General features: G+C 52.8%; 5 protein-coding genes across 5 annotated transcripts in view; 3 read left to right on the forward strand and 2 right to left on the reverse strand.

Annotated features, from left to right (window-relative positions):
• Positions 1–9926: 9926 nt before the first annotated feature.
• On the forward strand, positions 9927–32955 carry LOC119092636 (neuropilin-1). The gene is made up of 7 exons (XM_037215599.1): positions 9927–10115; positions 17070–17252; positions 20931–21083; positions 24505–24624; positions 29792–30056; positions 30377–30522; positions 32263–32955. Exons 1-7 carry the CDS (start codon positions 10055–10057, stop codon positions 32376–32378), a joined length of 1044 nt encoding a protein of 347 aa, XP_037071494.1. The 5' UTR covers positions 9927–10054; the 3' UTR covers positions 32379–32955.
• Positions 32956–33097: 142 nt separating this feature from the next.
• LOC119092277 (F-box only protein 30) lies at positions 33098–87522 on the reverse strand. Its single transcript, XM_037215247.1, has 9 exons — positions 87433–87522; positions 84761–84803; positions 41116–41308; positions 40220–40354; positions 38128–38294; positions 37403–37567; positions 35696–35831; positions 34864–34964; positions 33098–33206 (listed from the first exon to the last, which is right to left on the reverse strand). The coding sequence occupies exons 3-9, from the start codon at positions 41302–41304 to the stop codon at positions 33098–33100; spliced, it is 1002 nt and encodes a 333-aa protein (XP_037071142.1). The 5' UTR covers positions 41305–41308; positions 84761–84803; positions 87433–87522.
• Positions 56815–61755, forward strand: LOC119092278 (glutamate receptor ionotropic, kainate 1-like). Its single transcript, XM_037215248.1, has 4 exons — positions 56815–56825; positions 60227–61010; positions 61056–61641; positions 61736–61755. The coding sequence occupies exons 1-4, from the start codon at positions 56815–56817 to the stop codon at positions 61753–61755; spliced, it is 1401 nt and encodes a 466-aa protein (XP_037071143.1).
• A 40343-nt stretch (positions 87523–127865) lies between the features above and the next one.
• Positions 127866–130813, forward strand: LOC119092310 (uncharacterized). The gene is made up of 3 exons (XM_037215277.1): positions 127866–127880; positions 129581–130097; positions 130322–130813. Exon 2 carries the CDS (start codon positions 129581–129583, stop codon positions 130061–130063), a length of 483 nt encoding a protein of 160 aa, XP_037071172.1. The 5' UTR covers positions 127866–127880; the 3' UTR covers positions 130064–130097; positions 130322–130813.
• A 376-nt stretch (positions 130814–131189) lies between these two features.
• The window catches only part of LOC119091830 (PDZ domain-containing protein GIPC3), a 19162-nt gene continuing 12757 nt past the window's right edge, over positions 131190–137594 (reverse strand). Inside the window, exons 2-7 of the mRNA XM_037214724.1 lie at positions 136848–136944; positions 136076–136209; positions 133260–133398; positions 132823–132932; positions 132536–132617; positions 131190–132301 (exon numbers count right to left, since the gene is read on the reverse strand). Coding sequence (XP_037070619.1) covers positions 132141–132301; positions 132536–132617; positions 132823–132932; positions 133260–133398; positions 136076–136209; positions 136848–136944 — 723 coding nt within the window. The 3' untranslated portion in view covers positions 131190–132140. The remainder of the gene's footprint in view (positions 132302–132535; positions 132618–132822; positions 132933–133259; positions 133399–136075; positions 136210–136847; positions 136945–137594) is intronic.

Raw genomic sequence — 137594 nt, forward strand, 5'->3', positions numbered from 1 at the left:
GTGTAGGCTCGGCACCCAGGTACGACGGTCCATAATGTGACAAGCTTGGCTGGAGATGAAGCGTTGAATGATATTCAGACACTGGAGTCAGCGCATATATTCGGGGGTCGGAGACGCCCTCACCCAGCGTGTCCGGAAAACGGTGGCGGCCCTGCTGATGCCTGCCCGGATACGGCGGTGCGGTGGTGCGCTTCCAGCCTTTCAGTTGAGCGGGATCCGGGCTACGGCTGGCGCCTCGTCCCAGCGGACGGCCAGCTGCTCCCGGACACCGTGGAGGGTGAAGGAGGTGCCTCCGGGGAAGTCCGTTTCAGCCCCCGGGGCCGACGAGGCCGGCCGCCACAGTGCGGTGCGCCGCGTGCAGCCAGGCCGCGTGTCCTGTTCAGTGGTGGTCTGGTGGGAGTGGGCCGGGAGTCTCACGTGCTGCCAGCCCACGCGGCGTCTGCACGTGGCTTCGTCCAGTCGGAGGAGGCCCCGACGGCACCCCACGACTGACGTCCGTAAGGGTTGGGTCGTGGCGGGGGTGGTGGCGGCGGTGGCGGCGGTGGTGGCTGCGGCGGCGGCGGCGGCGGCGGCGGCGGCGGCGGCGGCGGCGGCGGTGGCGGCTGCGGCTGCGGCTGCGGCTGCGGCTGCGGCTGCGGCTGCGGCTGCGGCTGCGGCTGCGACTGCGGCCGCGGCTGCGGCTGCGGCTGCGGCTGCGGCTGCGGCTGCGGCTGCGCCGGCGGCGGCAGCGGCGGCGGCTGCGGCGGCGGCGGCGGCGGCGGCGGCGGCGGCGGCGGCGGGGGGTTCAGTGGTGTGCGTGCCGCCGAGTGAGGAAAAGGTGCCGGCGCCGCGGCCGCGGTCGGTACCGCTCCTGGTGGGCCGCATGTGCTCGGGCCGCGGCCGCTCGTCCTACCCCGGATATTGCTCGATGAGTGCAGGCCCGCGCGCGTGCGGCCGGATCTGGAGAGGGCTGGTTAGGGACGGTCGAAACGGCTCGGTGTGATGTGGCGTGCGGCGAGTCGGCGGGCTACTCCAGATAAGATGCTAGTGGAGAGTTACCCGAGTCTTCTTGTTCCGTTGCCGAGTAGCGGGCTGTAATTACTCCTCTGACCATGGCCGTGCCTCACCTGCGCCGCGAGCGACCACTGTCTGTGAGCGCGGCAGACGTGGAAAACCCGGAATGTTACCGCGATGGTGTCAAGTCGTACCAGTATGCTGAACAAGGCGGACGTAACGGCAAATCGATGATCGGTCACGACGCGTGGCCGGTGCGCTCTCTGGGTGGCACATGAATGAGCTGTGCTGCGCACGAAGCATAGCTATTCAGTCCAACCCAGTGAAAGCGCACGAGAACGTCAAGACACGTGCTATAAAATCCTTGCACTGGTGCTTGTGGGCAACTGATCCACAGTGCCGTCGTGCTGCGTAATCGATGTCCAGATCGCCTGAGCGGGTTCACAGCTGGCGTGATCCGGAGCCCGATATCACAACTCCGGCCGGGCGAGTGAGGAGCGCCTGGCCCACCCAGAGCACCTCCGCTCGCCGCGCCGCGCCGCGCCGCCCCAGCCCGGCCCGGCTCGGCTCGGCTGGCGGCGGGGCCCCAGGACCGTGGTGGGCCGCCGCCGCTGACGCTGACGCTGCCACTCCCGTCTGCCCGCAGGGTATGGCGTGACCACCGACGGCAAGGTCGTGTACATCAACGCCTCTACTTGCGACATGAGCTACATGCCGCTGAACCCGCCGATCGTGTTCGACGTGCCCATCCCGGATGACTTCACGAAACACTGACCGGCGGCCGAGCCGCTGCTCCGTGTGACGGCCCGAGGCGACGGCCCCTCTTTGTGGCGGACGGAGGTGACAGCCCCTGCTCTGTGTGACGGCCGGAGGCGACGGCCCCTCTTTGTGGCGGACGGAGGTGACGTCCTCTCTGTGTGACGGACGGAGGTGACGTCCTCTCTGTGTGACGGACGGAGGTGACAGCCCCTGCTCTGTGTGACGGACGGAGGTGACGGCCCCTCTGTGTGACGGACGGAGCTGACGGCCGCTCTGTGTGACGGGTGGAGGTGACGGCCTCTCTGTGTGACGGACGGAGGTGACAGCCCCCCTCTGTGTGACGGACGGAGCTGACGGCCGCTCTGTGTGACGGGTGGAGGTGACAACCCTCTGTGTGACGGCCGGAGTGTGACGGACGGAGGTGACGGCCCCTCTGTGTGACGGACGGAGCTGACGGCCGCTCTGTGTGACGGGTGGAGGTGACGGCCTCTCTGTGTGACGGACGGAGGTGACAGCCCCTGCTCTGTGTGACGGACGAAGGTGACGGCCCTTCTGTGGCCGGCGGCTGAGCCGCTGCTCCGTGTGACGGACGGAGGTGACGGCCCCGGTGCCGTCCCCTGCTCCGTGTGACAGACGGAAGTGACTGGCCCTCCGTGTACTGACGGAGGTGACGGTTCCGGCGCCGTCCCCTGCTCTGTGTGGCGGACAGAGGTGACGGCCCCAGTGCCATCCCTTGCTCTGTGTGGCGGACGGAGGTGACGGCCCCGGTGCCGTCCCCTGCTCCGTGTGACGGACGGAGGTGACGGGCCCGGTGCCGTCCCCTGCTCCGTGTGACTGACGGAGGTGACGGGCCCGGTGCCGTCCCCTGCTCTGCCTGACGGACAGAGGTGACTGGCCCTCTGTGTGACGGACGGAGGAAACGGGCCCGGTATTGCCCTCCATGTGGGCGGGAGACACGCTGACCAGGACCTCGGCGACAGAGGATCACCGAGTGGATCACTTGCACTCGGGTACATAGACGCTAGCTAGCAATGATCTGAGGGGTAGGGGCAATACGCAGCCCTGCGCGGCTCCGTTCAGCGGGCGAGTGTAGAGGGCATGGCCGCTGGGATAGACGACTGCTGCGAGCAGCGGGCCTGGTGCGTGCTGGGTTGGACTCGTGCGTGCTGGGTTGGACTCGTGCGTGCCTGCTAGGAGTTCTGTTCGTGTGCTGCATTGAAGGCGTGCGGGTGGGCGCCTTGGGATCCGGGCGGTCGGCACGCCCTAAGGCCAAATCACCGTCTTCACGCGTGCGTATGGTATTATTGTGAAATCGGTGCGAAGTTATCGAAAATTGTACTTCTCTGTCATATGTGATAACTATTTTACATGTTTTAGTGTAAACGAAGTATGCCTCAGAAGTTGGAATTGTTATATTTTTGACACTCAATGATGTCTCAGGCCGTTGGTTAGGTCATACTTAAGTTTGGTCAACGCCTGTTTTTTCTTCGCTACCCGCTGAACGCATGGCTTCAGCATAGTTAAGTGGAAGTGTATGACAGTTATTCGAAAAGATAAGGCTGGCCGAAGACAATGCTCAGTCGTGTGGGCTCATTTGAGCTCGAGAACATGTCCTCAGCTTTTTGGTATGGTTTAGTCAGTGGTAACCTGTATGCGTACTTGTTACCCATCTCATGGTGTGCAATAAAGTATACAACATATATAACGATTTTTAGTTGATACGTAACTCGTTTCGGGACAAAAATCGTCGAGACGTTGCGTGCTTTGCTGTCTCGTGTCAAGCTGGGACTATCTTTCGCGCCACGGTGCAATCGGTGGACTTCCTTCCAATGTTTCCTGTAGTTTGTTGGACCCTTCCAGACGAACCATCGGGCGCTGTCCGTGGCGAACCGTGCAGCGTCTTATTGCTTGTATGGGAAGGCATCTAACCTCTATTCGATTTCACGTCATCTTCTTGCACAGCTTAATCGAATGCACGGTATGCATCACTAGAGTACAGATACATGGAAGCATCAAGCATGTTGATCTGGAACCGCGCAATCAACTTGCCTTGGATGCATCGCAATTGTCTTGTATGTCAAAACAGCGCCGACCTTTCAACGCCTAAATATCGATATTCAAACAAAGACTGTAAGACAGGCTGGTTCAGAAAATTTGTTCCCCGAACCCCATTTACCTGGGGAGCGTGTCTGATCGTAGTGTTTTCTTTTCATAGAGAACCTAACGCGTTCCTGTAGCACAATTTCTGGTCGGTAAAAAAGACGCGTACAGACACCTTGCACATGGATTGACAGTTGTATCTGAAAAGTTTTGACGTCATTTGTATTATCGCGTAAGATGCGTTGTGGTCAACCTCAGTCGAGACGGCTTAAGCCGTTATCTCCCCTCACGCGATGAATGGTTTATGTGCTCTCAGCTCAGCACCCGTTTTGAATGAAGCTAAAGGCACGCCGCATCCTCACCAAGCGTTTAACCCGACCGCCTACCCTGGCTGCGAGCGGCCACCGCGAACACGGCGTCTCCTGGCCCATCAGCCATGCGGAGTTTATCGGACGCCCAGATGTGCAGGTGCCGCCGTCCGTCTGCACGGCGGGTTTTCCCGGGGGCGCGGCGGCCCTCCAGCGGGACGAATATTCTGTCGGTCACCGGCGCCACCGCCGGGCCGACGGACGATCGCACGGCGCGTTCGTGACCTGACTCGAGAACCTGCCGCTCAGATAGGAGATCACCAGTGGACTGCTGTGGCGGGCGGCGGTAGCAACGCTGCTGTAGCGTACACACCATGTCAGGGGTAGGGGCTAGCTCAATTAAAGGAACTAGCTGTGCGGAAAAGTACCTTGGGTCGAGGACCCTGTGGTCTTCCAGCCCCATCACAAAATGCGCGGACTGAGTCTGAGTCCACAGGCTTCGAAACAGCTTTTGATGTGCGGGTATCACGCGCATATAGCCATTTTGTGGGAACAATTTGGCCATCATGTTCAATACCAAGCTGCAAACCTCATTTACGAATATTGTTGAGATCATTGTATTTTAAGACATATTTTGGGACCATGTATTTCAAGACCGTGTCGTTCGAGACCAGTATGCACCACCAACACAAAACCGTTTTGCGGAAATAACGCACTTTGTTCCACGCGGTGGGACGAATTCAGTGTGGTGGCTGCCTTCGGCATGAAGTAGCATGCCACGCGTTTCAGTCGCTGCCACGTTGACTCGGTCGGCTGTTTGCTGCGTCAGCATCTCGGATTGGGTTTGGTCCAGGCGGTTTGGGGGTGTTTAGCCCAGACATCCCTCGGCAGGCTCTGGCCATTTCAAGGCTTTGAATTGGAAAGAGAGGATTAAACAGTTGTACAATGTCATGCCATCGCAGGAGGCCTTCGTCACCGAGCCCTCCTCTGTTAAGTGACCCTTTTTAGGTTTTTGTGGGCTTGCGACGCCGACTGCTGGCTCATGGTCGCGGCTTGAACGGGGTCTGCGAGAATCCGGGATGAAGCGTCGACTGAGGGGAGAAGGACAGGTTGTCTGCGGGGCGGCCGATGGGGAACACACTACGAACACACTACGGAAACACACTACAGGGCCCGAACCGGCAGGTCTCATTCATGCCACTGGCCGCCAGGCGCGCCGGGACGGCCTGCACAGGCCGGCTCTGCCGTGCGCGTGCACCTGTGTGCGTGTACGTGTGCGTGCGCCTGTGTGCGTGTGTGTAGTCCTGTATGGCATGTCGCACGCCCCAGTCTGATCACGAATTCAGTCACTGTCAGGACTGCGGGTCGCTCGTGCTGGTCAGAAAAAGAATGGACGTGCGCCTTTCGCGCTAATGTCAACCCAACTGCAAACTAACTTTTGCCGTCGGCGAGCCTTCAAGCCCCAATCAGTTCGGAATGAAACTAGAAGGAAGAAGAAAGCGGGAAATGTCAGAGAGACAAGCGGCAATTTTCATCGTGTTTAAGTGCTGTTTTAGTGCTCTCATTGCTGTTTTAGTGCTTAGTGCTTTCTGCTCCCCCCCCCCCCCCCCCTCCCATGTTCTGCACGCACCTCGTCACGATTTCTGCTCAAGTCAACCTGGTCAAGAGCATTTTGTGAGACTTGCTCGACCGCCCGAGAGATGACGCTGAGATCGACGCTTCCGCTTTGAGCCAAATCGGTCCCTGGCGCCGACACCTCGCCTATATTTGGAGAACACATTGATTATACAGTTAGACAGAAATCAACCGAGTCGTTTACATTCCAAGCGTCACTTGTGGCAGGCGGATGTCTGCCTCGATCGGCTGCAAACCACTTTGTCGTCGGCCAGCCGGGAGCCATAGCGCATGTGTGATGTTCAACGCCAGACGAGACTGTGGCCGTCCTGGAAGAGCCCTGCTGGCCGGGCCACGAGGCAGAATTATTACCCAGTGCCTCGGTGCGAAACCAGTGTAAAACCGCTTAGGCGCTCTAAGAGACACCGCTTCTTCCTGCGGGCTGCTGTTCCACAGATATCTGGCTGACACCGAGACAGCACCGTGCTTGTTGAGGCATCTCTAATTTGACAGCCTTGGCTGGGCGCCTAGACAGCGGTGGTAAGGCTAATGCACGGTACCGATAGTATCAAGATGACCTGCCAACCAGCATGGTCATTTCGGTCTTTGCCTTGCTAATGGTCGCCCCAGTAAGGCAACCGATGCAAAGCATTCTTCTTTGCGGCCGAGCGGGCACTTCGGATAGCACGGATCATCTCTGGGTCACCAGAAAAGGCCTCTGTTTATCGCTACCCGAGCGTTATTAAGAGAGCCGAGCCCTGGATTACTGAGAAAGCCAGGTCCTGGATCAGCCTTGCTAACATGCCAGGCTAATGTAAACATCTTCTTTTTTATTTACATTTTAGGCATTGACACGCTGTTCTCGCCTTGCACCCTCGCCAGTCGGAGGATTCATTGGCCCCCAACCGCCGTGACCGCCACATCGCCGACATACGTCACGCCAGCGTCGGCCGCGGCTTCTGCGGGCAGGGGGCGGCCCGAGAGGCGCCGACGGCTGTCTGTGGTACCCTGCACCGGACGGTGCCGCGTCTTCTCCCCCTAATTGTTAGCCAGCACCGCTATCGACTCGGCCTTGGCCCCGAAGGGCTGCCTGCACCGAGACCCGATCAATTTGGTATCCTAGGGGCGACCCCCTTCGACACTGCTTTAAGGAGCGCTTATGTTGTATGGCAATATTGGAATACATACGAACCATGTTTTGTGGTCATGTACTATGACAGGTCCTCAGTCTATGTAATAAACTCTCTGCTTGCGCACGACTATACCTACGCTTAGCTGTTCATTTTGGCTCATCTCGGGGTCGCCGTTCTCGCTGCTGTGCTTAGCAAAACTGGCCTTGGTGTGGAAAGCATAACCCTTTGCATTGATGCGGGCTGAAATTTACATTTCAACCTAAATAGCTACAGTGCTGTGACAGTTTTGCCAGCCTACTGTGAGGCAATGAAGGGGACGTCCATCGCCGCATAGCATTTAGGCCCGATGGGCGCAGGCTCGTCAGTCTTGCAGGAGGACTTCCAAATACGGGGGTGGCACATGACAGATGAAATCATGTGTTGTTCGGCCGACCTCACGGACCGCTTATCTAACTAAAACTGAGCCGCTTAAGACGGTAGGATGAACGTTTGCACGACGACTTAAATGCCGGCAGCCCGCCCCGCTGAGGAGCGTGATAGCCTAAAGTGCACGCAGCCCATGCCCAGCGGCGTGTTAAAGCGACAGCACAGTTTTGTCCTTGTCTGGAGTCTAAGCTGACCAGCAGCGGTTACTGGGCTCCTGCTGGGTTCACAGGCTCCTTCAGGTGACTGGGGTATGGGCCGGCCGGCGGCCTTGACCCAGTTCTGGTAAAGAGGAAGTGTGGGGGAGGGGCGCCACCCATCACCGATGACGCGGTATGCACGCGGAGGGCGCCGGTAGCCGAGTCCACCGGTCGGCCACCGCGCGTCGCCCGGCGTCGCTCGTCTTCAGGGCTGACGCCTGTGCGTCACCGGAAACCCCAGGCGGCGACGCTGTACGTCAGCGGAACCCTCAGACAAGGCAGTCCCGAGAGCCGAGGCTGACGCCGCCGGCACTTCCTCGTACGCAGGCAGTTACGAGCTAATGCGGCGCCGTGCCTCGCTTGCGCGCTATTAAGTTAATCGGTTTAGCGACCATGGCCGCAGGCGGGTTACGTGAACCGTTCGGCCTCACAAGGCCATCCGCGCTGGTCACGGTTGCATGGCGACTCAGCCAGGCAGCTTGGTTCGTGGCCACCGCGTCACCCGCCCCGACCCGTCCCCGTCTCGGCTTTCCACTGCTCCCATCACTCACGTCTGATGGCGATTGCTGATGTTAACGGAGAGCGTCGATGCGGCCAGGTGCCATGTGCTCAGAGAGTTGTGCGTGATTTATGCTGCGACATGCGGCACCTCCCCGTGGTGATGTATGGCAGCATTCAGTTGGGCCGTTTAGCGCAGAAGGTCGAGACGAAACTCTAGTCTAGACTAACCGGTCACTGAAGGCCACCCCAGCTCGGCGTGTAATCACTGCTGACTGGCCTCATGCGAGGCTGACCACGTTCCCGGCTTCGATGTGAACACTTCTTGGTACGAGCACTGCCGTATAATCGAACACTAAATAGCGAGCTCTTTAAATGCCAGCCGAGTGTGGGAGTTCAACGGGTGTGCCCGCGGGGACTAGAGTAAACCTCTTCCGTCCCGACAGCGCCCACCAACCGACGCGCAGCTCCACCCACTGTCCTAGTGTCGCAGGTCGCCCTTCACCCGAACAACGGCCGTGCCTGACGCCCAAAAGAGCACCGGAGGGGGAGGGAGGGGGGGGGGGCGCCAAACCAGCTGCGGTGCGTCAGTCTCGATGCCAGGCGCCGGCCCTTGATCCGCATCGCATTACCATAGCTGAGTAAGTCGCCGTCTTGGTTGCAAAACTAAATCTCCTTAAACTGCTACCGTGATGACACTGTTATGCCGCGTCGGTCGGCGCCGCCCGCTGGACGAGGCGGGTGGTGGGCGTCGTCAGCGCCGTCGGCCGGCTCCAGACGGCGCCGTCCGTCGGCGGCGCGGCGTACATGGAGATGAGGGGCCCGACCCCGTCGCCGGCCGTCGCCGGGCTGCGTGAACCAGCGGCTGTACATGTGTGGAGGGCCGCGCCCCGAGCCGGGGGGGACTCCAGCTGGCGCCGGGGGTGCGCCGGACGTGGCGCGCGACCGGCACACGGACGGCAGTCACTCACCTCGCGCGGCGGACCTGTGGTGCGCCATCTACCTCTGTCTGTGCCATGCTACGCTGACATGCAGATGAAAGGTCGAGAACTTTGGCTGTCTGAAGCTTAACCCGTCATGCGTGATTGCTGAGCACATAATGGCATTTTGCATGCCGATTCCCGATGCCTGGCGCAACAACACCACGAATATTGCCGACCGTGACTTGCCCTCGGACCATCGAATGCAGTACGGCACCCACATGGAACTGGAGCATGACGAGGCAAACTCAAAGCGAAAGCTTCAAGGGCGCACCTGTCCTTTTCCAATGCAACAACTTGGCGGCCAGTCACGGGCGTATTGTCCCCTGCCCGTCGCTGATTGGTATGCAGTATGCATACCGGGCGATCTGTGCTGCTGTACTGGCCAGTGTGCGACCTCCGTGTTCCATCAATCGTCGGCGAGCCGGGCTGGCGGCGGCGCCCTGTCGCCCGCTCCCGAGACACGGCCAACGCCGATCCGGTGGCGTTCGCCGGCTCGCTCGTGCTCCGTGCCTCGCCTGGACACGGCGGCATCCCCTGTGCCCCCCCCGCCGACACGCCAGCGTACTCCATGCGCCCTGCAGACACGCTGGCGCACCCGCGCCTGCCACCGGCTGGCTGGCGCACCCGCGTGGCCGCGTCCCGCCGCCAAGCGCGGACCCGGCCACGCACGGGGCTGGGCCGAGCGGGCGGCGGCGGCGGCCGGCTCCAGTCGCTGCGGGAGCGCCACAGCGCGAGGTCGTCCGGCCCGTGATGGAGTGCCCGCGCCGCGCGCCGCGCCACTGTCGCGCGCTCGCCGCTCGCTGAGGCCGCTCGGGCCCGCTGGGCTCGGCGTGTAGCTCGCGTGGCGTGGCGGCCAGCGCTCCGGGCTCTGGCCAGCGCCGAGGCCACTGCCGTGGGCTGCCCAGGTCAGCGTCGGACCGGAGCCGTGAAGGCCGTCTCCAGGTGACCCGCCAGGCCGGGTCGGGTCGGGCGTCGACGGACCGGGCGAGACGGCGTGTCGGGGCCGGGGGTGCGGGGCGAGGCCGGCCGCGGCGCGCGACACAATGTGGCGACTCGTGCTGAGCTGGACAGTCGCAGTCAGCTGTGTCGGCTTTTCATCAGCAGGTGAGGCATCGCAATCAATGTTGCACGTCGGCATCAGCGCCTAGAACCTCCACCCACACGCACACACACCTAAACTTGGTGCGTAGGCTGCGCCTTAGTCCACGCTCGCTTGCTCTTCCGTGTGAGACTCGGTCATACGTTATGTAAGCACGTACGCAATTACGTGTCGTTTCCTGACTGTGAGAACGTCGACCGCAAAAGTGCGCTGGCAGCCTATATTGCCACCACAGCGGCTCGAGAGTGGACTACGGACATCATCCACAATCATCATCGTCGTTCGTGAAAAATTGACGGGCAACATCACAAATTCTCACTTGTAGGCGCGCGTCAATCAACACAGTATCGCACCGTTTACCTTGTGGACAATAACCGCCTGGACGATCAGAAATTTCGCCATTCTCTTCAATATAGCCTTCAGTAAAGATCAATGTTTGCTTGTTTGCTGTGTTCATCGCATGCCGTCAGCGCTCGAAGCCTATACTTTGTTATAGACGTTACCACGCCCGACATGTGAAGAGGAACCAATTTTTGGTGCACTTTTGATGTTCTGGTGGGTGAAGTGTGTACAATGGTGTATGTGGTACCCGGAAAGTCCATTCATTGGTCTTTTACCACTTAATATTACTAGCATTGTTTGCTGGAAGTCATACTGGTACAAGTATAGTTCCGACAGGTTTGCGGAAAATGTGCTTCCGATTGTTATTCGGGCCATCAAATGTCGTCTGTTCAACTGCTGTATCGAGCATTGCTACGCGCCTTAGAATACAGAGTGCATCTAAGAAGAACGAGCACATTTGTACCGCAAAGCTCCGAAGGAAAACCATTTCCTACCGCTCCGGTTAACTCACCGCTCCGTAGCAGGTAGTCTTGTGGTCATGCCTTCTCCTTTGGTCATGCTTTTGAAATCTGAGCCCCCCTCGAGATCAGGTTCTTCTTGGCCAGATTTGCCGTCCGTCTTGCCTTGTGGATGACCATGCACACACATGCACGCCTGTTTCGATTGTATGTGCCTTCAGAACGTTACCGTATTTTCTTGTATTTTGCATCGCCTTGGTGTGAAACACTGAACACAGGACCTGTACCATATTCTGTGGTTGTAGAGGCTTAAGGGAGTGCGCCACATTTGCATGGGTTTTTGAGCTGAAAAAGCCATCTTAAAGATTATTTGGTGCGGTTCATAGCCGTGCCATCGCTTGGACCTCAGCCCCTGTCGTCTCTGAGCTATACGTCGGCGAAGAAGTGCAGACTATCTCGGCGGGACTATTTCAAGGCGTCCATGACGCCATAATAACGTCATTCAAATCCTGCCATTCCATTTGCCACGCGGCAATCGAGGCCAAGAAAAGTATCAGTATCGAGTCATCCATAGCTGGCGTTTGTGATCACGATTTCCGTATAAAATGACCGTCAATTGGCTCTCAATCAATGTTGTGCAAGCTGTGATGACGTAATCAAACAATGATGCATTGAAAAGCATATTTACAAATCAGGCGACTTGTGGCGTCTGGAGTAGTCTTTTCCACTTAGAATACAACAATAATTATGATAAATTATTTTATCATAGCTGATGCTTGTTTCAATACCTTTAAATGTGAAACAATCCCTTTAATCTCAGGTTCGAACGAAAGTTTATCTCGCCGACGGCGGCGCCATCGGTGGCGGCACCGGTGTGTGGGCTGTATGCATGGATTGTCGGCCGTTTGAGCCGGGCCGCATTCTGGGCAGGCGCCACAACCCAGTTCACTGCTGCTCCGTGGCAGAGACCCTGAACTATCTCGGTTATCGTTGTGCGATGTGAGGGATTCGAACACCCTGTTGAGAGCTCCGTATCCACGTATACAATGCTTAGGTCCTGACTGGCTCGTGAATTCTAAAACGTCGATCGTCGATCCCCAACGGTCTGTGATGCGTCTGGCAGTCCTTTTTCAGGAGGATGCATTTACTGCCTCTGATGCCACAGCTATATTGAGTCCATTTCAGAGCAACTGATCGGCTATGATGTAATCCGACAACATTGCACTATATTTCCTGGATGCCGCGGAGGATTCCGAACCGCTTATGACACATATGTTAGCTACTACGGGAACCTATCGGCCGTTGCAGGACCTTGTGAGCTTGCAGGAAACCATCGACAAGCTCTGAGTCCCACGACTTCGCCGAAAGCCATGAAGTGAGCAGCCTGCTCGTATTCCAATTCAGGCACGAGGGCGTATGGTGACAGTACTTATCACACACATTAATCTCACCATTATTCACGATTTCGAGAGCAGCTTTGCGACGGCTCAAACCGCTTACCTCTGAAAGCAAACGTGCAGAAGTCTAAGCATGTATATGTTCAGGCGAGCTGGTTCCCATTCTTAAATGTTTTGCTGATGCAACCTGAACCGTGAATATCCAGGCACTACTTGCAGCCAATTGGGTCGCCGCAGAACAGCTCGGAGCTCGAGTTACAGCAACATCAATCAGCCCAGACATGAATCCGGATGCAACATTAAATCCTCCTCTTTTAACATTTGGACCCTAGCAATGCCGAATCGCATACCTACCCAGAAGCGATAAGACACGATTTGTTTTTGGGGGGACATCTGGTCTTGTTACGAGAGAGGTGGCCGATAGCGTCAGCTGACCGGGCATGGTGTGGCTTCAACGGTCCGCCCCGGTGCGGCCCCGCCACGCACGCCTTTGACAGGCTTATGCCTTTGCGACACTGATGGCGTTACCATGAAGTTGTCGGAAATAAGTGGCACAATTCTTCGAAAATTGCGCAGCAACGGTTTCAAGACGATTGGCTGAAAGTTGTTTAATCGCTTCGCTACAGCCCGCAGCGTCACCATTCTACCCTCCCACTCAAATGGCGTGGGAATTATGAAGTTTCGTGAGGTTTTCAAATCGAGAACATTTGAAGAACACGGAACAAACCTGGATGAGATCCCAATGTACCAGCGTCGCAGCGATGTAGACGAACGCATTCAGATGAAGAAGAGAACGGAGTATTGCGCCGGCTTAAGTATTGCTCGCGTTTGTGCAGCTCAGCACGCGTGACCGCGCGCAAACCATGCATCCGCCCGGTTCGAGACGCGTTTAAGACTTGGAGTCCGATCTCAGAGCCGACGTTCGTCCACAACGCACGCCGCAGACGAATGTGTCTTCCACGACAAACGCTGCAAGCGAATGCGTCGACTACGAATACTTGATGATCCCAGCAAGGTTCGACTCAGGTGTGTCAATTACACACCAGAAATAGTTCATTGTCACCCTTTAACAAGCCGGCTCCAAATACAACACACGGTTTTTGAGCAAAGAGAGATTAGGCCATCAAAGCTGAGTAAGCGTGCAGGTCGGATTATTATGGCATGCATGTATTCCGTATTATGTTTTGTTAAGTCCTCCGAAAATGTTGCATTCTTCCAGGTTTGTGTCATTGTGTGCAGACATGAATATTATCCCAAATCCATGGCCTAAGTCCACGGTTACAGACACAGTATCATGCCATGAAGGCTTTATAGGGTGACCTGATTGATACGCTTGTCTGATTTGCGGCTCTGCATAAAATTATAGTTATGGGCGCTGTATGGTCTATAGCTGCCGATGCGCCCCAAAGCCCCAAATCATCGTCATCATCTTTTCAATGAAAATTAACAGGATCACAGTCATTCAAAATTCCCGAAGCGCCATTGTTAAGTTTGTTCACGAACACTTGACAACAGTGTTGCCTGGAGCTCATGAAGGGGACATTTCAGCGCATTATTTAGGTTTGTTTATGGGTTCCTCGAAGATAATAGGCCTCATTCGCAAGGATTTCAGGAATTATCTACATCGCGATGCTCACTGACGAAGTCGTACCTGGCACACTCACGTACGTCGTTTCCTCGTTCGTCCAACTGCACAAAAGGCGTCCTCTTTGCACATTAAAGCGTTTAACTTCACTTATATGAAAGAAGGCCTGCAGGCTTAAGTGAGTCACATGGGTGCCTTGCGACCGAGACATGCACGTCAGCTGGCATGCGGGAAGGAGCTCGCCTGATATCACCGGAGTTGGGGGTCGCCGGCTGGACTCCCCACCGGCGGATGCGGGTCCTCATTACGTGCTCATCCACGAGCCGGGCTTCGGCCGAAGCGGACACGGATCGGGATGCGCCTGTCAGCAGATGCGGACCGGCGCCACTCAGCCACCGGCTCGATCTCGACTCGGCCTCCGCCGGCAGCAGAGCGCGGCGCCGGCGGCGCGGCGTCCCAGTCAGCTGGCGGTCACCAAACCAGTTCTCACTATAAATCAACGCGCCGGCGCGGCCGGCAGACGGCTGCGGGCAGCGTGAGTGGGGCCGCCGGCGCGTGACTGGGCCCGGCCCGGCCCGGTTGCAACACGCAGTAGCGGACGCCGGCCGGGGCCAGCGGCCAGCCGCCGCTCGGTCGGTCACCGGCGCCGCCCAGTCGCCGAACGTCGGTGCAGACCCCGGCGCGAACGGCTGGAGAGCGCGCTGCGAAAGCTGCTCGGAGCTCGGCTCGTGCTCGCTCGGCTTCGAGTCCAGTGCGTGGCGCCTGTTACCGGATGCGTCGTTTTTATGATAGCCAGTTGCACTCCTCGTCCGTGGGCTAAACAGGTCCACTTGTTGTACGTCGTCGTTGTTATCTCTTGCTGCTTCTTTTCCTGGGAAAACCGCGCGACAGTTCTGCAAATTTTGTCCATATTGATGACCTGCCACGCAGAAATGCGTAGAACAACGACGCACTGATCACTATCAGCGATCAGTGGTTGGCGGACAGACGTCTGAACGAACGTGTCGACCCAGGGCCGAGTGGGTTCGGCATATGTTGCGTGCCGTTAAGCACACACACAACTTTTTGTGAGGAGGGACCCCACCGCGCTACTGGCCCCGACGGGAGTCCTCGCCGGGGACGAAGACGGGAAGCAGTTCGCCGAAATGCAGATCCCCGAAACGCGTTTATCGCCTTTTCTTGTGCTTCATGATGCTACAGTTTTGCTCGTTGTGGTAATCAATCTGGCACTAGGCGTTTTCAGGAACGTCCTCATGCCATGTTTTACACCGATGCAGTAGCGGCACGCACTTGCCAACCGTGGAACAGGGACCCGCGCGCGCACTCCTCGTGCGTGCCTCTGCACGGCGCGGCCAGCCGCCGCCGAGCCGGGCGCCGCTGCCTTGAGCGGGCTGAGTCGGGCCGGGCTCGGGTCTCCTCTCTCTCCGCCCCTCCGCGGCGGCTGCCGTACGCAGTCTGCATACTGGCCGCCTTCCGAGAGCGCGTCTCAAGGCTGCGGAAGCGGCGGCGCGGCCCGTCCGGCTCCGGCCGCGCACGCGGTCCGGCAAGCTGGTCAGCCACGTGTCAAACGACGACTTTGTCCCGGTAGCAAATGGCCGGAATCGTCGGCTAGCTGTGCTTGTCACCGCCTTCGGTCAATTTCAACACAGCCCGCCTTTTCTCCCGCCTCCGTCCACGTCGTTCAGATCGGAGCGCTGCCATGCGTGGCCGGCGACGTCCTTCTGCGCGTCACTCGGCACGCGGCACCAAGGCCTGCAGGCGGCGGCGGCGGCGGCGGCGATTTCGCGTCGTCCTGCATGGGACCGCTCCCTGAGTCAACAGCGGACCGGCGCCGTGACGGCCGCTCCCGTCAGCGGCCCCGCCCGCCGGCAGGCTGCAGGCCGCAGCGCTCGGGCCGCGGCTCCGCTGGGCTTCACGGCGGACCGACCGACCGGTGCCCAACATCCTCGTCACCCAGATGTTGACGAAAGTGCGCTGGGTGGCCGTGCCATGATGGAGAGGCGTCCCTGGAGATTCGAGCTCATTAAGAACGGCGGTTCAGAAGTCCATGCTACAAACATTTCGGAGGGGTCACATAGCGAGTTGGGCGAGCAGCTAGTCTGTTTTCGCAGCCGATACAGTCACGGCTGGCACGTTCCGGAGGGTCCCACGCCACCTGACGACGAGGTGACCCCGGTCAGCACCTCCGAATCATTAAATATGCCGATTATTTACAGATTGAACAGTCATCGCTGTACGCACGTTTTGTATTTGTCCGCTGCTTTGGTCTGTTCTGCTTCGGCTACTCTTCTCCCACTCTTCTCCCACTTCTTTGATGGCAAAGGAGAAGGAGAAGATGACGTAATCTGTGATCCGATCATCAATCACTGCTGTGATGCACACTCCCTGCTTGCGGTAAAATGCCAATGTTTTTGTACGCGAACCAATATATCCTTATAATCTGTCATCACACACGGCATTTATTGTGTTGTTTGGTTGTCTGTTCGAATGAAATCTTGTCTAAGTGCCGTATTTGTCGTTTGCTACGAGCCGACCGACATGTTAATCCGAAGGATCAGACGAATGCTACATACAATATATCGCTACTGACTCCATATGTATAAGCTGACGGCAATGTTTACATGGTTACGTGTGCCATGACACTGATCAGTCGGGATATCAAGATAACGCCACTGACGCTGACAATAGTCCGATATTTACTACACGTGCACTCAGGGTCCTCTCCATAGTGGCTTGGACCTAAGCTCGACTAACACATGTAATCCATCATGGGGCCCCGTTCGCGTTGGTAGCCGCCCACTCACGCCACTGCGGTGGGACGAATGGGCGGCCATCAGTGCGCCGACACGATGCGGCGGCGCAGACCAGAGCTGGCCAAGGCAGACTGACGCAGCTCCTGCTGTGTTGCGACGTAACACCCGACAAGGTGTCGATCAGGCCTGACCTGAGGTATAGGTCGCGACGTAGTGCCTGCCGGAGTGTTGACCTGACCTCCCTGACCTGCGCCTCCGCCTGTGATGTGAGCTGACCTCCGGCCACTGTAGCGTCCTCCTGTGACCGGACCGCGATGTGACCTGACCTGTGACCTGACCTCAGGCCACTGCGCCGCCCTGACCTGCCACGCACTAGGTCAGCGGGCCCCACCCCGAGCTGACCGGGCCCGCCCCGTCTCCGCAGGCTGCGGCCTGTCGTCGGGACCCACGTGGCGGTCCGACGGCCGGTGCGGGGCCAGCTTCCCCCTGGCGACCGGCGAGGCGTCCACGTGCGACAAGCGGAGCGAGCGGCCCTGCTGCTCCGACTTCGGCTACTGCGGCACCTCCGAGAGCCACTGCTTGTGCGCCGAGTGCGTCGACTATAGGGGTGAGTACAGCCCGGAGCCTGCGCCGGGACCCGGTGACTCTCGCCGCCTGGCAGCCGTGGGGACCGCCGCATCCTGTCATTCACATTCAGGCCGCCCGCTGGTGGGCATGTGCTTTCGAACCATTTTACGAAATTCACGGAGTTTCACGGAGGGACGTAGCGCGACATTGTTCTTCTCACGAGGTCCTGAAATGCCGTATTTTTTAACGCAATCACATACTTGATGGTGTGCTTCCTGCCTGCCCAATTCTGCATCAGGACAGACCAATGACACCATCAGGACATTATGGGCACGTAAAACCGTCGTAAATATTGACTGTCGTCTTCAATGTGCTGTACCATTACGTTTAGTAGAGCCTCGGGATTTATATCAAAGGCAGTTAATTTCGAATTGAGTAACATCTAATGTTACACCTTGAGTCAGTGAATATTTCATCAAATTATGTAATACAACGCCTGCGGAAAGTCCACCGTACTGCGTCACAGCACCCACTTGCAAATGCGCTGCCGCCTGCACTTGAGCCCGTCTGGATTGCCCAACGCATGACAGCGGCGGTCCGTGGGCGTGGGCGACGGCGCGGCTGGTGCAGGCGGCACGCCGCGCCGCTCAGGCCCAGCCCCCGTCAGCGTCGGCCGACCACGTGGGGAAGCTGGCGGAGATCTCTCGGAGGACCGGGCCGGACCCGTCCCCAGAAGGGCCTGGCGGGACCCACCCCGGAACGGTCGGGCGAGACCCACCCCCGAAACGGTCGGGCGGGACCCGCCCTCAGAAGGGCCGGGCGGGACCCACACCCAGAACGGTCGGGCGGGACCCACCCCCGGAACGGCCGGGCGGGACCCACCCTCAGAAGCGTTCGCTGCTGACGCTCGCATACAATGCGCTCACGTTAGATGAAACATGTGGACGCGTCTAAGGAGTCATTGGCGTTGATATCACTTTTGAGTAAGCGTTCCCCAAGATGGATTGATAATATATTTGTGCATGCTTTTGAGTCGGGCGAAAAAGTACAATGAACACGAACGCTCTTGACTCAGCATTACAAAAATCTGCGATGATCACGTTACTCAAGCGAGCACTTATCCAGACTTGGGTGATTACAGCGGGTCTTCTTTTTTCGCGCGTTACTTCAAAGAGCTACCAACCGGTTCCGCGGATTAAATGACCACCCACGGTCTTATCTCCTCTAATGCGCAAGTCCTGAATAGCGTTGCAATGGGGATCACGGCAACAACGTTAGTTTTGCAAGCAAGTCCTGGGGAGGTAAAAAGTGCCGCTCGTTTTGAGATCGCTAGTTTATGGAGCTTTTCTTGACGACTGAACTACAGTCTTTAGTCCGTGATACCTTGCCTCTGCGTAAAAAATAACTGATTTACCCTAATGTGCCAATTACGTCACAAGTCAGATCAAGCATTGCAGGGATATGGTATCATCTACAGGTATGGTGTATATCTTATCTGGAGAGTGTGAATATACATACCAATGGTGTCAATTTGGCATCAGTCGTGCTTCACAGCAATTTTGATATCTTTATGTGTGACACAAAAAGACATGTGGTGATATTAAAGACAAACGATACGGTTCGATAAGCAGCCGCAACAATTTCGTAATGGCAGGAGGCTCAGCACGGGATGGTCTGGCCGCGAATCCAAGGCAATGTTCTTACCCAACATTTCTTCTTTTCAACACGCACCTGGGTGACCAGTTGAATACCCGTCGCTCGAGTGGGGGTCAATTTGACCCCCTGGGATTTCAGAAACTGAGAGAGCGAGATATACCAAATTCACAGGGCGTGTTGGCCTGTACGTGAACTTACTTTTGTAAAGGTTTGAGGTTCTTAGGTCATAACCTTCGAGTCAAATGAGGTCAAACAATGTCAAACTCCACGTCAGTGTCCAAAGTGCCCGCATAACCTAGATACCTGTTCTAAACAAAAGGTTACATGCTCATTTAGGGCTAGCGACTTGTTTGACCTTTTGAAGGTCATGGTGACCAGAATCATGCAAGACTGTTTTGATTTTTGCATTTGAATAAGCGACAGAGATTACTCTAGGCAGTGCCAACAGCAAAATGTTGAGTTGGGTCATTTCAGGTCAATGACCTTTTCCAACCTAAAGAAGTTCATGTAAGATGTATAGTGCAGTTCCTGTTGTCAATAAATTCGAAATGAGGACCAGAAACTATCTCATAGAGTTAGCCCTAGAGTAGTAAAACAGATCGATTTTGACCTTGGTCTGACCTTCACACCTGACTCTAGGTCAATGTTCTTTGTTCATTAATTGTTGTGTTGCCTGAGAAAGTATCTCGGAGATGTATGGCTTCGTTCAACGCTCCGTTGTTGCATAAGATTACATGATTCCCTAGAAATTGACTTTCCTGAATCCATGGTCTGACTTTGACCTGCTGTACGTCAGCGACCTTACAAGGTACAACTAAGTTTTAGGTACCAAACAATCCGCTATTTAATCGTCTACAACTTTGCAAAATTGAGCGCGGCTACGCCGAGCCCTTGGGAAATGATTTAAGAGAACCCTTTGGGAGGTGGGTCAAGTTGACCTAATGAACCCTTCATTCGAATGGTGTTGGATCCAGGTCATCGTGCAGTGCGGGTTGTTGCGTGGACGCCGACCATGACCGCGTCATCCAAGCAGCAAGAACAAGGACGTATTTGTCCTCACCTGCTGTCATGCATCTCTGAGATGTCTGACATGATGTTTGACGTACCGCCCTGACATAGTCACGGCGCAGCCACCTGTGCCAAATGCTCCTAGCCCTGTCAAGGAAACGGTATGCCTCAGGTGCGACTCTCTCCTAATTTAACCTTGGTGGGAGTCGACTGACACTCACTGTGAGTGAGTGTCAGTCTGACACTCACTGTGAGTGAGATCCGCGCGTGGAGCAGGCACCCACCGGGTTGGATGGCTTGCCTGGAGTCCACGAAGAACAGGGTTCCGTTCTGACAGGTCTGGCCACGGGAGCGGTCCATATCTGTTCAGTACTAAGATAATAACAGCATCATTTGTACGCCGTCGGATCAAAGCCCATAAAAATTGGTGCGAGACAAAACCTTCCATCGTTTTTTTTATTTGCCACTCCGATAGCTATTGAGAAGTCCCACCCGGTGGCGATCCATGATGCTGGGGCTCAAGACCCTTGAGCGGTAATTCGCATTTCAAAGATATGGAACCCAACTTTGCCTAGGTTAGGTTAGGCATCGGTTAGGGTACATTTGCTAAAAGTAAGTTTGTGCAATGTGTGGGATCAGCTGTTGGTGTTTCGAGGGCACTGCCCGGTCCTGCACGGTCTCGCGCCCGACCCGGCGTCTGTTGGTGTCTCGAGGGCACTGCCCGGTCCTGCACGGTCTCGCGCCCGACCCGGCGTCTGTTGGTGTTTCGAGGGCACTTCCCGGTCCTGCACGGTCTCGCGCCCGACCCAGTGTCTGTTGGTGTCTCGAGGGCACTGCCCGGTCCTGCACGGTCTCGCGCCCGACCCGGCGTCTGTTGGTGTCTCGAGGGCACTGCCCGGTCCTGCACAGTCCCGTGTCTGACCCGGCGTCTATTGGTGTCTCGAGGGTAGCGTCCGATCCTGCGCGGTCCCGCGCCTGACTCGACGCCTGTTGGTGTATCGAGGGTAACGCCCGGTCCTGCACGGTCCCGCGTCTGACGCGTTGTATGTTGCAGCCGTACAGCAGCCCGAGGGCTGTCTCATACGCTACGCCGGCCTGGAGGGCGTGATGGAGTCGCAAGGCTACCCTTCGTCGTACCCTCCCAACCTCGACTGCTGCTACGACATCCAGCGGCCAGACGAGGGCTACTGCGGCGTCAAACTTTACTGTGAGTGAGGGTGAGCGTGAGCGCCGAACCACACACGCGCTCCGTTCCGTGATCTGACTGGACCTCTTCGGACGCAGTTCTGTTGGCTGCTGGGTGTTGTTGACAAACACATGCGTGCCGACGACAAGGAGTGGAAGGAATAACATTGAATGACATTCCTGGTATGCGGTGTGTGTTCCAAGTAAGAAAAAGTGGCGCATGGGACCGCACCAGCACCGACAGACGGCTCAACAGAGTACAAAAACGAAAACTTTTGACATCTCTTATCGAGCATTGAAACAAGGTAGTGTTTGTCAGCTGTCAGTATAGCCACATGTCAAAGCGGCTGAGTTTAGCAGCTGGGATTCGTCGAACAGAGTATCAATGACCTTCACAGTATGGGGTTACTTAGCTTGACAACATCTTGACGGGAGGGGGAAATACCAAAGGTATGACCGATCAAAAACATGGATACATGTAACGTACCCCAAGAATTCCGATTTCTCCTCAAACTGAAAAGATTCTTGCGTTCAAATAAATAGAAATGAAGCGAGTTGGCTGTGATATATGACATGACTATTACGAGACCACAATGAGGGTGATAAGCTTCAGTGAGAGAAATTATCTGGCCACCGAGAGGCGGAAGGAGGATTTGGTGAGTATGGGGGTATTTCTCCACTCAATATGTCGAAAGACCTCTGCAAGGTACCATCACGCGGACAAAGCGATGGATCCCATGACATTTTTGTGGGTATCAGGCCTACCAAAAACCCGTTCTTTGGTCGCGTGAACACAAGTTTGAGCGTAGAAAGTCACGCACTTATTCCTGATTCCGCGTTTTACTTGTTAGCAGTTTACTCTTAATGCATCATTGATTTTGAAACGGGTCTTATTCTGGACCTGATTGAAGCCTTTTTACTTCCACCGTCGCAGACCGGCGTGGCGGGTCAGCGTTCATGCCGCAGCACTACGGGGCACTGGGACGGAACTCCAGTCCAAAACTGGCAATAACTGCATCTTTCTGTGCTTATCCGCGCTGATAAGTTGGCTCCTGGCTTCACAATTTCTATTTTTCCAGAAGTTATGCGAATAAGGCCTTGCTGGTGGGTTATGAAATTTTGTTTTAAATTAAATCACCCTTTAACTCAGAGGAACATTTTTGGTCACAGACTCACAAGTCGTTCCTTCGGGCTTCTTGTAGAATCCCACATCTACCCCGGTAAACATTTCTACGCGCTTTAACGCTTTAAAAGGGACGACAGCATTTGGCAGCAGCAATCACCAACAATACAATAATTATTTGAATCACTTTATCACACTAGCGTTGAACCCGAGCACGATTAATGCCTTGGCCGTCATCAGCTGCCAGCTGACCCTGAGAATGTCCGTACGATGTTCGGCATTCATCCATCTATGGATGACGACTGCTGAGGGAGTTTACATTCATTATCAGGGGCTGTGAATCAGGCCCCTCGGTCACGCCAGTGACAAGTAAATGGATGAACGCCTGCCTGAGCCTGCTAAAAAGCGTAGCCTAGAAAACCCCGTGACGACGTCATGAAGTTTGACCGGTAGCACGTCTCTATCAGCGTTGTTAGGCGGACCAGCACACTTGGTACGGCTTGTAAAGGGATGTCTGCAGCGAATATTCACTACCATAGGATCGCATCGGCCCCTTCATTACATTTAAGTGCGACTGAAGCTCAATTTGCTTCATCTGTGTCGATCGTACTTACGTATGCGCTGCATTGAAAGATGCATCCACATGCCGTAACTTACTTTAGACTGAACCGAACGGCATGGACGCTCCATGACATTGTGAAGGTCCTTGTGCCATCCGGCTCGTATTTCCCGCTCACTGAGCGCCAGATGGCAAAGATTCCGTGTGACGTCATGCAGCTTCCTTGCCGAATGCACAGAAACTATAGCAGCATGTGTTTACGACGCACGGTAGGTGATGCAACAGAAATTGCAAAATAGTGCAGCAAGATTTTGACTCCCTGTGCTTGGTTTTCTATGTATGTCTTCGTGACGCAGTTATTTTGTTATTGGATTTGTCAAGGTCCATAGGTCATTCACGGGGCATTACTTCAGCTTTTCAACGGGCTGACGAAAAACAGAGGTTGAACGCTGCATGATAGCACAATCGATAGGGGCAGGGGCTTGATTGGATATTGATCTTTAGAGAGATTCGGATGATCTAAAATAACATCGTCTTGGAAGAGGTGCCTCCGGATTATGATCAAAACATCATGATTTTCTGTCATGCTTCTCTTTCAACTCGTTCGAATAAGTTAATTTCAGATTACAATCTACCCGAAATGGGATTGGTGCATGAGCAGTTTTTACGCAACGATGGGCCTCTTCTTAAAAAAAAATATATCTCACGGCATAACCAATGCGTCGTAGACATGAGACGACACATCACAATCGCTTCGAATAAATTTCAATAGTGTTATTGCAGCATCTCCGGCGTCAGGGTTCGTCGTCGTCGTCAGTTCAGCATCGGTGGGTAGGGGCATGACTTACTCTGACGCATTGTTTGCCCACTTGACTACAGGCACTATGCCACTGTTTCACTGGTTTGGCACCGCGAGCCATCATTTTGTCCATCCGGACCACTAGTTCGGGTCCCTGGACATCCGCTGAGCCTTCAACGAGTCAAATCCCGGCGATATCTTTGTAACCAGCGGTATGTAAGTGCCCTTCGCGCTTTGACTGCTCCAGCTTCCAGTTTCCAGGTGATATCTTCTAATCGCCGTGATGTTCTAGACCACTTACATCGACATGTTCCTGTTGACATGCCGCAGCCAACGTTTGCAATACACAATCCGCAATTAACGTGACGCAAATTACGCGTCAGAGTCAACGCGTTTTAATTGATGTGCCCAAATCTGTATTCCGGTAGACGTATTGGGACTTGGACATTTCAACTGCATCACCACACAGCTGTGTCGACATGTTCGAACTGACATATTGCAGTTGCGGCTTCACGGCCAACGTGCGGAAGTCGGTGCGCTCCAGCAGCACGGGCGCGCGCTTTTATGCCTGCTCCCTGTTGCAGTTTATGTGTTACAGCAGCACGGACGCGCGCTTTTATACCTGTTCCCTGTTGCAGTTGATGTGTTGCAGCAGCACGGACGCGCGCTTTTATGCCTGTTCCCTGTTACTGTTGATGTGTTGCAGCAGCACGGACGCGTGCTTTTATGCCTGTTCCCTGTTGCAGTTGATGTGTTGCAGCAGCACGGACGCGCGCTTTTATGCCTGCTCCCTGTTGCAGTTGATGTGTTCCAGCAGCACGGACGCGCGCTTTTTTGCCTGTTCCCTGTTGCAGTTGATGTGTTCCAGCAGCACGGACGCGCGCTTTTATACCTGTTCCCTGTTGCTGTTGATGTGTTGCAGCAGCACGGACGCGCGCTTTTATGCCTGTTCCCTGTTGCAGTTGATGTGTTCCAGCTGGAAGGGTCGATGGATCCGTTCTGCCAGCGGGACTGGCTGAGTCCCGAGTACTGCGTCCCGGAGAAGGGCGCTCGCATGTGCGGCAACCTGACGGGATCCATTCGTGAGTGCCGACCGTACGTGCAGATACAAAGAGTTTCAGCGGTCTGCGCGCTGCCGCTGTGACCGCGGCATGACTCGTGTGCATTAGCCATGCTGCAAAGAACGAGTGCTTTTACAGTCAACTGCTTGCCTTGGTTCAATCATCGGAAGCGAGACGGTTAGTTCAGCTGGTTGGTATAGACAACCAAGCTCTTGGATACATATACATATATATATATATATATATATATATATATATATATATATATATTGGAATATTTTGGCAGAATCCTTTCTTTTATACATGTTTGATTAAAAATAACTGCTGACTCAGCATTGACGAGCTTTTTGATGCATCGTTCTAGTTTTCGGGCCTTTGACTTGATGATGCCAAGTCAAAGGCCCGGAAACTAGAACGATGCATCCAAAAGCCCGTCAATGCTGAGTCAGCAGTTATTTTTAATCAAACCTATATATATATATATATATATATATATATGTATAATATACATGTTTGTAAAAAAAATCACGATGGACTCAGCATTGATGATCTTTTTATGTTTTCTCAACAAATCTGATGACCGATTTCGTTTTTTCTCGATGTTCGTTTTGAAATGACACCAAAGCTCATGATGCAACGAATATATAGATTGCCGTATTACATGGCCTGCTATACGTTATATTTTTAACGTTTCATCCTTCATTGGACATGTTTTAGAGTGGCAGCTTTAGACAAAGTCGATAAAATCGCGCGTTTGAAAAATTCACGTTTTCTCGTGACTATTCTGACATGGATCTGATGTCTGCATGTATCAGTTTTTGAAATACCGGCGTAGAGCAAACATACTATGTATATATATATATATATATATATATATATATATATATATATATATATATACCACAATACGGACGAAAGCATCTACGCATTACTTGTAGTCATCATTGTCAGGTAACAACGCTCATCCCCGACACGCAAAACACTCATTGTCCCTGCGCTCTCCGCCCCAATGGTGGTCCTCCGTACAGATGGACGGTTCTACGCGCATCGGTCTGAAAATGGGAGGGTCCCAATCGCGGATGTGAATTGCTGTGGAGCACGCGATAACTTCTGTGTTGCTGTTGAGCATTTGGCGTGTCAGATAGGTTTTGTGTTGGGTCTCCGTATATAAAGATACATACCTGCATACATATATAAATCTATAATATATATATATATATATATATATATATATATATATAATTGAATGAAACGATTTGAATAACGCAAAGCATGGCTCTGACTACCAACAAATGGAAAAAATCCTTGTATTTCCTGTAGCCGAAGGTATATGCCAACTCGGGATCGTCATGGAGACAGACTATCCGTACGATTTACGTGGTCGCGTTCCATCTACCGGTTCTCGAACTGTTACAGACATTATTTATAGCACTCGTTTGATGTAAAACCAGCCTTGCAGATGCTTAAGACAAGCTATTGCTACAGCTATGTATTACAGCCTGTCCCAGTCGACTCGATGCATCTCACGCTGCGGGAAAGGAAATCTGGTTTACATGGCGTCACGAGACAAAAGACCAGTACCGACCACCCTGGTGCGGTGGCGCGGCGTAGCAAGCTGTCGACTGATGGCCGAGCCGCTTATGACCGACGCACAACAAGGATGTCGGCTACAGCCCAGCGATCTCCGATTGAGGCGCGGCGACGCTGCTGAGCGGCAGCCGACTGGCTGTTGATGAGAGTGCAGCGGAGCTGTCCACCGACAGCCGACTGGCTGTTGATGAGACAGTCGACTGGCTGTTGATAAGAGTGCAGCGGAACTGTCCACCGACAGCCGACTGGCTGTTGATGACAGTGCAGCGGAGCTGCCCACCGACAGCCGACTGGCTGTTGGTGGGAGTGCAGCGGGACTGCCCACCAACAGCCGACTGGTTGTTGATGGGACAGTCGATTGGCTGATGACGAGAGTGCAACGGAGACGCCAACCGACAGCCGACTGGCTGTTGATGACAGTGCGGCGGAGTTGTCCACCGACAGCCGACTGGCTGGTGATGAGAGTGCAGCAGAGATGCCAACCGACAGCCGACTAGGCTGTTAATGAGAGTAAAGCGGAGATGTCCACCGGCAGCCGACTGGCTGTTGATGGGAGTGCAGCGGAGCAGTCCACCGACAGCCGACTGGCTGTCGATGGGAGTGCAGCGGAAATGTCCACCGACAGCCGACTGGCTGTTGATGGGAGTGCAGCGGAGCAGTCCACCGACAGCGGACTGGCTGTTGATGAGAGTGCAGCGGAGCTGTCCACCGACAGCCGACTGGCTATTGATGAGAGTGCGGCGGAGCTGTCTGCCGACAGCCGAGTGACCTCCGGTCGAGGTGCGGCGCCGCCGTCGTGCCGCGGCCGGGCCAACGGTCGGCACTGGCCGTCCCGTTTCACTGTTGGACGTCAACCCTGCGGAGCGGGTGCCTGCGGTGTCCAGCTGCAGACCGGCCTTGGTTCCGCATCTGCTTTCACCGGAATACTCGCCACGCTGGGAAGTATTCTCACAGACGGCGGCAAGATGTGGAGCAGGCCTCCTAGTGACAGGAGGCACGCCGTTATGGTCACCAGCTGATGCCATCCGAAACGAAAGGAAACGAAACGAAAACCGAAACAACGCATCTGTTTCCATCGGACGCAAGAAGTCTGCAAGCAGACCAGGTTTGACTGGCTGGATCAGAACCGCCGTATGGTTGGTGCGCGCACAGGTTGCACGGGAGTACATGCGAAGGGCCAGTGACCAAAGGCAAAGGTACCCTGGGCGATTCCGCACAGTGTCCTTCAAAGGCCCTTTCGTGATCGCCTGTGTGGCGTACGTATGAGACAGAACACCGTGCCGGGTAATACATATCTGAAACAGAGTTGACAAATGCTCACGCTGGAGCCTCGTTCGCCTTTTTGGGAGGGGGGGGGGGGGGAGCTGGCTGTTCTCATACTGCGCCTGGTCGTGTCCTCAGCACCAGGCCTGCGTTCCGGAAACAGATATTCGCACGTGATTTTCTCTGTACTTGCACCCGGGACCCATGAACCCAGCTAGCAGCACTAGGCCCAGTCAGTAGCTCCCAGCTCCCTGAATAAAATGTGTCTCGCACTGAGACCATCACACCCTCTATCCCGCGCCCCGCGCCTCGTCTGTAGGGCCTCTCCGGGCGCTGCCATTGTCACCCGAGCGAAGCAGAGTTATTCAAGGTAGGAAGCCGGTAGTGGCAGCCGTGCGGCCGACCTTGTGTGCTCGAACCGTTTTTCCCACGCGCCGTCGGCACGGGCATTTGAGTCGGTGACGGGCCAATCAAGCCACGTCGCCCCCGGCAGCGGGAGGGGCACCCCGGCGCCGAGCACCCCGCCTCCTCAGGGGCGCCACCGCTCCTTTATGGATGCTGAAGGAGGCCGACCATCGCCGCCGAAAGGTATGAGAGATGGAGACGGTTGGTGCGGCGGGAAGATGTCGGAGCAGTGCGGTCAACCCGGGGATGTCTGAGAAGTGCGGTCAACCCGAATATGTCGGAATGGTGCGGTTAACCCGGAGATGTCGGAGGAGTGCGGTCAAGTGAAGATGTCGGAATAGTGTGGTTAACCCGGAGATGTCGGAGGAGTGCGGTAAACTGAAGATGTCGGAGGAGTGCGGTCAACCCGGAGGATGTCGGAGGAATAGAGTCACCGCTCAGTTGGGAGTCGTCGGAGGAGCGAGGTCGGGCGCCCCTCGGAAGGGCGGTGCGAGAGTAGTCGAGAGAGCAGGGTGGCCATTTCGCCGGGAAGGTGTGGGATGGGTAGGCCACTGCCTGTTCTGGAGGACGTTGGAGGAATGAAGTCATCACTTCACCGGTAGTATGTCGGAGGGTCATCGCTCAACCGCGAGGACTTTGGAGGAGTAAGGTCATTGCTCCACCGTGAGGAGCCCGGCAGAGTAGGGTCATCGCTCCACCGTGAAGACCCCGGTAGGGTAGGGCCATCGCTCCACCGTGAAGACCCCGGTAAAGTAGGGCCATCGCTCAACCGCGAGGACTTTGGAGGTGTAAGGTCATTGCTTTACCGTGAGGACCGCGGTAGAGTAGGGCACATCGCTCCACCGTGAAGACCCCGGTAGAGTAGGGCCATCGCTCCACCGTGAAGACTTCTGTGGAGTAGGGCCAACGTCATCGCTCCACCGTGAGGACTTCAGCGGAGTACGGATAATCTGATGGCATGCCAGCGACCGAGCCGTCTCTGGCCGAGGGCTCTGAACGCCTAACCTTCTGCACCCCCGTGGTGAAAGGTATCCTCTGGCCTTCCCGTGAGTGACTTGCCTTGGACGATAACAGACGAGTCGACGGCGATGGAAGGAGATGGGCGTCTGAGCTGGGTCAGAGGGACGTAGGACCCAGGGAAAGGGCAGCCCCTCCGTCACTCCCCCCGCACCTCTGGAAAACCCCAACTCTTCTCGCCCTTCTCTCCATTGTCTCCTTCTCAAGCAATCTTTCAAGAGAACCACTCCAAGAGTATTAGTATACAGATGGAATGATTGTTCGACTATTGCGCTCGTCTGGTGTATTAAAGAGTACAAAACAGTTCCCCCAGCTAATTCCCCAGGCGTCGTCAAGTGCTATTGAGTCCTGAGTTGTGGGAGTCGCGTTGTAAAGGGCTTATCTGCATTCGTAATTCTGCGTTCTCTGCGTTCGTCCGACCTTTGTTTCGTAGTCATGCACGGTCCTTGAGATGACGGGACGGGCCTGCACACAGAGGGTTACCTGTGATTGACCCGTGTGACCTCATTTGACATGTCGCGGACGGTACTCGCCGCCTGGTCACCGCGGGGTATGATTCAGTACGCCAGGGTCGGTCCGGCTTAACTTTCCTCACAGTCAGCGCACTGGTTCCGAAGATGAGAAAATGTCAAACGCCACTCATGTCGCCACTTGCCTCTATCGAACCGATCAAACGTCACTTGTACCGACGATCAGTGATAGCAATCGTACGCGCTTTTTATGCGGGCTGTCCAATGCCTTTTCCGCTTTGCTTTGGCACGTTTAGTTTGCAACGTAGAACAAAGGTCCGGTGCTAAATAAGCCCTTTTAATTCCAGTTGTAGCGTTTGACAGCTCGGTGTACACTGTCTGTGTCCGCACGTCCGATACCGTCTCTGCGGCCTGCTACAGCCGCGCGGATATGTCCGTTGCAGACGAGTACCTGTATCAGCCGGGGGCGTCGGCCCTTCGCTTCTCGTTCCGCTCCGACTCGTACAACCTGCACCCGGGCTTCAAGATCCGCTACGAGCTGCTGACCAAGTGTCGCGCACCGTACGCCGATCCGATGCCCACCGAGATCCCGGACGCGGGCGGCGCCAAGTGCTACACCAAGGTCACCAACCGGAGGGGCAGCATCAACACGCCCTTCTACCCAAATAGCTACCCCAACAACGTGGACTGCGTGTACGAGTTCGAGAGGTTGGTGTCGCGTGGCCCTGCTGTGCCCTGTGCCCTTTCGGGCGATGTTGGGTGGCCTGTGCAGGCCGGACATCCCCGGACTCCATGCCTCCGAGAGCGACGCACCGACTTTTGCCCTCAGGAGTGGTATTCTAATGTTAGCCGCCGGGAACCAGTGACCGTTTGACCTTAACCATCGGGGATGACCCACTGACCGTTTGACCTTTACCATCGGGGATGACCCACTGACCTTTACCATCAGTGATGACCCCTGGCCGGTGTCTTCAGCTGCGACCCGATGGCATTTGCCATCAGGAGTGATCTCTGACCCGTATTTCCAGGGTAGACCCGCGCGTCTGCGGCATACGGATGCGCTCGCTGGCATTCGAGCTGCAGGACCCGTTTGATTCGCCGTTCGGTGGCGCCTGCACCGACTTCTTCCACTGTCCTGGCTGTGGCTATCTCTGCGGCCAGGTAGAATTCTCGTGTAAGTGCCCCACGCCGCATTCCGTCTCGTGCATGCAACAGCGGCTACTCCCAACATTCGAGCAGCGGCTGGCGTGCAGACAGGTCGACTTTCGTGTGCACGGAAGTGCCCAACATTAACAACAGCACGAGTACACATAGACGCACGCACGCGTACTCAGCACGCGCTCACCGTGCACACCGTCCATTTTGTCTTCACTCGACGTCTGAACAAGAATCCCACACGCTTTTGCCAATTTACCTAGCTGGCCAGTCAAAACTCATCTGTTGCCTGTGATATCTTACATCGCATCAGCAGCAGCGCCCAGTCTACGCCCCCTGGTGCACACCCAGCAAATGTCCGCGCACTTAGGCACCAGCACTATGGAGGTCGAATTCGGGTTCGACCCATCTCAAAGGGCTCCACCAAGGGCTCAACAGCTCAGAGGAATCATCATTGCGCCTGGAATGTTTTGCCCACCGCCGATGGAGTCACCCTGTCACGTTCGGTAACGCGGTCCAAACTCGCCTCGTTTGGTCGACGCGTGACGTGCGCCGCGGGATCCTCCAGCTGCTCACGATGGGCCGGGAACCATTGGCCGCTCCATCGTCAGCGAGGAAATCGTCGCGTGGCCAGCGGCGGCGCACCGCGGGCCGATCTTCTCCCGCAGCATCCACAGCCAACACCCGTTGCGTCCATGAAAACACACCGTTGCGTCCAAAGATTGCGCATGAAGAGCAGCAGCCTCTAGTCCACGGGGCCCCCTGATGCTCGGCAACCTCTGGTCCACGGGGCCCCCTGATGCTCGGCAACCTCCAGTCCACGGGGCCCCCTGATGCTCGGCAACCTCTGGTCCACGGCGCACCCTGATGCTCGGCAACCTCTGGCCCACGAGGCCCCCTGATGCTCGGCAACCTCTGGTCCACGGGCCCTCCTGATACTCGCCAACCTCTGGCCCACGAGGCCCCCTAATGCTCGGCAACCTCCAGTCCACGGGGCCCCCCAATGCTCGGCAGTCTCTGGTCCGCAGCAGACCGAGCAGCGCTGGCCGCGGTCACGCGTTCGACATCGAGCGCCTGACCGCGACGCCGCGCTCGGCGTCCGGACGGCAGCGCCCGGCGCGGGACCTCCGCACTCCGGTCACTCGCTGTCTGGCGGGCCGCGCGATAAACTCCCCTTGACAGCCCGCCGCCCGTACCTGAACGCGAGGCGAATCTGATCCCATAGGTCACGCGCTGGTGACGTCACACACTGGCGTGCGCCGCATCTGACGAAATCTGACTGAGGAGCTCAACCCGACAGGCTTAACCATAGCCCAAATTCAATGCAAGCAGCTGTCCTATGATTTGTTTGCCATGTTTTTACCACGCTTTCCGACAAAGAGCGAAATAAGCCGCGCTTCATGCGAATGTTCTGGTCCTTCAGTGACGACTGCCTTGACTGGGGGAGCCCTGTGGGTTTAGCTCCCCCCCCCCCCCCCCCCCCCAGTAAACATGTTAGAGGAGGCCCTGTCGGGTGAGGTCACGAGTCAGCACGATCGAACGATGCAAGCAACTGGATGCACTAACCAATGACGTCTAATGCGCCACGCGGTTCAATGACGGATGGCCCGATCCGAATCGACTTGCAATGAGAGGCGTAAGCAGGATTTCGGCACCCAAATTGCCCGGACACGGCAGAGGCTCAGCCCGCTCGACGGCGCGCGCGAGCGCTGCGGGGCCGCCCTGCTGCGTCGGTAACGCCGTCCTTCGCACGTTGCAGGGCTAGCCCGGTTCCAGCCGGACGCATCGTCCGTCAAGTTTCACTTCCACTCGGACGAAATGGACGCCAAGAAGGGCTTCATCGCGTCATTTGAGCAAATATACGACTGTGATTGATGGCGCCGCCGGGCTCGCAGACGCTAGCGCCGCCAAGCGCCGGGGACGCGAGGCTGCGAGACCGGGCGGATGTGTCACTGCGGCGGTGCGTGCAAGACAGTCATCGCGACGGCAGGACGCGTGTGATGACACCAGGTCGTCGAGTGATGTCGAAGCTCTCAGAGGCTGGGCAGAGAGGACCGGAACGCTGTGCAGTGGGTGACAGTGACTGGCACGGTCGTGTCAGGAGCAGGACACAATGCAGCGGGCTCGCACGGTCGTGTCAGGAGTAGGAGCCAGTGCAGTGCGCTGGCACGATCGTGCCAGGAGGGCACGGTGCAGTGAACCGGCACGGCAGCCGACGGCTAAGCACAGACATCTGCTCCTGACGATGGTGCTCCACTGTCGCACGGGAGGGGCCTTCCCCGACGTGTACAATACCTCGCTGCCCGCCAATGTACGTGGGCCGTCACCGTCGATCCGTGTCTGATCGTGCATGCCATGAATCCAAAGTCCAGAGTGGCAGAATGTATTATTGGCAGACAGCTGCCGACCGAAGCGAACGTGTTACGATGCCAATAAGACACCCTGTCCACTTGCGTGAGGGTCTTACCTGCAGTCTAGAAGCCTAGTTCTAAAATTCTATAAAATTAAAAATCGTAACGATATCACACGGCGTTAAACTGGCGCCGGTCTGACCTGGCAGGGATTGCAAGGCAGTGTCGTGAGCCCGTCATAACTCACTCGCGCTTTGTGAACGGAGCAGGCAGGCCGGCCAGCTCGCAGCGTCCTTCCATCAGCAGCGCGCACCGCAGTCGAGACAGCTCACGGCGCGACGTCCTATCCAGTCTGCGCGGATATAACGGCCGGCGAACAATTCACCAACGCGACCACGCAGACACCAGCAGCAGCCTGTCGCGGCGGCCACCATCGGTAGCACATGGAGGCCGTAACCGCCGTCAGGAGGTCCCATGTTACCATAGGGAGTACATTCCTGCGATTCACAGCGGGGTGTGGCGCTGACCTGAGGCGAGGGCCGACATCTGGGGATAAGTCACAGCCTATCCTCCGGCTGGAGTGTCACTGCAGTGTTCGTTTGATACTGTGCTAATGTCCGGCGATCTGAGGTTCGTGGTGTACCCGAATAGCGTTGCTGCCACACCTCGAGTTCCCACTAGAAAAGGACCGATTACCTCAGCGATGTCGCGAGCACCATACACGCACAGCATGTGTAGACATGCCGGCACCTGCGATCGCCCGCACAACCTACGATCTCCCACACACGCTGCGAGGCCAGCACCGCCTGCTGCCATGGCGCCCTCGGGAGGGGAAGGTGCCGGGACACCCCAGCGCCCTCGGGAGGGGAAGGTGCCGGGGTACTCTGGCGCCCTCGGAAGGGGAAGGTGCCGGGGTACTCTGGCGCCCTCGGAAGGGGAAGGTGCCGGGGAACCCTGGCGCCCTCGGGAGGGGAAGGTGCCGGGGAACCCTGGCGCCCTCGGAAGGGGAAGGTGCCGGACCATCTCAGCCCCTGAGAGTAGGAAACTCCTGTCCACTTCGCCGCCCCGGAAACACCATCGACATCAAATTGTAACGACTTCCCCCGCCCCCGTGAGCAGCTGATGATCAGGGCAAATTTGTTAGCTACAGTTGTGAGCGAGCAAGCCTTCCGATGCGTCTGTGTGCTTAACGTAACAGACGGATTTCAGATGCGATCATCACCGCACAGCAATTCCGCCCCGCATGTTTCGTTATTCAACGATGACCTAAACGCGGCAACAAATTTAAAGCCTCTTTCCTGTCTACTGTGACCCACAGTTTGAGCTCTAGCGGCAAGTTGCGGGCTCCACTGAGCAGAATGGGCCTCCAGAGGCGCCTTCGACCTAGAACGGCATACAGCGCTCCTTCAAGTGGTACGCCATATGGCGTGCCAGATGTTCCCAGGCAGCTCACGCTATTATCGCGATTTCCATGCGCCTGTCTGCAGGCCACACGTAAGACGGTCAATTCTGTGGGGAGCAGGATATGGATGTCTCGTCGGGTACAGGTCGATCAGCTGCCGCAGACCTCAGTCACGTAACAACACTCCTGAATCCGGTTCCGCCACGACCGCGCAACCTTGCAAGCACATCCCTGCTGCATGAATAACAGAGCACCGTCTCACAACCGAGGCGCAGACGGCGCGCGACCGCGGGCAGAAGAGGGTGCGCCGGACGCGACGGGAGAGCCGGGTCGGCACCGGACCTCGCCCGGATCCGGACCTTGCCCGCCGGCAGCGGGCCGACCTCGGCCGCTGGAGCCCGACACGGCGGCCGACAGCGGGCCGACCTCGGCCGCTGGAGCCCAGCGCGGCGGCCGAGCGCGCGCCGACGCCGTCCGGGTGGGCCAGGCCTAGCGCCGGCCCTGTCGCCGGTCCAGCGCGGCGCGCGCCCTGGCCATGCGTCGCTCCAGCTCGTCGCCGCCGGGCCGGCCGCCAGGCAGCAGCGAGAACGGCTCGGCCGGCCGGCACCGGTCGAAGTGCGCGCAGTGGCGCATGTGGTCGGCAACGTGCCGGCCGTCACGGAAGCCGAGCGTGCGCACCGGCTCGAACGCGCCGCTGAACCGCCAGCTCTGCAACACGGCACCCCGTGAGCAGCTCGGCGGCGACGGCGCGGCGCTAAACACGACCGGGCAGATCATACGGGATGGCGAGAAGTTATGGCACGGGATCGGGCATGACCGCAGCGACAAAGCAGACGGTGAAAAGAAACGCCATGTGACGCGTACCATAGCCCACGACGCCCCACCGATCACTCGCACACGATGTACTACTGAGGATCTGGTTAGAAACAACCAGTGGCAAAATAAACTATGTTTATGATACTGGCGGCAATCGCTTCAAGGCTTCAGTCCATGGCAAGCAGAGCGTGCCGCGTCAGGATCGCCCCGTCACTCAGGTAACACCAGACTTCAGCTACGATACTGGAGCTTCAGCCTTTGGCTGGATAGAACGGCGACAAAATTATTTCCGTGCGCAAAATGCACGTAGATCGCCGGGTTTATATGTACAGAGGGTATGGCCGACGCTCAAGTGACCCCCCAGGCCACAGTCAGTTACCTGCTAAGACCAAACATATCTGTGATAATGAACAGCTGCGCATGATCCCAGAAACGCCCAGGCCAGGATAATGCCGACACGCCAAATTGGAAGCGAAACACTCGAGAAACCGACAAAAATAGTCCAACGATATAGTTTTCCTAGTCTGGAGCAGAGCTGCAACGTGAATTCACTGCCAACACCGTTAACAGTTAAATACCCGGACAGAAGACCGGCCAGTGTATCTCAACCAGCGCTAGCCTACCTTGGCCACCGAACGCCATGTGACCCGGCCGTCCACGCGAATCGGCGACCACATGAGCATCACCAGGCCGCGGCTCTCCACCAGCGAGGCGCACACGTCACGCAGCAGGCGGCACGTCAGCGACAGGTGGTTCAGGCTGTAACATAATGCACGTCAGTGACGGATGGTTCAGACTGTAACACACCGCAGTCCACGACAGGTGATTCAGACTATAACACACTGCAGTCCGCGACAGGTGCTTCAGACTGTAACACACGGCACGTCAGCGACAGGTGGTTCAGAATGTAACACACAGCACGTCAGCGGCAGGTGGTTCGGACTGTAACACACTGCAGTCCGCGACAGGTGGTTCAGACTGTAACACACGACACGTCAGCGACAGGTGGTTCAGAATGTAACACACGGCACGTCAGCGGCAGGCGGTTCACACTGTAACACACTGCAGTCCGCGACAGGTGGTTCAGACTGTAACACACGGCACGTCAGCGACAGGTGGTTCAGAATGTAACACACGGTACGTCAGCGACAGGTGGTTCAGACTGTAACACACGGCACGTCAGCGGCAGGTGGTTCAGACTGTAACACACTGCAGTCCGCGACAGGTGGTTCAGACTGTAACACACGGCACGTCAGCGACAGGTGGTTCAGACTGTAACACACGGCACGTCAGCGGCAGGTGGTTCAGACTGTAACACACGGCACGTCAACGACAGGTGGTTCAGACTGTAACATAATGCACGTCAGTGACGGGTGGTTCAGACTGCGACGCATGACACGTCAGCGGCAGGTGGTTCAGACTGTAACACACCGCACGTCGGCGACAGGTCGTTCAGACTGCAACACACGGCACGTCAGCGACAGGTCGTTCAGACTGCAACACATGACACGTCAGATGGTTCAGGCTGTAACCCACCGCACGTCAGGTGGTTCAGACTGTAACACACGACACGTCAGTAGAGGGTGGTTCAAATTTTAACACACGGCACGTCAGCGGCAGGTGGTTAACACTGTAACACACGACACGTCAGCGACGGGTCATTCAGGCTATAACAAGACAACATGTTAGCAACAGGCGGCTGAAAACTTAACACATGAAGTCAATGGCAGATGAAGTCAATGGAGCTGCGACAGACGGCACGGCTGGACATGTGGGCTAATCTAACCGACGACATGGCAGTGACGGGTTGTTCGGACTGGAACAGATTACGCATCAGTGACAGGCGGGCTCAGGCTGCAACAGACAAACCAGTGGCAGATGGTCCAGGCTGTAGCAAACGGCACATCCGTGACGGGTAGATCATGCTGCTGATTGCAATGCGCGGCACGTCTGTGCCGGGTAGACCACAACAGACGGCGCCTCAGTCACAGCCAGCCCAGGCTATGCCGAGCAGACGACAACAGACGGTGCCTCGACCGCAGCCAGCTCAGGCCGTGCCAAACAGACCACAATAGACGGCGCTTCAGTCGCAGCCAGCCCGGACTATGCCGAGCAAACCACAATAGACGGCGCTTCAGTCGCAGCCATCCCAGGCTATGCCGAGCAGACCACAATAGACGGCGCTTCAGTCGCAGCCAGCTCAGGCTGTGATGAGCGGTACCCCGTTGGCAGGCAGTGTGGCGCTTTGCTCAAGTCCCACTGTGCCGCACCTTCCCACCGGCCGCGACCCTGCCAGGGGGGGGGGGGGGGCTGGCGTTGAGGCGGCGCACCTGAATGGGTCCAGCAGGGCGGCGATGTGCTCCAGCACCTCGAACGGCAGCGTCGTCAGCAGGCCAAGATCCGGGGGCGCGTCGGCACTACCCGCCACGGTCACGCCCACGCAGCCAGTCACCGGGCTGACGACGAACCGCTGCTGCGGCCGGTCCGGGTACAGCCTGGAACACCGGCGCCGCCGCTCACATCCGGCCGGCATGCGCGGTCGGCGACGGGTCGTCTGGCTCAGGACAGCGGCCGGACGGGCTCGGCTGGCTCAGGACAGCGGCCGGCAACGGGTCGGCTGGCTCAGGACAGCGGCCGGCGACGGGGCGGCTGGCTCAGGACAGCGGCCGGCAACGGGTCGACTGGCTCAGGACAGCGGCCGGGCGACGGGTCGGCTGGCTCAGGAGGGCGGCCGGAGACGGGTCGGCTGGCTCAGGACAGCGGCCGGCGACAGGTCGACTGGATCAGGACAGCGGCCGGCGGGCGGGGAGGCCACGGCACCAGGCCGACTGGTAAAGGTCGATTGGCCACCTCAATGGCAGGGTGGGCGCACATCAGGCACGTCAGCCGCCATGACAGGGACACACTCGACGTGTCTGCACGATCGCAGCCAACCCAGAACGATCCTGAACGAGTCGACTCGAGCCACTCCCCAACGCATCAGCCACACCAGGACAGCCACGCAGCGATGTTCAGCAGTCTCCCAAACCGTCCCCGCTTACCGCGCCCCGCTCACCTGTCGGCCACGTGCGGGCATCCGTACTGAGCCAGCGGGCAGCGACGCTCGAGCCAGGCGCCGGCGCCGCCGTGCACGTCTCCGTGCACCCGCCGGTAGTGGTGCGCGAACTCGTCCCGGCGCAGCGGCTGCGCGCACTGGAAGGCGTACAGCGTGCGCGGCCGGCCCTGGCGCGCCGACACCGACTCGATGGTGAGGCCGAGCCGCGGCCCGTCGCCGTCCTCGTCCGCCTCGCGCTCCTGGCGGCGCCGCTCGTCCTCGCGCTCGTCCAGCGCCTGCTGCTTCATGCGCCGCAGCACGGCGTCCAGGTCGTACTTGCCGGGCCGCTCGCGCACGCGCTCAGTGCGCTCGACGCGGCGCCACGTGAGGCCGCCGGCGCCGCCGTCGGCCGGCGCCGCCTCCCACACGAGGCGCACGGCCAGGCGCGGCCGCTCCGGCTCGTTTCGGCAAAACTTGCACAGATCCTTGGCGATCCTGTGCACGCATTCGCTGTTGACGTACGTGTCGTAGGCGGCCTCGGGCGGCGGCGGGTCCGCTGGAGGCGACCGGCCGGCGGCGGCTGCCGGCTCGCCGCGAGCAAGCTGGCCGCAGACGCTTCGCTGCAGGCCTGCACGAAACGGGAGGGTGCAGGAGCACGCGGACACGACCCAGTCATCCCAGGAGTGAACAGTGCTGAGGATGACAGCATAGTGCATACTACATACTTTGTAGTATGCACTGCGGCATACTGACGGTGAAGTGGATGAGAGCATAGTGCATACTGCATACTTTGCATTATGCACTACGGCATAGTATGTCAAGGGAATGGGCGAATGTACATTGTGTAACCAGACAACGGCAAATCACGAGACAGTCCCGATTAAAGAAACGCATTGGTGATGGCAGAATCCAAATGACGGTTCAACACCTTCAGAAAATGCAAAAAAGCAATACATCTGACGACGCAATCAACTTAAGACAAAAGCAAGACAAAGTATTAAATGGCCTCTAACATCAACTTTCCTGCGATTGTATTGTCTTTGGAAAGCCTAGTTTTTCAATTAGAAGTTTTTATCAATGCTTTATAAACTGGCCGTAAACTTCACGTTCCAAGAGCAAAACTTCGCAATCAAAAATGCCCGGCGCTCGGCCGCCGTACCTGGCGGCTGGGCGGGGTCGCGGTCCTCGGCCGCCGCCGCCCGGTCCAGGCTCAGCTCCGGCGCCAGGTGCGAGCAGTCGAACGTGCCCGGTAGCCGGAGCGGCACGGGCGGGAAGGTGCGCAGCCGGCGCGCCAGGCTGCGCACCGGCGCCAGGCAGCCGCGCAGCAGCCGCTCGTCACGCTGGCGCAGGGCCTCGTCTGCGGAGAGGGCGGTGCCGGTCAGGGGGCGGTGCCGGGCACAGGGCGGTACCGGTCAAGGGGAGGCACCGGTCAGAGGGCGGTACCGGTCAGAGAGCGGTACCGGTCAAAGGGAGGCGCCGGTCAAGGGAAGGTGCTAATTAGGGGCAGATGCTAGTCAGGCGGAAGCGCCGGTCAGGGGAGGTGAGGTCAGGGGGAGGTGCCGGTCAGAGGGCGGCTCCGATCAGGGGCAGGAGCCGGTCAGAGGGCGGTGCCGTTCGCCTCACCGGTCCGCGCCAGTCGTTGTCGGCATGGTCTCTCTCCACAACGTCTTGGGACGGCACGGGAAGAGGTAGCACCAGCACTGGGATCGGGCAGGTGTGCTGATCAGTCTGGGAATGCTGCCAGGAGAGGGCGCCAGTCGTTCGACGAGGAGGGACCGCGTGTTATATGGGCTGGGTATGCAGTTGATCTGATGAATGGCTTCGGAGACACTCAACCAAAATGTCGAGCAAGATCACCAATGGCTTGGGCGTACAGTAAACCTGGCACGACATGACTTTTCGGAGACGTCACCCGTCTACTCACGATGTCACACAGCCTTTCTGCTTTAAATTAAAGGTCAGACCAAAGCAATGCAAAGACATTAATCATGTCAATGGAAACCTCTTATCAAAACGGAGTGAAGGTGGCACGCAAATCATCACGACGAGTGATAAAACTGCAGCCCGTCCTACCGAGCGGCCCGTCCGGCCCCGGCGGTGGCTGGCGCGGCGCCGGCGCCAGCAGCGGCCAGCGGTTCCACTCGGCCATGCAGAGCACCACGCTGGCCGGACAGTCGGTCAGGTGGGCGGCCCGCAGGCGGCGCGCCAGCACCGCCGCACAGCCGTACTCCGCGTTGATGCAGGGCACCTGGCGACATCAGCCGACGTGGGGGTCACAGCTTGGCTCACAGGAAACGCGGAGACGTCAGGGTCACAGCTCGACTCGCGGGAGACGCGGAAACGTCAGGGTCACAGCTCGACTCGCAGGAAACGCGGAGACGTCAGGGTCACGGCTCGGCTCTCAGGAGACGCGGAGACGTCAGTGTCACAGCTCGGTTCGCAGGAGACGCGGAGACGTCAGGGCCACAGCCCGGTTCGCAGGAGACGTGGAGATGTCAGAGTCACAGCTCGGCTCCCCGGAAGCGCGGAGACGTCAGGGTCACAGCTTGGCTCACAGGAGACACGGAGACACCAGGGTCACAGCTCGGTTCGCATGAGACGCGAAGAGCACAATACGCAGCGAGATGTGACCGTTAAAGGCCAGCTGACAGCCGACAGCGAGACGTGAGAGGCTCAGTAGACAGTGAGATGTGAACGTCACAGGCCAGCTCACAGCCGATAGCGAGACGTGCGGAGCAGACAACGACGGCGACAGCAGACAGCCACAGTAGACAGCGAAACATGAGCGTCCCAGCTTGCCTCGCAGCGGACAATACGTGAGCGTCGCAACCCAGCTAATCGCAATCAGCGACACATGGACATCGCAGCTGGCGGAGGCGTCAGCAACCCACAGTCACGGGCCGACCACCGCAGAGGCCAGCGCTCCATAAACGGTGGAGCGCTAGCCTCTGCGGTGGTCGGCTAGCCACGTGTGGAGCGCCAACCTGAAAAAAACAAACTGTTACCGACCTGCTCCTCGGGGCAGAGGAGCCTGTGTTCGGCCAGTTTGCAGCGGTGCAGCCGGTGGCCGCAGCCGACCGGGCAGTCGACCAGCTCGCAGCGCGGCCCGCCCACGGGCGCCGCCTGCGCGCAGCGGGACAGCTTGACACAACGCTCGCAGTGCGCGTGCAGCCCCGCCGCCGCCTCCGGCGCGTCCATGACCCTGCCGGAACAGACGGCCACACCCACAGTTAGAGGATCCGCGGGATATGACTGGCTGAGTCGTGCTGGCAGGCGGACAGCAGACTGTCCGCCCGAACTTCAAAGGCCCGTGTGACAGCAGACTTCAGACTTCAGGACAGACTTCAGGACAGTAGACTGTCCGCCCGAACTTCAGAGGCGTTCCACCCCGCATGCCCGACTGCGGCATGCGGGGTGGAACGCTCCCTGGGTCGCCACAGGTGCGGCAGGCGGCTGCAAACACGTTTACGTTTGGCAGTGTGTGGCAGCCTGCAGGTTATAATTCCGGAAAATTGGCCTGTACACGTGTGACACATATGCAATCACGGCTGTTGGGTCAGTGCACGTGCCAGATGTTGTTGGGTCAATGCACTTACAATGCACGTGCACGTGCCCCTCACATTTCCCTGTCGGCTGCGAGCCGGTCTGTGACGCTCACGTTTCGCTGTCTGCTGTGCCTGTCGGCTATGAGCTGACCTGTGACGCTCACAACTCGCTGTCTACTGTGCCCCTCACGTCTCGCAGTTAATGTCCTGGTGTTGTTTTGTGTTCACCACTTACAAAGAGCATTTGCAGTTTAAGTGGACTTGTGTATTTACGTCAAACAATTGTTTTAGTGAGTGAAGGTAATCCATGTACAAAGCGAACCGATTAATCGCGCCGTGAGCATCCACTGTTGTGCCGCCCCATCTATGGGCCGCAAACATTAAACATGCCTGCGTCGAATTGTACTGAACACAAGCTTACGCGGTGTCCGATCCTAAAAAAGTAATACACGCTGCCAGGCAACGCTATCACGCTCAGTGCCGCGCATGGCTTGGTGAGGGAACTTCAAGCATTGACATTGCAATCAGACAGGCCAAACGTGACGCAATGACACTGGACAAATGGATAGGCTAGAGCTGCGCATTCGACGCAGTTGAGATTTTAAGCCTATGTTGGATGGATTCGGATTCAGATTCAAGATCCAACTATTGCTGAATCCTTACATCAAAAAATTGAAGGTCTAACGCCACACACTTCCCGTTTTTATACCGATTTCATTGGTTTCTGGTCAACTGCTTTCCTGCTTCTGCCAGTGGTGCAGTTCTAACTCAGTCGACGAAATAGAGGGAGGTATGGCCGCCGGTCCGTGGCGGTGCAGGTTTGTTTTTATAGGGGGGAGGGGCAGTATATGACAAGGTCGGCTACGCCCTCGACGACCTAACGTTGTACGCCGTCGTTTTCCTTACTTCTAAAACGATTGAACGCTAGCTAGGACAAAAATGACGATTTCTTTTTTTTGAGCAGAGAGACACAGTAAGCACTCCCATGAGGGACTGAGCTTTTTAGTTTCTATTGTTTTCCGCACATGCGACAATAAGGCTCCTGAAGCAAAACTCGCATACATATTGACGTACCTCCTATCGCTATATTTTTATGAATTTTTTATGAGCGAGGTGACCATTTGAACACCTACACAGTGGCAAATGATGTCCACAAACGGAAAACGAGGCTGGGTCATCAAGTTTACACGCAATTTTACGTAAAGCCGACCGATTCGTTCGAGGAGGGCCCTTTGTCAGGTAGAGGTCCCTGTATTTTTATCTCTGCCCCCTCCCCTCGACACCCTTGCCTATAGTCTGGAAACAAAACATGACGGAGATGGCGAGAGAGACCAGTAACCACAGCAGTTTGGTCCGGGGATAGCCATTACCATGTAATAAAACAGGACGGGGGACTCCGCCTCATGCGGCACTGACGCATCAACAGTACAACCAATGTATTGGAAGCGGTTGTTAGGATTCATTTCCTGATTTTTTTAAAGATTCGCGCCCCGTTTTTAGGATTAGAGGACAGGTAAGATTTAGGTGTACTGGAATCTATTCGCATTTGGGCACCCAAATCTTCAGCCCATGTGCACACGCTAAATCTTCCATTGAAAGAGCGCAACTTGTAACAATGCACGGAACATAATATATCTCCGCTTTTGAAGTAGTCTTCGATACATCCTCGCTCCATGAAACAATGCGCATTTCCTCTGAACAGCTAAGACAACTACCTACAGTCTAGAGCCTGCTACTGTACAGACAAAAATATACTGTACCAATGGGTATGTCAACTGACGTCATGTTTTACGGTGATGCCATGGTAATTTTAATTCTTAAACGCTGCGCATATGTGTGAACAAATTCAATAAAAAGCTGTCGTCTCAGTCCAAACAAAACATTTTCCATGAACAAGGTTTCAGTACTATCACAACTTTTCCTGACGGCAGTGTGCCCGCCACCACGGGGTGCTGCCACATTGCCAATAAATGGTCGTGCCAACCGCAATTAACGCAACGCGTCATGCTTGGATCGCACGCTTGTTTGATAATTAAAGAAAGTAATTGAGACTGGCACCCAGGAGACGTAATTCGGCTGATTACCAGGCGTGGGAGCATTCGTAACGCCGAAACCCGACAACAGCTCAACCCTCCCCGCCATATTTGCGACCATTTGGAAAGTGGGGTTCTGTTTCAGATCGATCAATTTGCTCGATTACGAAGGCCGGCCATCGTCCGGCTGCAAGCGACGTCGCACTATTTGCTCGTCGGCCGCAGCACGGCGACAGGATGACGGCGCGAGCGGTCCGACTGCCGGGGCTGCATGGTCAGGTGCCCAGCGGGCCAGAACTATTGTAGCGGAGGACGTTACCAGCGAGCCATCGCGTCGGAGCAGCGCGAGTCCGCCTCTCCGCACTCCGGGGTGAGCCACGGGTCAAGCAGCTCTGCCCCAGCCCTCGCCTGTCAAGCGCTGGACAATGGCCAGCCTCTGAACCCACCAGGGACATACGAGGAGCAGGCAAAATCACAAGGAGATGGCAGTCCACCGCCGGGAGGGCCTGGTCAATGTCCGGAGCAGTCCCGGTCACAGGGTCACAAGGTCACAAGGAGCCGGCAGCCGACCGCTGGAGGACCTGGCCAGTGTCCGAAGCAGTCCCGGTCACAAGGTCACAAGGTCACAAGGAGCCGGCAGCCGACCGCTGGAGGACCTGGCCAGTGTCCGAAGCAGTCCCGGTCACAAGGTCACAAGGAGGCGGCAGCCGACAGCCTGGCCAATGCCTGGTGCGGTCCCGCCGACCGAAGTCAGGCGCCGTCTCGGCAGGCGGCGCCCGGCAGGCAAGATTACAGGCGGCAGCAGCGCATGCCGAGAGGGTGCGGCACACGACCGGCCACCACCAGCGGGCTACCACCGCCGACCCCACCGCTGCTGAGAATGGCGGAAGACCAGCTGTATTATCACTGTAACTGTAACGTCTTCGGCGTGCCAGACAGACGGTCACAAAGTCAGTTTCACAAGAGGTTAAGTGAGTCGAACAGAACTAGAGTGAAGTGAACAAATACGAAGGTCAGGGAGCCTTCCTAGCAAGAGAGCTTGGTTTACCTGCCCACATTTTCCTATTGAAGAACAACTCCAAGTTCATTCCAATGAGTTCAAACTTGTCGCAAATGGATGATTTCCAGCATTGGCAAGGCGCGTGACACCTGAACAAAACATATAATCAATCCTCCGGCACCAATGCCACTGTCCTAATGGAAAACTGCTGACCACAAAGTTAGTGCCGTCGAAGAACGCACACACGGGGCGCCACGCGTACCACTTGAGGTCATTGCTGACATGACACTCAGCAATACACCATGATGTGCACCGTGGAAATGCACGAAGTTACGATTCATTCGACAAATGAGCTGCCTCATTTTTTTTCTACTTTGTCCGTCCGATGGCTCAGTTGGTCAGAGCTCCTGCCTTCCAATCCACCCACCGGCGTTAGGGTGGGTTCGAGTCGCTTTAGGGCGCTCGCTATTTCCCCTTGACAGGTATGGGCTGCGGCCGGCAGCGGTTGCGCTAAAAGTCAGTTGACATCAAGGGACCGTGCCGAGCATTGCGGCACGTTAAGCTTTCGCCACTGAATTCTACCGTTGCATAGAATTGCGTGATCGGATAGTGGGGGTCAGGGCTCACGCAAGCACTGCTTAGCGTCAGCGCTGATCCCAACAATTCATCCATTCAAAAGGTTCGAATCACATTTATAAAAAGGAAAGCAAGAAAAAAAGTATCTCCGATGATAGTTTTATGGAAGCCTGATGTATTATGTCGCAAATGGTTGCGAATTGCGATCAGCGGTTCCAGTCCCCCCCCCCCCCCCCCACGCACCACATGTCTCCAATGCAGATCGGGGGAAACCTTTTGTGGGATAACCTATCTTGTAATTTAGATGCCGCTAAGCAATCTTAACAATTGGCTACGCAAGTACTTAGCTTTGTGTCTAACTTATCACAACTGCGCGGTAGTGACAGTGAATATCTACTGGAAAGTGCATTATTAATGCAAAACATACATTTTGGAGGTGAATTGGTCAACAGAATTGGATAACACAATGACAGTCATGCATTCTCCGGTCCAATAGCGCATTCGCACCTGTTGGGGCGTCCATCGCAACACAACAGATACGTTCATTGGCTCAGCGCAGCAAATGAAGGTCTACAGAGACAAAACTATGCTTCTTATGGTTTAACACCAAAAGAGCGCTTAAAACTGGCTTCAATGGGGACAAAATACGGCATGAGCTCCAACGAGTAGAACAAACGCTGGGCGAAAACGAACACAGCAACAATGTCATCAACCATGGTATCACAAACACATACGATCCTGGAAGATGGTCGGCACTGATACGTGCACGTGTACTGGTATTTACGTGTTTTGCTATGCTACATCATCTAAAATGCCTAAATAAAGTCAATCAATAAACAATGAACTGAATATACTGCGGTTGAACCAAGGTATCACCACAAACACCAACAACCTGTAACTCCTGTAACCCGACCTCCCCTGGGTCCAAAACAAGTGCGATGGTTATTCGGTGGATAGTGCATGACAATGTAGCACGTGTTGGACCTAACGGCACACTACACCGGATCATGTACAAAAAAACTCTCCCCCACAGCCAAGTCCATTTTCAGGCCTACCATACACGGAGCGTAATGACGTTCTGCGATTTTCGGCCACTGACTGCGCTACATGCAGCTCCATGTTTAGAACTACATGTTTATGATTGTTTTTACTACATGTTTAGAACTAACGATACGCAGGGCACATCAGATGACTGGATTGATGCACAACTCCGGGAGATTGATTTCAGTATCGATGATGTAGCAATTGGCACGCCGGACTCGTCTCATAGCGCTGTCCGGTGGTCGCGTATCGACGTTTCGGCTAAGGCTGACCATTTACTGCGGCGTTCACAGCCAGCTGCACGCGCCAGCCCGGTTTGCAGTGCACCGCGGCGCAGTGCAGCGTCATGCACCGCACAAGTCGGAGCGAGGACGCCCGCCCCACAACAAGCGGCTTAGCAGCTACCGCGGGTCCATCAGCATGCGGGTTCGATTGCCGCCAAAGAGCAGTCTTAAGTAATGATCCACCGGCCACACTTGGCGCGGGCCTATCTATTCACATGCTCGGACACATTCAGCCGTTCGGGGCCCTGTTTGTTGGGTCTTGGGCGCCTCCAATTTGAATGGTGAACTCCACGCCGCTGTCGGGGTTCTATCTGTTGACCTGCTCTGACCCACTTGATCGTTTGGGGCCCTCCATATTGTGTCGTGGGTATTTCTTATTTGAATGAAGCGCCCAATGCTCTTCTCGGGGGACCTATCTGTAAACTTGCCTGGGGCACACTTGATCATTCCTGGGCCCCCCGTACGGCGCCCCAGGTATTTCTTATTTGAATGAAGCGCCCAATGTTCTTCTCGGGGGACCTATCTGTAAACTTGCCTGGGGCACACTTGATCATTCCTGGGCCCCCCGTACGGCGCCCCAGGTACTTCTTATTTGAATGAATGGCCCTACGTTCTTGTATGAGCCTCACCTATCAAGCTGATCAGGCCAATGGCGGATCCAGAGGGGGGGGGGGGGCAAGGAACGGTGCTCCTCCTTGCGCCCCGTGAGAACCCATAAGTTATGCAGGGCCCATAACCAGACAAACGGACGCAGTTTTCAAACTCAAAACACAACAAAAGTGGACGCCTTTGGGCCTCCAGATGACCAAGGCCAGTCCCAAGTGAAAGTGAAGCCCGTGAGCATACAAACCCATTATGGTTTTCAGAGGCGCTACGCTGTTGCCGAGAACCTATGTCTGCTTGCCGGGTCAATCCAAGCATAGGCGTAGGAACGTTTCAAAAAGTGGGGAGGCCAAGCTCAGGGTATAGAAACTTTTTCTGGAAAGCGAGCCCGGATAACCGGGGGGGGGGGGGGGAGGTAGAGATGGAGATTGTCATCGCTCGTTATTCAAATGTCGTGGCTGCTATGCTAGCTATGCATCTAGAGCTGTTTATCACTGGTGCACAATCTTGTCTATTCGACTCATCTGTCATTTCTCAAATAAGGCTATCCAGCTTCCCTACATTATTTGTCCATTTGAACATTGTTTTTCCTGGGGAGACGAAATTTCACGAGCAGGTAGCTATTTTGGGTCACCAAGGAAACGTTTGCCTCCACAGTGTAAATGACAAAATACGGCATGGATATAGGTTGGTGGGGATTTTGCAAATGGATCGATGGCTCACAGTGCGACAGATTTTTTCACGCGTCCTCATTTCGCTGGCTGCTTTTCAAGAAATACGACTTGTCACAGCATTTTAGACGGAAACAAATTCGGAAGCTTGAAGCTGCTAGAAACAATGTGACAAAATCCAAAACACTGGATATTCTCTTTTAAGAATCAAGCTACATACTAAGGCCCATCTGTCATATGCTCCTTATCTGGGCCCTGCTCCAGTTCGCCGTCGGTGGTCACTGCCCTGGCCTGGATATCTCCCGCATGACTGACTGCGGGTTGATCGTGTGGCTACTTTGTTGCATACTTTTGGATCAGCGTCACTTCTACATGGTGTATGAAACATGTGTTGGACAGTATTTCTGACAGTATTTTTCCCGAATTATCTTCCCTTATACCACACCATCGCAGAAAAATAGCCTCCGGGAAGCTATCTGCCTTAGGTATGGATTGGCCCAAAGGATGCTTCATTGCCCATTATGCAACGTATACGTCTTGATCTGCTTTGGTGTGTAGGCAGGGGCGTAGCCAGAGCCTTGCCAAGACGGAACACAGGGTTGACAAAAGCCCATCTTATGGTGACCACCTCCCCTCCCCCAAATCCCCGAATCGGTTTCGGAATCGGAAACTTATCGGTTTTGCGGAAGTTGCAACCCAGACCATCCTTGGCCTTGCTTTCGAGGTTACGGGCGCGCAGGTTGAAGCCTTTTGATGTAATTTGTTTCAATAATACATTCTGAAAGAAATAAACGTTCTCAGGCAAAATGGCATGACCTTGCTCGTTTTTTAAAATTAATCTCGACCCGTGCTTTTCAACAATAATGCGAGCCCCACTTTACTCAACAATAATGAGACCCCCTATTCCCTTCCGGCCAAGGGGCCTCTTGAGTAGAATATCAGGGGTACATTACCGTCTCCGGTCAAGGGCTGAAGGACCATTCCGTCTCATCGCGAAGTGTCTTCTGGCTATCATTCTGGTGGCACGGGGCAGGATCTTCTGGTCGATCTGGAGGTCATTAGAAGGATATATCTTATCACATTGTTCCCATCCCTGACGAGGGAGGCCTTCTGATCCGCGCAGTTAGCCCCGGATCAGCACAGAGACCCTCATTCACGCAACAACATCCCTGATCACCGCAGGCAGTCAGATCGTTTTCACATAGACTCCAGTTCCATGTTTTTCTGTGTTCTTCAAAGATATTGCGTTCTTCCTGACTGTAGATTGCAGATGAAATGGGGTTCATAATTTGTATGTTCGTCTTATAATGTTCAAGATCCTGTCAGAGCTGATAACTGATAAGAAAACTACGTAATATGGTGCTGAACATGCGTGCTCGCAAGTCATGGCAATACCAGCCTCGACGCCCAGCGTTGATGTCTCCAGCCCGCGCGGCGTCGGCCTTGCGGCTGTAACACTAAGTAATGGTCAATGAGCAAACAAAAAAGATGACGCATCTTAAGGGAGATGGCTGATGAACTTGGTAAATCGGCATGCATGTTTAATGTCGTGCAAAAGTAAGCCAAATGCAACATTTATCTGAAGAGTGGGGGGCGGTAAACATTGCTGCCCCCCACCTTGAAAAATGGAGGGGGGGGGGGCATGGCCCCCTGCCTCTGTTCCTACGTCCATGAATCCAAAGAACCTTCCACGTTGCCCTTGATCTCTTTGCATTTTCTCGTAGAGCCCTACGCTAATACTGGGACACTATCTGCTAGCATGCCTGGACACTCTTGACCGATCAGGGGCCCTCCACGCACTTCCCATTCGCCCGAAAAGCTTTATCCGCTTTTGTTGGCGCCCCATTTGCCGGGGTACACCCATCTACTCAGGAACCCTTCATATTAGTCTCGGGTTCTTTCCACTTGCTCGGAGGATCTTGTGCCGTTGTTGGGGCCAATTTAAGGTGAGACACCGAGTCACCCGATGCTTAGAAGCCCTATAAATAGACCTAGGGCCTTCAACTTCATCTCGTTCGCGGAGGACCCTGCACTCTAATTCTGGCCCTTTCCGTTGACCTCTCCGGGCACTACTGATCGCGCAGAACATTCATTCACGCATACTGGTCTTGCGCCACGCCCACTGGTCCTTTTGCTCAAAGGGCCCTGTGCTCCAACTAGGATCCTATATGTCAGCCTGCCGGAGCACTCCCGATCGTTCAGGGGTGATTACGTCAGTCTTGGGTTCTTCTCGATTACTTTGAGAACCCCATACTAATTGACGAAGGCCTCTTTGTTGGTCCGCTGCAGCAGCCATGGCCGCATAGCTTTCGTCACTGCTGGCCTTGGTGCGTTAGCCTTAGAGCAGCAGTGGGATATGCGCTGATAATTTTTTACGCGTAATTGTCGAACCTGATTGGAGTGCTGCCGACGTCGTATGTGATGTTCCGGTTGGTTATTGAATTTATGACGCATATTATACTTGTGTATCACATTTTTATCCAGTTCATATAATGCCTTTTACTGCTAGGATGCTTCGTACTCCTTCAACACAAACGAAGCAAAAGCATCGCATAGTTGTCAGCCATCAGCTGATCACATCGGCCAGCCGGCTAGCTGTAAATGTGGTAGGAAACAAGTTCGTGCTTAATTTTAATGATATCTGACATCCAAATTTAGCATGTATTTTTTGTTGTTGTAATTTTTGTAATTGTAATTGCAATTTGTAAATGTAAGTTGCAATTGCAAAAAAACGAATGTTGCAATTTTTCCGAAAAACGTAGCCTAAAAATGACGGGATTCACCATGACCTGAAGAAAATGAAATAGCTCCAAGTATGTGCATACGTAGCATGCCTAGTTTTCCAGGGATACGCACAGTAAGATGGATTTCCGTATAAAAATAGGACGCTAAGAATCTTAAAATTTAATAGCCGGACTTCAAGGACTTTTCGGGGGAGGGGCCCTAAACTCTATGGGCCCCAAAATGTTGCATGCCCCGCCCCCCCCCCCCCCCCCCGTTGACGAAATCCTGGATCCGTCCCTACAGTACGCTGCATCCCAAGTCATCCCAAGTATATTAAAAGCATCACCTGAACGCAAAACAACAACCCACTACATATGAACACGAGTATATTAGTTTCTAACGCATTCAGAACGAAAGGATATTTTCTTCACCAGCACCAAGGAGTATTAAGTTTTTAACGCATCCAGAAACAAAGGATATACTCTTCACTAGCATCAAGATCATCATTTTTTGCCAGGACTGGCTGCGTATGCTAATGCCCGCTAACAGTAACTACGCGCATGGCGTTTTTGTTAGCGTCATTGGGGCTTTCATGCGTATTCAGCTGCTGAGACTGTATGATGTCGCCTGCCTCTCAGCCCGGCAGGAAATGCGGGCACCGCGGAGAATCGAACCTCGCACCTCTAGTCTCCCAGACGTATTGTCAATGTTCCGCGCTATCACTGCAATTTTCATGGGCGGTTAGTCTGAACTATGCAGCGATGTCCTTTCATAGACGTTTGCATAGGCAAAAACGGGCTTTGCACTCTTTTGGATAATGGAGCTCAGTTCTCGCTGGTGAGCGATGAATTCTTAAAATTATGGGACGACGCTCCGATAAAGGAAACATGTCACGAAAAAGCACCTTTATTATCTGCCTCAGGCCACCGACTTAAAGTCACAAAACACGGTACAAATTCGAATTACATTGGGTAAAGCCCGAATGCAACATTCATTTTGTGTGGGTCCGGGACTAGGCCACGACCTGATTTTAGGCGTGAACTTTCTCAATGAAAGAAAAGCTATCCTTGATTTCGATAATCAGCAACTGAAAATTGTAAAAAACATTGCTTATATTAAACCAAAAACTAACCTGTCAAGAACAAGAAATTGACTTAGCAAGACTCAGAGAGCGTCCATCTGTATCCTAGATCATCAGCCCAAATTAAATGTCAACCGTCTAAGAGCAAATCTGCCGGAAAACAGTTTATTCTGACGCTACTTACGTCCTCCCCATGCTTTGAAGATGAACCTGGAATTCTCTTACCTAATGCAATTGTTCAAATGTCCAAAAACAAGCACGTGCCCTGACCTATTGTGAAAGAGACAGGGAGGCATTTTTATTTTCGAAAAGGTCAAATTTTAGGTGAGCGTACAATTTTAAAACAGAAGAATAGATGGAAGTAAATCATGTAGAAGCATAACAACCAATGGTATCCATAGAATCAAACGAAAAAGTTGAAAATTTTCAATTTGGCACACATTTCGGAAGAACGGCGCATAGTTCTTCAACAGCTTTTAGAAAGAAACATGGGTGTTTTTGTGGTGAAAGATTCAGAGTTAACAACCACGCATGTTAATGAAATGGTAATAAACACTCAAAACAACCCACCTATTAGACAAAAGCCCTATAGGATTCCTCTGACTCAAAAGACAATTCTGGATAAACACGTCGATGATATGCTCAAACCAGGTATCATTCGCCGAAGCAACTCCCCCCCATGGCTATCACCTCTAATTGTAGTACCAAAAAGGATGGCTCACATCCAATTTGTGTAGACTTCAGAATATTAAATGTCCTTACCGTGGTACTCGCCCCCGGCATACCTAACCGCCCCCCCCCCCCCCCCCCCCGCATACCTAACGCCGAAGGCATCCTTCATTCTTTAGGACGGTCTAAATTCCGCACCTGTTTGGACTTAAAAGCTGGATTCTGGCAACTTCCGATCAAAGAGGAAGATAAAGAAAAAACTGCTTTTGGGACAGATGCAGGTGTTTTGGAGCACAATTCCATGGCTTTTGGTTCGGCAGGTTCCCAAGCAGTCTCCCAAAATCTGATAAACGCCGTTTTGAGCGATGTCAAACAATTTGCAGTTGCCTTCATCGACGACATTATCGTCCATAGCGCCACCCTCGAGGAACATTTGCAGCATCCTGAGACAGTGTTCGGCCGATTACGACGCGCAAACCTGCACCTCAGAATATCACAGTGCGAATTCCCAGAAGACAAGCTAAATTATTTGGGATAAATAGTATCAAACGAAGGAAATGGCGTGGATCCAAACAACGTCAAAGTCATCAACAACGTGCGACCACCTGGAAACCTTAGGTAAGTCCGAGGAATGGCATCGTATTACAGGAAGTACGTGCCACAGTTCAGCGAAATTGCGAGACACTCGATAGCACTCAAGCGAAAGGACGCGAGATTTGAATGGAGTGATCAAACGCAACACGCATTTGATACCTTCAAGACTCGGTTGGTAGAAGCCCCAATTTTGGCTCTTCCAGACGTCACTCAATCATTTTTGATATTTACAGACGACTTCGCAATACGCTTTAGGCGCGGTGCTGATGCAAAAACAAGAGGATCAAGAGAAAGTGATACGATACATATCTCATCATTTTACTGATGCACAAAAGAAATGGTCGACTATAGAACACGAAGCGTTCGCTATGGTGCACAGCCTACAAAACTTCGCCCTATCATCTAGGAACCAAACTCACAGTCTATACGGACCACAAACCGCTGAAACATGTATTCACAAGCGAAATGCAGAATACTCGAGTACAAAGATGGGCTATCATGATGAGTGGATATGGCTGCGATATCAAGTATATCAGTGATGCTAAAATGTTGCCGCAGATCTTCTCCCGCGACTTCCGAATTCGAAACAGAGAATTTGTCGGATGGTGAAGGGCTAGATTAGCATGACCAACAAGTTGATACTTTAGAAATTAATGTAATTGACAATTCTCAGATACAAAACATGGAAATAAAGGATGCTTCGTATAACGAGCGTGTTGCTATGTCCTGGACAGACACCGAGTCGAGGAATGCCCAAAAAGAAGATCCCTTGTTAGACAAAATCATCCAACAATTACTTGTGAGAGACGATGATAAAGTGAAAGGATATTACATGGCTGATGACCTACTATATTATTAAGCGTCAGGTACTAAAATACGTCCTTTGACCCAAGCTCAACTAGTAGTTCCTGAAAAATTCAAATATGCCGCCATCCTTCGAGAGGCGCATGATGGATACTTTGGAGGACATCTAGGCATCGAAAAGACCACTGTGACAAGGTCACGAAATCATTCCTTTGGCCAGACATTAAAATAAATAAACATATACGTCCAAACTTGCGAAAAGTGTAATATGAAAAGGCTCAAAAAGGAAAAAAGCCCATTACAAGAAATATAAATGCCCAGTACTCCAACGACTGACCTTGGCATAGACTTGACAGGACTACACCCGATCTCGTCAAAAGGAAACGCGTACATCTGTACGGTAGAAAACTTTTCTCGGGATGGCCGGGAGCTTATCCCATTCCTAACAAAAATGCGGATACCATAGCTCAAATACCCCTGGATGAAATCATACCCCGTCATGGATACCCTCGATCAATCCTGAGCGATCAGGGAGCTGGCGCTCATCTTGGAACGCCTCGCTGGGTCGTACGACTTCCAACATTTCTGCACTGCCCGAACTCCCGGTCCATGGCTTACCCGCTGTCAAATACTTTGATTTGCCTTCCGTTGTCGCACTGAGCAGTGCCAGTCCGACGTCCTTCAAATATAGCATGTACGCCTTGGTAATTAGCATTGGTTTTGCCGTCACTGGCTGTTGTGCCATGTGCTATACTTGCCCAGTTATTCGGAGCCTGATCCTGCATCCTACCCGCCGCTCGCGCCGCCCCCATTCCTACTCCCCCGCTGCCCAGACCGATGAGATGACCGAAACCCAGTCAGCACCGGCTGACGAAATACCCTTGGCCCCTGTTGCACCGAAACACGTAGCGTCTCAGTCTACCGTGCCTGAGTCTGCGGTGATCACCGTCGGCGCTACTACTCCCCACGCGAGTGGTTCGCCAGATCATGCCCCGGCCGCCGTGGCTCGTCGCCCCGCGCGACCGCGTGCCACGCCGCGATCTGTTCGACCTGATATGTGAGGTCTACACGTTTGTATATCAGCCCCGTTCCCTGACATTTCTCCCGTGCCAGATGTGCTAGCAATGTATGTGCCGCCGCGCGCCTTACGTTAATGTATGTCTGTCTATCTATCTGTCATTCAGCGTCTGATACATGTGTGCTCGGCATGCAATGTTTATGCGAACCGCCGCAGCTATGTAGCGCTGTGCACCGTCTAGTGTCCTGCGTAATGTATGCATTTGACGTATGTATATGTCGCCCGAGCGTGCGCGACCAGTGTTTGGTATACGTATGTATGCATTGCCTCAGAGCACACTCTGCGCCCCGCGCCCTTTGGTACCGGCTTTATGTTCGTTTAGGGTATGCTACATGTTTATGGGCCTGTAGATCCAGCGTTGTGCGTTGGTTGGGCCACGCTGCATCTCAGTGCGCGCTCACGAAGTTCGTGACGCGTCAGCCCCTCTCTGCGGTTATTACCGAGCCCCTACGTACTTGATTGACAGCACTGCTGCCAACTAATGATAGTTGTCGCCCTGCTATCGTTCTTTTGTTGATAGATGGGGAGTGGGGCTATTGCAACGCGTAATTGTCATGCGTCCGTAATGCGCCATTGTCACACGTAACGCATCAGCGGGACGCTCGCCAACGCGAACAAAGCACTTACAAAGATGACACGTTTGAGGTGATGCATTGCCTTGCTTACTCCTTTTTGTGCTAATTATTAGATAAGCCGGATGTGGATATCCGTAGCCGTGATTGCTTTATTGCGACATAGCGCGCCTCTGCTGCTTTATTTGGGCTCACATGAGCACTTAGAGTTGCACAACGTCGAAGGTTCTAGAACGACCCATCCCCAGTGTTCGGAGGCCGCCCGCCGGCACCGCCCAGCGGCCCCACCGTTTATAACGTGCCGTATACTGCGCAGAGTCAGTCAGTCAGACGGTCAGAGAGAGGCGGACGCGGCCCGATGACCAGGGTCGCGACGCTGTGCTGCGCGAGCGGACCACGACCGAATATAGTAACCTTTTCACGCCCGTTCTCTGATGGACGTTTGTGAGAAGAAGAATGCAAGTCACGAGAACGAAGCGTTACAGGGCTGAAAGTACAGCATGCCAGACCTGGCGACGTTGTGAAGGGCGCGTCTGAATTTGATCTGCAGGGAAAGGCGCATGTTTCTCTGAGGCCTGTCCTTGGGGCGAGCTAGAAGACATTGAATATCCGATGGCTGCTTACAGAGTTCGTAAAACAGTCTTCAATTGTTATGTAGAGCAGACTAATAAAAGCTAATAAAAGCTACCAATTTGCTACATGAAAATGAAAAAAATCTCTTTTCATCTTACAATTTTTCAACAATTTGCTTTATTAGTTTGCAACTGCAAACAGAATCAGCAATATTAAAAGCTGCTGGTACCTACCAATAACCTAATTTCCCTTGACATTGGGGTATGTCTTACCATCGTATTTATGTCTGTTGATGACTTCCTTGTACTACATTCACAGTTTGCAGCTTTTATCGCTCTTTGGTGTGCCGTCAGACTTATTTTTTGGTTGCGAATTTCTTAGCACCGCCAACCAGTTACCTGTCATCGGGACATAATGCGTATTTTCCCATCACACGAATGCTGTACGTGTGAAAGCGAATCGATGGCCCTTTTTCTGCTCCTGGTATTTGGTTTCATAAATGGGTACTCTGTCCTGCGCACACTGCATTATATACACATGCTTGTTTCTGCTTTATTACACCGCTGTTGGATCAGTTGCTCATGATCGTTTGTAAGCGCGCCTTTATTGCTCCACGCACAACACAACTATTTCTTCGTCAGTTTGTAGTCCAACACTGCGCCTTTGTTTACACCCACTTCTTGAACGTGCGAAGGCAAACAGTGAGTTCCTGAAAACGAAGGCACTCAGTTCGCTCCAGCTGTCGCGACAGATTTTTCAATCCTCAGATCTGGCTTATCTCGTTCCCCCACAACATTCCATCCACGTTAGGTTTTATCGCTACGTTGACATATAATTTGGATCTCTATCTGTGACTAATGATGGGTGACAGGTATGCAGGGCCGGTCAAAATGCATCCTTCATTTATACATTTTCCGGCGTCCCTCCTTGGTTTCAAGGTCGTGATCACAGCTCCCGGAGGAGTGAGCCGATCGCGCCCGGTCACCTGATACCGGCCCGTCGGCTTATGGCGAGCTGCCTTCGTGATTCGCTAGTGTTCAACTTCGATTTGCAGCTGATCTAGAGGAGATCCCATCGATTTGTTTTTAGTTTAAACAGCAATCAATTGGTCCTTAAATGCATACAGGTTTGAAGAGAATGGAATGTATCACATTTTTCAGAACTTAAGGTAAAATGTCAAGCTAGGTCACGACTAGCGCTTGGTTAACCTCGAATGTTACATTAACCCATGCTTGAGAAGAACAAAAATGGTAGTTCGCTTTACGATGCACTTTTTCCAAGCAGTATACTCCGCGACGAACTGCTTCTACAAGACCACGTTGAAAAATAGCTCGTGATGTCATCGCGATTTTATCTGCTTCTGGTTACTTGTCCGTACGGCGTATGGCTCTAAAACTTGCAGAATCCTGTTGTGGCCGATTAATTTATCCACAGACCTGCTCTAGTCAAATTTGAAGGCCGTGCCGGGTTAAAATGCACCTGACCCCGGTCGATTCGTCGAAAAATGATCCATGCACGTACGGGCGTGCGTGCGTGTGCCATGAAAGAATGGCAGCATATCTGAAATTGACTTGCTTTTTAAGTCATGATTCAATTCTCCGAATTAATCGCCCCCTATAATCGAAAAAGCTGTTGAGAAGAGTACCATATTCCTTTGTCACGCCCTTCGTGGAGGCGTCGGTTCGAAATTAGATTTTCTGCATTATCCTTGCTCTACAAAGGTGATTTGGCTTTATGAAAGACCCTGCTATCATGCACAGTCGTGGGACCACAGTATGCACCGCATATCAGTCTTCCGGTTTATTGCTGAATATTGTCCCGGATATAAACAGCTTTCGGTTTCACGGTTGGAAGAACTTAAGTAATGAGTTTTTTAAGGACAGCTTGTTATTCATAATTAGGCTCGATATTCTGGGACTTCTTTTTAGTAAACTGTAACCTATATGATGTCGGGACTTCCTAGGGAGCAGCGTTTTGATATGATGAGGCGAAAAGCTCCACAACAAGCGGGAATCTGTGCTTTATGATAGCATGAACAGCTTTCTTTTCAGTCTTGTGTGCAGTTGACATCCTACTCTGCTGATACAATTTGTAAGTTGTTTAGTGCATTAGCGAGGAACATTATTCACATAGACAAGACAGCAGCATTAGCCCTATTCCTCCGAGAAAAATCAGGAGATTGGAGATAAGTTGAATTGATATTTCGACAACATGCCTTTATCGAAACAAGAGCAGAAGTGAATTCAAAATTGCCTGCAAGCAAAATTACCTGGCAGGCAATTTTGAATTGTCTTCTGCTATTGCTTCGATAAAGGCATGTTGCCGAAATATCAACTCGACTACATCTCCATTCTCCTGGGGTTTCTCCGAGGAATAAGGCTGATACTACTGTCTCATCTTTGTAATACAATTTGATGTCAGTGCCTACCACTTCTCCACCTGGTCGTCCATTGTGTGAGTGGAAGTATCTGTGAAGCTGCCAACAGATCTGGTTGCATACATCAGCGAGCCTGTAGTTGTTGATGAGGATGGGTCTGATTCTGTTGAAGTCCTGATGCAGGAGGCCACTCAGGTGTCCGTACACATATTGAGGGCCGGTGATTTTTCACATAAAAAATAGTGTAAACAACAGGAGTTATAGGACGTGTTTCGTGTGTTCTGTGGAGCAACACGATTCCAGAAGTGGTAAGGTCTCACATCGCTTATCCGGTATTGACAGCATAAACATGCGTACCTGCATTCTTTCTTCAAACTTTGCGGGTCATGCCTTTACGATTACGATATTCAAGAAGAAGACAATGATATTACCTAAATATCCCCCAACTTTTTACCCGTGACGGAGGCCTAGTCTGACGGTCTGTCCGGTGGAACTCGATATGCGATTTGCTTGGTCCATCATTATACTCCTTTCGTTACGTTCATGATTAAACCATGGTTATGAAAAATCCGCTTGATCGATTTAATATAAGCACTTGTATGCACAGCAAGTTTTTCATCCGAAATTACGTAGCCACGCCACGAGACTTCATTTGCAGTTGAGTACCCCTGACCGCGTTTGACTGAATTTGGATCCCTCGCTAAGGTATTTTTCATGGATTTTTACTTCATGTCGAGCGCTCTCTCCACTCCACCCACCCGCTATCCATCAGGCGTACTGCGTCGTTCATCAACTGAACCCGTGCTCGTGGCGGTCACTCCACCCGCCCGTTATCGCGGACGGCCGCCGCTACGGAGAAACAGTCCTCCCGACCGTCGCCGCCGGCTGCTGGGCGGGCGTTCTGCCTTCGTCGGTGCTGGCAGTATACCTGCCCCTGCGCCCGACGCCGGGATGGTAATGAGGCGGTGCAGGCAGCTGATTGGTGCCGGCGGCGGTCGGGCGTGCCCGGGTCGGTGGGTCGCCCCAGTTGCCCCGGGGCCGCTCAGTGAGACGGTGGGACGCACCGGCCGCTGCCGTGTCCGGCGCCGACAGACTCTGAAAACGGACGGCGTCTCCCGCGCTGCAGTGGCTGATGCTCTCACGGCCGCCTTGGTCCGCACCAGCCGAGTCAGCCCAGATACCATATACCTGGTACCCGGGAGAGTGCACACGCTCCGCCTTTGCACACTTCTGAACGACTCTCAGATTGGAAGCGTCAGACAGATCGGTGTTGGTGACTCGTCACGGAACTGAAATTGGACGCCACGAAGTTGATTAATGTGGCGATCCCAGAAAACTTCCGCTATTCCGACTTCACAATGACGTTTCCCTGCACACTGCATCGACAACTACACTATAGATCTGCTATCCCTCGCTCACTCCACCGCTGAAGATCACTGGGACAACCTGCGCTGGCTTGCGGTCACGGCGTGAAGGGATATCTTCGACCCGTGACCTGGAGACGGGCGGCAGCGCGTCTGGACCGCTGACGCAGCCCACGGCTGACGAGGACGCAGCCCACAGCTGACGAGGACGCAGCGCACAGCTGACGAGGACGCCGTCTCCGAGCGCAAAGGGCCAGCGGCGAGCCGGGCCGGACGCGTTTCGGCGCTGAGAGGAGCTGTCCGTGCCGTGCGGCCCACAATGCGCCGGTGGCGGGTGTCAGCCTGCCTGCTGGCGCTGCTGTACGGGGTCGGCGGCGTGCCGCGGCCGGCCCCAGCGCCGCTCCACCGACAGACGGCCGCCGCCGTGCGCCGCCTGCTGCTGGTCGGCCGCGGCCAGCACCCGCTGCGCCTGCTCAACTGCGGAGCCGGCCTGCTCGACCTGGACCGCCTGCTGGCCGCGCTGCCCCGCAGCCACGCCGTCGAGCTGACCGACTGCGGCGCGTGCACCGGCGGCCTGATCGCGCGCCACCTGTACGAGGGCCGGCCGGGGCCTCGTCTGCTGCTGCTGCAGGAGGACCGCTGCCTCAACGGCTCGGACACGGCGCCGGCCGGCCGCTGGAGCGTTGGCCAGGTACTGCACGTGGCCCCGAGCTGCGCGCTCTCGCTGCGACACGCCCTGTTCGCCAAGGTGGGCCACCCGGTGTGCCTGGAGCCGGAGGGAGACCGTCTGATGGTGGTGCAGCTGCAGCAGGGCCGGACCGTCCGCCGCTCTGGACTGAGAGGTCTCGACTGGCTGCGGCCCAGAGACGATCTCAACAATGTCACACTCACCGTCGTCTACGAGAACTACAGCCCATTCTTCGAGTGCGAGGAGGAAATCAAGGGAACATGCGTACGAACCGCATACACAGCTCCCGCTGTGCTGTTGGCGGAGCTAGCACAGCGGCTGGGTTTCCACACGAGGTACGTTCATAATCCGGATGGCAGCTGGGGGCACGTGGAGGCGGGACAGTGGCGCGGCATGGTGGGTGAAGTGGTCGCTGGCCGCGCCGACTTAGCTGTCGGTGGTATATTCATCAACGCGCAGCGCTCGGCAGTCGTGGACTTCTGCCGACCGCTCACACTTGTCTACCTGGACATCGTCACGCGGCCGCGGCCGGTCGGCCTGCGGAGCAGCTTTGCCAATCTGCTGTCGCCGACTGTCCTGGCGCTGATCATGGTCAGTCTGCTGGCCAGCACGCTGGCGCTGCTGCTGGTCAGGCTGGCCGCTGGCCGGCCGCCATTACGCCGCCTACCGGAGGTGGTCTGGCGACAACTGGACAACTGCTACCGCGCGCTGGTGTCGCAGGACCTGCCGGCGAGTCGCGTCCGTCTGCTACGTAATAGCGGCGCCGGCACCATGCTGCTGGGCATCTGGCTCATGTCGGGTATTATCCACCGCACGGCCTACACGTCCAACATGATCTCGGCGCTGTCGGCACCGCCGGCCACCTGGGCGCCCGACTCGCTCGCCGACCTCGTGCGCCACGAGTACCGCGTGGTCACGCACACCGGCTACGGCGCCTACGCCGACTGGCTGCACGCGCAGAACAGCTCGCTGTTCCAGGCGCTGAAACGGCGCTGGGTGCTCGCCGACCACGTGGCCACGTTCCGGCAGCTGGTGGGCTCCGAGGAGAAGATCGCCCTGCTGGAGGAGACGCCGTCCGTCATGACGCTCCTCTACGACGCCATCGCTGAGTCGGAAGGGGCCGTCACTGAGGCGAGTGTCCACCGCGGACGCCAGCAGTTCCTTCCCTCCAGCGTGGGCTGGGCCATGCAGCCGAACACGCCGTACGCCGGGCGGCTGAACGAGATCCTGCGCTGGGCGCAGTCCAGCGGCCTGGCCAGCCGGCTGCTGGAGCTGGGCGCGGCGGACCGGCGCTGGAATGCCCAGCGCCACGTGCGAGCCCGCTGCCGGCGGCTGCCGGCCATCTGCCGCAGCCGGTCCGTCGTCGTGCTGAGTCTGACGCACCTGCGCTCCTCGTTCCTGCTGCTGCTGTACGGCTTCTCGGCTGCCAGCTGCGTGCTGGTGCTGGAGCTGGTGCTATCCTGGCGGACCCGGCGCGGCACCCAGCGTTAGCCACAGGCTCGCAAGTCAGGTAGTTGGTCGCGTTCGCTAACACATGTCGATGGTCATGTTCACGGGCCAGCCGGTGCTGATGACGATTGATGATTGGCGATTTCCGGCCTAGCAGCAGACGCACCAATGTTCCAGTCGATATCGCGTCTTCTGCGTACACTAAGCACTGCCGAGAAGACGCAGGTGGACAGACACTGGGACGCGTCGGGGGGCTGATTATCGCAGTCCATGGTGGCGGTATGTCTCTTCGTAACTCGCAATGCATTGCACGGTATTACACGCTCGTGCCTGATTCTATGTGGGGTTAGAATCCGTGGCGCATTCAGCCAACTTTTGCTCCAGTTGAAAGGAAGCCGATTCCTTTGCGAATACAACCGAGCGAAACGCACGCTGAGTCATCCATGTAAGCTAAATTTATCGATGAACTGACTTACAGAAAGATCATAGCCCGGAACGATATAAGGCGTTGCTCTGATAGCCCAACTGAGTTCCCAGTTGGGAGATGAATTCTGAATATATCTCCAGCTGCTTCCGCCCCAGCTCAGTGGTCAGAACGCCTGTCACGACGGCAGGAGACCGGGGTCTTCCTCTCCGCGGAACTCTGGTCTTTTCGTGCTTACAATATGGACGATGCAACGTGCTCTGCATTGCAACGCGCTGCAACATTACAGCTCAAGCGCTGTTACCGCAGCTAGAGTGCGAAGAGGAACACAACATAAGCTGAACTGTCTCGAAAAGGGAACACTATTCGCATTTTTAGGATTACCGTATTATTGCACATGTTTAAAGGTATCTTCCAACGTTGAAGCTGAATTATTGTTATGACTCAGCGCTCTTGAATGCATTTAACATTTGGCGTCGTACATAACTGCATGAAGCTCCCTACAGCCACTTGAATCGATGCACATACCACTGAGGCATTGCAAAATGTATGTTAGCGTCTCACGCAGACCATTGCCTTAAGTGACTATAAGTTACTGACTAGCCCACAGTAGACGATATAAACATATTCAGACGTGTATGCTTGTTTGTGTCGGAACCGAAGCTGAGCACGGCGTGTCCCAATCTCAGAGCGGGCGGTGTCTGGAGGAGTAGTTCTTGGAAAGTGTTGAATAAATTCATGGAGTCATCTGGGCTGTGAGATTGGTGCTTATACTGTTGGGTGCAATGGCGATCACATTTATCGTGTTTTACTGAACAAATATCCGCCACAGATCTCCCCCTGCAGGACACAATTCACCCCGCTGTTGTCTCAACAAATGCCGTGTGGGCACATCGCAAGCGTCGCCTGACAACGGGGTATCAAACCGCTCCAAGTGTCGCCTGACAAGGGAGAGATCAAACCGCTCAGAGTGTCGCCTGACAAGGAAGAGATCAAACCGCTCCAAGTTACTTTGCTATCATTTCACCTCGATGTAGATCGCGTTTGCCTTTCCAAGCACATCGGCTACAGAGGCCATTTTAAGCTCCGAACGCACTCTACTTGTCGGACAAGCTGCGAGCGACCCCCCCCCCCCCCCCCCCTCCCCGACACCCCGCACAAGTGTTGAGCATGTGCGCTGAAGCACCGGTTTTTGGAGCGATGACGGAGTGGTACCGTCGCCAGCAGAGTGTGGCACGTGTGCACCGTATGCATGACCGACGCGGAGACGAGCCCGCGCCGCACCCTCGCTGTGTAACTTCCCAAATGATGACGTCCAGATACCTTGTGATGGTGCTATAGCTTTCAGCTTGTTTTGACGGTGCTCGTCGCACCATTTGGCTCGGCACTTCACAGCTATGTACTTGGCAGTCGTATACTTATTCGCTTAAACACACGCGCCACTTGTGGGAATTCTCAAAGGTGGTCTGACGACGATGGTACGACTGAGGTCTGCCGGAGGTGGTCTGGAGAAAAACTGGACGACTGCTACCGCGCGCTGGTGTCGCAGGACCTGCCGACGAGTCGCGTCCGTCTGTTGTGTCCCAGCGCCGTCGGCACCATGCTGCCCGGCACCTGGTTCATGTCGGGCTGTTGCGAGCATTGTCACACACGTGCCACTCGCGTTCCCCGTGAGCAAGCGGTAGGCGCCCGATGTCGCCCATCATGACGGTGGATAGAGCCATGCTAACAGTGCCGCCCTGCAGGGGCGGTATTAACTTGCGCGAATCGATGTGAGCGCGCGAAGTGTGCACTCGTACTTTAAAAGAGCGGCCGAACTCGTACTCGTGCTTTAAAAGAGCGTCAGAACACACAGCTTGCTGAAAGCCAGGCCATCTATCCACGACCGCCGCATGCATAGATGTTTAAAGGCGGTGGCTCGCCTCCACAGCATGTTTCAAACACATACTCCTGTAAACCCTTACCACTTGCAATTAAATAAATAGCCCTGCGAGTGCAACTGCATTAACATGCCCGTATGAGCAAATCGATGTCATTCATTTGCCAGTCCGAACATTTCAGGACAGCACTGAACTTCTTTCTTCTTTAAGTACCCCAGATGCCATGCATGGGAGTGCTTGGCTCGCGTACGCCAGTGCATGACCGCTTTTGGCTCACGGAGAGCAGGGTTCGCCACAATGAAATTCACGGTCGTTTGGGGTGTTTTCATATTTTATACACAGCACGTAAATTACGAAGGAAGGCTTCCAACATGCCAATACCACCTCGTTCAGGATGTAATGGCTGGTTTTCTCAAAATATGACATCGTCCGTCCCGGTGACTCAGTTGGTTAGAGCGCCTGTCTTCCGGTCCACCCACCCGTGGCGGGGTGGATTCGAGTCGCTTTAAGCGCTCGCTATTTGCTCTCGACAGGTATGGCCTGCGACCGGTGGCAGCGGTCGCGCTGAAGGTCAGTTGACATCAGAGGGCAGGACGGACCGTGCCGAGCATTGCGGCATGTTAAGCTTTCGCCCCCAAATTCTGCCGTTGACATGGAATTGCGCCATCGGGTGGTGGGGGTCAGGGCTCACACAACAAGCACTGATTAGCGTGAGTTCTGATCCCTCAAATCCAGCCATTCAAAGGGTCCGGATCAAATCTTTAAAAAATAAAAATAAAATAGGGCAACTCTATGCGAGATCCACTCACCTCGCGCCTCAAAGTTTATACCGTCAAACCACAACTATGCCTCAAAATTGTTGTATACGTTTCCCCTTAGTGCAGCCAGCTGCAGCGTAGGGTTGCAGTGATACGCGCAAACACACCCGCAGTGGGTTCCGCTCCTGCCTGCTAGCACGTAGTGTCTGGGATGCGGTTTCGCAGACGTGGAGAAATATATACGTGGATTAGACGGATCCTTCTAAGACCTCCCGCAAGCTGCCAGCATCAGACGTGTTTGACTCCCTACCATCAATTCCTCGCTATTTCGAAATGGCACTTGGTCTCGCGCATCAGAGCAGACACGACTGATCTGTCCTGTTCAAAGGAAGCACTAACGTTCCACTTTGTCTCCCCGCTGATCACCACACCTCTGCCACCACAGGAACCGTGGGGAGGATGTCGTGCATTTGTCTGAGCTCGTTTCTAGTTTTCCTCACGAAGGAAGAAGCTACAAAAAAAACTCGACAGTTTCACGATCGGCATAGTGGAAAAACTGTACGAGTGGACAGCCTCCTGCCATAACTTGACGCGTCTTGAAATGCCCGCTGCAGGTCTGGCGTCTGTGTTTTAAGCCTGGAATTAAGCACGATATATTTAGCGAAGCTTTTAAAAAAATTTGAGCCCACAGCCAGTCACAGCGGTGTAACCTATTAACAAATTACAGGAGAACACAGCGGTGAATGAAAGTGAGGATAAAATGCTTGTCAAATTATTGAAAAATTGTCATTAGGCTATGTCAATCAGTAAAACGAAATCGCAATCGCAACCCAAGCGTCTCACCTTTCGCTTTTGTGAAGATTAAAGAGTCGGATCAAGCTAAGAAGCAGTTCTCTCATTGCCATGCATATGCGGAAGCGAATCCGAAACCACCGTGCGTTGGTACCCGAAGATGAGTGATGTACTTCACTGTCGCGTGACTGCAGAGAAGAACATTTGACAGCTAATGTACATGAATCGATATATTTGATATAATTTGCGTTTAAAAGTAATTACCTACAAGCACCCTGCGCCGGAAAAAATATCAGAATTTGCGTATTAGCAGTACATCTCAGTGGTCCTATGTGTGTGGTGTGAGTGCGTGTCAAGTTTAACATCACAAACTCCCAACTCGCCAAGGGTATTCAAATTTTGCTTACATTATTCGTCTCTTCACCACAACCACCCATTTACTCAATCCAAGGGTCGTGTGTTGTCATTACTCACTGAGCTTATCACTCAAGTAGCCTGCAGCTAAAAGTGCTAACATCGGTGAGCTTTAATTCAGGCATTCCGTAATAACATACTCGATTTAAGATCTAGGGGGATAACTATTGCTCACTGCTTTCATGAACTGATCACCAAAAACAACGAAAGCCTATATTGAAGGCACACCATAATTCATTTCGGAGCCATTGAAAATCATCCCGAGACCTTTGGCATAAGGTCAAGGGGTACTTTGGGGGTAATCGTAACCCAGAGACACAAAACCGGGATTTGCATCTGTTGCTTCATGAGGTGTCAGAAAACGTACCGTTTGATCGGCTTACTGCTTTTGGTGGTGAGCACAAACACTGGAAACAAGCCATGTCGCAACCAGCCTCCAACACGCCTCAGGCTCGAACTTCTGACCTCGTGACCTACTCGAAATGAAATTATCGGATTCGATTTGAGTGTCACAGGAAATCCCATAACGATAGCAAGGACCGCGGTGTCTGGGATCTGTAAGTGGCAAGAGATGGGCCGTTTTTCAGCGCTGCGCGGCGCGTTGGAGAAATGACTCTTCTCCACCAGACGTCACATAAATCCTTTCCATTTCTTTTTTGTTTTTGCATACGAAAGACGTGAGCGATACTAATCGGTCATGTATAGGCTCTGTGCCACTCCTGAGTTCAGGATTGGGACAATAATCGGCTGTTCCATTCCTGTGGCAATACGTCGGTCAACCAGATAAACTTAAAAACCTCAACATGGGCGCAAGTGATCGGGTTGTCATGTGCTTGAGCGTGTCGTTGGCGACGCTGTTCAGCCCTGACAAAACGCTTAGTGTTCACAATGCTTTAGCTTATTTATAATGCAAGGAGTTGGTTCATATAGATGGCACAGTACTAATAGCACTATTCCTCGTATAATACACAGGAGAGTGGAAAGATAGATGTGATATTTCGACTACATGCCTTTATCAAAATGAATATCAGTAATAAATTCAAAATTGCTTGCCGATTCTACCCGATTTTCAGTCTTTTTTTAACCAGTGAGCCACGGTTTTTACAAGTCATCAATATTCAGGGAATTAAACCGAGAGCAATTGCCAGCCATTTTATCATGCAGTGTAAATCTAACTAAAAATCGAAATACGCGAAAAATACGTGTACATGCAAACGAACTTAGGTTCACAGCATAACACATAAGGCATTTTAACACGCAGGCGATTTCAAGACAATTTTAAACAACAGGCATCACGCATCACGCACCATTTACACATCAAACGATTTCAGATGAACCGAAACCGCGTATCACGCGGCAGGCATCACTCATACTTGGTAACAAATTTAAGCCAGCACGCATCGCACATCAAAGCACTAATCCCATTCGCATATTTCGCTATGACGAGCCCTGCACGCTCAGGTCTGGTCGCCAACTTCTTATAAGAATAATTTATTTATTTTCCCGTCTGGATGGTCCTGTGCTCTGCGGATGATTTTACGCTTTACAGGGGGCAAACGGCCCGTACCTCCCTGATTTCAGCCTGAACATGTTTTATCAAACAATGGTCGCCGGAAGGTGTATCCGCTGTTTTGTTTTTAGCACCTCGTAGGCCTTCATTATATCTCAAACGAATAAGACGCATGGACTTCCCGACATAGACCATGTTCAATGTTTTTCACACAGTCAACACCTCATTTCGTAAATCACGTTTTTCACGGCGACCAGATTTTAACGCAGAGGGCTCATCATGGCTGACTATGCGAATGTGACTAGTGCCGTGATGTGCGATGCGTGCTAGTTCAAATCCGTTATCGTGCATGGGTGATGCCTGACGCGTGATACGCGATGCATGTTTGTTTGGAATTGTTTGCATATATAAGTGACGCGTGATGCGTGATACCTGTTTGCTTAAAATCGTTGTCCTGAAATCGCTTGCGTATTTAAATGTGTTCTGCATAATGCCTGTTAACCTGAACTCGTTTGCATATACATGTATTGTTCGCGTATCTTAATTCTTAGATGTACGCTGCATCATAGAAATGACTGGCAGTTGCTCCTCGTTTAATCCCCTGAATGTTGGTGACCTGCAGAAACTGCGGCTCGGCGTTAATAAAAAACATGAAAAATCAAGCAAGATCGGCAGGCAATTCTGAATTTACTACTGACATTCATTTCTATAAAGCATGTAGCCGAAATAGCACCTCTGTCTCTCAATTCTGCTGTTTATTCTGCGATAAATAACGGTGTTAATACTGTCTCATCTATATACATACCATTGCCCGCAAATTCTCTCAACAACGTACTTTGTTAGTACAGATAAGCTTACGTTACACGTCTCCTTGCAATGTGACACGACTCTGCACGATGACGTGCGCTGGCGGCTATGTAGCGCCTGCTCGCTGGCTCTGGCGAGGCGAACTCCGGACAGGCTGAACGAATGCGTTCGCATTCCGCTGTATATTTTCATCACGCTCCGAAACAGCCATTCAGATCAGGCATTGGAAATGTCGATTGCAGCGGTCCCTCTAACGACCAACGCTGGAAATGACATCAACCGAATTGCATGCGATATGCGTGTGGTGCGGTTCCACATTTGGGTTGATGGCGTGAAGCAGTAGATACAGCTGATGAGAGCTAACCATGAACGGAGCTTCGCGACACACACAGTACACCTCGCCTACGCTGTCGCTTGCATGAATAGCACAATTTGGCACCGAACAACGACTGGAAAACTTTAAAAGCTCTTTCCCAGATACGATAGCGGCCCTACGATGCCCCTTCCACCAAGGCATCGGGGCCCGTCGTGGACGGACAGCGTGACAGGAATTCATGTCCTGGCGGCTGATAATGTGGTAGTGTTGACGTGGTCCATAAACGCCGTAACCGAGTCGACCTGGTTGGTCTATGGTCTATGGTCTATGTCTATACGACCTGGTCTATGACCCACCGAGCCGTAACATCTCCCCAGTCGGCTCTCCGAAGGCCCCATCGGGCCGGCCTAATGCCGGCGTGGAAACTGGTCAAAATTACTTAGCAGATGGTGGATAACGATTACACACAGTCGGGCAGTCGTCCACACTGCAGCACAACTGTACGCCAAGAGCTGCAGGGTCGATAGCTGAAGTATGGCCAGATTGTAGCGCTATATGCGAGTGATGACACGTGGTCAGGAAGCACATGGTGTTCAGAAGACAAATGGAATAGTCTAGTCGGTATACTGGGTGGTCAGACAGCAAATGAAATAGCCTCGTCGGTATACTGGAAAAAAATGATTCGAGACTTGGTTCAGATTTCTAATAATTCGTACTAATCGCTGGTGCGTTTCGCTGAAAGCCATGCAGTTCAGGAAGTGTGCTAGTAAATGCACTAGGAATGATACTCGCCGGAGAAAAGCCACGTTAATTATCGCAAACGAATGATGGCATCATCTTTTACACAAGATACGTGCTGGATTCCCCGAGCTTGAACGCTCGCCCTTCCGACTGGGAGTCGGACTGCTTTGTCACCGTCCATCAACACCGACCGACCCATACGACTCCGAGGTCGTAAACCAGCGGCGCGGCGCACTGATAACGTTGGACAGGCACGCTGACCGAGTTCTGCCTAGTTAGCACAATGGCGAGCTGAGCCCCCGCCCTGATTGGGGACGGGGGGGGGGGGGGTGTCGACGCACTCCCCATTCGCAAGGTTTTTTGAGGATACCTATCTGGCATGTCGTGTAATCGTGTCCAAATTTTTAGTATTCTATGAAGCATTCATTGCATGTGTTTCTAGCGTTTCTGGCTTCGGAGCAGCGGCGATTTCGGGGAACAAAGCACGGCGATGTACGGCATGCGCGGGCGGCGGGAGGCACCCAAGGATGCCGCGGGACGCGAGCGACCGGGCGACATTGGCACTAATGAAGCCATACTTTACGAGCTCGCCTGCTGAGGTTTTGTGTCGTCACGAGCCATGGCCACGTATGTATGAGGTTGCGAAGCTGAAAAAGTGCGATTTTTGGGGCAAATTTGACCAATGACCTGGCCTGATGGTATCATTATTCACCTAGCAACGTAAAGCTTATTAGCAATCGCGAGATCTCGCTGAGATCAATCCACTTTTATTTTCCGCTAAATTCTATCCTTCTTAGTTTGTCAACAACAGGGGTCACATCGACGCCCCCCCCCCCCCCCCCCACACGTCTCCTACATCGTGGGGCAGAAGCAAGACTCGTGGAGAGCCTGCACAGCTGACATCTGATCCTGTCACGCACGAGAAGCTGTGAGATTCGTCGCTGGCGGTAGCGCAAGTGTCGACGTGCGATCCAGCTTCCGCTCTCCCCGAGTTATGTCCATATGTTCTTAAAAGCTGTAGCAGACGCGAGCGACCGGCTTACACTGCGATATAGCTTGTAAATACGCCAGTGAGCCAACGCGAAATGGTCACGAGCACGCCCAATCCCCGATGTCTGGTTGTCAAACGTGTGGATGAGCCTCCCACACATGATTTGAGAACTCTCCCCGACACGTAGCAGTTGGGTGTGTTGATAAACTATCCGTGGATTATCTACACCGCCCCTTTAAAACATAGCACATAAGCGCTTCTTGTGGTAAGCCGTGACCTGACCGTACACAAACCTAACTTCTGTTTGCAGAGCGCAGAGCACAGCTTATGAACTGATCCGGTGATGTGTCTGGGCACAGCACGTGGCCGATGCTTCGCCGTGGGACGTTCCGTCGCATGATGACGTATCACACATACGCGCTATATGGAGGCACACCAAGCAAACCCTGACGCACCCCAACACTGCTCTAGTCCCGATCGCACCGAGCAAGCCATGACGCTGCCCATGTCTGCTCTGGTCTCGATCGCACAGAATCGCTCAAATTGAGCCGACATAAATAAGCCTGCGATGCAATGCGAACGCAGACTGAAGTTACGGCTCACATTCTGCCGAGCTCAGCTTCTACTGCGGCTACACCTACACACAGGCCGTGTTATGGAATGCGTATACCCCCACCACAGAGTGCGTGGGTCGCTGCCGGCCTCGTCGACGGCTACGGTCGACGTTGGCGATGCGGCAACAAGTAACCGTCGTCACCCATGCTCCACTAATCCCGTGCCCGGGTGCCTCAACTCAGCACGTAACAAATTTGAATCGCTTCCGATCCGCGCGCCGATCTCAGCTTATCCTCACTGCGACCGTCCGGGGCCACGCTCCATCGTCAAAACAGGTGGCGTCCCAGGCAGTATGCGCATGCCTCTCACCTGTGTCCCAACGCGGGTTGAATGATTCCCGCCTCGTCCCACCTGCGGTTCAGACCTACTCCCGAGATCCCGCTCGGTTGACTCCGTTCTCCTTCACTCAATGTGCCACCTCTGTCCTAACCGAGTCAACTGACTCCAGTCTTGTCCCACCTGGGTTTGAGACCCATGACCGAGATTCCACTTTTTAACTCCCTTCTCCTTAACTCAATGCACTTGGACGATAACGCTTTCCATCTGCCATCCGCGGTCTTCATCCTACCCATTTCCAAATCTTTCAATCAATATTGGGCGTCAAATCCCTTCGCGAGGCCTTTCCTCCCGGTTGATCCCGCAGGCGCGCACATCATACCAACTGCCGCGTAACCTCACCGCCCGCGGAGGGCGGACCGGTCGTCCGTTCGTGTATAGTGCACGTCTCTCTACGACCGTAACTCGCTGCTGTTTGCGTGCCACGTCGGACCTGCGCTCGTTGCGACCCGCCTTTGCACGGAGCGTCCACCATTAGCAATCCCATGAAGTCTGCAGTGTGGGATACAGTTGCGGAGGGCGCAGGCCGTGCGCTTCTAACTTCCGGCGTGTGTCGTGTCGACGCGACACCAGCAGTAATGGACCCCATTAACCGTCTAGAAACCCCTGTGCAGCGATATGAATCGCACTGGCGACATCAATCGTTGTGACCAGGTCCGGCGAAAATCGTCCGCCCCCCCCCCCCCCCCCCCCGCCCACAACATAGCACTCTCAATGCGGCGATGGCTTGAGAACAGTTGAGGAACCTAACGTTCCCACAAAGCATTAAAGCTTAGCACTGAGAGTCATGTGACTAAGCAGCGCTGACGTGACTGAGCGGATGGCGCTCCAATAGCCGGCGGTCACTAGTCCTCGCCGCCCTCCAGCTGACGGGGTCATCGACACGAGGTGGCACCATCCCCCCTAACCGTGCGGCGCTCCCATATGGACGTCTTCCGATTTCACACAGCCGCGGTGCCAAGTGTGGCTCTTTATGTTCCGTCAATGAAACGTCAGCCGTGAAGCATCATGATCACCACCTTTGGTTTTTTTTATACAAATGGTACTGAGCGCAGTCCACCTCTATTTGCCGAAACGGCCGTTGCAAATTTATAACGCATACCGATATCGGGGGCACCTGGTGGAATAGTGATACAAGTAGCGACAAGGCACATTTGCTAAAGATAAAACAAATCGTATCTCGTTTACCGCGAAGATGAGCCGTGCCGTTCAGTACCGTGCGCGTATGCGCGGAATAGTCCACGGATGTTTGGTAGTCATTGGTAACAAAATTGCCATAGAAAATAAATTGACAACATGCGGCCGCCACATCGCACCATGGTGATCCACGATAGCGCCATTGCCACGACTGGCGCAGCCGTGCCACAAACCGTAGGGAATGAACCGCACCACGCCCCCTCGCGCATACAGCTGCTTTCCTGCCCGGTCCTGCCCTCTACCGGCCAACAGCACGTACCGGCATCGGCCGGCAGATGGCGTCTGTCGTGGCGTCCGCGCGATCATGCTGCCCCGCGCGAGTGCATCCCCACCCACAGTCCACCATAGCACACCCGTCCCTTGGCCGTCCCTTGAGGCAGGGACCGTGAGGGATCGTGGCGCGTCCGTCCCCTCTCGCCCGCCAGGACGCGGGACGAAGCCAGTCGGCGTGCCCACGACGACACCTCTCCGCCGTCGTGCCCCAATCCGTTCCTCGGTCCGCGGCGCAAGCGCACCGCACACCGTGCACTCCATCCCGATCGTCGCGGACCTCTGCACGTGCAATGGCTTCAACAAGCACCCTCCATCTACTCTTCCTCGTTGCACGTGCACGGGCCGAAATCATCTTTACTGGCGCCTATCCCAACCGGGCGGCAGCTGCGCCACAACCACCCCCGAGACGTCATGCACGTTATGTCGTTGCGGACGTGAGCCATTGCAACATTCCACACGCGCCGCACTATTGCGGTCTCCACCCTCCTGCAGCGGGGTAGAGTTGGGTCTGCCTGCTGGCGTCCGTCTCGGCGGCGGCCCCGGCGAGGTGCCGCCCGCCGCGATGGCTGTAGCAGCTGATCTCGGCGCGTTGGCCTCAGACAAAACGGGCACGGCCATTTCTCCGCCGGGTAGATGAACAGGAACGGGAGCTGGTTATGTTAACGCTCCTGTATAGTTCCATTCGTGGCTCGTTCGGAAAAGTGACGCATTTAAAGGATACTGGCCGTTTGTTTAGTTTCATTCCACTTCGCCGCTGCATTAAACAACTTCTTACTTTTTCACAAAATCCGCCAGAAGTGAAAATCACCTTCATTTAATTGATTAGACGACAAAACAGAGCTTAGATGCGTTCTCAAACCAAAAGTCATAAACGAGCAATGGTCGGTGGCACTGACTTACATACTGACTCAGCGCTATCTTATTCACGCGATCGCACGCACCGCCCAATAGCCCTTCAGCTTGGACCGGAGCGGCGTGCATTCATGACAAAATGCTCGGACACTTCGACTGTTCATAACTGCCATCTGACACTCCCATGGAACGGGCCGCGTTGCCCCTGTCATATGCTTACTAAACCGATCGAGCTATCTCAACGGGCACTTATCGCAAAGCTGCGCCTGACTTGGCCACCAAGCCCAGACAAATGCCCTCAGCTCTGGTCGGCGCCGGGAAGGCCATGACTGCGATCGTGTGCGAGAAGCCTGCCGCACGCACATGCGGGCCCTTCCACCAATATGACCGTGCAACGTAACCTTGGCGACACTGTCGTTCTCATGGCGCCACCGCAGCAACGTCGTGGCGGCACCACACTGCACAAACCCGTCCATAATGAAAAGCTTTGGCAAACTAGCGTTTTGAGAAATATTTGGCCCAGCGGCCCAACTCTAGCTGGGAAGTCCTCAAATGGTGAGTAAAATATGTGCAGAGGCCATACACTTGCAGGAAGCGGCATTCAAAATTTGACGATATAGCATGTACACGACGTTGTCCGAGTCTACACCCCAAACGAATGCTGCTCATTTCTGCGATCCCACCACTGGCTCCAATTGGCTGTGAGGCGCCCTGGCTAAAGCCTGCTGACTGGGCGCGGGCACACCAAAGGCAGCCACGCTTGAAGGGCGACACGCGCGGAGCATACGCCCACGAACCGTAATGAATCTAGGCGTATATGGGCCTGACATGGCGTGAAAGATCAGCCCACCAGCTATTTTGTATCGTATTATCCAGCCATTCTAAGCCATTGGCGGACAAGAACGCATACCGGCCGTTCTTTATTATTTACTAAAGGAAGATAAAAAAGTTCGTGGTAGGCACCGTACCATTCCATACAGGTTACGGTGATGACGCCGGATTATTGCTCACTAGAAAAGTCTCGTGGCATGGAACGGCCCAATTTATATAGGAGAAATACAATGGCCAATATTACGTGAATCTGGTGTGTGTATTTCAGCCACCACACATAAACAGGTTCTGAAACGTATTGGTCGACACCCACCCACGCAATGGACATATATTTTTAACACCACATGAAGTCATAAATGAAACGATATCATTACTAACGGGCAACATCACCTAACTATTTCGTAGGATAATAATCCAGTAATTCTTAGTTCGTGTTGAGTCAATATGCGTTAACTACGTGCATAGCATAACTATGCTATGCACGTGCATCCACTATGCTAAACATGCATAGCCATTCACTTAACAACTTCTGCTTGCTTGTGCATACGTGAAAAATGTGGAATGGCATGCGCAGTAAAGCCCACACCAGCTTCCGTTGGAATCAGCACAACATGAACCGCTTTCCTTTCAGATGTACTTCTGCCGGTAGCACGGCAATGCCCACTGTTTCAACAATCGCAATGCGTGTTCATGGATGCCCTATCATGACCCAAAGTTGCTTCAGATACCATCATGAGTGACTGCCTGAAATACCATCACAGATGAATGGCATTTGAACAGTGAGCCTGTCAAGCACGTATCGCACATCAGTGCTGAGCAGCGGCGATCCTCGTCAGCAATTTTCAGGGAACGCGCATTGGATCAGACAACGCCTCTACCATGCTGACTTTCTTCATCCAGTTATCAGCTGATTTCCCTCTGCGCCACGCCACAAAAAGCATATGTTTCACTGAAGGGAGTGTTCCAGACTGGTGTGGGGTTTTTAACCCACGTGGTCATTTTGAAGATGATTTAGTGAAGTTCACGGCCATGCTTTTCCGAAGACATGAAACCCTCTTATTTTTTAAGATTAATACCCGTCAAATTGTGCAGACTGTTCCGTGCAGATTATTTCAAAGTCACCAAGGTATGTATGATGTCATAAAAACGCCACGCGAATACTGCCACCGCATTAGTCATGAAAAGCTCAGGGTAAAGAACAATATGATAGTCAACCTGCTTGAGTATGGCGTACGTTAGTACAATTTCTGGCATGAACGGACTTAAACTCTCAACTGGATGTGTCCAGTGCAAGCTTCGAACACGGACCACGTATTGTACAAACTAATATATTGGATATGGGTACTTATTATGACGGAGATGAGACTGGAAATAAAATATCTTAGGGATGATGACTTTTATATATGAACATATATATATATATATATATATATATATATATATATATATATATATGAATATGATGGTGATTGGGATTTAATGCACCGCCGACTACTAAGGTCATTTTGCTCCCGCGAATAGCTTTAAAGGAATGTTTCACATTTGAAGACATCAAAGCAAACATCAGATGTGATTAAACAAGCCCACTTATAACAACTTTTTTGTATGTTTGTATGTATGCTTTTTACGTGGAACAGACTGCTCTATACAGCACAATTTTTATTCATTGAATATGTCCCTGAATTCGTCATGGTTTGATAACGTCATTGCACCTTGTACAACCCTGGTTGAGAGCCAATGGACCGCCGTCACATCTGCCAGAAAATCAGAAAATAGAGAGGCTTAGGTCTTAAAAAGGGCAGCATTGTGAACAGCGCCGAAAGGCCTCAAAGATGGCTATTTGAACTCAAAACCCCGTGTAAATATGGAACACTTCATTTAAGAGCAGTGCCGTAACCGACTATGTGAACGCAAGTAAAACATATCAAATCATGGACAATCATACAAGACCACGAGAAAGGGCAAAAACACGCGCGCATAACGAAATGGGTTCTGCACAAACGCAGCGCTTAGGACGCCGCCTCCCGGCAAGTTAAGCACTGCAAGTGAGCTTGCCTCATTTTTAATAAATAAGCTCCTCAATACGTCATCGCTTGATCACGTTATGGAACGTTTGTCTGATGCCGGGGTTGCTGCCGGATGCCCGTGTCAAATTTCCACCGCAGCGGGCGGGCTGACTCACTTGCAGTGCTTTAACCTTCCGAAAGGTGACGCGCGTGCTGGCGCGAAATTTGCGAAACCACAATGTCGTTATAAACGCGTGTTTTGGCCCTTTTCGTAGAATTATCGTACACTTGTCCGTCATTCTATATTGTTTACTTGCATTTGCATACTCGTTTATGGTGCACTCATTAAAGGGAATGTTTAATATCTGAAGATGTTGAAGCAAGCATCAGATATCAGGCAACAAGCTCACTCAGAATTATTAGTATATTTTAAGTGTGAAAGACTGCAATAGACCACAATGTTTCTCCGTTCAGTATACCTGCTCCTCAATACGCCATGATATGATTACGTCAACGTACCTTGCATAGCATTGATAGCCAGCTGCCAGCAGTTTTATTTTGAAAACGAGCTGACGAACGCCAGATATGAACGAATCGACAATATTATCTTTTCAGGGCCTTGCCCGTCGTACGGCTAATGGAACCAAATGATTTGAATGACGTTATTGTGGCATCGTGAATGTCTGGGTGACGTTGAAATGGTCTCCCCGAAATAATTCGCAGATCTTCGCGGGAATGTAGCCCAGAAACAAAGGAGGTTTAGACCTTAAGAACGATAGGACCGTGAACTGCACCGAATAACCTTCCAGGTGGCCGTTTCACTAGAAAAAACAACATACAAATCTGGAACACTCCCTTTAAGCACTACATGGCCTAGTAGGTGCGATATTTGCCTGACGTATGGCGTCATGAACGTCTTGGAGACCCTCAAATAGTATGCACGAATAGGCCGCACAATTTCGCGGATGTCAAGCTCAGGACGAGATGTTAAGCCTTAAAGCCTTAAAGGGGGGATGGCTGTAACTACACTAACTTATCTTCCAAATGGTCATCTCAGCTCAAAGCCCGACACAAATGTGAAACACCTCCTTCAACCGCGTCTTTCATCATGTACCGTTTGACACGCCAGGCAAGTATCTATTGATCTCTACGCTACGGCGGCAACATTTCAGCAAGAAGTGGCGAAGTCAGCGAGCGCGGATATTGGGTTTCGTTGCTGAGAGGTGGCAAGTGCGCCGCTGGCCGATGAAGCGCAGTGAGACCGGCTGCTGCTGAGCAAGGCGCCCGGCCCGCCTGGCCAGCAGCAGCTCCAGCATCTGCACACAGCTGGCAGCCGTCAGCCCGTACAGCAGCAGCAGGAACGAGGAGCGCAGGTGCCTCAGACTCAGCACAGCGACGGGCCGGCTCCGGCAGGTGGCCGGCAGCCGCTGGCAGCGGGCGCGCACGTGGCGTCGAGCGCGCCGCCGTCGGCTCTCCACTCCCAGCTCCAGCAGCCGATTTGTCCAGCCGGAGGGCTGTGCTCTGCGCAGCATGTCGTTCAGACGCTCGGCGTACGGTGCGTTCTTCTGCACGGCCCAAGCTACGCTGGAGGGAAGGAACTGCTCACGGGCGTGGTACACGTGCGACTCCGTGACGGCGCCGCCCGACTCGGCCATCATGTCGTACAGCATCGCCAACGCGGACGGCGTCTCCTCCAGCAGGGCGATCTTCTCCTCGGAGCCCACCAGCTGCCGGAACGTGGCCACGTGGTCGGCGAGCACCCAGCGCCGCTTCAGCGCCCGGAACAGCGAGCTGTTCTGCGCGTGCAGCCAGTCGGCGTAGGCGCTGTAGCCGGTGTGCGTGACCACGCGGTACTCGTGGCGCACGAGGTCGGCGAATGAGTCGGGCGCCCAGGTGGCCGGCGGCGCCGACAGCGCCGAGATCATGTTGGACGTGTAGGCCGTGCGGTGGACGATGCCCGACATGAGCCAGATGCCCAGCAGCATGGTGCCGACGCCGCTGTGACGCAGCAGACGGACGCGACTCGCCGGCAGGTCCTGCGACACCAGCGCGCGGTAGCAGTCCTCGAGTTGTCGCCAGACCACCTCCGTCGGACAGCGCAGGGGCGGTCCGCCAGCAGCCAGCTGGACCAGCAGCAGCGCCAGCGTGCTGGCCAGCAGGCTGACCATGATCAGCGCCAAGACGGTCGGCGACAGCAGATTGGCAAAGCCGCTCCGCGGGCCGACCGGCCGCGGCCGCGTGACGATGTCCAGGTAGACAAGTGTGAGCGGTCGGCAGAAGTCCACGACTGCCGAGCGCTGCGCGTTGATGAATATACCACCGACAGCTAAGTCGGCGCGGCCAGCGACCACTTCACCCACCATGCCGCGCCACTTGCCCGCTTCCACGTGGCCATAGCTACCGTCCGGACCACGCACGTACCTCAAACGAAAGCCCAACCGGCGCGACATCTCCGCCAACAACGTCGCTGTAGCGGTGGCACCGGTGCGTACGCACTTTCCTTCGACCTCCTCCTCGCACTCGAAAAACCGGATATAGTTCTCGTAGACGACGGTAAGTGTGGCGTTGGTGAGATCGTCTCTGGGCCGCAGCCAGTCGAGACCTCGCAGTCCAGAGCGGCGGACGGTCCGGCCCTGCTGCAGCTGCGCCACCATCAGACGGTCTCCCTCCGGCTCCAGGCACACCGGGTGGCCCACCTTGGCGAACAAGGCGTGTCGCAGGGAGAGCGCGCAGCTTGGGGCCACGTGCAGTACCTGGCCAACGCTCCAGCGGCCGGCCGGCGCCGTGTCCGAGCCGTTGAGGCAGCGGTCCTCCTGCAGCAGCAGCAGACGAGGCCCCGGCCGGCCCTCGTACAGGTGGCGCGCGATCAGGCCGCCGGTGCACGCGCCGCAGTCGGTCAGCTCGACGGCGTGGCTGCGGGGCAGCGCGGCCAGCAGGCGGTCCAGGTCGAGCAGGCCGGCTCCGCAGTTGAGCAGGCGCAGCGGGTGCTGGCCGCGGCCGACCAGCAGCAGGCGGCGCACGGCGGCGGCCGTCTGTCGGTGGAGCGGCGCCGGGGCCGGCCGCGGCACGCCGCCGACCCCGTACAGCAGCGCCAGCAGGCAGATTAACACCCACCCCCGACGCATGGCAGGGTGTTCTCCCGGCAGTGCGGGGCCGGACGGAGGATTTCTCCGGGAGACTGAGCAGTGCGGCCGGGACCGACTGAACCAGCCCCTGCGAGAAGTCGCCTCTATGGATCAGTGCGCGACGTCTTCATAGTTTTGAGACGCCTGTAACCGTTTGGTAGATAATACGTAGTACGGCATCTTTTATCTACCACACGGCTGTCATTATGTGGATGATACGGCAGCTTTTATATTGTTAGTAGGATGTGAGTTTCTCTGGAATTTTGACATACGTGGCTTTTAATTGACTGGACGACTGTAGCGATGGGCGAGCTAAGCTATTATTTGACTGCCACTTTTGACCCAACAGATCAAGTTTCCGAAATTGTCACTACCCTGCGCTCTATTGCTGCCAGTGCTGATGGCAAACAGAACTGGTTGTGATTCACGATACTGTTTCAGTGCTGATAGAGAACATAGCAGCCGTCTATCGCCAGCCTTTAAGCCGAACAGTGCTTTCCGCCTGACACTGCTAGGGTTAACAGCTAGCTGATCACGGCCGCCGCGATCCCAGCCGCGTTCGCCGGCACCGCTTCAGAACGACACTGTTTTACCATTGATCAGCAGCAAAAAAGAGGTCAAGCAGTTAGAAAATGGATGCCCTATTCGCTACATCTAAGAGGCAGCGCCTTCAGCACGACCAAGCGGCCATGAATCGCTTAAAATTCCTGAACATATCGAGTTGAAGAGCCACCGTTTATACGTATTGACATCAAACCGAAACGGGTGACCATCAAAACAAAAACTACTCGAATACTTAACTTCAAAAGAATATACTACGCATGAGCAATTCACCAGCACGAAGAGGACCCTTCTGGCCCGTTCAGCGAGTCCAGGCGTCTCACCGCCACCGCCCACAGCGTCGAACGAAAGGCGCCGCAGACTACCACGGCCTGAGACCGTGACCAGCGAGCGCACCGCCGCGCAGGTCACGACTTGCTGACCGGCGCGTGGCCGCCCCTGGGCGCGACTGGCCTGGTCGCGAGGGACGCCCGAGGGCGCTGATGGCGTCGGCGCCGGGCGGACCGCGGCGCCGTCAGCCACGTGACCCGACGGCACCTCCATCGAGTCCGGATTCCCGAGTGCGGCGCCGGCACGGTGGGTACTGACCGGTGACAGGCGGCCATTGCAGGTCGCCGCTCAGCGATAAACGGCACGATACATCTGATAGGCATCGGGTGAGTCGAGCGAACCGCGCGCGTGACAAAATGCAAAAGTCGCAGAAAAATGACCCTCGGCGAAAGCATCTGCAGGTTATAGAAGCTCAGAATCACGCAACTGCATATGAGAGCATAAACAAGTGCGCTGTGTCCAGTATTAAATGGCATTCACCCGCTTTTTTATAGCCCTGCTTTCATCGTGAAACGTAAAGACCCAATTCTAACTATGCCTTGTTCTTTTTACGAGCTGCGCGTATGAAGCGTTCAGGCGCTGCGCATGCTATCGACTGCCCGTGAGGCACGCTCCATACAGGTGCGTCTGGCGGGGGCGGGTAATCATGACGGCATGCAATCTCCCCGCGCCGGCAACCTCGCCTGACCACTCGATCACGGCCTGGCGGTCCTGCTGGATCACTCGATCACGGCCTGGAGGTCCTGCTGGATCACTCGATCACGGCCTGCGGTCCTGCTGGATCACTCGATCACGGCCTGGCGGTCGTGCTGAATCACTCGGCCACGGCCTAGCGGTCCTGCTGGATCATTCGGCCACGGTATGGCGGCCCTGCTGGATCACTTGATCACGGCCTGGCGGCCCTGCTGTATCACTTGATCACGGCCTGGCGGTCCTGCTGGATCACTCGGCCACGACCTGGCGGACCTGCTGGATCACTCGACCACGGCCTGGCGGTCCTGCTGGATCACTAGATCACGGCCTGGCGGTCCTGCTGGATCACCCGATCACGGTCTGGCGGTCCTGCTAGATCACTTGGCCACGGCCTGCGGTCCTGCTGGATCACCCGATCACGGCCTGGCGGTCCTGCTGGATAACCCGATCACTCCCTGGCGGTCCTGCTGGATCACTCGGCCACGGCCTGTCGGTCCTGCCAAACGCCCCTGTGTTGGCTGCCCACTCAGCGGTATCTCTCTCTCTATCTATCAGCGGTATCGCAGTGTGATGACACAGCACGCTCGCTTCCCCCTTCCCTCCCGCCAGCACACGACATACAGGTGCACGGAGCACTGCCATGCATCCTAATGTGGACCACAAATAGAGTTTCACAAAACCTCCGGACTGTCTAGCCTCCCCAGGCCTCCAGGCCGTGGCGGGCGTCGCCTGGTCACGCTGGTGATGCTTGTTTAGCTCCACTGTTTGCCAGCTCAGTGCCTGAGGCGGACCTCTCAGCTCTTTATAGCGCCCTTCAGTGCACATCTGCCCGTGCGAACTCAATGCTGTACAAGATCCCAAAGTCGCTGTCAACCTCGCTAGTGTCCAGTCGACGGCAGCGATAAGATTGGTAACAAAGAGCGGGTTCTTAGTGGCCGACGTACGCCGAAAGACTGCAGTGAGCGCAGACGATTGTCTCTGATCATGGAGACGGCAAATAATTTTCTTCAGGTTTAATCCGAACCCTTTGATGGAATGAATCTCTGGGATCAGAGCTCACGTTGAGCAGTGCCTGTTGTGTGAGCCCTGACCCCTACCATCCGATAGCGCAATTCCAGGCAACGGTAGAATTTAGCGGCGAAAGTTTAACGTGCCGCAGCGCTCGACACGGTCCGTCCTGCCCTCTGGCGTCAACTGAACTTTAGCGCGACCGCTGCCAGCGGCCGCAGGCCATACCGGTCAAGGTCAAGTAGCGAGCGCGAATAGCAAATAGCATAGCATTGTAATAAATAACATACAATAAATAATCAGGTAAATACAACGGCGAAAAGATAGCGATGCGTATCCACCCCGCCACGAGCGGGTGGATCGGAAGGCATGCGCTCCAACCAACTGAGCCACCGGGACGGTGAATGAATGGTCCTAATCGAGCACCACTTTAAGGCCCAAGCAGTTCACGTATCAGAACGGAGCGTCGGCAGAATGGGGCTGGCAATGTCAGGGGTCAGAAGGATCAGAAGAGGGGATGGGGTTAGAATTGAGTATAGAAGGAGAGCATTAATGAGGTGGTCAGCAACGCTCCATTCAACTATTGGTCAATCATCAAGTGATCACTTGGTTTCATTGTGTATATCGCACTGAGATGGTGAAAACGTCAGCAGATTAGAAAAATCACACATTTCTCCGAATTTTCCCGCATATGTTTTTTTACCTCGGATCAATAACATCTTGGCTGGTTTCTTGCTCAGAATCCCCATCCAATCGAATGTCATATCGAATGTCTTTGCCATGCCTCGGTATCTCCAGGTGTGTTGGCAAGCTAACAAAGGACAGCATTTATACACAAAAAAACTATTTTCATTTTCTTGTACACAGTACACAATAACTTCATTTAACATGAATTAAAACACAATTCGGCACATGTCGGACGGCAAGCTGGGTCAGGCAAGAAAGCTCACGAAGCATAGCGAAGCAAAACGCCGAAAAAGGAAAATTGGGAAATTACCAAAAGTTACCAAATACCATGGCAAGTCCACCGATCTGTAAGTTGCATCGACTCGGATCATTAGGCAGCAAGTTATGGACACCCAAACATGGGCTTACGACGCACCCCATAGAAAACTCCCGGCATATAACTCGGTGATCACTGCTCAAGGTCTAGAGACCACACATCTGTCTTTAGTGACTAAGGCGAACCCATGAACCAGATTTCAGATCTTTAAAAGGGACAACTTTCATATTGTCTAGATTGCTTGTTGTGGAGATTACTCTAAACCTCACCCCGGCCTTGCACGTGTGCGCTTTTATTAGCGAATAAAGACATATTAACTATGCATCGATTTTCATCAATCATGCTTGCTAGTTTGGCATTTGCCAAATGTCCTCAGTCTCACGTTTAATAAAGATCAAGTGAACCAAACGCAATAAAAATGAACTGCGTCAATTTATTTCCATTTGAAATTGCACTGTATTTCAAGAATTTATTCAAGAGCCGAAGCAAGAGCACGCATTTCGAGGACCTTGGTAAAGTTCACAAGGTTTACGATACGAGGCCCTGGAAATTAAAAAAAACTTCCCAGACAGAGCATAAATCATATGGATGCATGAGTAGTATATTGCTACTCTGCCAAATGAGTAAATCTCGGAAAATGGGAATAAAAAATAATACAAAACATTACTTTTTCTAAAAACAAACGGTGGGACGCTTCAATCTCTTTTCATACATTACTGCCACCCTAAAGATGTCTTCCCATTCACTCTTGCGATTTTCCCATAACATTAAGGGCTACATTCACGTGTTTTAATAGCGCTCTATAGCTAATGTAATTAGAAAAAACGCAACTCAGGGAATCACTTCACTGCCTATTGATACATGTAATCGCGGGCGAATGTTCAAAGGAGCGCGTTGACTCATCCCAACACCACTGCCTGAATCCGTACGCATGTTTTTTTTTTCACGGCCGGATAGCTAGATCGGCCAGCCAATGCTCGGTGGCCTTTAAGGGTGCGGTTGCATATCGTGTAATTTTATGTATGAGTCTGTTTTGGTCAATGCGGTTTCAATGTTCTGTTCATTCCGCTATATTAGCCGGACGACACCGATGGTAAATGGATCTCCCAATGGAATTTGCAATAATGTCTTGTCTTGGAACCTTGCTTCGTCCCCGCTTCCGCCATTTTCCGCATTGCACATAGTGAGACGCCACCGAAAAATCCTGTCTCAAAGTCCGACATAATCAAAGGATTGGTTGTTAGGTGGTTGAATTCACCACAATTCCACCACAATAAAATGCAGCGCAATACAATGCAATGTTGCAAAGCAGATCTGTCAATATCAGCAGCCCTTGAAGATGGGGATGATGACAGCCCCTTTCAAGCGGTGTTTTGAGCGATGGTGCTGTACGAGAGGTCCACGCACTCGATTTAGTGATGTAGTCATGACAGGCAAAGAAGGAGCAATGAACCGTAACACTCACCTAGCGTCGTTGGCTTTTGAAGAGTCGCGCGTATTTGGAAAGCCTGAAAGAAAAACGGTGTGGTGACGGACGTTTTCAGCACGCCCATTTCTCCGGAAGCAGGCCACCTGTGCTCGTCGAGCATTACTTTGCTGCTTGCCTTACGTTTCGTGTTATGTGGGAACTGTGGCACGCATAACCGACCAAATGCAAAGGTTATCGTGACGTAAACAGTGTCTCTGCGACGGTTCTCCCAGAATAGGCTAAAGGAAATGTTTCACATTTGAAGATATTGAAGCGAGCTTAAGATATGATGAAACAGCTCATTAATAGTTGTTTGTGTACCTTAAAGTAAAAAAGACTGCTCTAGATAAACAATTTCTCTGTTCAGCAAATATGCTCCTCGCTACGCCATTGTTTGATAACAACAACACATTGTACAACATTGATTGATACCCAATCGATGGACGGTTTGTCCGAAAGTCGTGCTTACGAACGCCAGATATGAACGACTCAACAATTACAGTTTTATCGACCTTGATCACCGCATGGTTTATGGAATGTCGAAATTTGAATGATGTTATGATGATGTCAATACCAAGATGATCTTGAAATGGTCCCCGCGAAATAGTCTCTTCACTTTCGCGGGCGTATAGCTGAGAAACTAAAGGGGTTTAGCTGTTGAGAAAGGCAGGGCTGTGAATTGCAGCAAAGGGTCTTTAAGATGGTTATTTCAGTTAAAAGCCCTGTATAAAGCAGAATACTTCCTTACAAGCATAATTTCTGTGGATTTGTCATGCCCAATGCCTTTTGATCCCTTTGTGCAGACCTCTGTGCACCTATGTTATGGTGCACACATTCTGGAGCTAGGGATCAGGTAAATGGATATTCCCTGATCATTCTAAGGCCTCCCATTGTCACTTGCACTGATAAATCGTGGCGTTTTTAAAAGTGGAACAATGTCTGACTTGTCAATTACATTCACATGCTAGACAGGACATTCCTAGGCTCAATTATCATGCATTACACATCAACTTTCATGGTGCAGGTTCTTCCAACTTTGGAAAATGAATGTATTTAGGAAATGGGGAAATTTAAAGTCATAATTCATATTATTAAACTCACAAATGACATGGGAAATCAATCAAAAAAGGAATCCATTCATATTGAGCTCTGTAGATAAGTTGAGGGTATCCTCCAGGCAACAGATTGTTAGCCTGCACATGGATATTCATCTTTGGCTGCAAATGAGGGGACTTGGAGACACTGCAATATAAAATTGAAATTCACACCACATGTTGCCACAATATGATATACAGCCCATTACTGTAAATGAAAAGAGCTGCAAAACTGTGCAAAACTTGGCATGCATAACATCTTTCAATGCATATCTGGTTGAATATCACAACCTAGGGTTGGATGACTAATTGAACCACCAAGTGCTGCCATATTTTGGTAACCTCAGCCATACACAAGTCCAGAGAGTTAGAGTCCTAGGTACTAGATGATTGCAGAGGAGTCAGCAGGATGCCTCCATCTGTGTATGTGCAGTAGCATGCATTCTCTTCTCCCCTTACCTAAGATAGGAAGTACTACATTATTTGGGGGAATTTGTCATGAGCAGCTGCAAAAAATTACTGTTTGGGCCCCAAGAACTGGATGCTGGATTACCCCTGGTTACAGGGTTTGGGTTGCTCATAATCAGTCTTGAGGCTAAGTCCTTAGATAAGTCAAAACACAACCATGTAAAATACAGGACCTTACATCAAAATATAGCAACTAGCAACCCATGTGGATTTCATCCAGGCTGAGCATGTGCATGTTCCAGTCTGATCTGCTTAAAACTAGTCATAGAAAACAATTTTAACTGAATGATCATTAATTCAACTAAATAGTATTTTACACAATTTCAACAACTGCAGGTTGATGGAGTACACATTTCATGCCAGCATTGACTTGAATGCAACCAAGAATGTGATGTGGCTTAAAACAAGTGATTAAGTTATACAGGCATATACACTTAGGTTTGCCTTGTTATCTCCTATCTTGACCCCTATAATCTGCACATGACATTCTGGATGAATGGTATAATTTGGTAGTGAAAGCTAAATGCACTGCAATAATTAGCATGGTCTATCATGCTACATCACCTGGCCATGAGCACAGCTCCTGCCAACTGCGGATACAAATCATCCTGGTCAAGGGCAAATAAAATGTGCCCAAAGTGACTTGAATCCACACTACTGAAGGCAGTTGAAATCAAGGCATATGCTAAAAGCCAATTGCAAACAATCCAACCATGCACCTAATGCCAGTCTTAGCCCCATTAGTGCACTGAACCTCAAGCTCGCATGTTAACTAACACAGGTCACATCAAATTTTTTTCTGAATTTTCAAATCATTTTTGGATGGGCAAATTTTGAATGTTTGTACTTCTAAGTAGATTTGCAACATCATAATTTTCCCAAACATTGGCTTCCTATGCACTAAAATCGGTAGTCACCGCGCGCAGAACTCTGAACACTTAGATTCACGGCGTTCATGCACTGAAGTTGTCGCCGAGACACCCCTGCTACGCCGGACATGTTTGCGGTAACATGCATTGTGTGCAGTCCTTGCAGTGCAGTCCAGTGCAGACCTTAACTGATCGAGATATCGGCGGATCAAAAGAAGAAGCTGATGGTGTTCCTAACCTTTCCTTGACGATCTTCTATAGTTCAAAATCGTTCAGATGATAGCAAATCTTTCACCGTCTCGAATCGCCCCATATCAACCGGTCAAATTACCAATAGCGATATATAGCGACCGCTAATCGAGACGGCCTACAACATCGTTTCCAGCTGAGTATGAACCACAAATGTATTGAGTGCGCCATAAGCAGTGGGATCTATTGCTACCAGATTTAGGCTGGTGAGTATTTTTTTTTTTTAGTATGTTACCTTTTAGGGCCCCGTTTGATATGTAGTCAGCACGTTTGTCATTTGGAATCAGGGACCAATCCAAGATTACGTCAAGGGGGATCCAACATTGTGGGACCCCATGGAGGTTAGGACCCCCCAAAAATCCTCGAAGTTCGGCAACCAATTTTTAAGATTCTTAATATTTTATTTTGTATGGAAACCCACCTTACTGTGCGCATCCCAAGAAAACAGGGCGTGCCATGCATGCACATGCATGCACATACTTGGAACTTATTCGGTTTCTTCAGATAGTTGTGGATCCTGTCATTCTGGGGCTAAGGTCACCGGAAAAAGATTAGCCAAGAAGCTAGCTGGCTACTAAATACCATTAAAGTCAAGCACGAACCTCATTCCAAACATATTTATAGCCAGCCGGCTGGTCGATGTGATCAGCTGCTGGCTGATGACTAGTGCAAAGCGTTTGCTTTATTTGTTATGAAGGAGTACAAAACATCCGAGCATTAGAACGTATTGTATGAAATAATAAGAGTGTAATGTACTGGTATACTAGGCAACAAATTCAATAACCAGCTGAAATATCACAGACTACGCCGGAGGCGTGTGAAATTATGTTCGACAATGGCGCGTACAAACTCATCGGTGCGTATCCGACTGCTGCTCTAAGGCTAAGGCACCAAAACCAACAGCGACGAAGCCTGAGCGATCATGGGTGCCGGGGGCCCTAACAAAGAGGCTTATGTCGACTGGTATGGAGGGTCTTCAAAGCAAGCGAGAAGAGCGCAAGAGCAACGTGATAGGCCCATGAACGATCTGGAGTGCCTCGGTAGGCTGACATATAGGACCCCAGCGAGAACACACAGCCCTTTAAGCAAAGGGACCAGTGTGCGCGTGCGCGCCCAAGACCAGCGTGCGTGCGTGAATACCATGTGCGATCAAGAGCGCCCAAGGAGATGAACGGACAGGACCACAAGCAAGTGGAAAGAATCCGAGACCAATACGAAGGGCTCCTGAGTAACTGAGTACACCCCGGCATATGGCGCCCCAACAAAAGTGTGGAGCCCTTCCGGCAATTGGGAAGAATGTATGGAGGGTCCCTGATCGATCGTGGAGGGGCTCATGACTAACTGAGTGTACCCCGGCATACGGAGTCGCAACAAAAGCGTATGGAGCTTCTCGGGCAAATGGGAAGAACGCGTGCAGGGCCCCTGATCGATCAAGAGTGTCCAGGCATGTGAGCAGATAGTGCCCAACAGCGGCGTAAGGGCCCACGAAAAAAATGCACAGAGATCAAAGGCTACGTGGAAGGCTCCTTAGCGACAGGAGTGATTCGCCAAGTAGACATGTAGAGCATCGACAACAACGTAACGCCTTTGGACAGCGTAATGGGTTTGTCTGCTCATGGGCTTCATTTTCGCTTGTGACTGTTCTTGGTCGTCTGGAGGCTCAAAGGCGTTGTTGTGTTTTGTATTTGAAAGTTACGTCCGTTCGCCTGGTCATGGGCCCTTTCAGATCCTATTGGTCCCCAAGGGGCACAAGGGCGAGCACAGTTCAGTGTCCTCTCAATGTGGAGTGCCCTGGGATGATTGAGTGTGTCCGAGCAGGTTAACAGATAAGTGGGGGGGGGGGGGGGGGCTGACAAGAGCGTAGGACGCTCCATTCAAATGATAAATACCTTCGACACAATGTGGAGGGCCCCAAACGATCGATTGTACCCGAGCAGGGTAAAAGAGAGGGCCCGCGACAAGATCGTGAGACCCTTCATTCAAAAAAAGTACTCGAGACCCAATGTAGATGACACCGAACGATCAAGTGTGCCAGAGCAGGTTGTCAAAAGGGGACCCGACAAGAGCAAAGGGCCCTGCATTTAAATCAGAAGTACCCAAGACCCGGTGTGGAGTGTCCCCGAAAGATCGTGTATTCGTGCAGGTTCTCAGATGGCCCCTGACAGGGGCATGAGGCGCTATATTCAAATTCGGAGACCCAATGTGCAGGGCCCTCGAAGAATCTGGTGTGTCCAATGCCCATGGAGGCGAACAGATGGCCCCGACAAATACGTAGCGCCCTTCATTAAAAAAGAAAACACCCGATACGCAACGTGAAAGGTCCCCGAACGATCGAGTGTGCCCGAGCAGGGTAACAGAGGGGAGCCCCGACAAGAGCATAGGGCCCTCCATTCAAATAAGAAATACCCATGACACAATGTGGAAGGCTACTAAACGATCGAATGGGCCAGAGCAGGTTAACAGATGGGGCTCCCGACAAGGGCGTAGGACCCTCCATTCATATAGAAAGTACGCAAGACCCAATTACGTGGGCCCCGAACGATCGAGTGCGCCCGAGCACGTTATGAAATGGGGTCCCGACAAGAGCGTAGGGCCCTCCATTTAAATAAGAAGTATCCCAAACCTAGTGTGGAGAGCTCCCACAAGATCGAGTGTACCTCAGCAGGCCATCAACCGGTCCCGACACGGGCGTAGGGCCTACATTGAAATACCAAAACCCAATGTGCAAGGCCCCCGATCAATCGAGTGTACCCAAGCAGGGTGAGAGAGAGGAACCCCGACAAGTTCATGGGGCCTTCCATGTAAGTGGGAAGTTGCCAAGACCCAATTTGGACGGCCCCGAACGACCGAGTGAGCCCGAGTAGGTCAACGGGTGGGCCCCAGACAAGAGCGTAGGGCCCTACGCAAGTGATAGGAAATTGAAAAGGCCATAAATCAATGGCACATGAGCGTATCGTGCTTATGCCGGTAGGTTAACCGTGACCAGCGTGAAGGACCCCTGGGCAAACAAGAACACCCCGGCGTATCAACATATGCCTCCTCCCCCTCCCCCCCCCCCCCGACTCAAGCGTATAGAGCGTTTCGGGCGAATGGAAAAAAATCCGCGGAAGGTCCCTGATTGACAAAGAGTGCCCCGGCACGCTAGCAGGAAGGGCCCCAACAACAGGCTGGGCCCCTTAACGATTAGGTTGACCCCGCAAGTGGACATATAGGAAGCAGCGTAGGGTCTCTGAACAGCATGAGCAGCCTCAAGGCCTCTCAATCACCACCCTCTCAATCAGTGAAGAATAGTTTTTGTCTCCTCTTGGCTCCTCCACTTTCGCTTGCAGCTGTTACTGGTCACCTAGAAGCCCGAAGTCACCTGTTACTAGTCACGTCCAATATTCTGCGTTCTGTGAAAAACCTGCGTCTGTTCAGCTGGTTACGGGTCCCCTCTGAGCCGATGGACCCCTTCGGAGCCCAAGGGAAGCCATGACCCCGTGGCCCCCTCTGGATCCGCCCCTGGCTGGATTGCGTGACGTCATGCGTGCTGACGGAGCGTTCAATGTGTGGGCTGGCAGGAAAGTTTTTTAACTTCACTTTCCTTTCTTCTTTTACCTTTTACTGCAGTCCACACTTTAACTCTGGCTTGTCGCCGACCATGACACACTACATCCAAAGTGATGTTTGAAAAGTGGCTTCTGCTCCGTAATTACCACCCCTCTGAATGATGAGTGCTTCTTCCCATTTGAAATCCATTTCAATGCCTTCCCCCCCCCCCCCATTTTAACCATTTACTTAAAACGCTATTAATTTAGCGGTCAACGCAACCACACACCGCACCAATCACCGCCACTTACCCTTCCATTGCTACTCTTGGCATTTCAGTTCCTTCCTCATCTTTCTTACGTCGCATTTCCCCCCACATTAGAAACAAGTGCCCCAGCCCACCTTATGTACTCGCTAACGCAAGAGCTACCAAATAAAACTCGCTTAAGCCGGAGTGATCTGTTAATCTGATAGTGCTTTCTCCCTATGCTGATGGGATAACAAAAAATCCTGGCATCATCGTCAGCCGGCGCGTGACGTTCAAGCCACGCGACTGTGGTTGCGTGACGTGACGTAGGGAGAATACTGGGCCGTGATTGGTGCTGACAAACGTGCTGACGACAGATAGAACGCGGTCAAGTTTTCACCGCCAGTAAGGACCAACCAAAAATAAAATGTTCTGCGATCTGACTGTGTATCAGAAACCTTGCCATTCTCATAATTCAAACACCTCATTGTTTTGTGGGTTTTTCTCGCTCTGCAGTTAATACTTGCCGTGAGAGTGCACCCATACAAATCACCTCCATCCAAGAGCATAGTTTCCTTTTCAGTTGAGGGTTTAGGCCCCCGCCCCGTCCCCCAGGGGCGGGACCACAATTTTTGATAAGGGACGAAGTCGTAAAACTGTCACGGCACCTAAATAAATAGAAATTAACGAGAAATAATGAGTTTAACAGCTAGTGTTTTGGTAAGTGGTCATGGCAATGCAAATTTCTCATGCGTCGTGAGTTGCGCCACCAAAAAGCAGGGGACGTGTGAACCAGGGATAGGGCAGGGGCTGATACCCACTAGTTTCAAAAATCTTGCGTTGACCATTTGTGCGTTGACTGAAAAATATCAAAGTGGTTCTAGCATCCTTCGCCTTCCCAACGTGCGTGGACGTTTGATGCTCCATGCCAACGGAAACCGCAATGTCGTAGTCTCTTTTCAGCTTAGTGTATATTATCTTAACCTGTTGGTCATATCATGCACAATTGTATAAATATGTTTATGCGTAGTGGCACAAGCTTTGCCGGGTGATATTTAATGTATTGTTACCCGCAGGTACATTTTGACTTGGGCGCCCGATTCCATAAGCTTTTTTTGCCTGTGAAAAAATAACAGTAAATGTAGCCATTTACAGCGGTATCAACAAAGCATCCCACCGATACGTTGCTGGAGGACCAAAGGATGCACGTGCTTATTCCAAATCTGCACCACCAGCATTGATGGCGCAGTCGTAAACGAAGCCAAACGTCTCTGATTTGATGCGTTTCGACCGGCAAAACCGACTACGACGTGAACTGGATCCATTTGATCCCGACGAAGGTGAGCTCGTAACACACTGCTGCTGCGTTGAACCTCCCGTGCGTCACCATTAAGCAAAACAAGTTGTCAGCCCCTGTCGCACGCTGGCGCTGTATTCAGTAAACTGGCGGGCAGGATCATGAGAAGATGACCGAGTTGGGCGGCTTTGTGGACGCCAGGTCACGAACTGGTACGCTTCTCCAGTTTGAGATCTGCTGGATTTTGATCACTGGGAATGTGCTGCCCCTGCTCTGGCTCCGAGGACACTTTGATCTCTGAAATTCGATGTACTACGAACAACTGGCATTGCTTGATTTCTGGAACGACTGGAAATGCTTGACATCGTTCCTCATCCAGAAAACAGGGGTGGTAAAACGCGCCGACTAGGTCGGCGACAGACAATGGATGTTTTCACGGGCCACGTTCAGTGCCAAAAATGTTTTTGACTTGAATTCTGGTGCTGGCCACAACATATTACAGCCTACATTGCACAGCCTATCACGAGGCATGCATGATAATTTACATTTCGTCACACACCAGGAACCCTTTCCGTAAAGGCTCTTTACCTCATCCCACGGCATCATATCTTTTTTAGGCTTTGACTCAACTCGGTGAAAAATATCCTATGATTTTAAGTTGGCCACTCGATTCGGTGACATGTCAGTGACAAATCAGTGCATTTCCTATGGCACGGCCGGTCGGGTGATTCACTGTTTTACCAGCCGATTTTCAGTGTCGCAAACCGGACAGTAAAAAAGGCTCATGACGAAGATCCAAATGTGGCGATTCATCCGAACGCAAGGGTATGCTTCAAGTGCTGCAATGCGGCTGATATGAGGTGAGCGGTGAGTATCCAAAGCGGTGAGTATCCAAACGGCCAGTATCCAAAGTGAACATTCGTGCAAAAGTTCGGACAAGTGACGAGATGATTCGATCGAGGTAAGAACTGACCTGCGATAATCCAGGCTGTCATTTAAAAGCATAGAAGAAAAAAGAACAACAAAATGGGTTGTTGGCTCACCGTTACAGTTGCAAGCATCCAGCCTTCCTACCTTTTGAAAAAACCGTCAGTCCGGTGTTGGTGGCTAATCGAACTCCTCGTAGAAGAGAACGACAGGAGGTGAGCATGGTTCTGAAGTGCTAGTTTATTTCAGTTCTGCTTTGTTCCTGGTTGAGCATGGTTAACAGTTAAATAAATCTTCAAATCAGGGATGTGCCTAGTTTTCTAGTTTCTAGTTACTAGGGCTCTAGTCACGCCCCAAGCTTGCGAAGAATTCGCCAGATATCTGAGCCTATTCTCAGTGCACTCAGCTCTTCGGTCGTGGTGCAATTCTGTGACGACAAAGTTTGCTTCGGAAGAATCAACGACTTCTGGCTACCAAAACAAATTGTCGGTTTCTCTGCGTTTTGTGCAATCTTTGAATTGAGGCGCCAGCCAATGGATCACTCGTGATCGAAACAACCTCTCGTGCTCGGACCAAGGCTCTCCTCCAGACCACTGAATCCCGCGGCAAGGAAGTAAAAGTTTCTCTTCACTTTGCAAAGAACACCACCAAAGACACTGTATTTGCGCCTGAGCGCTGTTTCATGATGGAGGGCGAGGTTCTGGTGGAGCTCAGAGCTGAAAACTTTTATAATATTCGACGACTGACTACGTCCCGCGATGCACGGCGTCGGGGCACCAGCCTACTTGTTTTGACTTTTGCAACTGCTCGCTTCCCAAAGACTCTCACAGCCGGCTCCTTTCGATATCAAAGCAAGATTTGTATACAATCCTCTCAGATGCTTCAGATGTCAACGGTTTGGACACGGCAGCAAGTTCTGCAAATAGAGTGCAAGATGCCTCAAATGCGGCGAAACCTCTCACGAGGTGTCTGCGTGCACATCGTCCCAAAAATGTATCAGCTGTGGAAATACTGACCACACCGCCAACTCTTTCCAGTGCCCGACATGGAAAAAAGAAAAAAAACTGCCTCGAGAAGTCAAAACAGGTGTATCTTACCAACAGCCACGATGCGCTGTCGGAAATGTCTTCGTTTTCTTTAAAATAATAGCGCAAACAAGAAAAGTAAAAGCAGAGACGTGTACGGTACAGAGAGAATCGATTCCCCATTTAACGCCGCGGAAAATTCTTGCTCCAGTCCAGACTGTCTCGGTGGTATCAAACACACAAACCCAGTAAAATTGTTCCCTGGAGCCGGCTTCGGCCAAGCGTCCGGACGCACAGCCCTCCGTGCCCTCCCGTCCTCAGGCCGGTCGGCATTCCAGCCCTCCGGCCACGAGGGTCCTTTCCAACAACCACGCGAACGGCCTCTTCCCCACCCTCCCCCTGCACAATACCTGCTACAACACGCCCGAACGGAGACTGCCGGTCCTGCCCCCTATGAGGGTGGCCATGGGCCGCCTCGGTCGGTTTCGTTCGGCCGATTCCCACCAACAGGTGGGATGGGTCCGTCCACCATTAAATGTGCTTTGTCTTACAGCGGAACGGTCGCGGTCTTAGATCAAAATGGTCTGAGGTGAAGGCACTTTTTAAGTATTAGCTTCCATCATAATCGCCTTGCAGAAAACACGGTGTCGTCCTACTGACACATATAACTTTAAAATATCACAGTATTATTATATATCGTTGTGACGACGTAGGCGGAAGTGTCGCCAAGGTGGGGTGGCGCTCTATATCAAAAATAAAGTTACACACACGCACATTTCACTCACCACACTTCTCTGGGCTGTTGCAAAGTCTGTGCGACTTCATGACCGCAGCATCGATGCATATTTGTATACATTGCTCCAACTTACGATAACATTAAGTTTTCACGGTGACTTGACCACTCAGTTACTCACTTTCGCAACTATTTCCTCGTCCTCGGCACTTTCCGCAGCCACAGCCCAGCTTGGAGTAACGGCGCCCAGGCTGTCGATCGCCGAGGACATTTTGTGGAAGACTTTATTGGTACTCATAATTTAATCTTGTTAAATAAAACAAATAATGCATGCCACCAGTTACCCGCTGCTACGGAAACCGCCATCGACCCGCCGCTGTGCTCTCCCTCAATAGAGACTTTCTTTAAATCGGCTGCTGAGCGCGATATACACGATAGTAGCCTATTGTGTACATCAATAGTGAATTGGGTCACTATTGATACACACAATAGTGACAAAATTACACTGTGCACCACTTTTGATCCAGCCACTGACACAGTTCGCGCATAACTACCCGCTGGAATCTACGAAAAGCCGACTGGGCCAGATTTCGGGAACTTTGTTGTGTAAACTACGGCTATCACGAATCACCAGAGCAGGGTGTTAACCTTATTACGCACATTATCCGTGCTGCAGCGACCGCGACAATTCCACTAAGCCAACGTTACGGCACACACCAGTAGCGTGGTGGACCGATGAAGTTAACAATGCTATTGCACGCCGGGAACGTGCCTTCCGCTGCTGTCGTCGCCGTCATGGCTTACCTCAACGTCTTGCCCGAAGTTATCAGCGTGCTCGAGACAGACAAATTATAAGGAGTGCCAAACGTCAATCTTGACAAACCTACCATCAAATCATTACTGCTGCTACGCTCCTCAGTCCCCTAAGCCAATTACAGGGACTGGTTCAAGCGAACACTTTCCGGAAAGCGCGCTTCTTTTTCATTGTCCACTTCATGCATCCATAACCGAATCATTTCGAAAGCACATCCTATCACCCATGCTCTCGCTGAAAGCTTTGCTCACTGTAGCTGCTCCGGATATTACCAACCAGGCTTGGTGAATCTTACGCGGGGCTGTTTTATTTTGCACGCCAATTGTTCTGCTCTTGATGATGCAGAAGACCATAATGCACTACTTTCGATCATGAAACTACAAAGTGGTATAAAGTCCGCCGGCAACACCTCGGTAGGCCATGATCAATGACACTGTTTTTCCCTAATATTTTTGAAAACATGCTTCATTTTATTTTGACGGTTTTTAATGATTTGTGGCTACCTTATATTCTTGAGGTATGGAGAGACATTATTATTCCGCTCCCAAAACCGGGGAAAGACGCCAAAGGCCTATCAAATTATTGCCCTATTGCACTTCTAGCTGTCTGGGACAACTTTTTGAACGGATGGTGCGGAACCGGATCTCTTGGATCGTAGAACGAGACTTCTTGCCTTAAAAAAACAGTGTGGTTTTCAACGCAGTTACTGTGCAATAGACCCCATCATTAGACGTGAAACGCATATTAGAAGTTCCTTTAAGAATCGACAGAACACGACTGACGTCTTCCTTGACATTAGTCGAGCCCACGATATGATCTTTAAACCCGCACTTATTTTCAAGTGTCATCAACTAGGGTTTAAAAGCCAATTAGCACCTTACCTCATTGGATTTCGGTCTGGCATCAGACTATTTCGTGTGAGATGCATCTCCGCCGTTTCCAACACTCACCATCTAGAAAGCGTTGTTCCACAAGGGAGCTGCATCTCTCAGATTCTCTTTAATTTCATAATAAACGACTTATTTGACTTATTACTACCGGACATTTCTTCATCACTTTTTGCGGACTGTTGCGCAATCTGGTGCTCGGACGCTGGGTGTGACCATCCGCCGCCACGGCTCCAAGCCGCCCTGAGAAGGTGCGGCCGTGGTCAGAGCGTTACGGGTTCCGCTTCTCTGCTCCAAAATCTGCGGTTATGATTTTCCGCAAAAATCTGCGTGTCACTCCCAACTGTTGGCTCCGATTAGATGAACATTACATTCCTCTCGTTTTGTCTCCCAAATTTTTCGACGTCGTACTTAAAGCAACATTATCAATACGAAAATACATAGAACATGTTCGCTCCAAATGTCTTAAACTGCTAATTTTCATTAGATGCATATCCGGGTCACGGTACGGTACCGACCACCAAACGTTATAACTTCTGTACAAATCATTAATTCTCCCCATCATTGAATGCGGCCCCGTGGCGTATGCCGGAGAAAGCCAGCACGCTGTCCGACCTCTATCCACCATACCAAACATGTTCTTGCGAATTGCCCGAGGAGTTCTGCGCATGTTTACAATTTCAGCGTTTGAAGTTGACGCCTACGTTATGCCTCTTGCTCTCTGACGGAGGCAACAAACATTGCGATAGAAAGCAAAACTGCGACAAAATGCCAATCACACAGCATTTAAATCTACAAATATATTACATCGCTTTCACCACGGCCACGCAGAGGCGGCGAAGCGCCGGTCAGAACTGATTATAGCATCTCGAATCGCTGTCTGCTGCACCGCTCATCATTTTGTCTTGCCGCTTTCTTCCGTGTCACCTGCTTTGATAGTGCTACCATGGCAGTTAGCCCCTCGAAAAGTTTTGTTTCGTTTTGACGATCCCAGACACTATGTAATAACGACTTATGTTCAACAGATGTTTAGTTGTTTGACTGCCGATGATTCAAACAGTTGTTTTGTTTACACCGATGACTCCAAGGCCACTGACATCTTTTACCCACGTTTTTGTAGTGTTCCGGTCAAAATCATTGGATGCGGGGGAAAGCCAACATTGAGGGATGGGGAACTCAACATTGGAGGGGGAGGGGCAGGGCCCCCACAAAAGAATACAAATCGACACCCGTGCCTTTTTTCCTTCCGGGCAAGGAGCCTCTTGAGTAGAACACCAGGGACACATTACGGGTTCCGGTCAAGGGCTGAAGGGCCATTCCGTCCCATCGCGAATATCTTCTGGTTGCCGTTCTGGCGACACGGCGCGGGACCTTCTGGTCGATCTGGAGGCCGTTAGAAGAATAAATCATATTCGCACTGTTCCCCTCCCTGACACGGGTGGCCTTCTGACCCGCACAGTTGGCCCCGGATCAGCATAGGAACCCTCAATGACGCAACAACATGCCTGATCGGCGCGGGTGGTCCAATACTTGTCACATACTACACTTCCTCATGTTCATACAGACTACATTTCCATGCTTTTTCCTTGTTCTTCAGAGACATTGTGGATTCCGTGAACGTACAGTGTGTATAAAATGGGGCCCCAAATTTGTATTCACATGGCTAACCGGCCCGGCCCGAGAAAATTATAGCGCCGCCATCGGCTCACGAGCGCCGGTCCGGGGAAATCCCGACTGCGCCGCCAGCTGGCGCGGTCGGAGCCGGCCCGGTCGGATGGCGCCACTGGCGGATTGTGACGTCACCGCAATCCCGCCGGCGCGTGAGTCACCTGTTTTGACGCGTGCCTGCGCAGTCTTCGACGCAGACGCATGTGTCCGCGTGAAGACGGGGGCGGCGCACCCGCGCCTTCACCACGGGACCGTCCACGTTCGTCCACGGATCCGAGGCGAGCCGAGGCGCGTTATGATGCAGCTTGGCGTCAAGTGACCGAGCGAAAGACCGTGGTCGTGCATTCAGTCGGAGAAGCTGCCTTCGCAGCTCTTTCGGCAGCCCAAAGCAATCACAATTGCTGGATTTGGAGCAGCCACACTCCGCCAAAGAGGGGAAAGTAGCCAACGCTCCGGAAACTTAAGGAAGTACAGAGTTTCGCAAATGTCGAATACGTTTCTAGCGTGGTAATACATTCAGCACTGTTCATCAAATGAGCATATTTCTAAATGTGGTTATTCTAAACGTTAGCACCAGCTTCTCGCCACATGATCTGCTTTTCAAAAGCGAATGCAGGGTGCAAACAGAGGGGACCCTTTTGGCCCACTTTTCACTTTAGCACCACAAACTTGATAAAACTTACCCGTCACTGCGAGAAATGTTCTGCGGGAGCGAAAACAATTCCTTGCACGTGTGAGTTGTTTCCTTGCTCGGGGCAAGACACATAAGGCACACATTTCGAAGAACGTATTCAAGCTTTTGAAAGTTTTGCTGGCCATGACTACGATCCTGCTCAAATTAAAGACGGTTTCATAACTGATGTAACATTGCGTCTGTGAAAGTTTTGCGGAGGGACCAAGACGTGGCATTAGTATTACACCGGAAGTTCATCCGTGAGAAGAAGAAAAAGAAGAAGAAGAAGAAGCTCTGTGCTCTCACCCGTCACACGTCCTGCCACCACGCCGACCAGGATCGTCGAGGAGAGACGACCGCTCCCGCCGCCGCCCCGACCGCTCGGCGCACGGTCCCGGTCGCTGCCGCCGGGCCGCTCACTGCAGGGGAGGTCCACAGCGACAGCTCTATCGCCGCCCGCTGGCGGGAGCGGCGGCACATCGTCGATGCCGCCCATGTCCACCGTACCTGATTATTCTGCGCCCTCGCCCGTCACACGTCCTGCTACCATGCCGACCAGGGTCGCCGGAGAGAAGCGGCCGTCCCGCCTCCGCCCAGACCGCCCGGCACATGGTCCCGGTCGTTGCAGTCGGGCCGCTCACCGCACGGGAGGTCCGCGGCGACGGCCCCATCGTCGCCCGCCGGCGATCTCAATGACCAAGCCCCAACTCCGTCGTTTGGCCGGTCCGGGTCATGCCGCCGTCTAGCCGCATGATACCACCTATAGTGATATGCCAGCGTTCTCACAAGGCACAAAAGCTTCTGTAGGATAGCTTTGGATGTTTTTGCAAAAGGTTGCAGAATATTGCAAAAGCGATTTACAGTCAAACAAGGCAACGTAGCGTCCTAAGACCACTACCACTGATTGCAATAGGATGAAAGTCTCTGAGGGAGCAACTGCAAAGTTGCAGAAAGTTGCACAAATGTTGCACAGTGCGCACCTCGCTGAAGCACTACACACGCTCCGTCATCACTGTACTTGCTCCTGAAATTGCGACCGCACAGGCTCAAAACCTTGAATGTATTGTTTTGCATTGGCCGATTTCACACAAGAATGAATGTCCTCCGGCAAAAATGGGTTTACCCTCATTTTTGAACTCATTTCGATCTACTCACATTTAACACTAATGAGACCTCTTACTTTTTACCGGCAAGGGGCTCTTTGTGTAGAACACTTGGGGGGCACATCATCGTTCCCGTTCAAGGGCCGAAGGGCCATTCCGTTCCAGCGCGGGGTACGTTCCGGCTGCGCAAAAGACCCCGTCATTCGGGATCCTGTCTTTGTTCAGCAAACTTTTCCCTGACCGACCAGAGGGTCTTTGTCGACATTGGACAATGGGTTATGCACTGTGGGTCCCTGACCGAAACCCTCATTATCGCAGGGACCTGACCGATGCAAATCACGGGTCCGGTCTCGCTTGTGCTTGGGAAATGATCCTCCGGGGCTCAGACCGACACGGAACCGACTGTTCGGTGTTAGAAGTCTATGGCCGAAAACGAGACCCGCAGTGTCCCACGGGTCCCCAATCAATGTAGGATACCCATTGACTGGCATTTGAGACCACGGCTAAGGCTCCTAAGGCTAGTCCTTCGGGCCCTTCAGCCAGTTCAGCCTTCCACCCATTCCCTGATCTTTGGTCCCCAGGGCCCTTCGGTCCCTCTTCGTGGTGCCTCCTCAAATAAAGTTCGTGACGGACTAGGGGTCACTTGCCAACACATGCCCCTGTTGGGACCTGCGGGCCGCTGACCGACACAGCGGCCCCGATCATTATTTCAGGGATAAAGACCAATGCAAATCGTGGGCCCCGGGCCTGCTCCTGCTTGTGAAGTGGGCCCACAGGGTTCAGACCGACACGGAGCCGACTGTGCGGTACTGGTGACGCCTGGCGTGTGTGCAGGCCATGATCGACTCAGGGAGTCACCGATCGACGCAGAGAGCGCTCTGACTGTCATATAAGGGCCCAACTCGCAGGCCGGACCCCTGAAGAAGAATTCAGCCGGCTCTTTGTGCCCTTATGCCGTCCAATCGAGGCCTTAATCGTCGGCCCCGTCGGCCCTCCAGGCTCTCTTCGGGCCTCGTCGAACATTGTCTCTGGCCGAATCGGGTTTCCTTGTCGTTACAATGCCCCTGTTAGGCACTGTGGGCCCCTGACAGACGTTGGGGTTCCGGCCAATGCAAATGGCTACCCCAAGCTTTCTCCCTGCTTGGAAAATGAGTCCGCAAGCACATACCAACACTAAGCTGTGTGGTACTGGTGGTGTATGACCAATGTATAACCCCTTATATGTTGAGCCCCTCTGGCTGGCATTGGCGTGCCCGATCCTTCGGGCCGGGACCCTGAATACCACCTCGGGGGAGAGGGCACTTGGCCCCCGCGCTACTTTGTCTGCGCCACTGCCCCGGTGCACCCGCCCGGGCTGCTCACACACCTGGTGGTGGAATATGGAACTACAATTTTACCTGACTTGGGGGCCACGCACTTAAAACCCCGTGACGCACGCCAGGCCTGGCAGAGCGCACCGCGGCCCCGGGCAGTGTTACAGCGTACGAGGCCCCAGCGGTGGCAGAGCGTACCGAGGCCCTAGCGGTGGCAGAGCGTACCGAGGCCCCAGCAGTGTTACAGTGTACCGAGGCCCCGGCAGTGACGGAGCGTACCACGGCCCCAGCGGTGGCAGAGCGTACCGAGGCCCGGCAGTGACGGAGCGTACCCAGGCCCCGGTGGTGGGTGGTGCGCCTGTGTTCTGGGCCGTTTCCGAGCTGACTGAACAGGCTGCCTCATTGGTGGCCTTTTGACCGGCGCAACCTTTCAGATCAGGCAGGATGGGCGTCCAAGGCTGCTGCGGCTGCTTCAACTTGCGCAATGGAAGCATCGCGATCGGCGTCACAGTTCTCATGTTCTACCTGCTGTCCTTCGTGTTCGGCGTTGGGATGTGGATCTCTGCTGCTTCCAAGCACAGCCCAGCGGGCCAGCACATGCAGCCGTGGGTGATAGCCGTCGTCACCGCCATCTTCGCCATCCACATCCTCTTCAACAGCCTGTTGGTGCACGGCGCGCGGAAGGGAGTGCGCGGCATGCTGCTGGCGTGGATCATCTACTTCGGCATCGTCACGGGCTTTCAGAGCGTCTCTAGCGGTATCAGCGTCTACTACGTGATCATCAGTGGCGGCAATACCATCCTTGTTCTGTCCATGATGGCCGTCCTGGCTGTGCTGGCGGTGTCCTGGTACTGGTTCGCGGTGGTCCTCAACCACTACCGGGAGATGAACGACCATAACGGCATCGTTTATCGCAGGAGGGAAGACCAGGAGATAGCGAAGCTCTGACAGGCGACTGGCTAAGGCAGGACATGTCAGGAGTGACGACTTCTTCATCGCGCCTCTCCGGAGCCTCCGTGATTATGACACTCCGTGGGGTGTCATAACCTGTAAAGGACCCAAAACGCTGCCGCTTCGTCGCATTACATACGTGGGGCTACGAATGGCCACGACCGCTGGAAGTTTCAGCGGAAATGCGACTGGCATGTTACGTGAACTGAGCTGTGGATGCTTCCAATTTAAGTGACTTATGCTATTCTATTGCCATTTGCAATTTGCCTGACCCAGTAAGCTGATGGCGTGCACCTTTGCTTCAAGCCTAATGCCGCCGAGAACTGACCTTTTGTATGGCACTTGTTCAAAGACGTCACTTGTATGTGCCAGCGCAAATGGCGTCTTGTGAGTTCGATTTTACGCTGCGAGTGCTTTTTGAAAGCTCAGGAATGTCATATGGCATTACAAGCAGCAAGGGCGTTACGTCTATGTAAGAGGACTCCCAATGCCTCTGCGTGCTTAAGATCTGAGACCATTTGATGCTGGATGACATTTTCGGTGGTCACGTACCAGCTCGGACGATATGTTTGTCGAAATAAATAGTCTTCTAAGCACGAAGTCTTTCAAAAGTCGCTTGGTAGTCAGAATTTCAGTCAACCAACGTAAATTGAGCTAATTTTATAACCGTAATGCACTATTTTTGGTCCTAGAACTACAAGTGCTATTAAGTCCGTCGGCGCCACCTCGGTAGGCCATGATCAATGACGCTGTTTTACCCTAATATTTTTGGAAATAGGCTTCAGTGTGACCATCCTCCATGGGCTTAGGGACAGCGGGGCCATGCTCCCCACTTTTCAAAGTGGGGGGCCAGCAATGTTAACTGGCCCCCCACTTTTCAGATTAAGGTTACATTTGGCTTACTTTTGCACTTTATTTAACATGCATGCCGATTTACCTAGTTCACCAGCCACCTCCCTTAAGATGCGTCATCTTTTTCGTTTGCTCATTGGCCATCACTTAGTGTTACAGCCACAAGACCGGCGCCGCGCGGCCGGGAGACTGCAACGCCGGGCGTCGAGACTGTTATTGCTATGACCTGCGAGCATGCATATTCAACGCCATATTACGCAGTTTTCTTATCAGTAATCAGCTATGACAGGATCTTGAGCATTATAAGACGAACATGGGCTAGCCATGTTAGCACAAATTATGAACCCCATTTCATCTGCAATCTACAGTCAGGGAGAACTCAATATCTCTGAAGAACACAGAAAACATGGAACTGGAGTCTATGTGAAAACTATCGGACTGCCTGCGGTAATCAGGGATGTTGTTGAGTCAGTGAGGGTCCCTGTGCTGACCCGGAGCTAGCTGCGCGAATCAGAAGGCCCCCCCCCCCCCCGTGTCAGGGATGGGAACAATGTGATATGCTATATCATTCAAATCACCTCCGGATGGACCAGGAGATCCCGCCCTGTGCCACCAGAATGAAATCCAGAAGACATTTCGCGATGGGACGAAATGGCCCTTCAGTCCTTGACCGGAAACGGTAATGTACCCTTGGTGTTCTACTCAAGAGGCCCTTAATCTCTCTTCTGGACAGACAGATAGCTGCGGAAACACGAGAAATAGAGATTTACCTTCACTCTTCCAGTTCAACCACCAGATTCCAGCTCCACTTCACGGTGCTTTAAGGGCCAATCCGTTTTTTTTTTCATCAATGTAAAATTTGCGCGAGTGAAATATGCCCCCAGACTGCCTTCTAAATACGAGATCTGATGTCATGAAGAGTTCAAGGATACTTTTTCAGAAGCGTCGTCATTTTCGTCTACCGCTGGCCACAACTTAATTTTAGTTGCCAGGCAGACGCTGCGCGGCCTACGGAGACTGCAACGCCTTGGATCAAAGCTTGTGTTTCTAAAATTTTCAAGTGCGCTTGCTCAAAATTGCGCATGCCACATATCTTGTATAACTAGTTGATTTAAGTGTTTAAAGGTAATCATTTCAGAAGCGTCATGCTTTTCGTCCACCGGTGGACCACGGCTAAATATTAGCTACTAAGCTAACGCCCCACGGGCTATAGAGACTGCAACGCCTGGTGCCGAGGTTTTTGTTGGTAAGATTTGCGAGCGAGCATGTTAAAAAACCCGTTACATGAATTGCATCACTAATCGATTCCGACTGAATGGTGAACATTTTCAGACAAACATGGCTTGGCTATACACTTTGTTGGCCACTCGATATGCAATCAAATTTTCGTCTTCAGATTTGGATAAAACATATCGATCTACAATCTACCTTCGCGATGTCCTCAATGTCTGTAGAACCCAGATAAAAAATGGACAAAGCTTCTGAATTCCATCGGCTTAGAAAGAGTCAGCTAACCGTTGTGTCCAGCACATGTTTCTTACAACACGTAGAAGTAACGCTGATACAAAAGTATGCAACAAAGTAGCTACACGATCAGCTCGCAGTCAGAGACATCCAGGCCAGGGCAGTGACCACCGACGGCGGACTGGAGCAGGGCCCAGATAAGGAACATATGACAGGTGGGCCTTATTATGTGGCTTGATTCTTAAAAGAAAATCTCCAGCGTTGTGGATTTTGCCACATTGTTTCTATCAGTTTCAAGCTCCCGAATTTGTTCCCGCCTAAAATGCTGCGACAAGTCTTATTTCTTGAAAAAACAGCCAGCGAAATGGAGGCGCATGAAAAATCAGGCGCACTGTGAGCCATTGATTCACTTTCAAAATTATTACCAGCCTATATACATGCCGTATTTTGGCATCTACACTGTGGGGTCAAATGTTTTCTTAGTGACGCAAAATAATTATCCGCTCGTGGGATTTCGTCTCCCCAGGAAAACCAATGTTGAAATGGATGAATAATCTAGGGAAGCTGGATAGCCTTATTTGCCAAACGACAAATGAGTCGAATAGGCAAGATTGTGCACCAGTGATGCATAGCTCTAGATGCATATCTAGCAAAGCAGCCATGGCATTTGAATAAAGAGCGATGACAGCTTCGACCCCTACACCCTTCCCCCCTCCTGGTCATCAGGCTCGCTTTCCAGAACAAGTTCCTGAAGTACAACCTGAGCTTGCCCCCCCCCCCACTTTTTGAAGCGTTCTTACGCCTATGCCATCCGCTACCACGGCTCCAAGCCGCCCTGAGAAGGTGCAGCAGTGGTCAGAGCGTTACGGGTTCCGCTTCTCAGCTCCAAAATCTGCGGTTATGATTTGCAGCAAAAATATGCGTGTCACTCCTAGCTGTTGGCTCCGATTAGATGAACATTACATTCCTCTCGTTTGTCTCCCAAATTTTTCGACGTCGTACTTAAAGCAACATTATCGATATGGAAATACATGGAACATGTTCGCTCCAAATGTCTTAAACTGCTATTTTTTTATTAGATGCATATCCGGGTCACGGCACGGTACCGACCACCAAACGTTATAACTTCTGTACAAATCATTAATTCTCCCCATCATTGAATGCGGCTCCGTGGCGTATGCGGGAGAAAGCCAGCACGCTGTCCGACCTCCATCCACCATACCAAACATGTTCTTGCGAATTGCCCGAGGAGTTCTGCGCATGTTTACAATTTCAGCGTTTGAAGTTGACGCCCACGTTATGCCTCTTGCTCTCCGACGGAGGCAACAAACATTGCGATAAAAAGCAAAACTGCGACAAAATGCCAATCACACAGCATTTAAATCTGCAAATATATTACATCGCTTTCACCACGGCCACGCAGAGGCGGCGAAGCGCCGGTCAGGACTGATTATAGCATCTCGAACCGCTGTCTGCTGCACCGCTCATCATTTTGTCTTGCCGCTTTCTTCCGAGTCACCTGCTTTGGTAGTGCTACCATGGCAGTTAGCCCCTCGAAAAGTTTTGTTTCGTTTTGACGATCCCAGATACTATGTAACAACAACTTATGTTCAACAGATGTTTAGTTGTTTGACTGCCGATAATTCAAACAGTTGTTTTGTTTATACCGATGACTCCAAGGCCACTGACATCTTTTGCCCACGTTTTTGTAGTATTCCAGCCAAAATCATTGGATGCGGGGGAAAGCCAACATTGAGGGGAGGGGAACTCAACATTAGAGGGGGAGGGGCAGGGCTCCCACAAAAAAATACAAATCGACACCCGTGCCTTTTTTCCTTCCGGGCAAGGAGCCTCTTGAGTAGAACACCAGGGACACATTACGGGTTCCGGTCAGGGGCTGAAGGGCCATTCCGTCCCATCGTGAATATCTTCTGGTTGCCGTTCTGGCGACACGGCGCGGGACCTTCTGGTCGATCTGGAGGCCGTTAGAAGAATAAATCATATTCACACTGTTCCCCTCCCTGACACGGGTGGCCTTCTGACCCGCACAGTTGCCCCGGATCAGCATAGAAACCCTCAATGACGCAACAACATGCCTGATCGGCGCGGGTGGCCCAATACTTGTCACATACTACACTTCCTCATGTTCATACAGACTACATTTCCATGTTTTTTCCTTGTTCTTCAGAGACATTGAGGACTCCGTGAACGTACAGTGTGGATAAAATGGGGCCCAAATTTGTATTCACATGGCTAACCGGCCCGGCCCGAGAAAGTTATAGCGCCGCCATCGGCTCACGAGCGCCGGTCCGGGGAAATCCCGACTGCGCCGCCAGCTGGCGCGGTCGGAGCCGGCCCGGTCGGATGGCGCCACTGGCGGATTGTGACGTCACCGCAACCTCGCCGGCGCGTGAGTCACCTGTTTTGACGCGTGCCTGCGCATTCTTCGACGCACACGCATGTGTCCGCGTGGAGACGGGGGCGGCACACCCGCGCCTTCACCACGGGGCCGTCCACGTTCGTCGACGGAACTGAGGCGAGCCGAGGCGCGTTATGATGCAGCTTGGCGTCAAGTGACCGAGCGAAAGACCGTGGTCGTGCATTCAGCCGGAGAAGTTGCCTTCGCAGCTCTTTCGGCAGCCCAAAGCAATCACAATTGCTGGATTTGGAGCAGCCACACTCCGCCAAAGAGGGGAAAGTAGCCAATGCTCCGGAAACTTAAGGAAGTACAGAGTTTCGCAAATGTCGAATACGTTTCTAGCGTGATAATACATTCAGCACTGTTCATCAAATGAGCATATTTCTAAATGTGGTTATTCTTAACGTTAGCACCAGCTTCTCGCCACATGATCTGCTTTTCAAAAGCGAATGCGGGGTGCAAACGGAGGGGACACTTTTGGCCCACTTTTCACTTTAGCACCACAAACTTGATAAAACTTACCCGTCATTGCGAGAAATGTTCTGCGGGAGCGAAAACAATTCCTTGCACGTGTGATTTGTTTCCTTGCTCGGGGTAAGACACATAAGGCACACATTTCGAGGAACGTGTTCAAGCTTTTGAAAGTTTTGCTGGCCATGGCTACGATCCTGCTCAAATTCAAGACGGTTTCATAACTGATGTAACATTACGTCTGTGAAAAGTTTTGCGGAGGGACCAAGACGTGGCATTAGTATTACACCGGAAGTTCATCCGTGAGGAGAAGAAGAAGAAGAAGAAGCTCTGTGCTCTTACCCGTCACACGTCCTGCCACCACGCCGACCAGGATCGTCGAGGAGAGACGACCGCTCCCGCCGCCGCCCCGACCGCTCGGCGCACGGTCCCGGTCGCTGCCGCCGGGCCGCTCACTGCAGGGGAGGTCCACAGCGACAGCTCAATCGCCGCCCGCCGGCGGGAGCGGCGGCACATCGTCGATGCCGCCCATGTCCACCGTACCTGATTATTCTGCGCCCTCGCCCGTCACACGTCCTGCTACCATGCCGACCAGGGTCGCCGGAGAGAAGCGGCCGTCCCGCCTCCGCCCAGACCGCCCGGCACATGGTCCCGGTCGTTGCAGTCGGGCCGCTCACCGCACGGGAGGTCCGCGGCGACGGCCCCATCGTCGCCCTCCGGCGATCTCAATGACCAAGCCCCCAACTCCGTCGTTTGGTCGGTCCGGGTCATGCCGCCGTCTAGCCGCAGTATGCCACCTATAGTGATATGTCAGCGTTCTCACAAGGCGCAAAAGCTTCTGTAGGATAACTTTGGATGTTTTTGCAAAAGGTTTCAGAATATTGCAAAAGCGATTTACAATCAAACAAGGCAATGTAGCGTCTTAAGACCACTACCACTGATTGCAATAGGATGAAAGTATCTGAGAGAGCAACTGCAAAGTTGCAGAAAGTTGCACAAATGTTGCACAGTGCGCACCTCGCTGAAGCACTACACACGCTCCGTCATCACTGTACTTGCTCCTGAAATTGCGACCGTACACGCTCAAAACCTTGAATGTATTGTTTTGCCTTGGCCGATTTTACACAAAAATGAATATTCTCCGGCAAAAATGGGTTTACCCTCATTTTTTGAACTCATTTCGATCTACTCACATTTAACACTAATGAGACCTCTTACTTTTTACCGGCAAGGGGCTCTTTGAGTAGAACACTTGGGGGGCACATCATCGTTCCCGTTCAAGGGCCGAAGGGCCATTCCGTTCCAGCGCAGGGTACGTTCCGGCTGCGCAAAAGACCCCGTCATTCGGGATCCTGTCTTTGTTCAGCAAACTTTTCCCTGACCGACCAGAGGGTCTTTGTCGATATTGGACAATGGGTTATGCACTGTGAGTCCCTGACCGAAACCCTCATTATTGCAGGGACCTGACCGATGCAAATCACGGGTCCGGTCTCGCTTGTGCTTGAGAAATGATCCTCCGGGGCTCAGACCGACACGGAACCGACTGTTCGGTGTTAGAAGTCTCTGGCCGAAAACGAGAACCGCACTGTCCCACGGGTCCCCAATCAATGTAGGAGACCCTTTGACTGGCATTTGAGACCACAGCTCTGCGGGCAGGGAGACCATCCTTCTTGTAACCTAAGGCTAGTCCTTCGGGCCCTTTAGCCAGTTCAGCCTTCCAACCATACCCTGATCTTTGGTCCCCAGGGCCCTTCGATCCCTCTTCGTGGTGCTTCTTCACATAAAGTTTGTGACGGACTCGGGGCCACTTGCTGACAGGTGCTCTCTGTTGGGACCTGCGGGCCGCTGACCGACACAGCGGCCCTGATCATTGTTTCAGGGATAAAGACCAATGCAAATCGTGGGCCCCGGGCCTGCTCCTGCTTGGGAAGTGGGCCCACAGGGACTGACTGTGCGGTACTGGCGACGCCTGGCGTATGTACAGGCCATGATCGACTCAGCGAGTCCCCGATCGACGCAAAGGGCGCTCTAACTGTCATCTTAGGGCCCGACTTCGCAGGCCGGGTCCCTGAAGAAGAATTCAGCCGGCTCTTTGGGGCCTTATGCCGTCCAATCGAGCCCTTAATGGTCGGCCCCATCGGCCCTCCAGGCTCTTTTCGGGCATCCTCGAACATTGTCTCTGGCCGAATCGGGTTTCCTTGTCGTTACAATGCCCCTGTTAGGCACTGTGGGCCCCTGACAGACGTTGGGGTCCCGGCCAATGCAAATGGCTACCCCAAGCTTTCTCCCTGCTTGGAAAATGAGTCCGCAAGCACATACCAACACTAAGCTAACTGTGTGGTACTAGTGGTGTATGACCAATGTATAAGCCCTTATATGTTGAGCCCCTCTGGCTCGCATTGGCGTGCCCGATCCTTCGGGCCGGGACCCTGAATACCACCTCGGGGGAGAGGGCACTTGGCCCCCGCGCTACTTTGTCTGCGCCACTGCCCCGGTGCACCCGCCCGGGCTGCTCACACACCTGGTGGTGGAATATGGAACTACAATTTTACCTGACTTGGGGCCACGCACTTAAAACCCCGTGACGCATGCCAGGCTTGGCAGAGCGCACCGAGGCCCTAGCGGTGGTAGCGCGCAACGAGGCCCCAGCAGTGTTGCAGTGTACCGAGGCTCCGGCAGTGACGGAGCGTACCCAGGCCCCAGCGGTGGGTGGTGCGCCTGTGTTCTGGGCCGTTTCCGAGCTGACTGAACAGGCTGCCGCATTGGTGGCCTTTTGACCGGCGCAGCCTTTCAGATCAGGCAGGATGGGCGTCCAAGGCTGCTGCGGCTGCTTCAACTTGCGCAATGGAAGCATCGCGATCGGCGTCACAGTTATCACGTTCTATATCCTGTCCTTCGTGTTCAGTGTTGGGATGTGGATCTCTGCTGCTTCCAAGCACAGCCCGGCGGGCCAGCACATGCAGCCGTGGGTGATAGCCGTCGTCACCGCCATCTTCGCCATCCACATCCTCTTCAACAGCCTGTTGGTGCACGGCGCGCGGAAGGGAGTGCGCGGCATGCTGCTGGCGTGGATCATCTACTTCGGCATCGTCACGGGCTTTCAGAGCGTCTCTAGCGGTATCAGCGTCTACTACGTGATCATCAGTGGCGGCAATACCATCCTTGTTCTGTCCATGATGGCCGTCCTGGCTGTGCTGGCGGTGTCCTGGTACTGGTTCGCGGTGGTCCTCAACCACTACCGGGAGATGAACGGCCATAACGGCATCGTTTATCGCAGGAGGGAAGACCAGGAGATAGCGAAGCTCTGACAGGCGACTGGCGAAGGCAGGACTGGTCAGGAGTGACGACTTCTTCATCGCGCCTCTCCGGAGCCTCCGTGATTGTGACACTCCGTGGGGTGTCATGACCTGTAAAGGACCCAAAACGCTGCCGCTTCGTCGCATTACATACGTGGGGCTACGAATGGCCACGACCGCTGGAAGTTTCAGCGGAAATGCGACTGGCATGTTACGTGAACTGAGCTGTGGATGCTTCCAATTTAAGTGACTTATGCTTTTCTATTGTCATATGCAATTTGCCTGACTCAGTAAGCTGATGGCGTGCACCTTTGCTTCAAGCCTAATGCCGCCGAGAACTGACCTTTTGTATGGCACTTGTTCAAAGACGTCACTTGTATGTGCCGGCGCGAATGGCGTCTTGTGAGTTCGATATCACGCTGCGAGTGCTTTTTTGAAAGCTCAGGAATGTCACATGGCAGTACAAGCAGCAAGGGCGTTTACGTCTATGTAAGAGGACTCCCAATGCCTCTGCGTGCTTAAGATCTGAGACCATTTAATGCTGGATGACATTTTTGGTGGTCACGTACCAGCTCGGACGATATGTTTGTCGAAATAAATAGTCTTCTAAACGCGAAGTATTTCAAAAAATCGCTTGGTAGTCAGAATTTCAGTCAGCCAACGTAAATTGAGCTAATTTTATAGCCATAATGCACTATTTTCGATCTAGCACTACAAGTGCTATTAAGTCCGTCGGCGACACCTCGGTAGGCCATGATCAATGACACTGTTTTACCCTAATATTTTTGAGAATATGCTTCAGTGTGACCATCCCCCATGGGCGTAAAAACAGGGGGGGGGCAGGGGGGCCATGCCCCCCCCCCCACTTTTCAAGGTCGGGGTGAGCAATGTTAACTGGCCCCCCACTTTTCAGATTAAGGTTACATTTGGCTTACTTTTGCACTTCATTTAACATGCATGCCGATTTGCCTAGTTCACCAGCCACCTCCCTTAAGATGCGTCATCTTTTTCGTTTGCTCATTGGCCATCACTTAGTATTACAGCCACAAGGCCGACGCCGCGCGGCCGGGAGACTGCAACGCCGGGCGTCGAGACTGTTATTGCTATGACCTGCGAGCATGCATATTCAACGCCATATTACGCAGTTTTCTTATCAGTAATCAGCTATGACAGGATCTTGAGCCTAATAAGACGAACATGGGCTAGCCATGTTAGCACAAATTATGAACCCCATTTCATCTGCAATCTACAGTCAGGGAGAACTCAATATCTCTGAAGAACACAGAAAAACATGGAACTGGAGTATATGTGAAAACTATCGGGCTGCCTGCGGTAATCAGGGATGTTGTTGAGTCAGTGAGGGTCCCTGTGCTGACCCGGAGCTAGCTGCGCGAATCAGAAGGCCCCCCCCCCCCCGTGTCAGGGATGGGAACAATGTGATATGCTATATCATTCAAATCACCTCCGGATGGACCAGGAGATCCCGCCCTGTGCCACCAGAATGAAATCCAGAAGACATTTCGCGATGGGACGAAATGGCCCTTCAGTCCTTGACCGGAAACGGTAATGTACCCTTGGTGTTCTACTCAAGAGGCCCCTTGCCCGGAAGGAAATAAGGGGTCTCATAATCGTTGAGTAGAGTGGGGCTCTCATTATTGTTGAAAAGCACGGGTCGAAATGAATTTCAAAAACGAGCAAGGTCATGCCATGTTTGCCTGAAAACGCTCATTTCTTTCAGAATGCATTATCGAAACAAATTAACCAAAAAGCTTGGACATGTCCGCCCGCAACCTCGAGCGCAAGGACAAGGATGGTCTGGGTTGCAACTTCCGTAAAACGGATAAGTTTTGCCACTGCAAGTGCCACCAGACGGCGGGCGCCGTGTTAATCTCTCTTCTGGACAGACAGATAGCTGCGGAAACACGAGAAATAGAGATTTTACCTTCACTCTTCCAGTTCAACCACCAGATTCCAGCTCCACTTCACGGTGCTTTAAGGGCCAATCCGTTTTTTTTCATCAATGTAAAATTTGCACGAGTGAAATATGCCCTTAGACTGCCTTCTAAATACGAGATCTGATGTCATGAAGAGTTCAAGGATACTATTTCAGAAGCGTCGTCATTTTCGTCTACCGCTGGCCACAACTTAATTTTAGTTGCCAGGCAGACGCTGCGCGGCCTACGGAGACTGCAACGCCTCGGATCAAGGCTTGTGTTTCTAAAATTTTCAAGTGCGCATGCTCAAAATTGCGCATGCCACATATCTTGTATAACTAGTTGATTTAAGTGTTTAAAGGTAATCATTTCAGAAGCGTCATGCTTTTCGTCCACCGGTGGACCACGGCTAAATATTAGCTACTGAGCTAACGCCCCGCGGGCTATAGAGACTGCAACGCCTGGTGCCGAGGTTTTTGTTGGTAAGATTTGCGAGCGAGCATGTTAAAAAACACGTTACATGAATTGCATCGCTAATCGATTCCGACTGAATGGTGAACATTTTCAGACAAACATGGCTTGGCTATACACTTTGTTGGCCACTCGATATGCAATCAAATTTTCGTCTTCAGATTTGGATAAAACATATCGATCTACAATCTACCCTCGCGATGTCCTCAATGTCTGTAGAACCCAGATAAAAAATGGACAAAGCTTCTGAATTCCATCGGCTTAGAAAGAGTCAGCTAACCGTTGTAAATCAAGAGCGCCGGTGATTTCTTTCATGCAGTCGTTCAACGCCTGATTTCTGCAGCTTATTGACCTCAAAATGCAAACAAAATTGAGCTCACTTCAGCTCCTAGTTTCTGTTCCGGTTGCAAGGTAAAAATGACAATAAAATGAAGAAAACCGTGTCACTTGTTAACAAGCAAGCCATATCCGGAGATTTGGGGGGGGGGGGGGGGGAGTCACCACAAGATGGGTTTTTGTCAACCGTGCGTTCCTCCTTGGCAAGGCTCTGTGTATGCCCGTGCCTTTACACAAAAGCGGATTAAGTCGCGTGCGTTGCATGATGGGCAATGAAGCTTCCGTTAGGCCAATCCATACCTAAGGCAGACAGCTTCCCGGAGGCTAATTTTCTGCAATAGTGTGGTATAAGGGAAGATAATTCGGAAAAATAATGTTGCATGTGTCCAGCACATGTTTCTTACAACACGTAGAAGTAACGCTGATACAAAAGTATGCAACAAAGTAGCTACACGATCAGCTCGCAGTCAGAGACATCCAGGCCAGGGCAGTGACCACCGACGGCGGACTGGAGCAGGGCCCAGATAAGGAACATATGACAGGTGGGCCTTATTATGTGGCTTGATTCTTAAAAGAAAATCTCCAGCGTTGTGGATTTTGCCACATTGTTTCTATCAGTTTCAAGCTCCCGAATTTGTTCCCGCCTAAAATGCTGCGACAAGTCTTATTTCTTGAAAAAACAGCCAGCGAAATGGAGGCGCATGAAAAATCAGGCGCACTGTGAGCCATTGATTCACTTTCAAAATTATTACCAGCCTATATACATGCCGTATTTTGGCATCTACACTGTGGGGTCAAATGTTTTCTTAGTGACGCAAAATAATTATCCGCTCGTGGGATTTCGTCTCCCCAGGAAAACCAATGTTGAAATGGATGAATAATCTAGGGAAGCTGGATAGCCTTATTTGCCAAACGGCAAATGAGTCGAATAGGCAAGATTGTGCACCAGTGATACATAGCTCTAGATGCACATCTAGCAAAGCAGCCATGACATTTGAATAGAGCGATGACAGCTTCCACCCCTACACCCGTCCCCGTCCGGGTGGTCCGGCTCGCTTTCCAGAAAAAGTTTCTTAAGTACAATCTGCGGTTGCCCCCCCCCCCCACTTTTTGAAACGTTCTTACGCCTATGCCATCCGCTACCACGGCTCCAAGCCGCCCTGAGAAGGTGCGGCCGTGGTCAGAGCGTTGCGGGTTCCGCTTCTCAGCTCCAAAATCTGCGGTTATGATTTTCAGCAAAAATCTGCGTGTCACTCCTAACTGTTGGCTCCGATTAGATGAGCATTACATTCCTCTCGTTTGTCTCCCAAATTTTTCGACGTCGTACTTAAAGCAACATCATCAATACGAAAATACATGGAACATGTTCGCTCCAAATGTCTAAATCTGCTATTTTTTATTAGATGCATATCCAGGTCACGGTGCGGTACCGACCACCAAACGTTATAACTTCTGTACAAATCATTAATTCTCCCCATCATTGAATGCGGCCCCGTGGCGTATGCGGGAGAAAGCCAGCACGCTGTCCGACCTCTATCCACCATACCAAACATGTTGTTGCGAATTGCCCAAGGAGTTCTGCGCATATCTACAATTTCAGCGTTTGAGGTTTACGACTACGTTATGCCTCTTGTTCTCCGACGGAGGCAACAAACATTGCGATAAAAAGCAAAACTGCGACAAAATGCCAATCACACAGCATTTAAATCTACAAATATATTACATCGCTTTCACCACGGCCACGTAGAGGCGGCGGAGCGCCGGTCAGGATTGATTATAGCATCTCGAACCGCTGTCTGCTGCACCGCTGATCATTTTGTCTTGCCGCTTTCTTCCGTGTCACCTGCTTTGATAGTGCTACCATGGCAGTTAGCCCCTCGAAAGTTTTGTTTCGTTTTGACGATCCCAGATACTATGTAACAACAACTTATGTTCAACAGATGTTTAGTTGTTTGACTGCCGATAATTCAAACAGTTGTTTTGTTTATACCGATGACTCCAAGGCCACTGACATCTTTAGTATTCCAGCCAAAATCATTGGATGTTGGGGAAAGCCAACATTGAGGAGGAGGGGGAACTCAACTTTGGAGGGGGAAGGGCAGGGCCCCTACAAAAAAATACAAATCGACACCCGTGCCTTTTTTCCTTCCGGGCAAGGAGCCCCTTGAGTGGAACACCAGGGACACATTACGGGTTCCGGTCAAGGGCTGAAGGGCCATGCCGTCCCATCGCGAATATCTTCTGGTTGCCGTTCTGGCGACATGGCGCGGGACCTTCTGGTCGATCTGGAGGCCGTTAGAAGAACAAATCATATTCACACTGTTCCCCTCCCTGACACGGGTGGCCTTCTGACCCGCACAGTTGGCCCCGGATCAGCATAGGAACCCTCAATGACGCAACTACATGCCTGATCGGCGCGGGTGGTCCAATAGTTGTCACATACTACATTTCTTCATATTCATACAGACTACAGTTCCATGTTTTTTGTGTTCTTCAGAGACATTGAGAACTCCGTGAACGTACAGTGTGTATAAAATGGGGCCCCAAATTTGTATTCATATGGCTAATCCATGTTCATTTTAAAATGTTCAATATTCAGTCATAATTAATCACAGATAAAAAACTATGTCATATGGTTTTGAACACGCGCTCGCGAGTCTTGGCAACGACAGCCTCGACGCCCGGCGTTGCAGTCTCCATAGGCCGTGCGGCGTTGGCTTTGGCCGTGATACAAGGCGATGGCCAATAAGCAAATGGAAAAGAAGACGCATCTTGAGGATGATGGCTGGTGAACTAGGCAAATCGGCATGCATCTTTAATGTGGCGCAAAAGTAAGCTAAGCGCGACCTTAACCTGAGGAATGTGGGCGGTGGGGCAGTGAACATCGGGACCGGCCCGGGACAGGTCCGGGGAAATCCCGACTGCGCCGTCGGTCGGCGCGGTCGGAGCCGGTCAGGTCCGGGGGGGGGGGGGGGGGGTGGCGCCACTGGTGGATTGTGACGTCACTGCAATCTCTCTCGCCGGCGCGTGGCGGCGGCTCCAAGGCCACTAACCAAACCGGGTATGCTGTAACTTGCAATGAACATTACCATGGATGGCACGTCAGTTTCTTTGGCTGAATTATTTGCTCTTCTTGGATTACAACACATTCAACAAAACATCCATACGACGAAGACGACAGTGATTTGGTCTCATTCCAATGCAGCTGTGCAATCAGTTATCGACCCAGACTTCACCCATCACCGCCTTGTTAACACTGTTAATCTCTATCATATAGTACGCTCTTAGGGCATGCACATCATTTTTTTTTTTTTGATTTCAGGACACAGATGCTTGGCCTCTCAATGTCAGTCATTAAGGTCAATTTGAATGTCACATGACGTTGAAGTCTACATCAACCAGAAGTTATCGGCCGATTTCATAATTTTCAAGTATTAGAATTGCCTTCAAAGCACAAATTAGCATCCGCCAAGGTGTCCTGACCTCTCGATCATCATCATTCGTTTCATCTCTCAGAGTCAAATTCAAGTTCAAATGACGGCGAAATCCAGATCACTAATCTCCAAACATTCTTTCTATCTTTTATATCTATTGAGCTACATATCATTTTGCGAAAATCTGAAACTGAACGGTGACCTGTAAGTGATATAAAAAAAAATCCGGTATTTAACCTTGAGAGGTTTAACCTTGACTTCATGACGGACGCCAGTTTACGCGCCGGACGATTCTCATGCTTAAAAGCACATAACAGTACAGATGCAATACACAAATAGCATACCTAAAATATACCAAATAGGACAGCTAGTTACGAATGGGCAGCGGGTAGGTACGGGCACATTCCCATGCATAGCGCGTTGATAGGGTAAAGCAACCTTACCTGTAAAGGCCTCTGGTCCCAGGTGCTTGCTAAGTAGATATTTATTTTGCGCTTGCCTTCAACCTACCACCAAAGGAAGCCCAACTCAGTCTATCGAATGATTTTGCTTTCCGGCTGCCTGCCGACAGGACTGCGGAGATTCTACTCGCAGTACCGCCTTACAGCAGCGCGCCTGTCAGTAGTTCTGTTCAAGTTCAGGAGGAGGGTTTTAAGCCTTTAAAAGGGCACGGCCTTGAGTTCCATCGCATTTTCTTCAAAATGGCAATCTCAGTCAAAGGCGCATACAAGTGTAAAAACCTCCCTTGAACGGCTCTAAGCAAATCCGTCACAGCATTCATCAGATTAGTGCATTTTGGGGGAAGCGGTCAGCGAGCTTCCACACCAGCCTACCATACAGACGTGAAACACCACTTGTGGCCGGGAACATGGATGATAGTGACATGGTCAAACATGATGGCGTGATGTTATGTGGATAATCGATACATGGCCAGGGAGTACCACACCCAGCAAGTTCGTGCTTAAAAGATTATTTATTTCGACAAGCATATCGTTCAAGCTGGTACGTGAACACAAAAAATATCATCCAACATCAAATGGTCCCAGATCTTAAGCACGCAGATGCACCGGGAATCCTCTTACATAGACGTAAACACCCTTGCACGTAATGTCATATGGCACTCCTGAGCTTCGAGTCACTCCGGACCAGATCTGCCTTAGCCAGTCGCCTGTCAGAGCTTCGCTATCTCCTGATCTTCCTGCCCGCGTCAAACGATGTCTTTGTGGTCGTTCATCTCCCGGTAGTGACTGAGGACCACCGCCAACCAGTACCAGGACACCACCAGCACAGCCAGGACGGCCATCATGGACAGAACAAGGATGGTATTGCCGCCACTGATGATCACGTAGTAGACGCTGATACCGCCAAAGACGCTCTGAAAGCCCGTGACGATGCCGAAGTAGATGATCCACGCCAGCAGCATGCCGCGCACTCCCTTCCGCGCGCCGTGCACCAACAGGCTGTTGAAGAGGATGTGGATGGCGAAGATGGTGGTGACGACGGCTATCACCCACGGCTGCATGTGCTGGCCCGCCGGGCTGTGCTTGGAAGCAGCAAAGATCCACATCCCAACGCCGAACACGAAGGACAGGATGTAGTACGTGAGAACTGTGACGCCGATCGCGATGCTTCCATCGCGCAAGTTGAAGCAGCCGCAGCAGCCTTGGACGCCCATCCTGCCTGATCTGAAAGGCTGCGCCGGTCAAAAGGCCACCAATGCGGCAGCTAGCTCAGTCCGCGCGGAAACGGCCCAGAACACGGGCGTACCACCCACCACCGGAGCCTGGGTACGCTCTGTCACTGCCGGGACCTCGGTACGCTCTGCCACCGCTGGGGCCGTGGTACGCTCCGTCACTGCCGGGGCCTCGGTACACTGCAACACTGCTGGGGCCTCGGTACGCTCTGCCACCGCTAGGGCCTCGGTACGCTCTGCCAGGTCTGGCGTGCGTTACGGGCTTTTAAGTGCATGGCCCTGTCAGGTAAAATTGCAGTTCCATATTCTACCACCAGGTGTGCAAGCAGTCCGGGCGGATGGACTGGGGCAGTGGCGCAGACAAGGAAGCCCAGGGGCCACGTGCCCGCTCCCCCGAGATGGTATTCAGGGTCCCGGCCCGAAGGACCGGGCACCCCAATGCCAGCCAGAGGGGCTCAACATATAAGGGGTTATACATTGGTCATACACCACTAGTACCACACAGTTAGCTTAGTGTTGGTATGTGCTTGCGGACTCATTTTCCAAGCAGGGAGAAAGCTTGGGGTAGCCATTTGCATTGGCCGGAACCCCAACGTCTGTCAGGGGCCCACAGTGCCTAACAGGGGCATTGTAACGACAAGGAATCCCGATTCGGCCAGAGAAAATGTTCGACTAGGCCCGAGGAGAGCCTGGAGGGCCGACGGGGCCGACGATTAAGGGCTCAATTGGATGACATAAGGGCACAAAGAGCCGGCTGAATTCTTCTTCAGGGACCCGGCCTGCGAAGTCGGGCCCTAAGATGACAGTCAAAGCGCCCTTTGCGTCGATCGGGGACTCGCTGAGTCGATCATGGCCTGTACATACGCCAGGCGTCACCAGTACCGCACAGTCGGCTCCGTGTCGGTCTGAACCCTGTGGGCCCACTTTCCAAGCAGGAGCAGGCCCGGGGCCCACGATTTGCATTGGTCTTTATCCCTGAAACAATGATTGGGGCCGCTGTGTCCGTCAGCGGCCCGCAGGTCCCAACAGGGGGCATCTGTCAGCAAGTGGCCCCGAGTCCGTCACGAACTTTATTTGAGGAGGCACCACGAAGAGGGACCGAAGGGCCCTGGGGACCAAAGATCAGTGTATGGTTGGAAGGCTGAATTGGCTGAAGGGCCCGAAGGACTAGCCTTAGGAGCCTTAGCCAATAAGGACGGCCTTCCCGCCCGCAGAGCCGTGGTCTCAAATGCCAGTCAGTGGGTCTCCTACATTGATTGGGGACCCGGGGACCCGAGAACATTTACTCTTGTGCAAAATCGACCAACGCAAAAAATTACATCCAAGGTTTTGAGCCTGTGCGGTCGCAATTTCAGGAGCAAGTACAGCGATGACCGGGCGTGTGTATTGCTGCAGTGGGGTGCGCGCTGTACAACATTTGTGCAACTTTTTGCAACTTTGCAGTTGCTTCTTCAGAGGCTTTCATCCTATTGCAACCAGTGGTAGCGGTCTTAGTGCGATACGTTGCCTTGTTTGGCTGTAAATCGCTTTTGCAATATTCTGCAACCTTTTGCAAAAACATCCAAAACTACCCTACAGAAGCTTTTGCGCCTTGTGAGAACGCTGAAATATCACTATAGGTGGTATAATGCGGCTAGACGGCGGCATGACCTGGACCGGCCAAACGAGGGAGTTGGGGGATTGGTCATTGAGATCGCCGGCGGGCGGCGGTGGGGCCGTCGCCGCGGACCTCCCGTGCGGTGAGCGGCCCGACTGCAGCGACCGGGACCGTGTGCCGGGCGGTCGGGGCGGCGGCAGGACGGCCGCTTCTCTCCGGCGACCCTGGTCGGCGTGGTGGCAGGACGTGTGACGGGCGAATGCCCACAGCTTCTTCTTCTTCTCACGGATGAACTTCCGGTGCAGTACTAATGCCAGGTCTTAGTCCCTCCGCAAACTTTTCACAGACGCAGTGTTACATCAGTTATGAAACCGTCTTTAATTTGAGCAGGGTCGTGGTCATGGCCAGCAAAACTTTCAAAAGCTTGAATACGTTCCTCGAAATGTGTGCCTTAGGCGTCTTACCGCGACCAAGAAACCAAATCACACGTGCGATAAATAGCCTTCGCTCCCGCAGCTCTCGCAGTGACGGGTAAGTTTTATCAAGTATGTGGTGCTAAGGGTAAAAAGTGGGCCAAAAGCGTCCCCTCTGTTTGCACCCTGCATTCACTTTTGAAAAACGGGTTAGGTAGCGAGAAGCTGTTGCTAACATTTAGAGTAACCACATTTTAGAAATATGCTCGTTTGATGAACGTTGCTGAATGTATTACCACACTAGAAACGTATCCGACATTTAAGAAACTCTGCTTCTCCGAAAGTTTTACAAAGCGTTGGCTACTTTTCCCCCTTTTACGGGGTGTGGCTGCTCCAAATCCAGAAACTGTGATTGCTTTGGGCTGCCGAAAGAGCTGTGAAGGCGGCTTCTCCGACTGAATGCATGACCACGGCCTTTCGCCTGGTCACTTGACGCCAAGCCCCATCACAACGCGCGCCTCGGCTCGCCTCGGATCCGTGGACGGAACGTGGACGGCCCCGCGGTGAAGGCGGGGGGTGCGCCGCGCCCCGTCTTCACGCGGACACATGCGTCTGCGTCGAAGACTGCGCAGGCACGCGTCAAAACAGGTGACTCACGTGCCGGCGAAAGAGATTGTGGTGACGTCACAATTAGCCAGTGGCGCCATCCGACCGGGCCGGCTCCGACCGCGCCAGCTGGCGGCGCAGTCGGGATTTCCCCGGACCGGCGATCGCAAGCTGCTGACGACGCAGGGACTTTCTCGGGCCGGTCCCGGCCGAACCTGGCGGTTGACAGGCACGCGGGGCTGTCGAAGTCGTGCGCGACCTGTGGTACGTCACGTGACGTGCCATGATACATGTCACATTGTCACGTGACAGGCCACGGCTTTCTGCAGACTGCGGAGATGTTGGATGAAACCCAGTTACTAGTGGCGTTCCAAAATACTATCACCAAACCAACGTAAGAAACCACCACGATGAGAAAGTAGCACGTTCATAGAGAGAGTGAAGAAGGTGGTATGGCAAACGCGTCGGCTTCATTGCAATTAGTCGCGTTCAGACACCTCAATTCTATCTCATGTCAGTTCTAGCATATCGCCATTTGCCAGTTGTTTGCCGCGGATCACCAAAAAGACACACAATTTCTGCCGCACACGGCAAAGAATGTTCCGGAGAGCTTTCTGTGACTGCAGAATGTTCGTGATGGGCTTATGCCAGATATCATGGTGGAAGCGGTTACAAAATGTTGTGAATTTATAGGAACGTAGGAGCTGAAGCATTCCACCATAGTCGACTGCCAAAAGAAGAAAATGACATCCCATATATCATGTTTTGTTGTGGACTGTTGCAAGAGATCATCCGGTGCTCTGAATTCATTTGGAAGGTTTTTAATTTGGTTCAATTTGAGCTTTTTGGGATATAGTGGGTATGGCAGCGTCTGTCGGAGTGTCGACAGCGTAGTAGCTACCGATGCAGGGCATGAGCAGCCGTGCGTATATTCTGTAACACCGGTAAGAATATACAAACAAAACGCATCACTCAAAAACGCATGGCTTTGATATTACGGCGTGCATTTCAATATCATACTCTGGGAAAACAATGACTTTCGGACTTCGTGACCTTCTGTTACATGACTTACCTCGGCATGATCGCATTAGGATGTATGGTTATTTTGAAAGTCAACTAACGTTGATAAATGATCTTTGTGGTGTAAAGGCATACATTATATATATATATATATATATATATATATATATATATATATATGTGTGTGTGTGTGTGTGTGCTTGTGTGTGTGTGTGTGTGTGTGTGTGTGTGTGTGTGTGTGTGTGTGTGTGTGTGTGTGTGTGTGTGTGTGTGTGTGTGTGTGTGTGTGCGTGTATGTGTGTGTGTGTGTGTGTGTGAATTCCCCGCAGAGACCAGCCTTCCTGCCAGCCGACACCACACAGCCTCAGCAGCAGAGTGCCTCGTAAGGTCCCAATGACGACTGTTAATTCAGCTTTCACGTCATAGGACAAAACTAATAACACAACTTCTCTGGCTTCGAACATGGGGCTTTCACTCGTTGCAAGGTTGTGATTTGGTGGTCCATCATTGGGGAGTACGTTTCCCGTATACGTGCAATTACGCTCTCCCCACTCTAGTATGTAGTAGTTACCTGGAGTTGGATTCTTGAGGCAGCTGGGTGGTAATTGGTCTGGCAGATGCGAATTGGCAGGAGGTGAAAGAACACACGGTTGTGCGGTATGACCCTCCCCAAGCATTTGATAACGTGTAAATGGCTCCCCAGAGGGTTCCAGGCATGGATATACAGGGGGGGGGGGGCAGGGGGCCATGGCCCCGCACTCTTCGAGGCGGGGGGGAGGGCAGCAGTACTAACTCCCCTCCCCACAATTCTCACATTAAGGTTGCGCTTAGCTCACTTTTGCACCACATTAAACATACATGCCGATTTGCCTAGTTCACCAGCCATCTTCCTCAAGATGCGTCTTCTTTTCCGTTTGCTTACTGGCCATCGCCTTCTGTCACAGCCACAGGCCGACGTCGCGCGGCCTATGGAGACTGCAACGCCGGGCGTCGAGGCAGTCGTTGCCAAGACTTGCGAGCGCGCATGCTCAAAACCATATGATATAGTTGTTTCCCAGTAATCAATTCTGACTGAATATTAAATTTGTTTAGATAAACATGGATTAGCCATGTAAATACAAATTTGGGATCCATTTCATCTACAATGTACGTTCAGGGAGTCCTCAATGTCTCTGAAGAATACAGAAAAACATGGAACTGTAGTCTGTATGAGTATGAGAAAGTGTAGTATGTGACAATTATTGGACGACCCGTGCCGATCAGGCATGTTATTGCACCATTGAGAGTTCCTATGCTGATCCGGGGCCAACTGTGCGGGTCAGGAGGCCACCCGTGTCTGGGAGGGGAACAGTGTGGATATGATATATTCTTCTAATGGCCTCCGGATCGACCAGGAGATCCCGCCCCATGTCGCCAGAATGACAGCCAGGAGATACTTCGCGATGGGACGGCATGGCCCTTCAGCCCTTGACCGGAACCCGTAATGTGTCCCTGGTGGGTGTCGATTTGGCACGGGTGTCGATCTGTATTCTTTTGTGTAAAGGCACGAGTGTCGATTTGTATTCTTTTGTGAGGGTCCTGCCCCCTCCCCCCAATGTTGAGTTGCCCCATGTTGGTTTGTCCCCCCCCCCCAATGTTTTTGGCTGAATACTACAAAAACGTGTGCAAAAGATTGTCATAACACAAAGATTATCCTTTTTGATCTGCATAGTGGCGTCTCGTACCACTCTCATAACAAAAAGTCATAGTTGCTCTCACCACAAGATAGAAATCGTAACAGCTGAGCGGATAAACAATGCAATAAACTTTACAACCCTAGCGCCATAAGGCACGCAATGGTTCGTAAGGTTTAAGTGAAAAGCCCTGGGATATGGCATGGAGTAAGTCCTTCATGGCTAAGCCCGCCCCGTCCCCAACAGCCAAAATGCGTGCCGCCTCCTATGGCCATTATGGAAGAGCGCCATCGGCGCCCCAAGGTGGATTCTAAACGGGCGCCTTCACGTGCCGATCAGAAAAGACGCGTGCGTCCAGTGCCTACTCCCTGGATCCAACCCTGCGTAACTGCCATGCTGATTAAATTAAAAACTTTTTAAGTTATATAAATATTTGAAACATATATCGCGTTTAATCAAAATAGAGTGGGCTAAATCTGGTGAGAAAAAGGGAAAATTTGTCGGGCCTTCGATTCGGCCCCCCTCCCCCCATAATTTACCAAAATTTACACCCGTGAAAAAAGAGGCCTCATTATTGGTGGGTAGAATTATCATTATTGTTGAATAGAGTGGATTGAAATTTTTTTTTAAAGACGAACAAGTTCATCCCATGCTTGCTTGAGAACGTTCATTTTCAGAATGGATTGGTGAAAAAATAACATCAAAAGATTTGAACATGCTCGCCCGCAGCCTCGAGAGCAAGAACAGCGATGGCCCGAGTTGCAGCTTCCGAAAAACCGAACGGCGTCGACCACTGCAAATGCCACCAGACGGCGGGCGCCGTGTTAAATGTCTTCTGGACAGATGGATAGTTACAGAAACACGAAAAATAGATATTCTTCCCTTAGTCTTCCAGCTCCACCACCAGATTCCAGCACCACTCAGCGGCGCTTTGAGGGCCAATCCGTTCTTATCATTGATCTAAAAAGCGCACACATGAAATATGCGCCTAGCCTGCCTTCTAAATGTAAGATTTGATGCCCTGAAGCGCTCATGATGCCCTGAAGCGCATATCATTGATCTAAAAAGCGCACACATGAAATATGCGCCTAGCCTGCCTTCTAAATGTAAGATTTGATGCCCTGAAGCGCTCAAATGTACTTGTTTCATTTTCGTCCACCCATTGGCCACGGCTCAGTACTAGCTGCTGAGCCGACGCTGCCTGGCCCACTGAAACTGCAACGTCTGACATAGGGTTTTGTGACTAAGACTTAAGCACATGCTCAAAATTACGTCACACAACTTGTATTACTAATCGATCTAAGTGTCTAAAGGTAAGTGTTTAAAAACGTGATCATTTTTGTCCAGCCGTGGGCAACGGCGAAAAGTTATCCGCCGGCCTGACACTACGCGGATAATGGAGAATGCAACGCCTGGTGTCGATGATAATGATGATGATGATGATTTGGGGTTTTAGGGCACGTCGACTGCTGCAGGTCATGCAGGGCCCATGCCTGGTGTCGATGTTTTTGTTGTTAAGATTTGCGAGCGCGCATGTAAAAAAATATCGTTACATAAATTGTATCACTAATCGATTCTGACTGATTGTTAAACACTACCAGCCAAACACGGCTTGACCATGTTAATACACATTGTTGACCACTCGGTCTACAATCAAATTTTCAGCTTCAAATTTCGATCAAACATATTGATCTACAATCAACCTTCGTGATGTCCTTAATGTCTGTAGAACCCAGATAAAACATTCTGACAAAGCTTCTGAATCCTGTCGGTTTATAAAGAGCCTACTAAATCATTGCAAATAACGGCACCGGTGATTTATTGCACGCGGTCGTTCAACGCCTGATTTCTGCAGTTTATTCACTTAAAAATACAAACAGAATTAATCTTACGGCAGCTTCTGGTTTCTGTTTTAGTTGCAAGGTAACAAAAGCAATGAAACGAAGAAAACCGCATCCCTTGTTAACAAGTAAGCTATATCCGGGGACTTTGTTTTTAAAGGGGAGGGGCACCATAAGAGGGGCTTTTGTCAACCCTGTGCTCCCCTTAACAATGCTTTGGCCACATCCCTGCCTATACACAGGAGCAGATTAAGTCGTCCACGTTGAATGATGGACAGTGAAATGTCCGTTGGGCCAATTCATACATAATGCAGGCAACTTCCCGGAGGCTTTTTCTGGAGTGCTGTGGTGTAAGTGAAGATAATTCGGAAAAGACATACTGTTGCAGGTGTCGAACATGTTTTACATACCAATCCGTAGCAATGCTGACCCATAAATATGCAACAAAGCAGCCATACGATCAGTTCGCAATCAGTCATGCGGGGACAGCCGGGCCTGGGCAATGGCCGTCGATGGCGCACGGGAGCAGGGCTGAGATAAGGAATATGTGACAGAAAGGCCTATATTCTGTGGCTTGGTTGTTAAAGGAGAACCTCAAGTTGTATGGTTTTTGTCACAGTGTTTTCGACAGTTTTAAGCTTCCGAATTTGCTTCCGCCCAAAATGCTGCGACAAGCCTTATCTCTCGAAAAGCAGCCAGCAAAACGAAGGCCCATGAAAAATCTGTCGCAACTGTGAGCCATCGACTCACATTCAAAACTCTCACCAGCCTATGTCCAGTCCGTATTTTGGCATCTACCCTGTGAAGGCAGATACCTCCACAATGACCCAAAATGTCCAACGCCCGTGAAATTTCGCCTCCCCAGGAAAGACAATGTTAAAATGGACGAATGAACTTTGGAGGCTGGATGGCCTTATTTGCCGAATGATGAGTCGAACAGGTAAGATTGCGCACCAGTGAGAAACAGCTCTAGATGCATAGCAGCATAACTTTTGAATAAAAACTGATAACGCCCTCCATATCTACCCTCTCCCCCTCGGTCATCGGGCTTGCTTTCCATAAAAGTTCCTGAAGGTCGCCCTGAGCTTGGCCCTCCACTTTTTCAAACGTTGCTACGCCCATGGTTACAGGCAAAATTTTCTGATGGAATGGGTGAAGTGGCAGTCTGAAACACTTATTGCTGTTCCTAAATGGTTAGCGCCGTTCCTGAATATCATATTCGAGAGAGTGTACATCCTACGAGGTTAGGTCGCGCATCACTTGCTGCCAAAAAGCTGAAAAATAATGAAACAAGAAGTGATTATGAACTGTGGCTGACTGATCTCCTCCAGTTAACCCAAACTAAAGTCGCCATGCATCACTGCCAACAGACTTGGCCTCCCTTCGTACGCTCCACCAGCAGCGCAATGCGTAAAGACGTCTGCAGGGAGGAACGGTCTGCCGCTGATGACCTTCGTCACCACATGTACCGGCATGCGGAGTCAGACCGCAGGAGGGCATGAGCGAGTCACGCCGGCGTAGGAAGCCGTTTTTGCATTTAAAGCTGTTGTTTTCCCCCTTCGCCCGGGCCCATGCCCCGAGGCGTGGAAAAACCGTTAGAGGGGGCTTAACGGGGAGTGCCGTCCCCAGGCTAACTGGAGGGGGCCTCCCCGCTGCCATGGCCGGGGGCTATGGAGGGGGACGCCGGGCAGGAGGGGCAGAGAGGACACAGGTCGGCCTCACTCCTCTGACCGAGCTCGACCAGGTCCCAGGTGGGTAAGCCGCTCCTCGCGTCTCATGTGCTATGTGCTGATCAGAGCCAGCCATGGGCATCGAGTGACTTAGCATCGGGCTAGCGCTAATGTCATCACATCCAGCGCCTCTCACAGCAAAGGGTGCACTCATGCAGAATTACTGCGGAATGTCGCGCGGAACGTGACGAAGCCGTAGACAAAGTTTTCGAGCGTATGTGTCAAGACCGATTAGCTAGGCAGTTATGGCTTTTTCCACCGCGCAAAGGCTTACCAGCGAGCTGACGCTGAGTGCCCGCAGTCTGCCGGTGCGTTGAGAGTACGCTGCTGACTACAGTCGTGCTTCAGAATATGCATCAAAGGTGTTGGTGCTCAATGCATTATCTATGTGTTTGAACTTAATATTTCATGGCTTTGACGGCCTTCTTAGGAAAGTTATGACGAGATATTGAAATTTGCATGTGCCATTATCATATCTTAAATGTTTCGGTTTAACCATTGGTGATGCGAACACCTGCATGCCGTTGGCCTCCATGACTACATGCCACTTACAATCAGATTTAGGCCCCTGTAATGTATGCTGTGTCGATTTCAGGTTAAAACTCTGCAACTTGTGCATATCAACACTTCGGCATATGTCATTGTGACGTGGGAAGAGTTTTTGAAGCGGAGAGGTTTAGTCTCAAATATCTATTATTAGACTCAGACAACGAATCGCCTCATGCAGAGCCATTCATCTTAGCGTTGAAACACGATCTGGCTTCGAGTGTGTGGCTGTGTGCTGTGGAGTCCGATCAGGGGTTTTACCCTCTAAAATCGGTTTGAGGTGGAGTCAGCCGAAAGGGTTAACCTAACCTAACTCCAAAACGTGCCTTCTCCTCAGATTTCGGTCGCTCGAATTTGCGTCGATCGACTTCAAGTCGATCCGATCCGTTAAAACTGCGGCATGCGTCGTTCTGCGTCGCTTCAAAAATTTTTGCTTGCGGAAGAATGTCTTTCCATTTAAAAGTAGCGTGAGCTGCCTTTTTTAAGAAAAGCTTAGAATGCGATGTAGCTCACAGAATATGTCTGTAAACATTAGTGGGGAATCACTGATGAGTACCGCTGTCGCTGATCGTGCTGTATGTCCATCAAAAATTATGATGTTGCGATTTTGCGGCACAAACACTTGCCACTGTTAGAGAAAATATGTGTCAACATTTATCTTGGCTACTCTGCGCTTTTAAAATCTGCTGCATGTTGTGGTCACTTGTCTTTACCTCAATCCATGCGTAATCGTTTGAAAAGATTGTCAAACATTGGCAGATTGGCTAATTCACGTCGGAGTGACTTAGCATGACAAAAACCTTAGGCACCTACATGATGCAATTTCGCACAAAATTACGGCGACACTAAAAGCGAGGTGTTAAGATACCTGCTGCCAAGCATACCAATAATTAATATAGTTGGTATGTGTGTATTTGGCCCACTATTCCCCCTTTGCTCATATGCATTGAGGGGGCTCGGAGGAATATGGGGGAGGGGCTCAGAGGAGTATGGGGGAGAGAACTCAGACCTTCCCAGAAAATACATGAGGTGACTGACTGACTGACGGACTGTGACTGACTGACTGACTAAAGTGACCCTGACTCCGATGCCCGAGAGGTCTATGCCGCGGCGTCGTCTGCCTGCTCCGTGCCGCCATAGCCCGAAGAGTGAGCAGTTCTTGTGCCCTTCGTCAGATGTCTCTGCTGCGCTGCTGTTTGCTGATGCTGCTGCCGCTGGCCGTGCTCGCCACGGCCGGGGGCAGCCCTCTGGTGCGACGCCACGTCGGCCTCGCGTACCGAGGCTACGGCTACCCCAGCCGGTACCGGTACCGCACCACCTACGGCGCCGGCTACAGCTACGGACACGGGTACCCGTACGGCTACCGGTACTCGTACGGGCCCAGATACTGGTCCGGCGCCGGGTACCCGTACAGCTCAGGGTACCACTACGGCTCGCCATACCGCTCCGGCTGGTCGCGCAGGCGCTCTCGGTTCCCGCGCAGCCACCCCAGGGATGCGCGGCACGAGACACTGCACGAGCACGAGCACCCGCTCGAGGACGAGGACATCGAGAGCGAAGAGCCGCAGTCAGAGCCAGAGCCCGTCGCCGTGCCCCAGCTGGAAGACGTGGAGGAAGCCAGCGAGAATCAGGTGTTCAATGAAGGGGATGAAGAGTAGAACCAGCCAGAGGCAGCCATATGCTTCGTGACAGGTGAGAGGCACCCGAGATTTGAACGCATCTCTAGTCTTCTCGAGTTTAGGGATTTATTTTACAAGTGACGACTCAAGACCGGCAATATGAAAGACTGGCAAGGAAATGCCTACCTTGCTATCTTTCCTTACGAGCTGTCCTATGAAAAAAACGAGGTAAAAGTCATGCGCCCAGCCTGATTCGCAGCATGTGTGGCGAACCCTCAGACCGTTCTGTTGCTGCAGGTGACGACTGCCGTTCCTGGGCAGCGTGGTGGCCGGCCGACTGAGCCCGCTGGGGAATGGACAGGCCGCTTCGGGCATCGCAGGTGCAAGGCCGTGGTGACGCAGCTGGTCGCAGTCGGACGTCGAAAGCTCGTAATCGACGTTGTGTCCAGAGTTCAGATCGATTGCTCTTCGTAGTGTGTGTGACCTTCAATGGCTGTTTTTGCATTGCATTATTGAAATTTTTCAGTATGTATTCGACGTGTACATCAACCCAATCGTTCTTTCTCCATGAAAATCGTGTGCGCAACCTGTGCTCGTACTGGGATTGCAGGTGTGAAATGGTCTATCAGCCACTCGTATGCGGTCATTATGGTACTGTCGATTTATTACCTGCCTTAACTTTTCATAACTGATTTCTTAACTTTTTGCGCATTTTATGTACTTACGTTATGACCCTAATGTCACTGCTCATGATCTCAGGGAAATAATAACATGATTTCATTACCTTTATCTCCACTGTTTCGAGTTTACGCGTCCCAACAAAACGCCTCCGTGAAGACGTGCTCATGGATGGAAAACACATTTGCACAGGGACAAACAAGAAAGCTCAGACACAATCCTAATAATTTTGGTCCAAAGACAGTCTGGAAAATAGCTCATCTAATTTGCGTTGCAATGCTTCGTTTGCACGAAAAAAACCCGATGACACTCAGAATTTCAGGAACTGCTCCCAATTTCGGCGGGCATCTTCGTTTGAACCGGTTTGCAATCCCTCAGAACTAAACGCGACAACAGTTGTACGCACTTCCCCATCACCACATGGTGGCGACACGGACTTGACAAACGCGTCTAAGGTGGTAAATGAAAAGGAATATCGAAGCACACGTTTCTTACAATCATCCCATACGTTTATTCAGCTCTCCAGTTTAAAATCGAATCACAAGATGTCATCCACGCTGCACGATTCTGTCACATTGGCTCCGTAGTATCATTCCAGCAAAACAAGCCCAGCTTGGGAAGCCACCGCGGCCGCGTGACGCCTTCGGGCTAACTCACATTGTGGCACCAGATGGCACTGCCGCCGGCGCCAGGCACCATGGCGATGGTGCATCACCAGGGTTTGTTCGGAGTAGTATATCGGGGCCACGGAACGGTGTTTCGAGCCGCACACCAAGCGCGGAAGTCTCAGAGCACGTAGACGATTCGAGCCCACGTCTGGTAACTTTTCCAACGGCAGTCCGGCGTCCCGGTCTCTGTCGTGGTTTCAGGTGAATGCTATGTCATTACGGGCTCCCAAAGACACGGCATTGTACATGCCGCACGCGGCTACATGCGCTGTCAGCAGTCACTCTGTGTGCCGTTCGTAATGTGCCATCCTCCGAAATCCTGGCGCTTCCTTCCCGTAGTGATGAGCCCTCCCGCCAGTTTCCCACCTCGCTCCAGCAGCGGCATGATTCCCGCGATTGCTCCACCTCCTGCAGCAGCGGCACAACTCTTGTGAGTGTCTCTTCTCCCTGCAGCAGCGGCACGATTCCCGCGAGTGCCCCACCTCCTACAGCAGCGGCACAACTCTCGTGAGTGTCTCATCTCCCTGCAGCAGCGGCACGACTCCTGCGATTGTCACGCCTCCCTGCAGTAGAGGCACAACTCACGTCCGGCAGTGTCTCGTTCCGCGAGGCCGCGGCACAACTCCCGTTATTTTTCGCCGCCGGTTGGGCGAGGCGACCGTGATGACGTGACGAGGCGGCCGCGGGACCGCTCCGTGACACCGTGACGAGCGGCCGCGGGACCGCTCCGTGACACCGTGACGAGGCGGCCGCGGACCGCGCCGCGCCAACTACTTGTCCAGCCGGCCGGCCCTGATGTCAGTGATGGCGCCCCACAACTCGATGACGAAGTCTTCGGTGAAGCCGAACGCCTCCAGGTCGGAGCAGTCGAGCGCCGCCGCGAACTCCACCGTGTTGGCCTGGCCCGAGCTCAGCTCCCAAATCTGACCAGCTGCGGCGGTACAGTACAGCCGGTGAGCAGACACTGGTGTTGAGCTTTGGTCTCGCCGCACGGTCCGGCAGGCGACAGAACAGCAGAGACAGTCCAGGGCAAGACGCGCAGAGGTGGATCGTGTTTGGGTACCGTACCACCAAGTGCTTGAAACACAAATATGCGTTTGGTAAACATGTCTATTGTGACTGCGGGACGGAAGAAACCCGTTCTCTCAGGGCAACAACAACTCACCTAGTTCTGTATCGTTTATGCCCAGGAATCCTTCCAGCAGGCTGTTGATTTTGTTCACACCACTCTGAACCACGTTCGTTGGCTGAAAAAACGAACGCGGGTGAAAAGGTAAGCACAGGCTATCGGGCCAGCGGTGAGTCCCTATGACGAGCAAGAAGTATCGATCCCATGACAGCGTGTCACAGTACAGTAAACCTTTAGGCAGCTATCACTCCAACACCAGTGTGAAAACCCCCTCTCATAAAAGTCACCAGCATGCACAGAGGAGCTCGACTGGTGCCACTGACCGCCTGCTCGATCCTGGCTGGACCGTTGGCTCTGAGTCGGAGGGTCGCCTTGCCGGAGCCGTAGCCGGTCGCCTTGCCGGTTTTCGGCCCCGAACGTGGCCCGATGTTGGCTGAAATGGATGGTCCGACGGACGTCAGCGGCAGCGCGACGGCCGAGGCGCTCTGTGCGACCAACACGACCGCGGCGCCGGCCACGGCGGGACCTCCGCCCGTGATGTCACGGCTGGCAGCTGGCGCCGCCACACTCGAAAGGTCTTCCACTGATGCGGGCGGCAAACGGGCCGGAGACGTGTTTGTCATGGCGAGAAGAAACCGCGCAGGCGGCGGGCAAACGGAATGTACGCCAGCAAGGAACCGGGGTCGTTGTAGCCACGTTCTTCTTCCCCGCCTCTGGCACATGAGAGCTCCAACCCTGAACAATCACATCAGTTACCCACCGAACCCTGTGCTCATGGGCTCCACCACCCGCAGCAAGAAGGTGGTCCCAACCGGGATATCCTTGAGCATCTTGGCCACCTGGTAGTGCCGACAGTCGACCAGACTGGTGCCGTCAATGCGCTCCACCTGGTCCCCCACCTGAGGGAGCGCGCCGAGGTCAGTGGCAGTCGCAGAGACATTTCTAAGAAACTTGACTGAACGTTTGCAGGGATGATTTTGAAGGCAGAGCCTTTGCTCAGCATGATTCGTTGCGAAAACCCTGGCTTTACCATCCCAGCGCAGGAACTCCGGCTGAACGAGCAATGTTGTCCGAAAGGTGTAACACTGTAACGCGCAATCCCAGCTGCCATTTGTCCGTCTTCAGCAAGCCAGACATTCGAACGTTCTTTCGAAATCCCAAACCCATACGGTCTACGACACAAGCGTCAGACGCAAAGTGCTCCGGCCAACCGGGGTACGGGGAAGATGTCAGAAACAGGGCTTGCGTCAGGTGACGTCGCGTCCGTCGATCAACACACACGTGCGTAAACGGACGCTTGGCCACCCAGTGTCATGAGCAGGAGCTATCAGAGCTTGGGGAGCCCAATGCGAGCTCTTCAATAGGGAGGGTCCCAACTCAGCTGTCCGCGTTCCGGTCCCACGAACCGGACAAGTGAACTACTCAGAGCTGCATGTCCCGGATGTGGCTGGCGTCACCTCTGCAGCGCGGTTCAATGCCGCTATCGGAGCCGGCCGATCGGACGACGTCGTCCTATCTTATCGGGACGGCATCAGTCGACCTCCACCGGGACGGAGCGGGTGACTGGGGGGCTCCTTCACGCCGCGCCGCTGTGGTCCTCATCTCGATCCCTCCCTGCTGGTCCTCATTCCGATCCCTCCCTGCTGGTCGCCATTCTTGTTCCTCCACGCTGGTCCTCATTCCGATCCCTCCCTGCTGGTCCCCATTCCGATCCCTCCTTGCTGGTCCTCATGCCGATGTCTCCCTTCTGGTCCTCAACCGACCTCCCCCTGATGTCCCTCTCCGGATGCCCTGCCACTGGCCGTTTTTCCAATCCATCCCTGCTGGTCAACACCCTGACGTCATCAAGCTGAACCTCTTTTTGATCTCTATCTGCTGGGCATCCCACGGATGACTTCCCAATGGTCCTCTCCCGATCTCTCTACCGGTCCTCATGCCGAGCCCCCTCTCCGGTCGGTCGTCCCTTCCGCCACTAATGGCACCCTTACTGCATTCCAAGTGGAGGTGGGAGTCGTTCAAATCCTTCTCCAACCCCGCTTTTTCTGCAGGGACATCCTGACCCGAAATAAGAATTGCGGGCGGAACGTGACCTGATCAGTGCACAGTTCGCGTTTATCGGACTCCACAGTAGTATCTGGCAAACATGCACATCTCAAACGCGATGGAGAGGGGCTGATCGGCCGGCCTGTGAATTTTCTAAGGTCGTGAGTCGAACGTTGAGCTTCGCGTTCTCTCCGGCATACGAAAGCTTCGCGGGGTTGAGGCCCATCAGGACTTCACAAGACTTCGCACCATCCAGGCCCTGTCCCTGGCTGATAACGATAAAGCTCAATTGTCATGCAGCGGAAATGCTCCGCCGGCGCTATCAGCCACGTGTTCGCAGTTATCACAGCCTGCACCACTCTGTGCAGTCGCACAGCATTCTTGTCTCACTGGTATGCCGGAGATATCGCTGACACTTGCATGAGTATGGTACAAACACAGATGCACCCGCTTCATTCTGAGTTCTGACAATGCGTGATCTCAGAAAGGAGTTTTGCCTCTTATTTTGAAGAAATGTGGGTAGAGTTGAGCACAAAAACACTCATCATCAGTAAATATTTCCATACATGCAAATACAAATACCATCAAATAATACAAATACAATACAGCAAATACTTAGTACCTTTCAAGCTTTCCTGGAGCTCAAAGCTACAGTCTCAGTCAAGGCAACTTGTACTTATTGTTCGACCAACGATCAGGTTTACATCATTTGCATTTGTACGAATCATAGAGCTAAATCGGTCAGGTGATTGCCATGCTTGGGAGTATTTGTCACAGACAAAGCATGCGCACATTCTTACATATTGACATATATCCGTGCCCAATGCATATAAATCAGCAGCCAATTTTCCCACCTTTACCAGATCAAGAGCTCGTGGTGTTATTGGGGTTTGACGTCGCGTTAAAGGCAAGACGACGCAATACCTTTAATACTGTCAACATTGTTCAGGCTTTCCGACACATCCATTCCATTTATCTCTGATGTACCGACTAGAAAAGCCGTCACCTACGGACTACGAGAAACCCCCCTAAATTGGGGGGGGGGCTCATCTCTCCCATCTCTCACACCTGTGACTGATGCTAAACGTGAGTCACAGCGCCCACCTCCGCATGCCAGCAACATGACGCCATGGCAGCTTATGTATGCATGCATATACTTTCACAGAGCCGGCGCGGGGAAAGCCCGTACGATACCGACCGTAAGCGCAGAGCCTAGTTCCATAGAGTTCGTTGCTACATATGCGCCTATAAAGTTTGTCGCATAAGCATCGACGTGGACCAGTTCTGCTATAAATGTTTGGTCGAATCAGTCTATGAACGAAACACGTCGCCACGTCTTTGCCTGTCGTGGCTCGTGTGCTCATAGGCTATTTAGAAGAGCTATTTAGGCTATTTAGAAGGCTATTTAGAAGAGCATAGGCTATTTAGAAGAGCGCTGGCCCGTGCTATGTTAAGATGACAAGAGCTCCACGCTAGCGGCACGTGATCGCCAGTGGTGAGGTTGAGCGGTAAAGTGCGTGGTGCTGCCCCTACCTTCACGTATCCTATCTGATCAGCCACGCTGCCTTCCTGGATCCGCTTGATGAAGGCGCAGCCGGCGCCGTTGTCAGTTATTGTCAGCCCGAGAGCCTCCTCCGTCTTCTCAATCTCGATCTCCTTCGCCTGACCTGCAGGCAAAGTGTGCGCAGCGCAATGGTAAAGCCTTGAAAGCTGCCAGGTCAAGTCCACACACGACCGTGACCTACGCGCCGCTCGCTTGGTAAAACACTATTTAACTTGCTCGTTGAAAGAGAATTTGACATTAGTCCGTAAAATGCGATAGTGTGTACGGTGATGGCTTGGCGATTGTTATGGCGTGGCGATTGTCATGGCGTGGCGATTGTCATGGCGTGGCGATTGTCATGGAGTGGCGATTGTCATAGCGTGGAGACTGTCATGGTGTGGCGATTGTTCGCCAGGACTTCGTCACGTTTCACCTTGGTGACGGGCGGGCTCCGCTGGTGCATGCCTTCATTGTAATGCTTGCCAGCTAGCCTACAACGCGCGCGAAATCATTCACGTCAAAATTTCAGCTTACCTAAATATCACGGCTTTTAGTATAACAAGATATTATAGTCGAAGACCGGCTAATGTCATGAGGTGATACTAATCAAGGAAAAACTACTGATGCCAAATTTTGAATGACCTTGTCCTGATTATCGGTCTGCATTGTTTACTTCCCATGTGAAGATAGCACATAACTGTATAGAGCTCTGTGGAATAGCATTGTACGTTACGCACGCGTACATCATACACCAGAACGCACCTTTTCTGTGAACGAAGATAAAATCGTCTAAGCCAATCTGGGCTCCCAGCAGATGGTCCATGTCCACCTTATGTGTGTTCAAAGTGCAGAACAAGATCTGAAATAAAAGAAGGAGTCTGTTAGTGGAATTCCTGTTGTTCCGGTCCGCAAATGTGCGACCGGTCTGAGAACGGACAGCATTTCCTGAGCATGAAACACTGCATGCCACCACAGCGGACCGAGTCAAGGGATAGGAACGCTACGACGGCGGTCCGAGTCAAAGGATCGTAGCGCTACCACAGCGGTCCGAGTCAAAGGATCGGACATAGTTGGACAGACCATGAGATGACGTTTGACGATTAATGCCCTGTTCGTGTATACACCAATGGCTCTGTCATCTCCCAGAGCACGATGTGTGGTTCCTCCACGGACTACGCTTGTGTGTGTTGCATGATGTGTGTGAACCCAACCCAGCGCTCCCAACGTGTACTTTTCAGTACAGTATGATGGAAACAACCGATAAAGCGAAGCATTTTGGAAACATCTGTATATATTTGCCAGCCATACTATTTTATCCCATTTAAGTCACTTATAAATTGTAAAGTAGTGTGCATTGCAAATAGCTCAGACCATCAGTTACACATCGTCAATAATCAAAAGATTTGAAAGCAGGAAGCGACGCATTTTCGCAGACGGGTGAAGGTAGTTGGTCTAGCAGTCTGTCTGGAAGACGGTAGCCAGCCGGCAAGCGGGAAGATCTGCAATGGA

This window comes from Pollicipes pollicipes, unplaced genomic scaffold (assembly GCF_011947565.3).
Source record: "Pollicipes pollicipes isolate AB1234 unplaced genomic scaffold, Ppol_2.1 Scaffold_3447;HRSCAF=4054_pilon_pilon_pilon, whole genome shotgun sequence".
Lineage (NCBI taxonomy): Eukaryota > Metazoa > Arthropoda > Thecostraca > Pollicipedomorpha > Pollicipedidae > Pollicipes > Pollicipes pollicipes.

Coding starts and splice junctions, on each gene's coding strand:
- LOC119092310 (XM_037215277.1), top strand. CDS start 129,581: ATGTCTCTGCTGCGCTGCTGTTTGCTGATGCTGCTGCCGCTGGCCGTG.
- LOC119092636 (XM_037215599.1), top strand. CDS start 10,055: ATGTGGCGACTCGTGCTGAGCTGGACAGTCGCAGTCAGCTGTGTCGGC. Junction 10,116..17,069: donor TGTCGGCTTTTCATCAGCAG/GTGAGGCATCGC, acceptor CCGTCTCCGCAG/GCTGCGGCCTGTCGTCGGGA. Junction 30,523..32,262: donor CGGCCAGGTAGAATTCTCGT/GTAAGTGCCCCA, acceptor CGCACGTTGCAG/GGCTAGCCCGGTTCCAGCCG.
- LOC119092278 (XM_037215248.1), top strand. Junction 61,011..61,055: donor GCACGCTGGCGCTGCTGCTG/GTCAGGCTGGCC, acceptor CGCCTACCGGAG/GTGGTCTGGCGACAACTGGA. Junction 61,642..61,735: donor GCAGTCCAGCGGCCTGGCCA/GCCGGCTGCTGG, acceptor CATCTGCCGCAG/CCGGTCCGTCGTCGTGCTGA.
- LOC119092277 (XM_037215247.1), bottom strand. CDS start 41,304: ATGGACGCGCCGGAGGCGGCGGCGGGGCTGCACGCGCACTGCGAGCGT. Junction 38,295..40,219: donor GCTGGCCGCTGCTGGCGCCG/GCGCCGCGCCAG, acceptor TCGGCGCGCCAG/GGCCGGCCGCGCACGCTGTA. Junction 33,207..34,863: donor CACTGCGCGCACTTCGACCG/GTGCCGGCCGGC, acceptor ATATCCGCGCAG/ACTGGATAGGACGTCGCGCC.